Source organism: Pempheris klunzingeri, chromosome 12 (genome assembly GCF_042242105.1).
Source record: "Pempheris klunzingeri isolate RE-2024b chromosome 12, fPemKlu1.hap1, whole genome shotgun sequence".
In the NCBI taxonomy this organism is placed as follows: Eukaryota; Metazoa; Chordata; class Actinopteri; order Acropomatiformes; family Pempheridae; genus Pempheris; species Pempheris klunzingeri.
The window spans coordinates 17,626,571-17,770,749 of NC_092023.1; the positions used below are offsets into that span (position 1 = coordinate 17,626,571).

Here is a 144,179-nt window from a genome sequence, read left to right on the forward strand (position 1 = left end):
GTGCAACGACTACTGCTGATCTCTGACTTCATTCCAACAACACACTCACATTACAGACCACTGGCTTCGCCACAAACAGCAGAGCCAACTGCACTATACAAATCTAAACCGAGTCAGACAAGAACAGACAAGCATCCATTTATGAGACGAACTGGCAAGTACAATCTAGTGGTTAGGTTACTAAAAACAATGGAACACAACCAAATGAAATGTGATGATCATGATACATGTATGGGTGCATCTGTGTGTGTCATGTGTAAGAATTAACGAGTCGCAAAAGATATGCCGTCGTGAGGTCAGCTGAGGAGGGGATGCTTCCATCTGAGAGAGAGAGAGAGAGAGAGAGAGAGAGAGAGAGAGGGACTGCCAATTATGAGCGGTATTTAAGGCAGAGCATACCGGGCCCAGGTGCAGTTCATGCCAACAACCCTCCAGCTCAGCACCTGCCAGACAGAGAGAAGAAGCAAACAAAGCACCTAGTCTCCAGGGGGAGGGGTTGTCACAATGTGATAAGTTTATTTCAAGTTATTATTATTACATTCCTCTTTCTGCATAATCGCTTGTTCCACACTCCAGTCCAGTTGGTGGCAGTAATGCACCTTTAAGCTGGTTTGCCAACCTCTAGTAAACTAAGAAGAAGCAGAAGAAGCAGAAGTTTTTACAATGGAAGGGATCTGCCTCAGTGTGTTGATGTGTACATAAACAGAGAGAAGGAGAAAGAGTCATGAAACATTAACATAAAAAATAAATATTTACAATAAAATATTTACAATAAAACATGAAAGATATGTCTGCTTTTATACTGAAAAAGATCTGCAGTTTGTGGAGAACAGAGAACATGTTCACTGTACCAAGGTCAAAAGATTACTTTTACTATGTTGTATTTTCAAAGTGTGGTTTTAGTACTTTTACTTCGGTAAACGATCTAAACATTCAGTAATGTTACTGTTTATTCCTCTGAAGAAAACCTACATGTACTGATTTCTTTCTGCTGAACAGGTTTAAATGCTCGTAATTAAAACTGAAGGAACTGTCTAGAAGGACTGTTTTGTACCATATACGATAATTACTTTCTATTATCAATAAGTTGCTGCTTCAGTGCAAAATCTCAGTCTAAAAACCTGTAATTACATGCTGGTTCAGGGTAATAAAAGACTTTTTATAGTTTAGTGGTGTGAAAGCGTCAGTAGATCTCTGTTAGGCCCCTTACAGATGAGTATTTTCAGATGTTTGGCTGTCCAACAAAAGACAAACCAATTTCTCGGAGAGCAACTTTATCTGTATTCTTGTGGCCGTTTCCATGTCAGCCTGGAACAACATGTCCACACTGCTCCCTAATACTGCCAACGCTTGATTATACTCCCTTCATTGGCACCAGTTTTTCTAAATGTACATTTAATTACTGTCTTAGTAAAATATCTTGAAATATATTCAGTAAGTGGAGAAGTATTAAAACTACAGGAGGCAATTCTCTGGAAAAATTCTCCTCCTGCAGTTCTCCCCTCTTCATCCTAAACCCCTACGAATGAAGTCAGATCAGCTTCGACTGATCATGTTCGTGATCCCAATGCCAATATACTGTGCTATGAGACTTACAGTCCTGTTTTCTTTGCAAACGTGTGGACCTGTGATTCAAGGCTCTTTTAGCTAGTGAATATTAGCCGCAACTGCAGAAGGCTAAACTATTAGCTTTCATGTTAAATCTACGCACACAGGCTAACAAAGCACTGCAACACATTTAGATGTTTTTCCTTCCCGAAGAAGGAGGGTCATAAAGGGCAGGTGATGCCTCGGACTGATCCACCGGACTGATCCATTGGCCTCATCGACTGCTGGACCCTTTATTAGATTGTTTGTTCGCTTACACTTGTTTATTTCAGTGAACTTTGTAAAGCACTATGAGACACTCTGTTGTGATATTGGGCTATACAAATGAATTGAATTGAATTGAATTGAATTGAATTGAATTGAATTGTTACAGGAAAATGAAGTTGGTGCTTCACTCATCTCAGTCATGGTTGTGATCCAGATTTCATTAGAAAACATTACATAAACTTGAACTTGAATTAGCCACAGCCTCAGCTAATGTTATGGTTAGCAGAAGGCTAAACTATTAGCAACATTCAACACAGACACTCCTCAACTGCTTTCATGGTAACATATAACATATGAACACTTTTAGTGGACGCACTTTGATCAGGTGCAGTTGTCCCAAAGGATCACGTTGCAGCCAGTATAGCCCGTTTGTCGGATGCTGACTAAGATGATCTACTGGACCAATTCCAAAAGTTTTTGTACCCCCCAGTCATTTAGACACCAGAATATGTACAAATATGGCCCAGGTTTAAAAATACTGGAATAATCCTTCAAATCAAAGGGCCTTTATGTGAACACAAATAATGTGTCTTGCAGTGAGTCATGCAGCCTTTTTAAAATTCCTTTAAAGGGAAGAGACTGAATATGAAGCCAACACACACACACACACACACACACACACACACATACACACACATACACACACACAGACACGCACTGAACTTCATTGTAATTACCTGATTTTAATATCAGGTGGCAGAGAGCCTGCAGCGGCAGCTCTCTAACCTGCCATTGCCTGACTGATGGTGTGTTTGCATGTGAAACATACAGTAAAGCTCTCACGCTCACTCTCCTCCTACTCCTGCCCTGATATCTCAGACCTGTGAGACGGGTCGACCCTGCAGCCACACCTGATTCCTCAACAGGGCGAGACCAGGGAGGCGTTACCTGCAAGGACAGCTGCCTCTATAAGACTACACCTCCTCCAGCCATAAACACACTCAGCGCACACACAACAGACCGGCAGCCATGGCAAACTTCTTCTCCAACATGATGGGTAACGATAGCATTGCAAAAATTGCTGGAGAGAAAGCAGGTAAGTGTAATTTGGAAATTATCTCGATTAGATTAAATCATGTTTGAGTTTTAAAGATGCGGAGGTTCGTTCCTCTACACAACAACACTCCAGAGGTGCAGGAAGTACTCAGATGTTTTATTTAGACTTTTAAATACAAGTTTGTTTAAATTCCAGTAGAATGTGTCCAAATATACCAGTCAATTCAAGTCAGGCTGAATTTTGGATGAAAACAATATTTAATTATGCATTTGGTGTGCTTGGGTTTGAGTATTTCCTTCAGCGTCAGAATCACACTGCAAACAAAAACATGAACTGGTCACTTTTGAGATTTTAGACTGTTTTGCTTCCACAAGAACGTCTTTTTTCAAACTAGTGGAAAGAAAACATCAAAAATACACATTGAGGTGTTTATTTTACTGCACTTTGTCTCCTCATCTGTAGATTTAACAGAAATTTGAAAACTGGGATGAGGCAACTAATTATTTTCATTTTATTTTTTATGGCGGTTGACAGTATTTTCTCATTTATGGAGCGCTAAAACTAAGGATTTCCTCTTGTAAAAGCCTGTGGCTCTAACATGAAGAATTTTGAACCTAGATTCTGGAAATGTTTGCGCATGGATATTACCATATTTAATGTAGTAATGGCTCATTTGCGTATTTAAACATACAATTTCAGAAAACTTGTATAAAAATAACTTGACAAAAATAACTTTATTAACGTAAGTGATCAACTGGGGGAGTCTCATGGTGATGTCTATCAAAATATGTACCCTGTTCACCTGTTGTGTCCTGCCTTAAATAAAGTGATGAAAAAGCTTGTACACAATATACAGAATATATGGATTCTTATTAAACAAAGTGGAGAAATAATGTTTGAAGTTTGTTCATGTTTTTTAAGGTAGAGAAAGTCTCTGATTTACATTTAAATTCAGTTTTTGAATTTATTCTGCCAGCTGGTTACACATTTGTCTTTATTCCAACATTAAAGATAAAATCTGCCACCAAGATGTAAACAAAAATATAAAATTTCACTTTTCTTCTAAATGATCTTCATTTACAATGTTCTTGCCACCGAGGCACGGAGGGATCAGGCTATTTGCTGCAGCCGCCTCCAGTATTTGCAAATAAAACACAGCAGCGGTTTTATTCTCCAATGTCAGTGCAGTTCAGGTGATACCAGGTGATACCAGGTGATACCAGCCTCAGGTGAATTTACTTCAGTAATTGAGTTGTAAATATTTTGTTACCCCTGCCTGTCTGGTGCTCCAGGCAGGTCTATAGTTAATTATAGTTATAGTGCCATTATAGTGTTTTAATGCCACTAACAGACTCAGATTGTTATTCTAAGTGTTAGTTTCATGTTTTGTGAAGTAAAATTATTGTTTTTGTCAATGGAGCCTGGTGTCTTTGATGAGAGCGATATAACGGCTGTTTTTGGTTAAACTAAAGGTCTATCTCTGTAGAGATCCTTTACATTACGTTGCCACACATGTTGGTACAGGCAAGCACAATGTTTGTAATTCTCAATTAAATTTAAAAGCCATCGTGGCCTTTCAGATTTCACTAGTGACTCCTGTGTGTATACCACAGTGTGACCTCAGGAAATAACAGCTGTTTGTTCTGCAGGTGACATTGTCGAGACCGCGGTGAACAAAGTTATGGGTGGAGGTGAAGGTAAAGAGGAGAAGGGAGGAGGATTCGGGGTGAGCGACGCCCTCAAACTCGTTGGTGAGGGTAAAGATGAGGACAAAGGCGGATTCGGGGTGAGCGACGCCCTCAAACTCGTTGGTGAGGGTAAAGATGAGGACAAAGGCGGATTCGGGGTGGGCGACGCCCTCAAACTCATGGGTGAAGGTAAAGATGACAAAAAAGGATGTTTCTGTCTTTATTTTTTATGGCTGTTGTCACTATTTGCTACACAAAAATAACTTTGTTAATGTTAGTGAGCAGCTGGGGGAATTTCATGGTAATATCTATTAATTAAAATGTTTACCCTCTTCACCTGTCATGTCTTGGACAAAATAATTAGGAAGTGGCAATGCAGGGGACAATGGTTACAAGAAGGAAGGAGAAAGAAAAGGTGAGTCCTCCACAACAGCCCTTCAAATTGACTTCATGCCTGGTTATTACAGCAAATTATGTCCTGCACATGTGGAAGAGGACGGCTTTTGCAAGTTTGCTGGCTAACTAATTACTATCGCTATGTAATTATCACGAATGTTAGGCTATTATGAAGCTAGCTACGCTGTAAGGCTAACATTATGTCTCAATCAGACCACGGACATAAGGACAGATTTAACTTGGGATGTCACAGCAACTTTATCAAACATGACAGAGAGGAAGAAACAGACACTCGCGATTCTCCGAGGCCCGCATCCACGTTCAAGCACCTGAGGCTGGCTGTCATTCGGCATCCATGACTCCGGTCCTCCTACTGAGAACCATGGGGAGGGCAGCAGTAGGTCGGTCAGCTTTGTGCCAACATTCGAGCACCTGCAGCCGCCCATACTGTTAGGTAGACTGACATTAACTAATTAAAGAAGATGATAATAATAATAATAATAGAAAAACTCACTCAAGTTCACAAGAAACATACTCATATATTCTCTAAGATTAAAGTCACAAATTTATGGGAAAAAACACAGAAAAATAGTGATTCTGAGCTAAAACACAAGCATTTCCTTAAAGCTAAATCCAGCTATGTAAGTATGATTTGATGGGGTCATCTGCTGCAGACTGTGCACGGTAAGCGGTGTGATGAAGTTGATCGAACCTCACAAAGTGAGGCGATGTGTTTCCTAGGAGAAAAAAAATGTATGACTATAATCGCAGTTTTTTACAAGTTTTATCTCAGAGTTTTTTCTCGGAATACATGGCCCTAATATGCGGATATACGCTAGCAACCAAGCTAAGCACTGACATCAAACTGAAATGACCACAAAGAGATTCAAAACAACCAGAAAGAGACACAAGACAACATCAAAGAAACGCAAATCGAACACGAGTTTGAAAAGTGACTGTCAGAATCAAAGTTCACCAAAGTTATTCTGAAATATTCTGAGGGGAACACTTGACCATCATTATAAATGTAGAATTTTGCTTTGTTGGAAAATTTAAATTTAACCTTGTCTTTCTATAACTTTTCTCAGGGCTGGATGTGACAGAGGCTCTTGGAGGATTCTTTAAGTAAAAACCCTGCAGACCGCACCCTGCCCTCCAAGAAAAACCTCCAGCATCAGTCGATCGAACCTCCATAGCCGGGGCAATCTCTGAATATGAAATCATTTTAAAAATAAGCCTAGAAACATGCTCATGGTCATAACTTATTCAATGTTTACTTAAGTTTAAATTACTGGATTCTTGGCTTCTGCGAGGTGACACTTTCACCAGTTGGGAATTTAATTTGTACAATGTTTTTTGTGATTAAATCTGTTCAAGATTGTGGAGAAGGTATGAAAACATTAGTGGCATTACTAACCTTACTGGGTTATTATTAAAATGTCACAGTCATGAACTAAATCTCTTACAACAGCTGTGCAAATTCTCTCTTGTATTTTGGTGAAGACTGCTAATGCTAATCAAGGTTAATCACATGCTAATCAAACTTTTTCAACAGCAATTTTTGTTCTACTTTAGCTTTTTTCACTACAGATTCAGCATAAACTTCAGGTTCATATTTGATAAAAGAGGCAATAAATTGTAATTTGGTTATTTCTGTGAATGTCCATCATGTATGAGTCAATATGAGATGTTAATTAGTTAAATGGTCTACTACAATAAAGGTAAACTATTTTTAAAAATCTGTCATTTTGCTGAATAAAATAAATAGACACCGCTACAGTGCCTGGACACTGTAAAAAATAAAGAAGATAAAAAAACTCAGATTGTTATCACTCTACAGGAAGTTATGCTTGTTGTGGTTGTAGTAGCAGTTAGTCCTTACGGTGGGGTTGTCATGTTTGAGCTGTCCTGACTTTACCGTCAACTAAATCCATAATCAAGATATCCACCTTATTTTAAATATGTTGTTGGATGAACTTCTGTTTTGCAAGGCACTTCCGTCTGTCTCCTTTCCACACCTGAGCTTCCTAGCTGAACTAACATATTTAATCGGTCTGTGGCTTTTTGTCAGACTCAAGGTACTACGCACACAAGGTAATACACACGGTCGCTGTTGCAAGGTTTGATTCTTGTGAGGGGTTAGAGGGTTAGGGTTTAGAAGGGTTAGGATTGGGTTGGGGTTTGGGTTTGGGTTTGGGTTTATGGAGTCCAAGTAGGGTGAGGTGCGGGGGTGTATTGATCTGCTGGGTGGTGTAGTGGTGAAGGCGGCGGTCATCCACACCAGGAACACGGGATTAATCCCCAGGCAGAGCACAGTTGGAGGAAGAGGGAGAACGGTCCACCAAGTAAACTCTTATCAAAAATTCTAATGCCAAAGTAATTTTGGTAATGAAAGAAATGTGGGCTCAGAGTTGGGACCGCCCGTCCAGCGGTGGCCCTTCAAACCCAGGATCATTAAGGTCCCCCTGGAATGGCGGTCTCAAGTCTGTGAATCCAAATCCACTCTGGTCTCCCCCTCCCTCCACGGGAGCAATGGTCCCTGTCCTTTGGGTCAAAGGTCATGAGGTGAGTAATTTAGGAGTACTCGGAGGGGGTTTTTGGCAGGTTGAGCTTCCCCATGTTTATAGGCTAATGAGGTGTATGAGCCTGTATGTTTGTGTCAGTGTGGTGGGAAGTGAAAAAGAAGGAAGAAAGAGGGAAGTCTAGAATATGAATCCTGGTTGGTTAGGGGAACAGAGGGGTGGGAGGAGTTAGGCTTGGGGGAGGAAAGGGTTAAGGTTAGGGGAAGGGCTTGGAGGGGCGTTCAGGTAAAAAGAGGGAGGGAAAAGAGGATAGGGTATAAAGAGGGGTGGGGGGTAAAGATCCTGGTTCGGGTAGGGGAAATGGGAAAGTGGGCGTGGTTAAAGTAGGGGAAGAGGAAAAGGAAACGGGGTTAACGTTAGGGACAAGGGGAAGGGGGCGGGGTTAAGGTTAGGGAAAAGGGGAAGGGGGCGGGGTTAAGGTTAGGGATGGAATATAGGTGGAGGTTAGGGTAGGGGGGAGAGGGGGATGGTCAGTCCGTGTATGAAAAGGAGGAAATGGAGCCACAGGTACCTGCTTGGGTGTCGTCCAGTGTTGTGCGCCAGTGCTGTAGGATCCGGTTAGCTGTAGTGGAGGGCTAGGGTTTAGAAGGGTTAGGAGTTAGGGTTAGGAGTGAGGGTTAAGAGTAAGGGTTAGGGGGTTAGGGCTTAGAAGGGTTAGGGTTAGAGGGTTACGGTTAGAGGGTTACGGTTAACCCAATCAGGAGAAAAGAGGTTTCAGACAGGTAGACACACACACAGACATACTTTTCTTTTTTCATGGTTACATTACTCAGAAAGGTTCTGCAGTTGGAGGGAGCATTGTTTTTCTGATTTCTAAGCTTACTTCTGAGGGTTTATGGTTGGGTGAACATTAGAGACAATGATATCTGAAGAAAGTGGAAGTCACACTGAAACTAAAACTCAGACTAAGAGTGACTAAGAGTCATATTTTTCTTTTTATGTAAAGGGAGGAGCGAGACTCACTCATGCCATTGTTCCCATTGTCTCACTGTAACGTGACTAACCTGCCCTGCAACGTCAGCTCCTGTCACCGTGGCAACACCAACACCTTCAGTCAAAACTCGGGGCTCACATCTAAAACAACTCTAGAGGTAGCCTGTAAAGTTGTAAAATCAGTCTGTCAATACAAGATGCTGTCTGAAGCTTTGCTCTGACTATTGATAAGGTGAAGGCAGAACATCTAAGCAGGTGGAACAGGTCAGTCCGGTCTGTAGACACACCTGGTGACCAAAGGGGAGACACCTGAGAGACCAGAGGGAGGGAGGCGTCAACCAAGAGAGGCGAGGACAGCCTCAGACTCACCTCCAACTGCCAGAAAACTCAAACTGTCTCTTCACGCACACAGACGGATCAACAGAAAGATCAACAGACATGGATAAAATTGCTTCCATGTTCGGGGAAAAAGTGGGTGAGTAAACAGAGGGGAGAGGAAAGAGAAGTTGGCCAGGCACAGATTTGTGATTTCACAATCCTGATTTGCATGGCTTACCAACCCCTGTTGTCAGGTGGAAACTCTGTAGTTCTAAAATGTCATGTTTCTGAGGCAAAATAAGATAAATTATAAATTACCAACCTGAGCCTTTAAAATAGTTAAGTCACTAAACTTAAACTAAAATTATTGGTTTTGTCAATGGAGTCTTTGTCAATGGATAAACTCCACCTGTCCAGTGCTACAGGTTGGATAAATCAAACGAAGGTGGTTTTCCTGATGCTGTTTGTTGGGCAGGAGACATGGTGGAGGATGCAGTGAAGAATGCTCTGGGCGTAGGCGACAAGGACGAGGATGAGGACAAGGACGAGAAGAAAGGAGGAATCTTCTCATTGTTTGGCTCTGATGACAAGAAAGATAAAGAGAAGGAGAAAGAGAAGGAGAAGGGAGGATTCTTCTCAAAGCTCTTCGACAGAGACGACGATGACGACAAGAGTAAAGAGAAGAAATCGGGATTCGCAGGTCTCTTTGTTGAACCGGAGGGAGCCGGTGCTGCAACAGGGAACGAGGGAGGAACTGTGGGAGGAGGTGAAGAAAGTGGAGGATGTAAAGGACAAAATGTAGGAGTAAGTGATGGAGGTACGTATGGAGAGCTGCAGCTACAGAAACACATCTTACTAAGTACAAGGACACATTTGAAGTATCAGTACTACACTTGTTCCATTTCAGGCCACTTTCTACATCTCAGAGAAAATATTGTGCTCTTTATTGCACTACAGCTTTAGTTACTTTACACATTCAGGTTTGTACACAAAAAACATTTGAAGATTCATAAAGGATGATGTACAGCGCGCCAGTCATTGCAAATCGCACCCCGATATGGCACTGCCCCCTACATATTTCGTGAGATGAAAATCTACTTAAATGTGTTAAATATAATTTCTGACAATTCCTTGAATTATTTCCTTAAAAAAACACCCTTTCTCAAGTCATTCTTTAGAGGAACAAAGGACAGTAAAGGAGCTAGGCCCAGTCCGATATAATTTCAGCAGACAATCATGGACGAGCTTACACCTGAGGCTTCTCTTGCACCTGTTGAACATATTTAAACTAATTTAACCAGTAATTGTTGTCTTTTGTCCTGTTTCAGATTTGTTAAATGACCTGATAAATGTGGCTGAAGAAACGTCTCAAGGGAAATAAAAAAACAGGAATGTCCAAACCAAATCCTGCCCCTTGAGGAAAACGTGATCCTTTTGAAAAGAAGATGAGCCTCAGTGACTCCATCCTCATCTGTTACCTCATCTAATAGCCCAACAAATGTTTGATATCCCGAAAACAAACTCTCAGATATTCTCTGAATATCCTCCTTCTCCATGCAGTTGTTAGTTCCTCTCCATGGTGATGAATGTGTCCTTACTAGGCACCAAATGAAATTTCATGTGAGACTTTCACCTCAGTTGACCATGTGACCATGCCCGTGTGACCCGAGTCATGTCGGCTGTAACATATGACTATATCACTGTATTGTTGCTGGTGGTGGTTAAGTTTCTGTGGGGTTAAGGTTAGGTAATCAGACAAACAGGCTTTCGGTTCAAAGGGACATCTTTGGAATATTGGGATTTGGGAATAATGGGCTTTTGGGCCAATAGCGCAGCACCCTGTACCCTAAATTGAGCTGTAAGGACTGAGCTTTTCCAAAGACTGAAAAAGATAATTTTTTTCTCACCTTTCATGCTTAGTATTCCTTTTAGAGAACAATATTTCAGCTTGAACTCTAAAGTCAAAAGATGGAGTCGAATGGAGGAAAACGTAGTCCTGTTAAGCCTCATCTGACCATTTACCATGTGCACTTAGTGCACCTGTAAGTCACATTCATTTTGTAAGTAACAAAAAATATCTTTATGTCCTCTGTTGGATTGGAAATATATATTTATTTGTGAGTAGCTAAAAGGACAACTTTTAGACTTTTAAACCTCTTACCATTTCAAAGTGGTTTGCATCAGTGCTACTGCTAGCAGCCTGGCTACTGTCCAAAGCAAGAAACAACCGAAACAATCTCAGTTTGAACTAGAAACCCCAATCTCAGTGCTGTGATAGAAAGTGTGGTGTCTGATATGTAGTGTCTGGTATGTGCCTTTAGGGCATATGAAATTGGCTTAGCGTCTTCCCAGGCTTCCATGGTGCCTGTTAGACAACTGATCTTTTTGTAATAAACCTATTTTTATTCACTAAGTCGTTGTCAGTGGACCTTTCCTTTCATCAACTGCACATCATCGGCATCAGAGAAGATACAACAAAAGGAAGAGTAATAAGTAGACAGATTGCATTACTTACTAATCAAGTAGAAAGAAGCGAAATGAATGTCAATTTGAAGCCTCTCAAGTCCTGGAGCTCTCTCCATCGCCACCTGAGGTTGACTTGTTTTACCTCCGTTTTTATCACTCTCCCTACCTACACTGGATATTTACTGATTGGTACTGATTAGTATTGACAACACTGAATGAATAAATAGATAAATACATGCCACGTAACATGACAAAGATCATAATTTGGGAATAGGATAACCTTGCTAATGGTAGCTGACATTTCCCATGTTATGCTGGTTCAACAACTATACTAATTACTTATTTAGGTTTTCCATGTCTGCTATACCAGGTGTTTAAAGCACACAGAGACTGTGATTATGAGCTTTTCATTCATGCCACCATTTATTTTATTAGAGGTAAAACTTTCAAAATAGTGCAAATTACTTTGTCAGTCAACTGAGTTTTTGGTAAATGTCAGCTTAACCAAATAATTGGGGTGATTAATGATGTATAATCAAGTTTTTTTGTCAAATGTATTTAAAGTTGGGCAATTGTTATTGATAAAATACCGCATTAATAAAGTAATATGAGAGTATATGGCCTTATAACTGAGATGATCTGAACTAACTGGAGGATCAAAACAATACAATGGTAAAATCTACATTCACTATTTATTATTTTTAAAAGGTGTGAAGATTAAACCAGGCATATTAGTTTGTTTGCAGGTGATCAAATGTTTTATTTACATGACAGACAGGCAGACATACGTCGCTTTCTAGAATTGTCAAAAAGGTTTTATGATATTTTAAAATCACACTCACACTCAAATCACAATCAGTTTGTAGACACTGGTTTTAATTGAAATGAAAATAAATATACATTATCTAAACATGTTCATGTTGACAAATTATCAAATAACTGGGCTGCCAGATGAGCATCCATAAGAGAGTCATACATAGTGTAAAAATATCCTCTGAAAGCACCAATAATTCTCTCCAAAACATTGTCAAAGTTTGGATATTTGGTTTCTTCACAATTAATCTCTATGTACAGATATCTGCAAATTAATGCAGAACCTGTAGACAAAAAACTGTCAACTGCAACTACAAACAACCCAAAGTGAACCAGGCCTTATATAGCTGATAGCGATACATCAAAAAATGCCTGGAACGGATCCTGATCGCGAACCTGCTTATTGGCTCAGCACGCCCCACGACCCAAATCAGGTCTGCCCACACTGAGGTGGCTGGCATCTGGTCTGGATGATAGTCATCTGTCAGCTGGGAAACTGAAGGTCCAGCAGTGTGAGGTCCTGACTGATGGGGACACTGTTTTCGTCACACAGGAAGTGGCTCCGGACTCCGATGATGAAGGTTTTTTTGGGGAGGGAGAGGAGGGTCTGGATCCTCTCTGCTGCCACTTGGATGTGCTTCACCTCCGAACCTGGAGCTGAGAGACAGACCAGTAAAAAATATTCAATGAGCTCTAGACACTCTGACCTCTGAGTATCCTGAATGCCAGATGACAAACCACTGTGGCAAAATACATTTCAAGTACATTTTGAGCATTTTATAGGGTAAAAAAATAAATGCCAAATGCATTTAAAGTTCCATAATTATTATTTATAAAATACTGTATTAATAATGTGATATGAGAGTAAATGGGCTTATACAACTATGATTTGATGATTTGAATCAATTGGAGTATCAAAACAATAAATACCAGTAGTCAAATCCTCATTCAATATTCATCACCAATTTATGTTTAATAGGTGAGAAGAATAAACCAGTAATATAAGTTTGTTTGCAGAAGATCACCTGTTTTATTTATGTGACAGACAGAAATACATCTATTATATATACATCAATAAAAGGTCAATCTGATGGTTCTTATTAGTCAGAAGGTAATTCTGGATTTATTAAATCTGGATTTTGATTTTTAGTTCAAATGTAGAGGTTTAAAATAATGTTCTGATTAGTCAGATAAATTAGATCAGATGAAAATAAACAATACGTAAAAAAAAAAGGCAATAACAATACAATAAAAACATTAACAACACCAGCAAAGTTTACCAGAACTTTGAAATTACTTGTCTTTCTCCTTCTCCTCCACCACATTTGAGAGAAATTTTTTTTCCTGCTCTACATTTATCTTCAGTGACTTCAGTAACTGATTCTGATTTTTACACCAAACACATGAAAAGTTTTATAAAATGTGATGTTTTGTTCTAAAGCAAACTCCCCAACAGTTTGTAGAGTCCAGCTAAAACCATTAGGCAATTAATCACTGAGTGGACTCACAGAAAATGAAGGTGAATTATCCTGATGATGGTTGGAGTCAATCTTTCTGGAGTCAACAGATCCTGGTTGCAGCTTCTCACATGTAAATATTTGCTGGTTTTCATTTGAATAATTTGAATGAGTTTTTCATAACATTGAGCTTTAGACGGTTGGTTGGACAGAACAAGTATTGTGAAGGAGTCACTTTGGGCTCTGGCTCATTTTGAAACAGCTTTTTACTATTTTCACCAGTTTTGCAAACCAAACAATAAATGGATTTGTGGAGAAAATAATCAGCAGATGAATTCAGAATGAAAATAATCATCTGCTGTAGTCTGGTACTAAATTGTTTAAAACGATCTCCACCTCAACCAAATCCGACAAGAAAATTCTGCTTTTTCATAAATGATGAGGAATAATAATCTAATGACAGAATATACAATAGTACAACAGTCACAACAACTGTTACAACTTTAATACTTTAACTACAGTTTCCTCATTATAGGAACAGACTTTTACTGCTAACAGAGTATTTTTTTCTGAGTACTGAGTACTGAGTCTGTCAGTGCAACTGACAGAAAATCAGTTTGTGTCTCACCTGCGGTTCTGTGGAGTTTATCAGGTGGAGCTTCGAGGATCTTCTGCAGCGGAACAGGAGGAACCTGAACACACACCTGACGGCTGCCCTGCCCACTCACTGTCAGCACACCTGGCCTGAAACACACACACACACACACACACAGATAATGTATTTTCAGGGTTTATCTCTCCATTTAAACTACAATCTCAAAATCCAAATTTAAGACAAAATGTCACCACGCCTCCCACAAAGATCAAACCACATGATTGGATATGATATATAAGTATAAGATAAGATAAGATATAAGATATAAGATATAAGATATAAGATAAGATAAGATAAGTATGATATAAATAAATTTAGATTTATATATATCTCCTGTACTGGCTTCTCTTCATTGGCTTCCAGTAAAATCTAGAATAGAGTTTAAAATCCTTCTCCTCACCTACAAGGCTCTTAAGGGTCAGGCCCCATCATATCTTAAAGATCTTATAGTACCGTACTACCCCACTAGAGCACTGCGCTCCCAGAATGCAGGTCTACTGGTGGTTCCCAAAGTCTCCAAAAGTAGTTCAGGAGCCAGAGCTTTCAGCTATCAGGCTCCTCTACTGTGGAATCTCCTTCCAGTTTGGGTTCGGGGGGCAGACACCCTCTCTACATTTAAGAGTAGACTAAAAACCTTCCTTTTTGACAAAGCATATATTTAAGGGCTGGATCAGGCCTTAGACCAGCCCCTAGTTATGCTGCTATAGGTTCAGACTGCCGGGGGACTCCTATGGTGCACTGAGCTCCTCTATTCTCTCTCCTCCTCTTCCTCTCCATCGTTATGTCTCATGTCAGCCAAATGTCTGCCTCTAACTTGCTATCTTCCCCGGAGCGTTTCTGTGCTTTCTCATCTCTCAGGTTCCTGTGGATCCTGTGGATCCTGGTCCTGGCCCTGCTGATGTGGTTCTCTGGTTCCTGTGGGTCCTGGTCCCGGTCCCGCTGATGTGGTTCTCTGGTTCCTGTGGATCCTGGTCCTGGTTCTGCTGATGTGGTTCCCTGGTTCCTATGGATCCTGGTCCTGGCCCCGCTGATGTGGTTCTCCACCAGCCAATGGATGTGCGTCTGTCCAAGGCTACAGCCTGTCCGTCCTTGGGAGCTGGATCTCTCCTTCACTGTGGTGCTCCCGGAGGTTTCTCTTTTCCCACTGGGTTTTTTGAGTTTTTCCTTCCTGAAGAAGGAGGGTCATAAAGGGCAGGTGATGCCTCGGACTGATCCATCGGACTGATCCACTGGCCTCATCGACTGCTGGACTCTTTATTAGATTGTTTGTTCGCTTACACTTGTTTATTTCAGTGAACTTTGTAAAGCACTATGAGACACTCTGTTGTGATATTGGGCTATACAAATAAATTGAATTGAATTGAATTGATATACTTACTGTTTACTATTGCACTGTATTATATTGTAACATGTAATAAATGTTTTGCAAATGTTTTTGTAAATGTCCATGTTTAACTAAAATGTTGGCATCAGAATAATTCTAATAATGACCGCTGATAATATAGGTCGTACCTGTAGTATCGGCGTACGGCGGTGTAGGGCAGGCAGCTGTAACATGGGCTGTAGATGCCGTTGGCGTCAGTATCAAGTTCAGCGGAGCAGCGGCCACACCCACTGTAGGTGATGTCACCATTCAGCACCGCTAAGATGCCAGCAATCGCCGTGGAGCTGTCCAGGCCCGGCTGAGCTGCATTCTGGGAAGGCGGAGCATCTTGGAAGTGGAAGGAGATGACCTGGACTCTGAGCTCTACGTCACCTGGTGGAGCAAAAAAATAAAATCGTCCTCTCAGATACTGTTCACACACTTGATTCACACATTCACAGCCGTAATTTACCGTTGGTGTCCCTCAGGGCTCTACTTTTGTTTTTTGCTTATTTATTTATTTATTGGTCATGTTTTGCCTCCATAATAGAGGGGGCAGACAGGAAACGGGAGAGAGAGGGGAATGATGTGCAGCAAAGGTCACCAGCTGGGACCAAACACCAACAGATGACCATACGGCCATGTGGCATGCGCTGCAACAACTCAACTCCCAAAGCACTCTGAGGCCCTCTTTTCTTATCACATAAAGGAAGCTTTGATATACATGTGGTGTCCCTCAGGGTTCAAGTTTGGCTCTCTGAAAGTTTAGGACTATTTTTAACTATGCTAGCAGCATAGTTATAGGGAAGGTTATGTTGTTTGGTCAGTCGGTCCACCACTTTAGTCTGAGTCTCGCACTTCCAGACCTCTCTCTACACTCTGGTTGAATCTATCATCATTGTGGTACATGGGGAAAAATGCTCTGGCTTGTTTGTATTTCTTTAAACCAATCACAATGGTCTTGTGTGGCACTAAGCCCAGGATGCAATAATCTTACAAAATAGTTTTGGAGGGGAAAACTTGTTTTGGTGGATAATAAATAAATATAATGCTTATGCAAACATGGGCTAATGCTTTTGCTAGCTGGGGCTAATGATTATGCTAAGTGGTGCTAATGCTTGTGATAACTTGCTACAAGTAATGCAGAACCAAAAGCTAGAAAGAAGCACATCATAGAGGTCATGGGCCAAAGTGTCCCCATGTTTGATTCAATGTCAGGACATCAGGACCGCCAATCAGCGATTAGATTCTTCACTTCACTTTAGCTCTTTGACAATTTTTCACCAAAGCTGAATATTTTCAAGTCACGTCTCTCATATCACCCAGTGCAATTTCACGTCATCTTGATTATGTTTACGTCTTTGATCTTTGCCCCACAAAGTCAGTGCAAAGTGATGCTTGGAGAGGCATCAAAAAGCTGAAAAAACATCTTTTATATGGATGTTTTGGTGCTAAGAGACTAAAGGCTCAAGTAGGTTTGTACTTTTGCTCATTAAACAAACACAAAGTAAGCAGTTTAGGCTTCTAAGCTTCTGTGGTAATAGGAATTACTTCAACAGCAGAATTGACATGTGTGAACTCTGCATTTACGGTTGAATATTTGCCGTATTGTCACTAGTTTGTGACAGTGAGATTTACAATATGAACAAAACTCGTTTTTGCAAATTTATCAAAGAGCATTACCAAATATTAGGAGGAAATTCAGGTTTTGGTTGAAAACTTAAAATGTTTTGCAGCAAAGATTTTCTGTTTTCTCAATCTAATCTATTTATTGGTTTCATGGCCATTGCCATCTTGTCTTTCGGAGTCAGAAGTGCCGTTTGTTTGAAGAAGATCACCTCTGATTGGTTAGTCAACAGGTAGCCCTACCCTAAAGCCTCCATTGTTTTCAGGTCTAATGTCTTCTAAATGGGACCATAATTTACTAAATGAACACCTGCTGCGTTGAAGAAGACTGTAAACTAGCAACTGAGACCATAAACTCATTAGGAAATGTTTACTGAGATAATAAATCAAGTTAGAAGTCGGCTCATTTTCTCATAGACTCCCATCCAATCAGACTTCTGTTTGGAGCCAGTGGAGTTGCCCCCTGCTGGACATTAGAAAGAATGTAGGTTCAAGGCTCTTTAGCAATGGTTTCACTGTTTAAACCTGGAGGCTATGTCCACTTCTTTTATAGTCATTGGTGTGAAATGAACAGATTATGTTTACTGTGTAATTAAATAATGTTAGGTGAAAATGAAACCAACTCTATATATCCTGTATTTCTCTGTTCTTATCCATTGACAAGAAAAACCTAAAATATAGTTATATAAAGTTCTATGTATATCTGATGACTGTAGGAAACAAATAATAAATATTTCAGTCAGCCTGTAATTCTAAACTCATTTAAAGTGTAGAACAGAACATAATTTCAGCTCTGTAAAAGTTTACCAGGCGATATTTCCACCCTTTGCAGGGTTTATTTCAGGTGAGCCTCACAATAAAGATGCTCTCAGACTCACCGCTGTATTTCTGGGAAAGCAGCGTGTCAATGTCCATCTCCAGACTGCTGCCACTTCCTGTTTGGACAGGTCGTGGTTTGAAGAAGTCCTGCGCCCGGCGGTTGGCAGCATCCAGAGGCTGGACAGAGCTCCAGGGGGTTGAGTGCAGCTCTGGGTGGTCAGAGGTCAAACCCTCCCTCACCAGGAGGACATGGAAGTCCCAGACAGCTGCTGAAAGAAACAGAAGATTTATAAAGTTCATTGTGATTTCAGTGACAATGGAGGAGTTTCAGGTGTTGCTGGTCTACTGCTGCCATAGGGCCTAGGTTTAGAAACACCAGAATTACCTTTTAAGATTAGTGTAAACCTTAACTTTAAGTCATTACACATATACTACCGGTTTGTGTGTGTGTGTGTGTGTGTGTGTGTACATCTATGTGTGTGTGTGTGTGTGTGTGTGTGTGTACCTCTGTCTTTGTTGAAGCGAGGCAGCCAGTCCACAGCTGCTCCCCACAGCAGAAGCGCTCCTTGCTGGCCGTCCGGCTGCTCCACAGTGAGAATGGCCTTCAGCTGGACAGCTGACCTGCAGCGAGACGTCGCCTCGCTCCGCCACGCTGGCAACCATCCATTTCATTAAGACTCTTTTACATATCAGTTTCAAAGTCAAAACATCAGAATTAACCAGCGCATTTTACAGAACTCAGTGGTGTGCCACAGGGATTTGCCCTGGGACCACTGTTGTTCTGTATTCATATAAATACTGTTGGTCAAAATCTACCGATTGCAAATGCCAATGTTAACAGTGATGATACTTGTATTAATTCCTCAAAAATTCAGACTTGTTTTTAACACATTCCAAACATGTATGTGTGATTCAAAAGTTGTATTGAACGCTTATAAACTCAAACATGTTATTGACAAACATTAAGTAAAAGCTAATGAACCAGCTACTGTTACAGACAAAAAAATGCTGAGCTTGTTTCTTCCTACAAATATTAAGGATTTGTTCTCAATGACAATTTCTTTTCAGTTCCATATTGAACAGATTGGCAGACATGGCCGTCACAGTGAGTCAAACTTAAAGGGTAACTCCAGGTTTTTAAATCTGGGTCCTATTTTGTACATATTCTGGTGTCTAAATGACTGGTAGGTACAAAAAGTGTTGGAACTGGTCCTCAGCCAGCAGCCGCCAAACGGGCTGCAATAGCTGCAACAGTAATTCTAATATTAATCTAATATTAATATCATAAATATTGCAGCCAATTTGGCGGCTGCTGGCTGAGGTGATCTACGGGACCAATTCCAACACTTTTTGTACGTTCCAGTCATTTAGACACAAGAATATGTACAAATAGGGCCCGGGTTTAAAATCACTGGCTGAAACCAAGTAATGGCTGAGCGACATCAGTTCACCACTGCTAAACGAGTTCAGCTCAGCGTCTCATCGTGATTCCTGATGCTGAACCAGAAGAGTCTCATGTCTGTACCTGTGACCAGCTCACCTGTGCCAATGTGTGCGTGTGTGACACGCAGCAGGGCGTGAACCAGCATGTTGGCCCTCAGAGACCTGAGCGTGGCATAGGGTAGGCGGTTCAGGTCCTGAGGGGGGCGGAGGTTCAAAGACACTAGCAGGGGGCGCCGCTCCCGGAGAAAGCCGCACAAAGAGCTGAGAGAGTGAGCATTAACATGCTGAGGAACTGGAGAGAGAGAGAGAGAGGCAGTTGAACTAGGGACAGTCAGCAGAGGAGGCTGCTGATTAATCACGGGTGTGGCCGTACCTGATGGTGAGGTGGAAGCGGTGATTGGTCCCAGATTGAGCAGTTTGGTGCTGAAGGTCGACTGCAGCACTGTCTCTCCTCTCCATCTGTCTTCATTCACCTGCAGTCCTGAACGACAATACAACAATGTTTGCATTAATACGACAAATTTGTAAATTTTAAATGGATAGTTCAGATTATTTGAAGTGTGGTTGTATGAGGTCCTTCTCCACAGTCAGTGTATCACCTATAGTAGATGGTGGTTTGCACGCCCCAGTTTGGAGAAGCAGCCAGGAGTCCCGGCACAGACACTAAGTAATGTACTGCTGTGGATGGGGGACAGCAGGATTTTAGCCTCCTTAAAAAAAGGAGGTTAAATCCATGTTCCTGCTGCTCCGTCCACAGCAGTGCATTTCTTAGCGTCTGTGCCAGTACTGCCGGCTTCTCCAAACTGAGGGCGTTGACAGCCACACGCAGTTAGAGATAAAAAACCTTCCCAGCTGACCAATCACACCGTGAGGTGGACAGGGCATGTGTATCTGTACCTGTGATGAGCAGAACATCTCCAGGACTGACAGTCAACACCCAGAACGCCGCTCGTCGCCACAGCACCACCTTCATCTCAACACCTGATTGGTCTGTTACCACGATGGACGCCAGAGGGATAAAGGTTCCCGCTGCTGGCCCAGACTTCACCTTCAATCCCACAAATCAAACACTTTACCTTCAGCACATGTAAAGTGTTTAGAAAGTGAAAACTGGGCCCTATTTGTACAAATTCTGGTGTCTAAATGACAGGTCGGTACAAAAAGTGATGAAACTGGTCCAGTAGATCACCTCAGCCAGCAGCCGCCAAACGGGCTGTAATGGCTGCAACTTAATCCTTTAGGAAAACTGCACCTAATTAAAGTAGGTCCACTAAAAGTGCTTGTTTTTCCACTGACAGGCTCAGATTGTTATTCTGAGTGTCTGACAACATTATGGAAAGGATCCCTACTGAGCTGTGTTTCGTATTTTATCTGTTTTAAATGTGTTTCTTGTATGTATTTACACTATTTATGCTTTGTTATGCTGTAGCAACAGACAGCAACTTAAGTGAAAGTGAATATTTTTCCGCATCTGATGATGAACCTCTCATCGAACATGGTGTTAAAAATCCCTCTAACTGGTTAACATCTGGCCCGATGCTACCGATTACTAAAAAATATTGATGTGGAATATACGATTGAAAGAGTTTTTATTTTTATTATGGGTTCTCCTTTCCATTTGTTTGTCTGACTTCCTGCTCACCTCATCTGCTGAGTGGGCATGATCAGGTCTGACAGTGGTTTTTAGCCTTAAGGAATCATTTTCTTTCACATAATTCAGATTTTACGAGCCCACGATAGAAGATGTATCGTAACATCTCCACTCACCTTGACTTCCTTAAGGTGACAGGGGTGAACTACTGCCACCAGTACAGAGTATTGCAACCCCTGTTTGTCACACCGGACTAGAAGTGTGGGGGGACCCTTAAGCCCGGCAGCAGTGGCAGCGGTAGCAGCAGCGCTGTTCACCGGCACCACAGGCGCTTGAGCCCTGAGGTTTTCTGAGATTCGAGCTTTCTTGAAATTGGGGGATTTGGATGGGGAAGGTTGGGCCGGCGTGGACTTCTGTTGCTCGGCCTCCTGGGAGCACAGCACCCCATCTGTGGTGGCCTCAACGATGATGCCCCCTTCCTCCGCCCTGGGGGTCAGGCTGGGTTGGCTGAAGAGCTCGACAGAGGCTCCAGGTGACGGGATGACAGGGCTGAAGAGCTCTGGGGTGCTGGAGGAACCGGATGGAGGAGTTTTGGGAGGTGAGATTTTCTCAGGACTTGCTGCTAATTGGGCACCATGCCTGCCTCTGAGGATCAATGCCTGACTCAAAGTCCAGGTAGCAAGGTAATGAGTATGGGCGGAAAGGCGAGGGACGGCCAGTGACAACTGGGGTTTAGAGGCATGTGGAGGTTCAGGTTCTGGTTTGCCTGATTCTGGACGAGCTGCAGGGAAACAGCTGTCCAGATAGTCATGAACTGAAGCTGAACACCGAACTTCTTCTCCAGTATCTGATTCTTCATCTCGGGCGAGAAATCTTCCTGTAGGTCTGTGATCATCCAAGCAAAATTCTTCCTGTGATCCGACTCCTTCCTGTCCGTGTGACTCATCCGGATCAGTATTTGTTATGTCATCCTGGCGACTCTCAGTAGATCGATCAGCTACGTTCTCCTTGTTGGCTCTTTCCTCCTCTGACGACAATCTTGCTTGACTTCTAGCCTCATCTGAAAAATAAACAAATCATAAATTTTTTTTCAGTTTTTTTTTTTAACAAATTGGGAAACAAACTTATGTGCATTCTTGCCAGATGTTCAGATTGATTCCACTGTGAATCTTTCAAAAAGTACGGCTATTTTTAGAGCAGTTTTCAGAAAAACAAGTTACAAGGCAAGACATTAAAGAAATTAATACTGGATTTTTTTTTTTTAAACTGAAAATCTTGAAGGAAAATAAACTAAAAATCACTTTGAAGATTATGATCTTTTGCACAGCAAAACCCTCCAGGATATTGAAAAGTGGTGTTCTCCAGGCAGTATATCACAGGAAATAATTACAATAATGTAAAATATATGATTTGGATGTATCTAAAAACAAAACAAGATGTTAAAAAAGGCTGCTCAGTTGGTCTGAATTAAGTGAAAATGCACTGAAACACTTTGACGTGAGACATTTAGATTATTTCAGCTATTCAGGTCACATCAGTAAGGTTTAAAAACTAGGCTTCTATTAAAAAAAAATATTTTGGCGTATGAATCTTCCAGCTTTGCAGAATCATCCTTTTAGCTGCCAAAAAGGCCGATCCTACTATTGTCTTGTCTCTGTTTGATCGCATCTGTGCAGCCATGTAGCCCAACATGAGCAAACAACAAAATATATAACAAATTGTCCAAATATGGCATCCATCAGTTTCTCAGAATCCTCATTTAAATGTGACGTCCCTTTTAGTTTGACCAACTGCCCAAAACCCAAAGATATTCATTTTACTTTGACATAGAACTGAGAGAAACAGCAGATTTCTGTTGATCGACTACTAATTTCAAACTAAAATAGAGTATAATTTACTTTATTTCTTCTAAATAGATTATAGGTTTAGACTACAAATGTCCTTTATTTTTCTGTCCAGAAAAGTAACAAACTATTGAAAGAAGAGATAATAATTGCAGACAGTTAGGGAAATGTAATATATATCAAAGAAGAATAGCTGTTGGCTATTTTAACATCAATACTTTTGACAGCTAGAACAATAGAGCGTTGGGAAATGTAAACAAATTAATTATTCCTAATTACAGCAGCATGTAATATACGGAACTACAGAAAATGTAGGTGAAATATGAAAATACAACAAAAATTTAAAGTATTTGTATTAAAAAAACTCTTGCTTGAGAAACTTGAAATACCCAAAATATCATAAATACATTTAGAAATATATCAACATAATAAAAAGAGACTATAAATTAAATTATAAATTAGAGACTGAAACAAATTCCATCAACCTCGTCTCTTGGGTCCCTGAATGCCTCACCTGTTGCAGGCCTCAGATGCCGATCCCACCAGGTGAGCTCCAGGTGTCTCCAGTCAGCAGGGGGATGCTGCTCAGCCTCCACACCAGCACCAGACACTGAGGTTAGCCCAGAGCAGGCAGGAGGAGCCCCCAGGAAGACGTGGATCTTCGGTCGGTCAGACATGCTGCTGAGGAGGAAAGTACAGAAGTTAATTCAGGACAAAATGATTCAGTTAAAGCAGATTCAAGCTTCTCTGAGAAGCAGGTTTTGATTAACAGGCAGCAAAATTACTATCAGTAAGTTGTATTATTTAGTCCATATTTCTAATAGCATTAATATGCATTTTATCGATTTATATGTCTCATGTTATGTGTTGCCTGTCCTCGTACAGAAAATGACAGCAGTGGTCATTCTGTCAAGGGGATTAAACCCATGGATTTCTAGAGAGAACTGGTTACAGCATTGGAGGCGGGACTTTGTTCCTTTATATGAAAGGTGCTCACAACACATGAACCCAAAAAAAGTTCGACTTCCCAGGTATAAAAGTCATTCCAAGTCATTTAGTCATTTATAAAGAGCGACAAAGGTCAATGTTGAGTTATTTTAACTTACATAACGTGTGCTGCATTTGCAACATAACTTTTAATGTAAAATCTGTCACATAAATTCAGGGATGCAATTTTATCAGTGATGGTGACATGGATGTGTAGGTCTATGGGGTCATGCCCCACAGGAAGACATTTTTTAAATATCAGCTTTAAAATTTAGATTTACAGTCATTTTAGCATGATGATCTTTGAAAAAATTCACCCTAAGTGCAATGTCATCTTATTGCAACAAACATGGTGACCAGTTGTCCCACATCATGAACCATGGCACAGTTCAAATGGGATCAAAAAAATGATTTGTCTCTCGCCATTGATCAACATCTGTAAAAGAATTGCCAATGAATTTCTATAAAACTATGTATCTAAATGTTCCTGATTGAATTTAGTTTAGCTAACGTTACTTTAGCTAGCCTGAAGGTTTGAAGGGGGAAAAAAAGCCTGCGTTATGTTAATGAGTATGTACTAAAAGTTGTTTTGTGGTCAAATGTCATATTATTTCATATTTTTAAATTACCTATTGATATTCACTTCAACCACCGACGTAGCACAAAACCCTTTCCCCCTGAAAAAAGTCCTAGCGGAAACACTGCTGTATGTCATATTGTGCTGTGTATACTGTGTCAGGTCGGCTTTGACACAGGTAGATCCTTTAAAGTAAGTAAGTGAACTGTTCATTTAAACAGTGAATGTGCTCTAAAGAGGAGACTGCAACAGACCAAACTCCACAGGTAAAAGTGGTGATTTTTGGCATTATTATGTAAGAATGACTGCATTGTTTGCCTCATGGTTATATGTCTCACCACAGAGGAAGAAAAGGCCTCTCTGGAGTTTCAGCAGCTTTAACTTTAAAACTGAACAACTCGTCAGATCTTACACAACCATGACTCGGCAGAAACGCTTCACAGCATGGAGGCAGAACATGGATCCATCATGCAGATGGATGCAGATGGCGGTCTGTTTCCCAGCTGGGAACAATAACCAGGCAGAGCCGCTGGTTCGCCATGGCTCCACCTATCGGATGGCAGGATGCTGGGGGAGGCGGCAGTGAGGAGAACAGAGGTTCAGACCCGTTTGACAGCCAGTCGTTTCACATCATCTGGATTCAATCCTGGTGCAATTTGAACATCAAGAGGATAGCTGTGAGGATCTGTTTGGGCTCTGGCTCATATTGGTAACCATGGTGGTAGTTTAGTTTAACAAAAAAATAAAACGTAACTAAGCAAATATGCTCAGGAGCTTTTTGTCACATTGTATAGTCTTCCTCAGCAGATATAATCACCTGTTTGAACATAATGGAGGAGATGACAGCAGGGCTATCTCCATGACAAGCGAGCAAACCCCACCTGCCCAGAAAAACCTACTAAGTGGACACTGAATACATTTTTTGGCTTTATTAACACTGCAGCCTTTATGGGGAGCCAACACAACTTAAGCCTGAGTTTAAAAGAAGAGGCTGAGGAGTCGAGGACTTTTAATCAAAGACTTTTGATTAAATTATTTTTTTTTAAAAAACTACAACTAGAAGAAGGGAAATCAATCTGTGGTTTGATTGATGATTTGTAAAATGATCAAAACATATGTATTTTTAAACCTGGGTCCTATTTTACATATCCTGGTGTCTGAATGACTGGTAGGTACAAAAGTGTTGGCATTGGTCCAGTAGCTCTCCTTTGCTCGCAGCTGCTAAACGGGCTGCAATGGCTGCAATGCAATCCTTTGGGGCAACTGCATCTGATCAAAGTACGTCCACACAATGTGACTTAATAAAGTCACATTGATGAATAAACAATAACTCTGCTGAATTACTAACTAAACTAATTGCTCAATTCTGTTGACGCTAATGCCCACTGATGTGATTTAAAAAATCCTTTAAGTCATTATAATGAGAAATAGTGACTGAGTATCTCAAAATAATGACTTTAGATAGTTATTATTTCTAATCATAGTTTCTAATTATAATGACTTACATTATAACATTGGTGGAATTGGGCTTCCAAATATTTATGCTGGAATGTTTAAAATCGTAAATAAAATGTTTTACAGCAAACCATGAACGATTTATCGCTTTATGCTTTTATTTTTTAAGTCAAAACCGGAAGTTTTCTGTATGCTAATGCTAGTGAGCTTTACGCTGGCTTAGAAACAACCCAAATAATATAACACGTCAAATAAGATGAAAGGTGTTCGTTGCTGACATGTGAGCTTCACTTTATATGTGTCTGATTCCACTTGGCGCAGATTCAGAGTCCCGCTGTCGAGTATAACTGAGTTAGAAGGCGGCTGTGCGGTGCTAAAGTTTAGCTAACTTAGCCTACACGGTCAAAACGGTCCCGTGTAGTTTAGTGTTTAGTTGATAGCTGCACGTGCGCACGCTGTCACGCAGCGGTGTAGTTTAACGTGTAGTTTAGCGGAAGGGGCGTCCGGAGGAGGAGCCGCTGCTGCGGGTAAACTTTTAATATTCCCCGTGGCATTTCCTCGCCTTCCACCAACACCCTGCACCTCTGCCCCGGCACACAGATCTCCCCGGGACGGCAAACTTCATTAAACCCCCCAAAATGTACCGGTACTTTGGAGAGCTACTCACCCGGGGAGCGGGCAGCGTCCTGGCCTCGGGCTGCTCCGCCGCCGCAGCCGCTGCAGACTCGGCTCTCCCGGCGACCGCGTCCCTGCTGCGGTACCGCGGCTACAGCCAGGCCGTAGACCTGGACGACGACCCGAACTTCTTCACCATGGTGGAGGGTTTCTTCGACCGGGGCGCCGCTATCGTGGAGGACAAGCTGGTGGAGGGCCTGAAGACCCGGGAGAGCCCCGAGCAGAAGAGGAAGCGGGTCCGCGGGATCCTGAGGATCATCAAACCGTGTAACCACGTCCTGAGCGTCAGCTTCCCCATCAGGAGGGACAACGGGGAGTGGGAGGTGATAGAGGGCTACCGGGCTCAGCACAGCCAGCACCGGACACCCTGCAAGGGAGGTGAGCTGCACCGGGACCACAGACCTGCACCTATCTATCAGTGTACATTAGCAGAGGACTCTGTCAGGAGGGTTAAACTGGGTCAAGAGGTTCTATTACAAAAGTATTTTGTCGCTGTTGTAGGAATGGAGTGGTGGAAAGTTACTCAGTACCCGTGGGGGAAGAAGTACTCCATGTTTTACTACAGTAAAAGTACTAAAACCACATGTAGACATGCTCTGGAAGTAAAAGTCCTATATTCAAAATTTTCCTAAAGTGGAAGCACAAAAATGTTCAAGACCAAAAATAAAAGTACACTGACATATCATAATATTGGATTCTAAGGTGGAGCTCATTTTAATGACTTAATGTTCTGCTGGGTATCTTATTTTAACCCATCAGTAATACATGATATTTTATTTGTTCATTGTATTTGGTATTTTGATATTTTATTAATCTCTTTTCAAAGTAACTGCAGTTATCTTGGATCCTGGAGCAAGTATTGTACAGTACAGTACAGTACAGTATTTGCCTTGCCCATGTTAAAAGGTACTTAAACGTTACTCTAATAAAATGTGCAGTAAACTGAGGTGAGACTGACACAAGGATGGTGATACCATGAAAAGTTATGACCTCACGAAAGGCACTATGCAGTAGTGTTATTGGTGGGGATGTTGTTAGGGACTGATCTTCCTGTAGATAAACCACAAGAGGAGAGAAGTCACATGGACTCCCGTCATGAATACAGTGAACACGACCACATTTGAAGGCCCCATAAATGAAGTGATGTCATGGTGATTTCCTACAGCAAGCATAAAGTGCCAAGTATCATCATTTTTCATTCTCTATTTCCCAAAAAAACAAAATGCTGTAAAAAGCAGTGAACACCCAGTCGAAAATGCCACATTTTACAGCTTTTTTTTTGTAGAATAGTGAGTCCTTTCTTCTGTTTTGTGCAGCCAGGAAGTTCAGAGCTTCTGTACACCATCACTGGCATGATGGCATTTTGGTGGGTTTTTACGGTGTACAAAATAGCTTAGAAAGCGACGGGTTTTATGTTTTTTTACAACATGAAAAATGGTGATTTTTTAGTATGAAAAGTGATGGTATTTGGCACTTTCTGCTTGCCTGGCTGAGGCAAGTTGTTGTTTAAAGTCTTAAACACAACAGTTAACTGGCTTTGCTCATAAAATACTTATTAATTAGTTTAACTGACAAGTATTTATGTTGCCCTTTTGGGAGATAAAATTATGTTTTTGTCAATGGAGTCTGGTGGCTTTGAGGAGAGCGATATAACGGCTGTTAAACGAAAAGGATCTTAGAGGTTTATATTTGTAGGGATCCTATTTGATAAAGTTTGGAGTAAAATTGTGTGTGTCAGGCTTGGGATGTAATTTTATGCAGGATGTGAAATGTATACGGATCTGTACATGTTGAATGTGGAGTTGGACAGGTTTAGTGTGTTTCAAGGTGGCCAGGTTTCCTCCCCAGACAGGAATGCTGACAGTCCAGTCAGCTCTGTGTGTGTGTGTGTGTGTGTCCTGAGTCTGTTTTGCTGTATGTTCGTCTCATCTGTCTCATAGTCTGACCATGTCTGTTCTTCAAAATATACTTAAAAGTAGAAAATGTTAATGTACTCATGTTGCAAAATAATGTATATATAATTGGATTAGAATTATTAATCCAGAAGAAGGCGTGGTGTCGTTAAAATGCTCTTTTTTTGGTAAGAGTCTGGTAGCAGATGCTTGAATCAGCTGCAGACCAGTGATGAGGGCATCATGACTCTCTAACCAAGTTGAAACATAAAAGCATGTTTACTTTGCGTATGCAGACCATCTTTAAAATTAGACCATTTTAACTACGAATGTTTGCTACTTCTCTTACATCATGCTGACCTCAACTGTGGAATAACTTCCTGTAGCTATGTTTTAAAATAAAGTGAAGACTGATCTTTTTAATCCAGCATTTAATTTGGGTTATCCAAGTTTGTCAGCTTTTAAATTTTAATCCTTGGTGTTCATATCAGTCTTTCCTGCTTGTTTTATTATTGTTTTGTAAAGCACTTTAAGCTACATCTTTGCACAAAAAGTGCTATGCAAATTAAAGGAGAACTGTGGCGTTTTTAAACCTGGGGCCTGTTTGTACATATTCTGGTGTCTAGATGACCAGAGTTCTCCTTTAAGACTTTGGAGAGGACGTTTCTGTAATCTGGCCCCTGATGGGCCATGTATTTCTTCAGGATCAGCTCACTAAAATAATTGTTCTTCAACACTTCCCCCACAGTGTTGAATTATCAGGCAATCCCAAAAGATGTGTTTGTTTGCACAATTAAAAGCAGCAAATCTCTGAATATTTCCTCTCATTCAGCCACTGAACCACTGCACAGGTTTTCTCTGCTCTCTGATATATATTTCACTTTTTAAAGAATACTCTTTTGTTTGTTTGTTAACAGGATGTCTCGAAAACGACATTGTTTGTTTTACTTTTTAAATGAGACATTTAGAGGACTGCTGAAGGTTCTGTCTTTCAGTTTATTTATTCATACTTTATGTGTGTCTAAGCTAAACTCAGATCATTTTAGAGCCATTTCCTCGACAGTCGCAACAAGATGTTTCCAGGAAAGCTTCAGTAGCTCAGGGCTCAAAGTTAAGTCAGCATGTCAGCAGGAACGTGAGACAAGTTAATCCCATCAGATAAAGACGTCCTGATCTCATTTCCTGAAGAAATCTGGCTGATAGACTTGATTCTTCAGTTTGGGTTCAATTAACAAAAATAACTGAGACGTGTTTGTCTCTGATGTTTAGTCTTATTATCATCTGCACCCTTGTTTGTGTAGTAGCAGTAGTATTTCTTATACTGGGGAAAGCACTATTACTCGGATACTGTACTTTATGTCTACTTCTACTTCGTCTACACCACATCTGAAAGGGAAATACTGTATTTTTTACTACATTTGTCTGACCGCTTCGGTTTCTTTGCGGATGACTTGGACTGAAGAGCTGCAATCATCAGCTCAGTGTGGAGCGATGAGGAGGCTGTAACTTTCCTCACATGAAACTAACCGAAATGTCTGTTTTCCATCATGCTTTTGCCTTCTTGTGTCCTCTGCAATAGTTTAAAGGGGTGCTCTGTTTTTTTTTTTTATGCGTGGATCACATTTGTACATATTCTGGTGTCTAGTAGACCTGTAACTTCTGTGACTGTTTTTGTCAGTGGAGTCTGGTGTCTTTGAAGAGAGCGATGTAACGGTTGTCAGTGATTAAACAAAAAGGATCTTACAGGTCTGTCTCTGGGTGAAGCTGCAGAGTTTGGTCTGGCTGTGTATTTCAGTCTTAAAGCAGCAGTGTTGACTGACTGTGTTTAAGCTGTTTTGGGGCTCTGTAGGTGCAAGGTGTTTTGGTAAAGCTGGTAGTTAGCAGAAGCTTCAGAAAACTTAGTGTTGGTTTTCAGTTGTTAACATTCAAAGTCCAACTACAGCTGTCTGTATTTAAAGTGCAAATCTGGTGTTATTCTATATTCAGAGGAGGAGGAAGTACTCAGATCCTTTACTGCAGTAAAAGTACTAATACCAGATTGTAAAAATACTGTGTTACCAGTAAAAGTACTGCAGTCACAAGTGTTCCTCCAGTAAAAGTCTGTTCCTATAGTGAGGAAACTATAGTTAAAGTATTAATGATTCTGATTCTGATTAAAGCAGGAAAGCGTTCCCCTGTGACTGTTATTATATCGATTTTACTGGTGGAGTTGGTTGAGTTGGAGCTTATTTTGAATTATTTAGTATCAGACTGCAGCTGATGATTATTTTGATTCTGGATTCAGCCGCTGATTCTTTGTTTTGTGAAAATGAAAAGTGAGAAACAGCGTATTCGAATAATCTTCTAATAGTTCAATGCTTCTATCATGCGTAGAAGCGCAAAGCAGTCGCACATTTTTGTTTCACTATGGCTCCCTGTGCTATTGAAACATTTTATTTACCAACACTAACAGAGGGTGGCAGTGTGTAGCTGGAGTAATGTACATGCAACGTACATGAATGTACATTTTTAAATCACAATGGCAACTTGTGGTAGTGTGTTATCCAGCTATGTGACGCTATGCTAGCTATTGCTACTAAATCATGTTTACTAGCTATTAAAGATATTTGTAAATTAGTTTGGTACACAAGGCTATAACAATAACCACATCAGCAAGCACTGTAGCAACAATTCAACAGTGACTCCCTTAAACCGCCCACATCTGAGCCTGGGTCTGTTCCAGGTTTCTTCCCGTTAAAGGGGAGTTTTTCCTGCCACTGTTGCCCAATATAATATCTGATGTTTGCTCATGTGGGGATTCTTGAATCCTTAATTTTGAATTCCTGAATCGTTGGGTCCCTCTCTTAATTAAAGAGTTTGGTCTACACCTGCTCTTTATGTGAAGCATCTTGAGATAACGCTGTTATGAATTGGCACTATATAAATAAAGATTGATTGATTGATTGATTGAGTGATTGACAGTTGTCAGTGTAGCTGGCCGAGCTTGGCCATTTTGTTGCTTTGTTCCTCGTAGTGTGAATCCAGCATAAGAAGGTTAATACCTTTGGTTACACCAGCCCCATTTTACATGTACAGGGAGCTGTTAGCCTCGCACTAAAAGCTGTTAGCCCCAGGCTCAGTGCCCAAAAAAATTCCCAAACTACCAGCAGGATATAAAGTCATTGAGGTGAGCTCCACCTGCAACATTAAAGTGATGAACACACGAATGATCACTAACTATAATCAATACAATCATATAGATTACAGTGCAGAATGATTACTTTTACTTTTGGTTCTGATATAAACATATTTTGACGCTGATACCTTTGTACTATGAATGCAGGACTTTGACTTGTAAAGTGAGAAGTAGTAGTATTTCTGCACTGTCTTTGCTACTTTAACTTTCTTAAATTGCTCCAAAACATTGTTGGAAACTCTGAGGTGGTACTTTTGGATATTAGTTATGTGAGACTACCTTGATGGAACTATCCTGAACATAAGTACAGTCAGATGATGGTTGGGGTTGTTACACATGAAGCTGCACTGAGGGTGAAGTAAACTCATCGATTAACATCACTGAATATGAAGCTCTTTGCACTGTTCCTTTAAATGGGCCTGTTTGGATCACCACACCCAGTCTGACTCACTGCGGCTTCACAACAACTCCTCTCACGCCAGCCTCTCCTCTCTCTCTCCTCACTTTTCACTTCGCTCTATTCTCCTCCTCTTCCTCACTTTTTCTTTTTTTAACTTCCTGCTTCGTCCTCTTTCAGTCCTTTTGGCATCTCGTAGTAATTTTTTCCATCTTTTTGTCTCTTCTTCCATTTGAATTTCTCGCATTTTTCAGAACCAGTCTGAAACCTAGAAGAAGTCTGGTTGTGTTGAAAGAAGACTTTTTTCTGTTTATTTTTCTTCTGGATCTGTTTTTCCATTTGCCTCTCTGAGCTGAAGTCACTTTGTGCCGTTTCTTTGCTGCAGCAGCAGTAGGAGGCTGTGTGCTGTGTTGTTTACATTGATGTGTGTGAGCAGGCCTGCATGTGTTGGTTGTACTCCAGACTCATTTGCAGCTTCAGACAGAATTCCCTCCTGTTTTTTTAGTTCCCATGCAGCTCACTTCAGCAGCAAGTGTTAGAATTGGTCCATTACATTGCCAACATTATGTAAAGGATCTCAACAGAAAGAGAACTGGAAAATCCTTTTAAACTAGAAACAGCTGTTATATTACTCCTTTCAAAGACACCAGACTCCATTAACAAAAACAGTGATCAATAACTAAACAACAGTTAGTTTGTTTATGTTGTTGGCTGGTCGGCACAAAAGGTGTTGGACTTTGGTGTTTTAAACGGTTAGCTTGGATCTAACACAATAACAATAACACAAACAAACTAGATCAACAACTCCTGTGTTCTGTGGATTAAAATGATTGTTTTTGTCAATAGAGTCTGGTGTTTTTGAACAGAGCGATGTAACGGCTGTTTGTGGTTAAACCAAAAGGATCTTACAGGTCTGTCTCTGTAGGGATCCTTTCCATAATGTTGTTAGACACTTTAAATAACAATCTGAGCCCAAAACACCAAAGTGGCAAAGTCCTGTGTCCACAGGGCTCTAAGAGATATGAATAAATAGTCTCATGTTTGATTTGAAATGACATGAAATACAAACAGAGAAGTCTAAAGTCCCCATTTTAAAGAACTGACTGTTGTTAGACTCCTGTTAGTCTTAACACCCAGACCAGACTGCCAGTCAGTCTGGCAACAGGCTCCCCTGTGGAGAAGAAAGCATGGTAGACGGTAGATTAGATGGTGGGAAAGTGCATACATCACCACACTAAACAGTATAAGAATGAAGGATATCAGATGTCATTCTGGCCACGGTACTCTGAAAGTCATTGTAAGTCCCATTGCCACCATGACATTTGTCTGATATTGACAAACTCTCAAAGTTGCTTTAAAAGGATCATGAGTCTCAAGGGTCGCCCAGTAATCCCGGGGCTGAAGAAAAATCTGATCAGGGAGCATGAAAATTAGTTTTGGGACAAATTTGAGGTTAGAGTTGTGTACATCACTGCTACACACTGAAACATCGATAAAAGCACGTACACAGTTAGCTAACATTAGGCTATTTAATGTTCACGCTAACCTTACAGTTAACACCAGCTAACAAGTCAGCAGCCCCTTCAGCCCATGAGGCTGCAGTGACATGTCTCCATCACATGTTGGCCTTGCTAACATGCTGCCTCTGTCCATCACACTGCATCTTGTCCAGCAGCTCCTCTAACTTAGACACACCAGCTAGCCAGTTGTCCCCTAGCAGCTATTTAAGCTGACTGTCTTGCTAGTTAGAAAGTCAAGTTATTTGTTTGTAGGCTTTAAATGTTTTTGTTTCACTCTGTGGCCTTAAAAAATTATGACACCAAAGACCAGATGATAGACTGGTCTTTGGTGTCACAACCAGTATGACTGGTCAGAATCAGCTTTGAATTTCATTTGTTCCTCAGGGAACATGTGCGAGATGTGCAGCAGCCAGAGTCAACAAAGAAGTGTTTGTGTCTGGAAAGTGAAGTTAATGCACAAGTGTGATGACAGAAAGCCAGCAGGCAGGCCCTGCCCCTTTTCATGGGAGGTGTTGTTTGCACGTTCCTGTTTAAATCGATCTAAAATAACAATACTATAATAACTATGGTAAGCAGAGTATTTTTTTACAGCAGCACAAAGCTAAGGCATCAGTTTTGGCATTGCAGGCCTGTGTTGCAAGTTGATGACATCGTTAAATTATGTTACTTGTGGTACAAAACGCGGTGGCAATGCACTGTCAAACTCTGGTCATAAAATTAGAAAATCTCAAAAACTAAAACATGTAAATACCCTTTGGAGTGTCAAGAAATACTTTGTTTATGTTTCTACATTCAGAATTGTTTTTAATCAGTATGTTTTCTGTGTTTATTTTGTCAAATTTAATGTCAAGTCAAGTCAGTGAATTTCATTCAATTGTCATGGTACAATTCCAGTACAATATAATGACTTAACATATAATCAATAATTATGGTTTATTAACTTATGTAACATCTCAGCTGAGGTTGTACAGATTTTAGGGATGTGACACATTTGAAGATACTCAAAGAAATGATGTCACATTAAGCAAAAATACCAACGTAGGCACAGACGGACCACTTGAATTACAGAGTGCAAAGGCTTAAACCTGTATTCTTTCTAAAGTCCAGCTGGGGACGACTCCATTAACTTCAAACAGAAGTCTGATTGGATGAAAGTCTATGAGAAAATGAGCTTCCTCCCACAGTCCAAAGACATGAAGGTTAGGTTGGAGATCGCTCTTCCTGCTGCAGCACATGGTCCAGGTGGACGGAAGATGTGAGCTTGTGTCCAATAAGTAGTACATGTTTGAGCAATAAAAGCAAAATAAATTGCCCGATGATGAAAAAAAAAAACAATGTAGTGAAGTTTTAAGTAGTTAACATCTGCTGCATCTAGCGTGTGTGTGTGTGTGTGTGTGTGTGTGTGTGTGTGTGTGTGTGTGTGTGTGTGTGTGTGTGTGTGTGTGTGTGTGTGTGTGTGTGTGTGTGTGTGTGTGTGTGTGTGTGTGTGTGTGTGTGTGTGTGTGTGTGTGTGTGTGTGTGTGTGTGTGTGTGTGTGTGTGTGTGTGTGAGCAGTGAACTATTTGCACATCCCAGTGGATGGATAGACCTTTGGAAAAACCAAGATGCTGACTACCATGAAGCCAAGGCTTCAAGACGGCGGTCCACAAACCAACGGGTGACGTCAGACGTCTATGGTCGCAAAAAAGGTCGTCCAGGTGGATGATGTTGCCCAGGTCTTTAACATGAGACGCTGCATTTCAATAATGAGCCGGACAAAAGGAAAAATTGATTTTCAACAAAAAAATGTAAAAAATTGGTTCTTGAATTTATCTGTCATTTGCAGTTTTGCCATTTTGACCATGGACTTAACAGCAGCTGAGCTTTTTAATTTAAATATCCTCCAAAGTATAGACTCTGGACCTGGTTCAGGCTGGATCAGGTGCTTTTTCAGTCCTTGAACACACATGAACTCCTGGCTGTTGTACTGTTGGTGTGTTTCAGGCATCCGTTACAGTACAGACGTATCTGTGGATGAGGTCAAAGCTCTGGCCTCGCTGATGACCTACAAATGTGCTGTCGTTGGTAAGTACACATTCACACACATACACCACTCTAACCCCAACCTTAACCTAATTCTAACCCCAACCTTAAAACCAAGTCTTAACCCTCAAACAACCACTTGAAGTTGTGGGGACCATACAGATCATCCCCACAATGCAGGCGTGTAAAACCAAAATTTGTTCTCATAACTATACAAAGACATGCGCACATACTCATTCTTGGATTTCTACAGCTGTGAAGACACTCATTGACGTAATGCATTCCTTAGCTCCTCATTCTAACCTTAGCCTTCACAAGTAAATGTCTAACCTTCACCTGAAGGAGGATGAGGCAAAATGTCCTCACAATGCAGGAATGCTGTGAATAAAATACATTTATCCTCATAATAATGCATCCTAGTAATGTATGCTGCCATGCAACAGCCATTGTGAGGTGGGCATTCACATGAATGTGCATCGTTAAGACCATCATAGTAGGTGCAATCAGAGGTGAGGCCTGTAGAGAATATTGGTAATAGTAGCAGTGTATGGCCCTGCTGGCCAATGTCAAAATATTTTAACTTTTTGCCATCCTCTGCAACGCAATTTAAAAATGTACAATAATGCAGAATATAAAATAGAAAGATATGTAATGATGATTCAGTGCCTGCAACCATTTTATTAAATGTACACATTTTTTAAAACAATATGACATTACAAAAGAAACATATTCCCCGTTTTAAATGTATAATAATTTTGTTAGTAGCAGATTTTCGATTGTTACATTGTGCCTAGCCCTTATGTTATTTTTGAAATGTAATAGGTTACAGATGTAGCTGACAAAGTAATGTAATTTATTACTTGGGATTGCTTTCTTTGATTACTTTTCTAATAAATGTTTGAAACTGCATCAGAGCTAAAAGGTTCTAAAAACAGAAGCTTTGAACTCACTGGCTGGACAAAACAGAAGAAAGAGCTCATTACTCTTCGAAAAATGCCATTAAAAAGCTGCATTTTGGCAAAATTTTATGGGGTTGGAAAAGGCATTTTGATGTTAATCAGAAGAAGAGTGTCATTAAAAGCAGCAGGTTTAACAGCTTTTAACAACATAAAAGGTGGTGTTTAACATCACTGTAAATACCTGTTGTAATCACCCACATTTCACCCGCAGTAACTGTTACTTAATTCCATGTTTTTACTCAGTATTTGTAACGGATTAACTTAAATCTTAAGTGAAGTTTGCAATTCAATTATGTTTTGCTGTTACACATAACTACTTTCATGATGTAGTTCAAGAGGATCCTAAACTTACACCTGTTTCTAACCCAAACCTTAAAACCAATTCTAACCCCCCCAAACTGTCCTTTGAAATTATGGGAGCCATTATGTCCTCACAACGATGGTGTAAAGCTGACATTGGTCTTCCCAAGATAGTTCAACATGTTTGTTCTGGTGTCATAATGAAGTGATTTGTTTCAGATGTGCCGTTTGGTGGAGCCAAAGCTGGAGTGAAGATCAACCCGAAGAAATATTCTGTAAGTTTGAACATGCATGCGTTTTCTACAGCTGTACAAATAATTGGTGTGGGTTGGTGTCAAAAATCGGACTAATTTGACAAGAATGAATGAACCAAATGAGAACAGTCTGCCCTTGTTGTATCAGAGGAGCATGTGGTTGTGTGACAGCAGATCAGGATATCATCAGTCTCCCTGCCCATAGTAGTAGTGAACATGGCTTAACGTCTACGCCTTCATTAACTCCCTGAGGCTGTAACGTTCACAGGCCTCCCATGGCATGACGTTTAGTTTAGTCTGCGTATTGCCTACAGTAGGTCAGCACATCCCCAATTTGGAGACGCAGACAGGAGTCCCAGCACAGACACTAAACAATGAACTGCTGTGGACGGAGGCAGCAGGAAAACAGACTTTAGCCTCTTCAAAAAAAAAAATATATTTTCACTGCTTTACCTTGCTGTTAGACAGCCCTTTCTAACAAGGAACTGAACAGTAATTTCTCATCGTGGAACACGGGCTCTATTAGTGCCATTTACTTTAATCTCTGTTAGCTTTCTTAGCTTTTAGCTCTATGAACATCATTAGCTCCCTTAGCTTTTATTTCCATCAATATTGCTAGGTATGCTTCCTGCGTCTTAGAATTCAAAAAGACGCAGTAAACTCACTATCAACATGTCCTAATGGGCGGACCTTTCTTTTCTTTCTTGATAACGCTACATTTTTAACAAGAGATCCATGTTCAGCAGGAAGAGAGCTAGTTTGCTGTGGGCAGCAGATTCCTGCAGTGCACTGTTAGCAGTACATGAGTGTTGGAGGAGTAACTGAGGCCTCAGATACAACTGAGAAGGCCACGGTGTCGGGCTGTAAAAACTTCTTGTCTAAACCATGTGAAATAACAGCAGCATGCTCCTTTAACTGCTGATAGCACTGTAGTCTCAATCTGACCTCCCCACGCCAACCCCCAGCAGGAAACGCTGAGCCATCAGCTGGCAGGGAGACGCCGGGATTCACTCACGCTATCTAACATGATGAGTCAATGACTTTCTCTCTCTCTGGGGGGTGTAAATGTTTGCTTGACCTTTGCTTGTTACCATTTTCTCTCCTGAAAAACACACCAGCCTTCACACACGTGCAGCTCTGTGAGGCAGCCTGACCTCGGACCTTTTCACATGGAAGAATTCCAGGAAGTAGATTCAACAAAAATTCTTATTATTGTTGTAATTATTTTACTATGAATTTTTGTTATATATTGCTGGGAAGATCTGCACAAAATGTGATGTAAATGTCATTAAATTTATGGATTTGATAAATAATTATGCCTTTTTGTCCATTCCGTGATTCTGTGGCCAGAGTGATCATGAGACTGGTATTAGATTACATTTAATTTGGTCTTAAAAAGTCTTACATTTGATTTGGTGAACACTTCAGAAACCCTGTTGTTGTTGTTTAAAGGATTATTTGAGCAATCTTAAACATCAAAATACTCTTATCCTCCTTCTTTCTGGCATTTAGATGTTCAGTTGGGAGTCAGTCTCATGTCTGTGTGTTCAGCTAAGAGCTGAACACACAGAGTGTTTAGCTTAGCTTAGCATAAGGACTGGAAGCAGGCAGAAACAAAACTAGCCTGGCTCTCTCCAAAAGCAACATAATCAACCAACCAGCACCTTCAAAACTCACAAATTAATACATTGTATCTCGTAGTTTTAATGTGGATACAAAGCGAAATGTGAAAAACAGTTTTTTGTGTTTTAACCCTGCTGAATTTTGTGTTTTTAGGACACTGAGCTAGAAAAAATCACCAGGAGATTCACCATCGAGCTCGCCAAGAAAGGTTTCATTGGTGAGTGAACAACCAAGTACAACTCGGCCGAGCAGCACAGTGGGAGCGCCACGCACACTTTCAAGTATTCTAGTTTCTATAAAACTTAAAATAACAAATAAAAAGGCTGGTTGTCACTAGTGTTAGGCAGTATGTAAAAATCAAATTTAAATAAAACGAAACATTTTTTTAAAGTAATGTACTATGATAATGTCAATGATTCCAAAACAATTCACAGTCTAGGACCTCCATTTAACTCATCATATATTGTAACATACGAATTCTCTGCACAATAACTTCTTCTGCTTGAACAAAACAAGTCAGAGACATTTAGCCTATTTTAGATTTTCTGATTAGTTTACAGTCAGAATTGTTCCGCACTTGAACAACACAGCTGAAGTTTTTCGTGTCATATCGTCGTCTTTGTTGTGCAATAAATGAGAATTAAAAAAAAATGTAACTACCTTAACACTAAACACTTGCATGTGTATGTCCCTGCAGGGCCCGGCATAGATGTTCCTGCTCCAGACATGAGCACTGGGGAGAGAGAGATGTCCTGGATCGCAGACACCTTCGCCACCACCATGGGACACTATGTGAGTCTCGGCTCTGCCTGTGGATCTGTACTGACAATCAGTGACTGTTCAACTTTGTCTTTTTCTCCTAAAAATCTTTTTAAATGGGAGTGCGGCTTCTTGGTTTTTGTTTTGACATCAATTGCTGATCAGTTGTTCATTCAAACCTCTTGAAAACATCTTGAAATCTTGGCAGCTCAAACAAACTTCAGGTTTAGTGTAATGCTGTCCAATATCATGACACAGAATCATAGAGAATTAGCTCGTTCATTATTTATTGTTTGGGTGAAAACTTCTATGAAAGAGCCTTGTTACTAGGCAAATTAAAACATGTCTAAAGTACATTTACTCAAGTATCTGAATTAAAGGTATTTGTATTTCATTTGAGTTTTTCTACTTTTCCCCCACTATAGCTCAGAGTAAATATTGTACATTTTACTTGTACATTTATCTGACAGTTTTAGTTTCTTTACAGATTAAAATTTTTACAGCAAACCCATGAAGAGTTTCTAAATGTAATGTTTTGTAAACTCAACACAACAGTTTGTAGAGTCCAGCTGAAACCATCAGTCCATTAATCACTGAGTAGACTGGGCCAACTATTCTGATGATGGCTGAAGTCATTTTTCCTGGAAAAACATTTCCTGGTTGCAGCTTCTCACGTGTAAAGGTTTGCTGCATTTCCTCATCTGAATGTGTTTTTGATAACGTTGGGCTTTGGACCGTTGGTCGTAAGCATTGTGAAGGACTCACTTTGGGCTCTGGCTCACCATTTCTCACTATTTTCATCATTTTTACAAACCAAATAATCAATGGATTGGTGGAGAAAATAGTCACAAAATAATCATCAGCTGCAGTTCGATACTAAATAGTTCAAAACGAGCTCCACCTCAACCAACTCCAACAGTAAAATCCTGCTTTTCCATGAATGATTGGAATAATAATCTAATGATAGAAGATATAATAGTACAACAGTCACAGGGGGACACTTTTCTGCTCCCACTGCTTTTACTTCAATACTTTAACTGCATTTTACTCATTATACTGAACATTTTCAGTGCAGGTAACAGGTAATGTAACAGTGTTTTTGCAGCATGGTGTTAGTATTTTTATTTAAAGGTACAGTTCAGATTTTTAAAAGTGTGGTTGTCTGAGGTCCTTCTGCATAGTCAATGTATTACCTACAGTAGTTTGGAGAAACAGGCACTACTCTCGGCACAGATGCTAAGCAATGTACTGCTGTGGATGGGGGCAGCAGGAACACTGATTTTAGCCTCCTAAGAAAAAAGGCCCACCATAGAAAAACAGTTTAAGTGTATACTGTATTTAGAATATTCTCACAGCTTTACCCCTCCGTCAGACAGAAAAAACGGAGCAGCTGACTCCTTAGAGAGGCTTTTAGCACAACTGAACGTTGAACAAGACATTTTAGGCGACCAAAATGTTACCTTTAAGGGCTTTAGGGCTTTTCACACTGCACGCAGCCTGGGGCTAACAGTCCCTTAGCCTGGGCTAAGACAGCTTTCACACTGGCACAGTCCTGGAACATGTGGTCTAACCCCAACTTTATCGTAGGACTTGTTGGCCCTGCTTTGGAGCAGGTTAGCCCTGAGTTTGCAGTGTTATCCCCTGAAAATCAACTAAGCGTGGAGCTAAAAGGTGTTCAAGAGCAGTCTCATCACACATCCTAAAATGTTGACATTAAAGTTTAGTGTTCCATCAAACATTTAATCAGGGCTGGTAGAAGAGCAGATTGAATTTTACAGTCCTCAGCTCAAGTTAACCCTGGGGTAACTATGTGTGTGTGGAAAGGGGCTAAGTTTGTCCAGCTATTCTTGGCTAAGGATATGACTGTGAAACGTATATCTGTGAAAGGGTCAAACTTCTATGACGAAAACAGCTGTGAACTTTTCACAGCTGTTTAAATGTACTCAGTGCTATGGATACGCACTGATTGAAAGGCTGTCATGGTAGCGACTTTTCAATCACAAGGTAGTCCTGCCCTCAGTCCTCCCCTGCTTCCTGGTCTATTTTCCACTAAATGGGACCATAATTTACTAAATGAACATCCTGCTGTGATAAAGAAGACTTTAAACTAGCGAATGAGACCTAAAACTCATTAGGAAAATGTTTACTGAGATAATTAATAGTTAGAAGTCGGCTCATTTTCTCATAGACTTCCATACAATCAAGACTTCTTTTTGGAGCCAGTGGAGTCGCCCTATGCTGGACATTAGGAAGAATGCAGGTTCAAGGTTCTTCAGAAGTGGCTTCACTTTTCACACCTGGGGGCCCATTTTATTTATCTCTCGTCCTCTTGGTCTGTCTATTTTCCTTCAGGACATCAACGCTCACGCCTGCGTCACCGGGAAACCCATCAGTCAGGGAGGAATCCACGGGCGGATCTCTGCCACCGGCAGAGGGGTTTTCCACGGCATCGAGAACTTCATCAACGAGGCAGCCTACATGAGCCAGCTGGGGATGTGTCCCGGCTTCCAGGACAAGACCTTCGTTATCCAGGTACGCTCTGTCCTGGAGGACAAGGGCATGTTTTCATCGCCCATTAGTCGTTTGGTGTAATGCATCAGAAAGATTCAGTGAAAAATGCTGATCACTATATTGTGATGTCATCAACTGTCCCTCCAAACAACCGCCCCAAACCCCAAAAATATTCAGTTTAGATTTGATTTTAGTTTGAACACATTGAAAATTAAAACCATAACCAATGACATAAACAGTCCTCACAGCAAAATCACAATAATCAGCATAAATACATATTTCAAGTCTGAAAAGGAGCAGGAAGAAGTGAATTTTATCAGTCCTTTTTACTTTTTGTACTTTTTAGACACCTGAATATGTACAAATAGGGCCAATGTTTAAACATACTGGAGATCTTTTTTAACAAAGGTCCACAGATCCAAAGGTCTAAAGAGAAACTCTACTTGTCCTCTTGAAACGATCAAACAATTGTCCCCTCTAGACTTTTGAGATGGTTGTACACAGTTAATGTGTATTATCTCTTTGGGGACAGCAGAGACTGAGGTTAGTTTGGACTCCCCATCTTCTTCCTCCCCATCATTATTTCCATCCTTTGGTCTTCATGGATCCCATCATCCCTAAAATCCTCAGTGTTGACTCATCAGTGACTCATCTGAAGCCACAAGTGTTCAGCCATTAAATGTGTCTGTTTGACCCACAACAAAACTCATACATATGACACATGCTTTTAGATTTATAGTTTTCTGGTGGACAGCCTCCTAGTGACTTCCAGGGTCAGACAACTCCTGTGTTTTTAAATCTGGGCCCTATTGTACATATCCTGGTGTCTAAATGACTGGTAGGTATAAAAAGTGTTGGAGTTGGTTCAGTAGACATCTGTTATTTAGCTCTCTTCAAAGACAAAAAACATGATACTCATTGGTCTTGTTTGTGTTATTGTTATATAAATATTCTGTTGGATCTTAACCAAGTCAATAACACAAACTTACTGATTGATCCAGCTGTAGACCAGCAACTCGTGTCCTGCAAGGTAAACTGACTGTTTTTGTCAATGGATTCATGTGGCGTTGTAGAGAGGACAGAGGACTTTTCACAGGTTTCAGTGTGTCCTCTGATGTGTCTGCAGGGTTTTGGTAACGTGGGTCTTCACTCTATGCGTTACCTTCATCGTTTTGGAGCAAAGTGCGTTGGAGTTGGAGAAATGGATGGAAACATCTGGAACCCCAACGGCATCGACCCCAAAGAGCTGGAGGACTACAAACTGGTCTGTACTGATGATAGATGAATGGGAACAGAAATTGAGTATTGCAGTTCTAAATTGAGCCACATGGAATAAATAAATAAAAGAGCAGTATGAAACCTGCTGGAACACCAGTGATGCTACAGTCTCAGTCTCAGTTCTTCTCATTGGACAGAGGAGGGAGTGAACTGAACACGATGAAACCTGATTGGTTAATAAGTTAGTGTCATAGTTAATGTCATAGTCTCTCTGTAGTTCTATTTTATTTAGTCTGTCTGAGTCATTGTGTATAATTTGGCCTTTTAATTGTATTTGTTTCTAAGCCTCCATTTGTTTAATCTGCTGTTAATATATCAAATTAACAATTAACTGTTTTTTTCTGGTTTGCAGGCCAACGGGACCATTGTGGGCTTCCCAAATGCAACGCCATACGAAGGAAACATCCTGGAGGCCAACTGTGACATCCTGATCCCTGCCGCCAGTGAGAAACAGCTGACCAAGAGCAACGCACACAACATCAAGGCCAAGGTAATGCACACACACACACACAATCAGTTTGAACTCTTGTTTCAAACATCAATAGATAATATAGATATATTAGATAATATTTATAGCACACTATGTATATGTACGTATGTATGTATTGAAAGTATATCACATGATCTCACATGTTAAAAAAAACTACACAATTACAAACATGTAAACGTGTACAATATATCACCTTTCTCCTGGAGACGTCCAGCTGAGGAAATTAGGTTTCTTGTTTGAAGAAATCAGCTTAATGCAGAAATCTGGCTACTTACGTGCATGTGAACACATGAACTGTCTCTGCTGGCCTGTTTTCCCATCATGTCTCAGTAAACCGAGCTCGCATGTGCGCTACTTTCAGATCATCGCAGAGGGAGCCAACGGTCCGACCACACCTGAGGCCGACCGCATCTTCCTGGAGAGAAACATCATGGTGATCCCGGTCAGTTGACGTTACCACTGATTTTAAAAAAAAAAAAACATACAATGCCAATGAGAATTCTGTATTATTCTGTTTCTGAGGACTTTTACTGTGGTCGCCTCTTCACCTCCTTTCCTTGTGACCTTGCCTCCTCTCTCCTCTGTCAGGACATGTATCTGAATGCAGGCGGTGTGACTGTTTCGTATTTTGAGTGGTTGAAGAATCTGAATCATGTCAGCTATGGCCGACTCACCTTCAAATATGAGCGAGACTCCAACTACCACCTGCTCAGTGAGTGAAACTTAGTTAAGTCAGTCCATCAAATAAATACAGAGGGACCGGGATAATTTCCATGGTGATGGCACTCTAACAACACTGGAAATACAAAACACACATTTTCTGCAACTGCTTCACATTAAAGGTGTCTCACTAGAGAACCAGGGGAGGCTTTTATTTTGATGGTGCACTAGGAAATGTATTTGCAACTAACTGACTCATTACTTTATTATTATCTTTTAGACTAAAGTATGACTTGTCTTTTCTAAAAGCCCAAAGGGACATCTTTAAATCTTAAATCATCTTATTTTGTCAAAAAGAGTCTGTTCTTCTGTTCAGTGATGCATCATCTCTCCATCTTGTCTCCACAGTGTCGGTCCAGGAGAGTTTAGAGAGGAAGTTTGGGAAACATGGCGGCGCCATTCCCATCGTCCCCACCTCTGAGTTCCAGGCCAGAATTTCTGTGAGTACACACACAGTGCTTTTATTACTACTACTTCTAGTACTACAACCAGTACCACCACCACTACTAGTCCCACTACCACTACTACTAGCATGACTAGTACTATCAGCATTACCACTAGTCCTACTACTACTACTTGCGTTGCTAGTTACATATAACGTGTTTTTGGTTGCAGGGAGCGTCGGAGAAGGACATTGTTCACTCAGGTCTGGCCTTCACTATGGAGCGCTCTGCCAGGGTAACACACACACACACACACACACACACTAACCAGAACAACGCTGATGTTGTGTTTATTTAGTGGTGAGAGAGAACCTGATCAGTAGAAGCCAGACAGATTAACAATGAGCTATGAGCACTATAAAGCTTTGAAGGAGGCTGCGAACACACAGTCACTTCATACACAATTCATAAGTCAGGTCAAATCATGTGTCTGACAACATTATGGAAAGGATCCCTACAGAGACAGACCTGTAAGATCCTTTTGGTTTAACCACAAACAGACGTTACAGTGCTCTCTTCAAACACACCAGACTCCTTTGACAACAACAGGAGGTTTATCTCACAGTTCACAGGAGTTGCTTTTGTTATTGTGTGAATTTGGTGTTTTAAAGGTTTAGTTCAGATCCCACACACATTTGTGTATACACAATGCAAACAAAATAACAAACTAAGGCAGCAGTAGACGAGCAACTCCTGTGTTCTGTGAAGTAAAATTAAACGTTTTTGTCAATGGAGTTTTTGAAGAGCGTGATATAACATCACTTACAATAACAATCTGAGCCTGTCAGTGGCAAAAATAAGCACATTTAGTGGATGTACTTTGATCAGGTGCAGTTGCCCACATGGCAGCTGTAGGCTGAGTTGACCTACTGGACCAGTTTGAACACTTTTTGTACCTACCAGTCATTTAGACACCAGGATGTGTATAAATGGGGCCCATGTTTAAAAACAGCAGAGTTACTCATTAATTGATAAAAAAAAAAAACAGCAGTATCACCATCAACATTTAAACTTCTTTCTATTTTCTTTCTCTTGTGTCCTTCTCCACATCTTCACCCCTTCCTAACCACATCACCCCTCCCCTTGCAGCAAATCATGCGAACAGCCAACAAGTACAACCTGGGTTTGGACCTGCGGACGGCGGCATATGTCAATGCCATTGAGAAGGTCTTCCAGGTTTACAGCGAGGCCGGCCTCATCTTCACATAGAGTCACCTCCATCCACCTGTCTGTCTGTTACCTGTCACCTGTCTGACACCTGTCTGTATGTCTGTTACTATCACCTGTCTGTTACCTGTCTGTCTGTCACCTATTACCTGTCACCTGTCCTGTTTCTTCAGCACTTCTTAAACAGGTTCCAGCGTTTACAGTTTATTGCAGCAGTGTGAATGAAAAGTCTGAATCTCTCTGTTTTGTTGTTTACCGTCTGCGTCTTCTTCTTCACATGAGAAATGAAAGTAAATCAGAGAGACTTCGATTCTCAGCTTTAATGCCGCCATGCTGCTTTATAATTATATATGCAGAGATTGTAGAAATATATAGAAAATAAGCCTTAACACCACAAAGAAACTGTGTCACCATTTGCCTGCAGCACACTATGTGGCCAAAACTATGTGGACACAAAGTTCAGTGTCCTTTTGCTCATTTTGTTCTTTTTTGGACTAGATAAATGTTTCCTTTGATGGTGTATTAGGACCATTGTAGATTAAAAAATTAATAAATAAATACATACAATTATGGAGCAAGGGGAGGATGGTAATTTCTGAGATTAAAGTGGTAAATTTAAGAGAAAAAACTCACACTTACAAAAAACAAAACATGCAGATTCTTTGATTAATTTGTGAGAAAAGAAACTTGGATATTCTGAGATTAAAGTGATAAATTCACAAGAAATGAAGTTTCTCTGAGATTAAATTTACAAATTTACAAGTAAAAAATGGTGTTCTCAGAAACTGTGTTTTTGGGTTTTTTGGCGCAGACGCTCGCTGTGTATTCAGCCTGCTGCAGAAGACCTTATCAAGTCAGACTATAGGATGAAATCACATTTAGCAATAATGAAACACCGTCATAAGCATACAGACTTTGAAGAGAAACTGCCAATGAGGCGATGTGGAACACCGTTTTTTTTTTTCTTGTAATTTGAGTTTTTCCTCATATAAATTACCACTTCAGTTTCAGAAAATATAGTTTATCCTGTAACTTAACCACTTTATTTTTTTCCCCTACAGTGGCTCTAATGTGCCATCATAGTTTAACAAGATGGAAAAGGAGAAACACTAAATTATATTCTCTTTATCCACTAGTCTTTGCTCTATTTTGTGTGAATTACTGGATGATTTTATCTTTCTTTTACAGATGAAAAGAAATTTTAAACTTTTCAAACTAAACAAGAAAAATAAATCTTTGGTCTTTTTTTCAGGGAAATTAATTGTGTATTTTTCACTTGGGCTGCAACTAATAATCTGCCGTTTATTATCAAGATTAATCATTTAAGTGATGTTTCAGATTCAGTCCACAGTAACGTCCCCAAGTGTTTCTTTGTCCGAGCGACAGTCCAAAAGCCAAAGATTCAGTCAAAGTTTAATGAGATGGAAAAAAGAAAAGATGTACATCTAAGAGGACGAATTCATGCTTTAAAAACATTGTCCTCAAAAAACTTGAATATTTATTTGCTGTCAATCCAAAATAATTGTCTGAATGTACCTGTTAAAGTTAAACCAAAGACCAGTCTCTTTTTTCCGTTGTTTTGTTTGAATAAGTTTTTACAGTAAAATCAGTCTGAAGAGGATGGAAATAGAATGTTTTGAGTTTGCTGGAAAATGATTTAAAAGTCTGTTTGATTATTAAAATGACTAAATGTAATGGTATAAATGTATTAGTCAAGAGTGGAGGCTGGTGCAGCCACATGTTGGATGTCCTCGTACTTCTGGCCACATAGTGTCCACGCGCTTGTCTCCTGGTGAAAAGCCTGGATAGACTTATGTTCTTTTTATATGACACAGTGCACATGTGCCTCAGGACTTCAGCTTAGATATTTACTGGGATTACAGTCATTTTATTAAAGGACCATTCAGGTGTTTTTCTATGTTTTAATTCCAAATCATTTGTTTGTTTTTACACTGATTTCCTTCCTTCAGGCAGTAGCTGATTTCACTTCATTTATATAAAATCAATTTTGCAAAGAGAGATGATCCATCAGTCAGTGGTTGGTTAAGTTTAGTAACTAACTCTCCACACAGCAGTTACATTTAAATGTAAACCCGTGTCTGCCTCCTCATGTCTAAAACTCAACAGAGATCTTTGAGCAGTAAAATAAAACTGCTGATGTTTTGGTAAAAATATGAAAAACATCTGGAGTGACCCTTTAACTTGTAGCTTCTTCTGCTAGCATAGTCGTTCAGCTCCTGATCAGCTTGTCTGCACTTCACACATATCAAACACATCACACATCACAAATATAAAGTTGGCTTTAAATCAACCTCGCCCCCCCCCAGAAAAAACAACAGTTTCAGCTCATGCTAATGCTAATCTATGCAGCTAAACTAGGCAATCGTCTAATGTTCGGATGATGATTCTGCATCAGACAAAAATCACATTAAAGTACAAACTCTCTGCCTGTAGGTAGAAGCTGATTAGCAGTAATGTGGGAAGTCTGAACCAAACCAGACTTCTGTCAAAAAACAGGACTTTTTACAAAGAGTTGTGTGTAAACGGCACAAAAATGTAGTAAGAGTAGATCCTGAAAAAAATCTCAAGAAAGTGCATGAAAATGATATACTGTGACAACAGTCAGTTTAGAACAATTCCCCCCAAAGTTTCACACGTGAAAGGACCAAATGATGACAAGCAGGTTCAAATCCGTCTTGGTCAGGCGGTGTGCTGAGGCTTTGAGCTCCAGGTAAAAGATGCTTTTGAACAGACACTGAGGGGAGCCCCCAGACTTCTTCTATATGATCTTCAAAGGAGAAGTCTTGTATTTTATAATCTGGGCCCTATTTTTACACATTTTCGGTTCCAAAAGACTGGTAGGTACGAAAGGTTTTGGAATTTGACCAGACTGTTGACAAAAACAGTAACTTTGCCTCGCAGAACACAGGAGGTGCTGGTCTACTGCTGCCTTGATCAGTTTGTGTTACTGTGTTACAATGTCCTGTGTCCTTGAAGGTAAAATTACTTTTTTTGTCAATGGAGTCCGGTGAGAGCTATGTAAAGACTGTTTCTCCTTAACTCCTAGTCATTTAAACACGAAAATATGTGCAAAAGGGGCCCAGGTTTAAAGACTTGTGGTCAGTTTGAGTTTTGAAGATTTGTCTGATGCTGAACTTTCTAAAAGTTTCACCTGGATGTTCAGCGCTTGGCGACACAATGTGACAGAGCTGAGACATGAAGCTCAGAACTTCCTCTACGTTTACTATGCAAATCAGAGTTTACTCCTGGTCACTGGAGTCCGCAGTCCTCCAGTCTGAGTCGGGGTCTTAACATTTAACTTTCTTGTGCCACAAGGCTTCATGCTATCACCTGGAACCTGATTATGAAACAAAGATTCATCTCTCAGGGTGGAGGGTGGGAGCTTGTTACAGTCAGGAGTTAAAAGAAACTGTATTATGTCAAAACTGTTTGGGATTCTGTGTGAGGGACTTTTTACGCCTTTTTGTTAAAACCAAGAAAGCAAAATAAAGACCAAGAAAGTCACATGTTCAAGTGCGTTTTTGTGGGGTTTATTTTTAGTTAGGGTTAACTTGGAGGCATAGGGACGACAGCCAGAGTCTTCACAGCAGGTTCCAGATGGACCACTCCAGGGGGAACCCATCCTCATCGGCCAGCTGGTACCTCGAACTCACCCACCCATCAAGGTTCATGTTGGAGCAGGAAGGCACGGCGTCGTCTGTCATATCTGCTGCCATGTTCTCGTAGACCTCCTGCTTCCCATCAGTGTCTTTACCGCGGGGGTCGCTGTCTCTTCTGGACATCTTGCTTGAGCCACTTGTGATGAAACTTACGAACTTCTTCCACAGAGAGGACATTTTCTGGACGGATTCTCCAGAAACATCAACCTCCCCACAGATGGCGTCCTCTGCCTGCTCAGAAAGAACTCCTTGGAGGAGCTCATTTTCACATACCAGATCCTTATTGAGGAGCTTAAGCGCCTTAAATTCTTGGCGGAGCGTCTGGTAGTTTTGTGAAAGTTTTTTGTTATGTTCACAAAGTTGCTCCATCGTGTCGTTGGCTTGGCGAAGAATGTCGAGCTCGCGGTTCATTTGCAATGACTCCTGGGGCCTGTCTTGACTCGACCCAGCATGAGTTTGTCTGAAATGACGCCTGTATTTATACCCTGCAACCGATGATGTCACTGATGGAATGATGGGTCAGAGGTTCCAACAGAATGCGATGTAACAGTTCTGCAGTTACTGTTGCTATGGCTCTGAGGAACACTTCAAGTACACAACATGGCTGTCAGACACGATGCAGACCGTGGATGTTAAAAGAGAGCAGACACAGCGTTGGGGGCGGGGATCTGTTCAGTCGGCCAAGCCAGCTAACTTCCTGTTGGCCCCCTGCTAACCTGAATGATGATAAAAATGTCTTTTCTAAACCTTCCAAATGTTATTGGACTGAATATATCAAACGATTGTGAGATGAGTCCTTTCGCAGGTTGTGACACTCAAAATAAAATGTATCTCCCGATTCTCATTCACAGTGTAGCTCTGTGGGCCCAATGGCAACATGTCTTTACTTGGTTTGGCCACTATGTCAAATTGGCTTCAAAGGTGGGCACACTTCCTGGAGACTGGAGACACTCGGGCCTGCTGCTGGTCTCTTAAATCACCTAACACAGATACAGGAAGCAACTCTGAAGTGGGCCATCTCTTTTAATCCAAGCCCACAGGAAGAAATAGCGGTAAAGCCGTGTAATTACAACCATGCTCTTGTCACATGATGCCATTGGGCTCCAAAGGCCTTTTTCCCACAGAGTGACAATGAAGGAAGCATCTGTAAATCACTGGATACATTTTTTGATAGCCACAACCTCTGCGAAGTGACTCATTTCACCCTCAGAATTTGATCTATTCTGTCTGATAAAGTTTAGAAAGTCTGGCAGAGCTGCACAGTGAAATCATGTTGTCCCTATTCAAGTTAGCGTAGTAGCACTAACTACTGCTCCAGATGCTAGTGCGCCATGCTCTATGGGCCCAAGATTCGGAAGATCCAGGTAGTTTTATGCCAGGGAAGTTGGCTTCATGCACCTTTAACTAACTTTCATAGGAATGAGCAGAGCCCTACGCTGTATCCAGTTGTCTTCATACATCCATGGAGTGTATTCAGTCCAATGAAAGAAGTGAACTTAAACCCATATTATTGTTTCGCTCCACAGACACCGAAGTAAATGCAGGACCAACAGATCCTCTGAACACTAAAATCACATTTTTCAGAACATTAGCTTTGACTTCTGTCTCTTACTTGTTACAGCAATATGGCCGGCCTGATGCGACAAGTGTTGGACGTCAGTTTGTATCTTCATGTCACAGCTTCCATTGAAAATCACTCATATGACAACACATTGTCGCTCGTAGTGTGAACACAGCACGAGAGCAGCAGCAGTGTGGCCTCAAACTAGCAGATTTTTTAGCTGCAGGTGAGGTAAAATTACTGTTTTTGTCAATGGAGTCTTTGCAGAGAGCGATATAACGGCTGTTTGTGGTTAAACTGAAAGGATCTTCCAGGTCTGTCTCTGTAGGGATCCTTTCTATAATGTTATCAGACACTTAGAATAATAATCTGAGTCTGTCAGTGGAAAAAACAAACACTTTTAGTGGATGTACTTTGATCAGGTGCAGTTGCCCCCAAAGGATTATGTTGCAGCCTGTTTTTTTGGCTGCTGGTTGAGGTGATCTAGTGGACTAGTTCCAACACTTTTAGTACCTACCAGTCATTTAGACACCAGAATATGAACAGACAAGAACAAGGTATAAAAACACCAGAGTACGGACTCAAGTCTGCAAACTCCAGTCATAAACATGAGGTTGCACATTTAGTTTTGTCTGCTGTTGTGTAAATCACTTGTACAGGATCAGTGATTTAGTGGTTTCTGGTTCCTGAGAGAGAGAAATATTTCTTTATTGGTTTCTGGTCATTCTGAAAACATGGCAGCCAGGACACTTAGACCTGGGTTAAGGTCTAAAGTCTTGACTTTAGGTAACGTTAAAATGATGACTTACTTTGTCAAAATGAAAATAATCTGATGTTTATGGTTTTAATTATTTCATATGGTCATTATTCTGACTGCATTATGTTTATGTTGTGCTTCTCAGTTTGTAGCTTTGTCAAAAATGCATATCTGCCATCTTCATAATTAAGACTTTTTCAGATACCAATTAAAAGGATTAGATAGTAAAAATGGCCCTATGATTGACTGGCGACCAGTCCATGGTGTACCCTGCCTCTTGCCCAATGTCAGCTCGGATTGGCTCCAGCCCCCTAAAGGAAAAGTAGTATAGACAATAATAATGGACGTTGAAAAATGTTGTAATGATGTTAATTAAACATGAGCATTTTCGTCATCAAATTCATCTTTTGAAATTCTTTTTATTTTTCCTGGCAACACTAAGCTTCCATACAGGTACGTTTTTTTTGTTTTTTTTTTATGAAGAATTGATTTAACCAATAACTATTTCAAAAACTAATAATTTAAGAACAGTTTCAGATAATAGATCTTTTTCATGTTATTTTTTCAGTTGCTGATAATCTTCATATTATAATTTCTTTATAATAATAATTGTTATTATTATCATTACAGTAATTCAGATTTGTTTTTACTGTTTTTAATATTTTTTTCTGTTTTTGTCGTGTGCTGTCAGAGACTGTCCGGTGGGCGGGGCTCTCCTCTTCCTTCCACCAATCAGCGTGCAGTATTTGACACGTGGCGCCGGAATTCCCCTCATGCTCCGGGGCTTTCCACTCTGACTGACAGGCTGCTGGTCACCATGACAACACTGCTGAAGCGCGTCAGGCTCGCGCAGGACAGCGGATGCAAGACTTCCGGCGAAGACATTTTACTTTTAAAATAAAAGCAGTTATTTACGGTACCACATCAGCAGTCAAATTACCGGAAAATAAGGCATTTTAAGATAAAGACACTTCGGTGATTTGACAGCGAGAAACGGAAGAATACATTTCGTCAATTTTGAAACAAAATAGTATGAAAGTTAAAAGCAACAAGATAATTTCTTAAAACATTTACTTCATTCAGAACTTTTTCTATTTTCTTTGTACACAAGTTTTCTTGGACTTTTCCCCTTTTTCCTTTTATATTTATTCGTGATATCATTGGAAAGTCAGATATAAAATCATCAAACAAAAACTTGGCCTGAATAAATAATACAATTCTGAAGTATGAGACACTCAGCAGGCCACAGCCACTGATTATTTGTTTCATTTAGGCACCTGACAAAAGCCCTATAGCCCAGAAAACTGGACAAAGCCAAATAAAAGGTACAACACTAAGATATGGGAATAAAGCAAATAAAGCAAATAAAGCACGAGCAGAAAATAACCGTTCTTCCACGCTGGCTTATTTTATTTTGAAAACCACAAACCGGAAGCTTTCTCAGGTGTGTCGCTGCTGTTGTGATGTTTCCTCCAGTCTGGAGTTTGCTGTTTTTGGGGGAACCAGGCAGACAGACTGAGGCGCTGCAGACAGGTAAAACTCACCTTTTAACTCTTTATTTCTTCTTAATTTAACATAAAATGACAACCAGCAGATCGATAGCTGATTAGCAGCTGATCTATAGCAGGATCAGCTGCAGACTGTTTTCATATTGACAATCAAAAAGTCGCTGTAGAGTAAGAACGACTAAAGTTGATCCTCAACAAACCGAAGAAAAGAACTCCATGTTTAATTTCCTGACTGTAACAACTAATGTAAAGGTTATTTTACGTGTTTATCCTTTAAAATCAAACTGAGGCATCAAACTGATGATCAGTTTATAAAAGCACGTGAGCAGATAGGACAGCTGATTTATGGGACATGTTTAAACTAAAAAAATGTGTGTTTTTTAAAGTAGAATTCCTGCAGGAGGAAAAACAGAGTTTACTGGACAAGACTGAAGTGAAATAAGAAGAAAAGAGATTTTCTGCTGCTGTTTGATCAGATTATATAACTGAGGGCTAAAATAGTTAATCAGAGCAACTTTTCTTTAACTTTATTTTCTATATTTTTTAACTGAAATTTGGCTACTTACTTTTGCTGTGTTTGGTGCTGCCTGATGTCCTGTTCTGCAGTTAAATTTCTCTGTGTTTGTTGTTCTTTCTTTTTTTCTGGGATAATTTCTTGAAATTGCCTTTAACTAATCCAGATTTAAGTCATCTAACTTTGCTCCTCAAATGCTGGTGGAGGATCGATAGTATAGTAGATCAGTTTTTATATGATCACATGATTAACTGGCAGGGCACAGACGGCACATTTGAACTGTTGCTGTTCTTTGGTTCATTATAATCAAAAGAACCTCCTTAAAATAGTTTTTAATGCCAATCGAAAAGTGGTGATTGTCTCCTAACGCAGACTAAAAGGTCCAAATACCACTTTTCGGTAAAGTGGTGTGATTTAAATCATTTATAATCTTAAAAGTACATTCATGACCTAGACAAAACAATCCCAACTCAAGGTCCACTTGCGTGCTTTTTCTGGTCCTTGGGTCCACTCATCAGCTTTGTGCGGAGCTTTCAGGTGCATCTCTTGGTGCACCGGTGGGTGAAGTTCACTCAAGGGGATTTGTCTATTGACATGTAAGCTCACAGATTTATGAAAGCCATGAGATGTGGTTGAAAGTTTCAGAAAAAAGGCAGTAAGTGGACCTTTTAATTTCACAAAAGGAAAATATTGACTCAGAGTCCATTTAGTGATTTTTATTGATAAATGTTACCTACAATTTGTAAACTTGTCTACTTGTCTTGATTGTGGTGCCGTAGCAAAGATCAGACAGTGACCGTTTCCAGTGTTTGTGCTAAGTTAGGCTAAACACAGCAATAAAACTGCCAGCAACAGTTTGTTGTTTGTTCAGTCGGGCTGGAAATCAAGGATTGTCCTCAAATAATCAGGAGGAGAACGAGTGGAAATTCCCACTGATGTATTTAGATATGACTCTATCACAAACACACACACACACACACACACACACACACACTGAGCTGTGAGTGGTGATTAACTCCTGATTTGGCGTCTGCAGGAAAATCCCGTAAGGAGGAAGAACAGATCAGCCTCGTCCTCCTCCTGGGGGAGCTGAGCCTCCATCACCTTCATCATCATCATCATCATTGTGTTTTCTGTTTTCTGAGTCATGGCGGGAGCTCTGAGGTATGTTTTATTTACATGTTAAAGGAGCAGAAATCAATCAATCAATCAGTCTTTATTTATATAGCGCCAGTTCATAGCAAATTTTATCTCAAGATACTTTCAAGAGCAGGTCTATTAAACCCTTAAGAGAGAGAAACCTAATTAAGAGAGAGACCCAACGATTCAGGAATTCAACATTAAGGATTCAAGATTCAGAGGGATGTGAAACAAACTCAAACTTGTATGAGTTCTGCTTCTTGTGATTTCCATTTGAATTAAAGGGTAATTCCAGTATTTTTAAAATCTGGGTCCTATTTGTACATACTCTGGTGTCTAAATGACTGGTAGGTACTAACTAAAGGTGTTGGAATTGGTCCTTTAGATCACCTCAGCCAGCAGCCACCAAACAGGCTGCAGTGGCTGCAACATTATCCTTTGGGACAACTGCACCTGATCAAAGTACGTCCACTAAAAGTGTGCCACTGACAGGCTCAGATTGTTGTTCTAAGTGTCTGACAACATTATGAAAAGGATCCTACAGAGACAAACCTGTGAGATCCAAACACACCAGAGTCCATTGGCAAAAACAATAATTTTACTACCTCACAGAACACAAGGGTTGCTGGTCTACTGCTGCCTCAGTCATTAGTTTGTTTGTGTTGTTTTGTTGTTATGTTGGTGTTTTAAATAGTTAGTTTTGACCCAGCCCTTTAAAACAACACAGTCTTTGGTGTAGTGGTGATGGTACATGTCCCATGACCACGTATAGTCATTTGCAACCATTGCCGGCTTTTGTAGACACCAGCATATGTACAAACCGGCCCAGGCTTAAAAACAATGGAGCTCTCCTTGAAGGTGAGGAAGTGTCTCAGGTTTGTAGAAATATGAGTCTGGCCTGTTTCAGGGAAGCAGAAAAGTAAAATCACCCCAGTGGATTCCTGCAGAGGTCAGAGGTCACACAGAAATACCCCGAACACAAACTTCCCCCTTGGGTTTTCTCTCATCTCACTTTACCTGCTGTGGGTTTATGTTAATAAAGGCCGCCTCTGCCTCGACCCGATTGGTCGCTGTGTTCGGGGGGGGCGTCCCTCAGCTGTGAGACTAGGTTGAAGGTAGGAGAAGGAGACACCTCAGATCAGAGTTGAGTCAGAATCTGCTGTGAGGCAGGTTGTTCTGATGTGGGGCTGAGGAGAGACAGGAAGTCAGACTGACGAACCACAAACACCCAGAAAGACTAGAAAGAGGAAGTAAAGGCAGAACGGAGGACTGAACATGAAACATCAGGTCTGTGGCTGTTTGTCCTCAAGTTATTTACCTCAGTTTTGTTGTGTCTTTTTCAGTTAGTTTGTCTGTAAAATGTCAGAAATGACCACAGATGTCTGAATCCGTGTTACGGCACCACTTTTTTTCCTAACGGGTCAGAATGAATATGACATCACTGCAGAATCAGCGCATGCTGATGGACTTTGGGCTCATTTGGACAAAGTTTAGATCCAATTAAATGTTTAATAAATTAGAGTTAGAGTCTGCAGTCATGTCAGCTCAGATCACTCTGTTTATTACATGACTGCTTACTAAAGAAATCAATAATTGGACTGGAAAATAGCCTACAGATTCTACAGTTTGAACTGTGTTCATAGCAACATCAACCTCACTTCAACGTAAAATTGAGTAGGCTATTTGTCTTTCTTCAGCACGTCTCTGAGTAAATCTTGTACTTTGTACTGCTCTACATGTATCTGACAGCTTACAGGCTGAAGGACTGTTAGCCCCAGGCTGAAGGACTGTTAGCCCTAGGCTAAGGTGCTGTTAGCCCAAAGCTAAGGTACTGTTAGCCCCAGGCTAAGGTGCTGTTAGCCCCAGGCTGAAGGACTGTTAGCCCTAGGCTAAGGTGCTGTTAGCCCAAAGCTAAGGTACTGTTAGCCCCAGGCTAAGGTGCTGTTAGCCAAAAGCTAAGGGACTGTTAGCCCCAGGTTAAGGTGCTGTTAGCCCAAAGCTAAGGGACTGTTAGCCCCAGGCTAAGGTGCTGTTAGCCCAAAGCTAAGGGACTGTTAGCCCCAGGCTAAGGTGCTGTTAGCCCAAAGCTAAGGGACTGTTAGCCCCAGGATAAGGTGCTGTTAGCCCCAGGATAAGGTGCTGTTAGCCCAAAGCTAAGGGACTGTTAGCCCCAGGTTAATGGAGGTTAATGTGAAAAGCCTTGATTTAAGTGCAGGATGTTAGTCTTTCCAACTGTGCTGGTTTTCATGAAACAACCAGCCAGTTGTTAAGTTCACTTCACAGAAACAGAAAAATAGAAGCCACCCGTTTAGACAAACACTCTCTGACAGCCGATTCTTACTTAGTTGAAAGTTTGAAATTCGGTTTCAGTTAGAAAGGACCTGGAAGACGGGGTCGAATTAAGACATGTAGTGTTGTGAATATGAAATATACCTAATGAAAAATAAAGTGAACAATAGTGCATAAATTGTTTATTTTATTTAAAATAAATGATAATATGTGTCCCCTTAGTGATAATCATATGTTGTTTGGCACAGTTTATTATTCCCAAATTGCTTTTTATTGACGAAGGTTGATACAGAAAAATTCAGGTAAACAGTATCAGCACATAAAATCAATCTTTAGGATTAATATCTGTAGCATTAAATGTATTCAACATTAAAGATCTTTGGCATTAAATATCTTCAGTATCAATTATCTTTACAATCAAATATCTTTAGGATTAAAAGCAGAGTCCGCAGCCTCCATCTGTCCAACATTTTTGGGGTATTTCATCAAAAAGCAACCAAGATTAACTGGATTAACTTTGCAAACGGTCCATGTCAGACCTTTTTACCTATATATTTTAATTTATTTCAGTCAAATTAATTTTTGTTTAGTTATTTATTTGTTATTTAGATTTTTAGATTTTTTTTTTTACTACTCAGATGCAAGGACTTGTTACACTATGTTCACTATACTGTTGTCTGTAAATGTGTTCAGTAAAGACAGAGAATATATTTCAAACTAAAAGCGTCTTCAGTTGTGTTGAAATATTCATTTGATGCAGTTATCTCTCTAGTTTTACTAACCTGCTCAAGTTACATTAACTACCGACCCCTCTCTGTCTCCGTCTGGATCAGCACATCTCAACATAACGTGGAGTGACATCATCACTGAGGCCCCGCCCCCTCAGTGCTGGTCTGGAATTCTGGGGGTTTTCCTCCGTCAGCCACTTCCAGGAAGTGACTGAAAACAGGCCGAGGGGAGGGGGAGGGCAGAGAGACAGACAGGGGGAGGGAGAAAAACAGCATACGCAGAAGAAGACAGAAAGAAAGAAAGAGAGAGGGGGAGAGAGAGAGAGAGAGAGAGGGAGGGAGGGATAGCTGTTGTGTTCGAGCCTCTCTCTGCCGTTATGTGAAAGTGAAACTGCTGCAGATTTTCTTTTGTTGCTTAGTTTGTTTGTTTGTTTTCACGTCGGGGCTTTTACTCCCAGACAGGGTGAAAGTGACACAGGTCGGTGTTTCTGCATGTATGCGTGTGGGCATACACACACACAACACACACACGCACACACACACACTGCTGTATGTGTTTAAAGTCTTTAACTGCTGTTTGTTTGCTGCAGGATGACTGATGCTCAGTTCATCAACGTCTACGACAATGACGTGAGTCCTTTTCTGTTCAAACCTTCACACTGACACTCAGTTTCCATGGTAATCTGTAGAACTGAGATGACTAATCAATAGCGTTGTTTCATATTCAATTATCTTTGCACATGTCCTGCTCTGTCGCTGATTCTCTACGACTGTTCTTACTCGACTCTCTGGTGTTGTTGTTCACTTGTTAACATGTTACTTGTTAATTTACTTATTGACTTTCTATTTGTTACTTGTTATTTGTTGACTTGTTATTTGTTACTTGTTCCTTTTTTACTTGTTAACTTGTTACTTTTTTTACTTGCTAACCGTGCTGAGGGGTGCGGTGGTTAGCACTGTTACCTCACAGCAGGAAGGTTTGGTTCGAATCCAGGTTAGAACTTGGGGTCTTTCTGTGTGGAGTTTGCATGTTTTCCGGTCCTCCGACTTCCTGCCTGTCACCTGGTCAAATCCATCCATCCATTGTCTGAACCGCTTATCCTTAAGGGTCGTGGGAGGTTAGAGCCAATCCTAGCTGACACTGGGCGAGAGGCGGGGTACACCATGGACACCATTCACCACCATTCATACTCGCACCTACAGGCTATTTAGAGTCACCAGTTAACCTGCATGTCTTTGGACTGTGGGAGGAAGAGGAACAGCACCCGCAGGGAGAACATGTAAACTCCACACAGAAAGGTTCAAGGCTCAAACTGCAAACCATGTGGCCAGCGAATTCGGACCTGGAACCTTCTTGCTGTGAGGCAAAAGTGTGAACCACCACGTTCAGTTAAATCAAACACAGTTTAACTCTGGTTGTGTATCATTTTATCATTTTATCATATCATTTTATTGTATATCATAGGAAACCCGTAGAGAGGATATTTAGTTCAAAAGGTGTAAACATAGTAAGTGCTCACTATTAATCTTGGATAATTTTGGTTGTTAAAGGACCAAAGTTTGTTGTTTTTCATCACTGAATGGACACATTGAGTCAGCAACAGTTTAATTTATAATGTAGTGATAAAGAAATACTGTCTTTTTACACAAAGTTATGATCAATTATCACAGCAGAGTTTAAAAACTGCGATAACACAAAGCTGTACTCATGATGTTCCTCCCAAACTTGTGAATCAGACAAATTGTGCAGAAAGCAGTAAAAAAAATCCCAGTTTCTGCAGAAGTCTGTTAACGACGCAGCTCAAACTGATTTGCGACTTCAGAGTCAAACTCTGAAACATTTGAGTTTTCTTCAGTTTCTCGCTTTGATTGTGAACTCAGAAGTCTTTGTCTTTGTTGCTGCTGACTTTTCTAAACGCTTACAAATGTGACGTGAGGCTGACTGACTGTCACGGCATTTAAAATGTTTATTTAGATTTTATTTGATGAGGTTTGAAGAGGACACTCATTTTGGGCAATACTGATGTTATTTTCAATCAGTCAATCAAAGTCAAACTTTATTGACATAAAATAAACTGAAAATATCAAATAAAAATAAAAATGACAATAACATCGATTTAAATACATTTAACTGCAATAATAATAAAATAGATTTAATAAATGATATTAAATGAAAGACTTTTTTTTCAACAGTCGAAATGATTCATATAATTAACTGATCAATCAGGTAATTTTGAAGACCAGAGATGTGTCATTTTCTACTGATTAATAACTATTATATATCATAAAAGACAATTGTGGAGCCCCCAAAGTGTCAAATGGTGTTTGTAAGAAAAATCCTGTCACCTGAAGAGAGATGCTGTGAATCAGTAATCTAATAACTGTTTCATTGATTTCAAACTGGCAAATGCTCTGTCACAGTTTTAGATTTTAAAATAGTTTTTCTTCTTCTTCAGCTGCAGATGAATCTGATGCCGTACGACTACATCCCCCCAGTGGACATAAAGACTGAACCCTACATACCTGAGACAGGTACGCACACACAAACACTGACATATTGTCAAATATTGTCCGATCGCAGGTGTCCCATCATGTGGGTGGTGGTACCAACATGTACTATTATTAATAGATTTGATAGATTTTAATAGATGAAACTGGATGTCATTATTTAGGTTGCTTAGTTTAAACTAACTATTTCAACTTCCTAACTAGTCTTCATGCATTCGTGTTGATGGACATCTCACTGGTTATTAAATTTACTAAGGGTTAGTTTAAAATCTGTGGGTGACTGTTAAACCTCATTAAAGTATGTATGTATAGGGGAGAAAGGGGTCGGTTGTCTCACAGGTTGATTGTCACAGTGCTTATTACATCCAAACTAGAGGGCGCTGTATTATCATGGTGATATCGAACATTTGGCGTGACATCGTACTCATTTGTAAGACACACAAAACATCAAGGTTTCATTCTAGTCTACTTTTGAGTCGCGAGCTAAAGATGCGCGGTAGATTGCATAAAACCCTTGTTAGGAGGGCAGGTGGGGTTGGTTGTCTCTCCTGTGACGTCCATTAGATGTTACATTCATAAGCGACGTGGTTCCTTAACCAAAAGTGAACTAGATTTTTTCCAGTGACATTGTTCTTAGACATTTATGACTTTTAATATGGGGTCTCAACTTTATTTTTAGCGACACTGAGTAAATATCCCATAACAACCTTTCATCATGTTGCCGTTCAGGTGGTCTGAGAGAAGAATAGACTTCTGCTCCTCCTCTTGGCTGTTTTCAGGCTTTAGTGAATCAGTCCTGTGACGGGAGTCTTTGACCAATCACAGGCCCTCTCAGAGAGAGAGAGTGTTCCTATTGGCTGTTCTACAAACGTCCCTTCAGGTGTCTGTGATGTGTCTGATTCAATGGAGAAAAGTCCTGCAGAAAAACTTTCTATTCCAGCATTGGCAGCATCTGTCTTCACTGCAGAGCGACCCAAACAAAGACAGAGTCTAACAGAGGATAATAAACACAATAACAGTCAATATCAGCGAAGTGTTTCAAAGATGAAGAGAACGTCAGCATGAAGCTGCTAACTTCATGTTCCTGTGATGTCTAAATGTGCTGCAGTGGTTCGGATGTAATGTTATTATCAGACCTCTTATCATCCACATGTTGTGTGCGTAGATTTACCATGAAGGCAGGTGATGAGTGGCTGCTAATAGTTTAGCCTTCTGCTAACGTTAGCCAAAGGCTGCAGCTGATTACAGTCAGTTTATGTCGCTAATTGTAGCTAACCAAAGCAGTGAATCACAGTATGTCATCTCAAAGGGCCTCACAGGGCCACATGTTGAGTGAGTCTCATAGAACTGCTGATATATAGAATAACAGCAGTATGAAGCAGTGCGCATGACGGGAGAACTGCATTTTTCAAGTTGTGGCTTTTTTTTAAATACCTTTTCCATATTTCTGCCTCCCCCTGCTTTACTTTTGGAAAGTTAGAAATTATTGTTTAGCAATGATGACTCAGTTATGAGTCTGATGACTCAGTTATTTATTTTCTCTTACCTATAAATACCCCAATATGCTATTGTAAGAACTTTATCGCAGTGGCTGGATGGTGATTTTTGGGGCATTTTTTTCGTTGCAGATGACAGTAGAGAAGTTACAGATGCCATAAAGGTCCAGACTATAACCATGGGTGGTGCAGTTCACAGTCAGCGTCACTGCACCCTGATACCTGGACCCTTGATGTGATTTTTGATGTAATGTCTTTCGTACCAGGAAACGATGAGTGAGACATTTAAAACCAGAATCAAGGAAATCAGACCAAACAATATCAGTACTTGGGAACCCCAACCTGAACTTTCCAGTTTCCTGTTACAAGAAATAGAGAGAGACTTGTACCTGCCAGAGCTACACTTTTTAGAACTTACTAATGGGGAAAACACCAGAATCTACATTGTGAGAGTGGATGGTGAAATTAAGAAAGCAGTAGTCATTATGACCACTGAATTCTAGGCAGGTATTCGCGCAGTTTCAGTGACATCATTCACTTAACTTGTACTTGTGTTTCAGCTCATGGTCCTTACATCCAGATCATAGAGGAGCCCAAACAGGTGAGACTCATATTTCACTTCATGTCAGTGTTTGTAGTATTGTTTTTAGTATTTGGTTTCTACTCTGTGAAGAGTGACTCTCAACAGTATTAGTGCAACTGTTTAAACCAGGAACCTATTTGTACATATTTTGGCATATAAATGACTGAAAAATGATGATAATTATTTATTTATTAACAACAAATAGTGTTGGAATTGCCAGCAGCCACCAAACAGGCTGCAATGTAATCCTTTGGGACAACTGCGCTTGATGAAAGTGCGTCCACTAAAAGTGTTTGTTTTTTCCACTGACAGACTCAGATTGTTATTCTAAGTGTCTGACAACATTATAGAAAGGTTCCCTACAGAGACAGACCTGTAAGATCCTTTTGGTTTAACCACAAACAGCCGTTATAGCGCTCTCTTCAAAGACACCAGACTCAATTGACAAAACCAGCATTTTTACACAGTAGTAGCTGCTCTGCTGCTGCCTTAATCAGTTAGTTTGTTTGTGTTATTGTGTGACGTTTGTGTTTTTAAGAGTTAGTTCGGATGCAATACAATATTTGTGTAACACATAAAAACAGCAATGAACTAACCAATCCAGGCAGCAGCAGACCAGCAACTCCTGTATTCTTTGAGGTAAAATGACAGCTTTTGTCAATGGAATTTGGAGAAGCAGGCAGGAGTCCAAGCACAGACAATAAGCATTGTACTACTGTTGTAGATGGCGGCAGCAGGAAAACAGATTTTAACAGACCCACCTAAAACAATCAACATCAGTCAGAGTGAACGCTATATTTAGAATATTTTCACTGCTTTACATTGCCATCAGACAGTCCTTTTGGGACTTATGGGGAACTCTACTGTAGGTAAATACACTGACTATGGAGAAGGACCTCATACAACCACACCTCTAATAATACAAACTGTCCCTTTATGCCAAATACTCATGTGCATGTGTGGTTGGTTTAGAAAGAATGAAGAACAAAAAGCCCGTTCAACTAAATACACACTAACTGTAAGCTGTGTTTCCCCTCATCAGTTCGATCCACTTGTTACTCTACCAGCCACTTCCTGTAATCCAGGGTTTTCCCAACAGTCATATAACAACATGGGACTGAGCAGATGAGCACAAACAGGCGGCCTGCAGGATGTCAGGGAGTTTCTGCAGCTAAAGGTCATGTGACTACAGAGAGACACAAGAGTCTTCCGGCTGTCTGTATGCAAATCAGTTAGTGGTGTGAAGACAAAAGAAGAACCAGGTTTACGCAATCAGTGGATGTACAAACCTCAAATGAAATCACGCACACCAAGTGACTGTTGACCGCTTCCAACCTCTTCTTCTCTTCCATGGTCGGACGTAACACATGAAGTGCAGAGTAATTTCTTAAAATTAGTTACATGAAATAATAATAATAAACTTTGTTAAAACAGCACTTTTCAGAACAAAGTTACAAGTTACAAACTGTTTTACATGGTTGAAGCAGGAAAAAACATTTCTAATAAAATGAGACAATTCAAAGGATAAGGACATTTTTAGCCCGAGCATTTCCACTAACATTATGTTATGACTATTATTATTACAACATTATGTAAAGGATCACTACAGAGATAGACACCTGTAAGATCCCTTTTTGCTGCTGCCTTGATCGGTTAGTTTGTTTGTGGTGTTTTGTGCTGTGTTAGATCTGAACTAACCCCTTAAAACACCAAAGTCACACACTAACACAAATAAACTAACTAACTGTGTTGCAGCCATTATAGCCAGTTTGGCAGCTGCCGTCTGAGGTGATCTAAAGGACCAATTCCAACACTTTTTGTACCTACCAGTCATTTAGACACCAGGATATGCAAAAATAGTCATACAGTAGTACAATAGTGGAACAGTGGAGTTATACTTTAAAAATAAAACAATACAAGATAAAAACAATCATGAGAACAAGAAACAACAAAAAGCTGTTGACAGACTCACATAAACTCTTTATATAAACAGTTCTCGGCATTATTTGGGAGATTAAAATCTATTAATTGTAGAAATGTGACGATGAGATGAGAAACGCAATGACTGGTATGAACAGGTTGTAGTAAACAGAGAGCATCATGGGAAACAGAATCTTAAGTGCAGAAAAAGTAGGTTTCTATATAACGGACATTTTCTATTTGCCTGTAAAGACCACCGGGACACAAAGACATTATTAACCACAGACTGCTTGGTATGAATGTGTGTGTGTGTGTGTGTGTGTGTGTGTTCCCAGAGGGGCTTTCGTTTCCGTTATGAGTGCGAGGGTCCGTCCCACGGCGGGCTCCCAGGGGCCTCCAGCGAGAAGAACAGGAGGACCTACCCAACCGTAAAGGTAGGTGTAACATCAGCACATGGTTACATGGCTCAGTGCTAACAGACGAATCAGTCTGTTAGCTAACGACACGTTTCCCCCCGGAGAATGCAGCTTTAAGTAGAAGTGTAGAATTGTTTGTGTCTTTAATGATCTACTGCGTTAAAACTCAGCAGTGTGTACAGTAAGCCATCTGTTTACTGCACACATGAATGATGGTGGAAGGAAGCATCAGGCTGCTAACGTTTGACACAAATACTTCATGAGATGATTGTGATAAAAATATCTTTTGATTAATTAAAAATAAAAGTACTGCTACAGTTGAAATATTTGTAATTTGGGGTAACTTTGCTGGTGTCGTGGTGAATGTTTTTAATTAATCGTTCAATTTGCTGTGATTCATTTTTTATATTTAAATGTAAAATCGCAGAATTAATGAATAATTACGACAGTTTCCTCATTATACTCACATTCAAACTGAGTGTTTCAGATCAAACAGAGTGTCTGTTTACACCAGATGGCTACTATTTGATTATTTACACTGGGTATAAAGAGCAATCACGCAGTATAAAGAACGATAAATCCCACAGATGGAGGGGGACATGAATGTGACTGAATGTTTGGATTCAGGACTCTCACTCTGTACGTCAGGATTCGATCCAAGTGTGAGACCAAATCAAACTGTAATTAAGTATAAATTTGAGCTACTTGCACTTTGGGTTTTTTCTCCTTTGACTCCACAGCGTCTCAGCACTGTACACTGTACATTTTTTATGAATCAAACAATCGATGGATTCATGGAGAAAATAATCAGCAGCTGCAATCACGTACTAAATGCTACAGTTTCCTCATTATACTCATACATTTACTGCTAACAGTGTATTTGTACAGTGTGGTGGTTGTACTTTTACTGCAGCAGTGGATCATGTGTCGTCTGTGTCTTAGATCAATAACTACGTGGGTCACGCCCGGGTGGAGGTCCAGCTGGTGACCCACTCCGACCCCCCTCGTGTCCACGCTCACAGCCTGGTGGGACGCCACTGCACCGAGAATGGCACCTGCATGCTCGACGTTGGCCCCAACGACCTCACTGCCTCGTCAGTATCCAATCACGTCACCACACCTTCACCAGACACGTAATAATGTAGATGGGAAGCGGTAGCAGAGTCCACGGATGAGGAATCGGGGGGTTAGGGGGCAGCTGAAGTCAGAATTTAGTTTTTTAAACTTAGGAAAGAGTTAAATAACGTTAATGGAGCATGAATCAATAATATATATTATATATATATATTATTTAACTGAAAAGTAGAAACAAGATTTACTCTCCATTTGAGAGAGAGAAACGAGTCGTAACACTAACTAATTTAGGAAAAATACCTCACAAAACTTCACAAAATACAAAATATCTATATATAATACAATAAATATCTATATATAATACTATATATATATATGTATGTATGTGAATTCAGGCAAACCACATCAGCATATACAAATGTTGCATATAAAGAACATAAAATGAAAATTAAAGGACAGTTCCATAAAAATAAACAAAAACAGGAGACACACTCAGTCAGAGGTTTCAGGAGCAAATTTTAGAAGTTAATTTCTTTTTTTGTAGGTTAATAAACTTGGTGGAATTTTCATGTATTTTGGACAGTGCATGAAGGAGTTACATGTCACTTCCTGTGTCCCCTATGTGGCGCTAGAGAACAGCCACTAATGCCGTCCTATATTCCAGTATATGAAGTGTTGACTACACTGTGGAAATGTCGTGCAAATCAAATGATTATTGCCATAGACGTGTTACTTCCTGTTGCCACCAGGTGGCGCAATGACTGTGGTAAGTAATTGGTATCTAGATGTCTTCAGGCCGGGACTGTTATTAAGCGTGACAAGTTTGAAAGAGATTGGATAATGTACACTGAAGTTACAGCAATTTCCTGTTTTATGGCGAACAGCGTTGCCATGGTGACAGCGTTTGACAAAACATCAACAGCTTCATAACTTTGTATCATCCATGTATTGGGAATGTTTGCAAATTTGAGGTGTCTGTGGTTAGCCTGCTGAGAGAGAGACGTCCGAGAATAAAACTTGCACTTCCTCCCGCCACTAGGTGGCGCTATGACTATGGTTCAAAATGGGCATATACATGTCTTCAGAGCTGTACAGTCATCAAACTGTATAGATTTGGTGAAGATAGGACCTTGTAGAGTGGAGTTACAGCACTTTTAATACTCATGGCGAAGAAAGATTTATTATCGAAATTTGCCACGTCGTCACGGCAACAGCTTTTGACAGAGACTCACGGTTTTCACTACAGACCAACATCGACATGTTGAGGCTTTCTTTACCAAATTTGAAGTGGATCTGATCAACTGGCTGGTCTTGAGCCATCATAATGTAAAACATAGCATTTCCTGTCACCACCAGGTGGCGCTATGACTGTGAGTGAATATTGACATGTAGACGTGTTCAGGGCAGGACTCTCATTAAACATGTCAAGTTTGGTGCTGATTGGATCACGTACAGTCAAGTTATTAACAACTTCCTGTTTGACTGCGAGACACTGAACTTTGCCAGCTCGCCACGCCCAAACCGTTAAAAGTTTTGTAGAGACCCTTAATAGCTTTTCATCGTTGATGCCTTCTCTACCAGCTGACCAAGTTTGAAGTAGATCGCTTGAACCCCCTCGGACTAGTTCGTTCATTTACGTCCCCTATAAATCGCCAAAACTGCGTGACAAATCCAATATGGCCATTTTGCCACACCCATTTGCGAAATCTTTAAAATACGTAATTTTTCACCACGACTGATGCATGTGCAAATTTTCGCACCGCTTGGTGCTCGGGCCCCAAATAAAGCTAATAAAAAACTTGTTAAATGTTAAATTTGTTGATGTTGATTAGTGATGTAATTTCCTGCAGCTTCAGTAACCTGGGGATCCTCCATGTGACCAAGAAAGGTGTGGTGGGCGTCCTGAGTCGGAGGCTGAGAGAAGAGAGGAAGAGACAGAACGGAGCTCACTGTCACCTGACAGGTAAATCTGTCACATGATCTCGCCTGATCAAAGACGAGACAAAACACTCACAAAGCGGTCACACCGTTTTCACTTCCTCTCGCACAGAAGTAAAAAGTTTGATTTAGTGTCTCCTAATTTAGTCACATTATTTGCTTCCTATCTCATTATTTGGATTTATTTATACCAGACTCCATTGACAAAAACAGTCCTTTTACCTCACAGAACACGGGAGCTCAGGAGCTGCTGGTCCACTGCTGCCTTGATCAGTTAGTTAGGTCTGTTTCTATTATTCTGTGACTTTGGTGTTTTAAAGGCTAGTTTGGATCCAACACAATATTTGTGTAACACACAGTAACACAAACAAATTATCTGATCGAGGCAGCAGTAAACCAGCAACTCCTGTGTTAAACTCCTGTGAGGTTAAATTTGTTTTTTTTAGTATACATTTTCCTACGTACCTGCATAAAATCAACTCTAAATCTTAAGTTTTTAGTTTTAGATTAATTTAATTCTTTATCTTTAGCCATTTTAAATGCATCTTTGTCGTTTCTGTAATTTGGGCCCATATGGATCGTACAGCATGGATGATTACAGCTCGAGATCTAACCTGAGAATTTCTAACATGTCGCCCAGTTTCCCTGGATAAACAGTGATATAAACAACGAGTGTTTGTCAAACAGTAAAGCATGACAGAATGAATCTCCCACACTGGTTCAGCTGTGTCTGACGCTCTGCTGTCTGTCCATCCGTCTGTCTGTCTGCAGACACAGAGGAGAACTCCATCTTGAAGGAGGCCAAGGAGCTGGGGAAGGTGATGGACCTGAACATCGTCAGGTTAAAGTTCACCGCCTACTTGCAGGACAGCAACGGGGGGTTCACCAGAGCGCTGAAACCCGTTGTCTCCAACCCCATCTACGACAGCAGTGAGTGCCAACATCCTAAAATCTGACTAATGGAGATCTGAGCAGCAGAAACAGGATTTAGTGTTTTTACAGAAGAACTCTGGTCTTCTTAAACGAGGGCCCTATTTATACATAGTCTGGTGTCTAAATGACTGTTAGGTCTGTCTCTGTAGGGATCCTCTCTATAATGTTGTCACACAACAATCTGAACTCGTCAGTGGCAAAAACAAACACTTTTAGTGGACCTACTTTGATCAGATGTGATGCTGCGAGTTCACATGATGACATGATGTTTCATTGAGTTGTGTGTGGTTGGTAGAGCCATTTTAAAGGCTCTGTTAGTCTCAGTAGTTTGTGAGTTTCACTAACTGAATGTTGAATGGAGCAGCGAAGGACTGACACCCTGAAATAACAAACCGTCAGTGACCCTGTCTGTGTTTCACTTGCAGAGTCACCAAACGCCTCTAACCTGAAAATCTCTCGTATTGATAAGACATGTGGCTCAGTGCTTGGAGGAGACGAAATTTTCCTGCTCTGTGACAAAGTCCAGAAAGGTAATAACATTTGGTTTGGAGTTAATTTGAGATGGATTGTTTTGATAGTTTAATTTCAGAGTAATCTATCTGATGTTACTTAATATTGATCATTCATGTGTTCATCACATTAATGTTGCAGCAGGTGAAGGTGGAGCTCATTTTGTTAATAATAATGATAATAGATGATCGATGGAGTGCAGTAAAAAGCACAAGATCTCCTCTTAAGTTTGATGGAGTACAAAGTAGTAGAAAATGTAAACACTCCAGATCCACATCAAAGATTGAATTTTTGTTACTGTCTCTGAAACTGGAGAAATATCCCATCATGCCTCTGTGCTTCACATTACAGACGACATTGAGATCCGTTTTTATGAGGAGTACGATGACGGAGGTTGGGAGGCATTTGGGGACTTCTCCCCGACCGATGTCCACAAACAGGTAAGCTATCTGACTGTGTGTGTGTATGTGTTTGTGTGTGGGACACACTGTACATCCAGGAAGTGATAATTTTTTTGAAACCACAACAGGGAGAATAAAAGATACAGAACGGAGAAAAACAGCAGCTCGTCTTCAGTCTGAGCTGGACTGGGGAATTCCCCACACACACACACACACACACACACACACACACACACTTCAAGTAAATGACACAAACCCTACAACATTTCGACGAGAGAATATTTTATTTTTAGATAGAAAATGTATGTTTTTTTTACCTTCGGGTTTGAATATCATCTCTGAACTTAATTTCACAAACTCTAAATCTTATTGAACCCATAATGTTTATTTTCTTTTGGTAGTTTAAGATCGCCTCAGCCAGCAGTGCTTTCTTCAAACACACCAGACTCCATAGAAACAGTCACTTTAATTTAACAGAACACAGGAGCTCCTGGACTCGATAACTTTGTTTGTGTTTTTGTGTGACTTTAGTGTTCTTGTACATGCTAAAACACCACAGTCCTGTGCTCTTTGAAGTAGTAAAATTACTGTTTTTGACAATGGAGTCTGGTGTTTTTGAAGAGAGCGATATAACGGCTGTTTGTGGTTAAACTAAAAGGATCTTCCAGGTCTGTACCTGTAGGGATCCTTTCTATAATGTTGTCAGACACTTAGAATAACAATCTGAGCCTGTCAGTGGCAAAAACAAACAATTTTAGTGGACGCACTTTGATCAGGTGCAGTTGTCCCAGATTTACAGTGCAGCCATTGCAGCCTGTTTGGCGGCTGTCAGCTGAGTTGATCTACTGGACCAATCCAACACTTTTTGTCATTTAGACACCAGAATATGTATGAATAAGACCCAGGTTTAAAAACACCAGAGTCAGGAAGTCAGATTTTCTTAAAACATAAGCAAAAAATAACCAATGGGATGAGAGTATTTCCATGTCAGACATCACACTTCTTGAGTTTACCGAGTTAATCCATTTTATTCTGCTGTGTGTCAAGATACAGACGATCACCTCTAGACGAGTGAATCTTACTCCAGTTTAAAGTCTTAAAGGCTGAATGTCAAATCACAACCAGCAGAGGTAATGTTAGACTAAGATTGAAATTAACAGGAGGTAGGTCAGTCAGAAGTTAAACTGTCTTAATGGTGAGTTTAAAGATGGTCTCAGAAACAGAATTTAAACCAAATTAACTTAATTAAATGTCAACTGAACAAAATCCATGTGTGGCTGATGATGCAGTTGAAAGCTCTATAAACTAATTGAGTGTACTATGAGGCTTTTGTTAGATGACGAGGAGAAGCTTGGGGCAACAAAGCAAATGCTGAGACAACAAAGACTTTATGTCTCTCTCTCTGTCTCCTCAGTACGCCATCGTGTTCAAAACGCCGCCCTATCACACTGCAGAGATCGAGCAGCCCGTCACAGTCTTCCTGCAGCTGAAGAGGAAGAAGGCTGGCGACAGCAGTGACCCCAGACAGTTCACCTACATACCACAGGTCCAAGGTCAGCAATAGCACTGCATTAAAGGAGAACTCCAGTGTTTTTAAACATGGACCCCATTTGTACATATTCTGGTGTCCAAATGGCTGGTAGGTAAAACAAAGTGTTGAAATTGGGCGTTAGACATTAATTTATACAGAGTGAATGATTGAGGCAGCAGTAGACCAGCAACTCCTGTGTTCTGTGAGGTTAAATTACTGTACACTTTTTGTACTTACCAGCCATTTGGACACCAGAATATGTACAAATAGGTACAAATAGGTTTACATATAAAACACCAGAGTCAGGAAGTCAGATTTTCTTATCAGCCAATCCCAGCTGACATTGGGCGAGAGACAGGGTACAGCCTGGACTGGTCCCCAGTCAGTTGCAGGGCTGACACATACAGACAGACAACTATTCACACTCACACCTAATGTAGAGCCACCAATTAAACTCCACCACACCACCATGCTACCCTCTACTATTAATACAACGCAGAGCAAACACAATATTTAATGAGATGCTACCTGTGAATCCCCGTGAACACTGACAAGAAGATATTTGTTTTGAGGTTTAAGGTCACAGTTTTGGGGTTTCCCTCAGTGGAAACACTTGACACAGCACTGGGTTTTGTCCTCACCTACTCACTCCCATGTTCGTCACACAGCATTTTAGGTGAAGAAAACAGCATGTTTTTGTTTTGTCAGACAGGCCTTTATCTTCCCACTTGTACTTTTATTTCCTTTAAACTTCCCTCTCCACTGCTGCTGCTGTCCTTCAGACAAAGAGGAGGTGCTGAGGAAGAAGCAGAAGCCGCTGCCTCACTATGAACCCTGGAGAGGAGGAGGAGGAGGAGGAAGAGGTGGAGGAAGAGGTGGAGGAACCGGGGGATTTGGAGGAGGAGGAGGAGGAGGTAGGGATTAAATTTCTGTTTTTATTGTCACGGACACAACATTTACAGGAAGCAGACGTTGGCAATGAAATATTTACATCTCAGACTCCTCCACACGTATAAAAGAAATATATGTATGAAGAAGAAACCCAAATGAAACAGCATTCATTAAAAGACATAACACAGTGCAGCTAATGTAGAGGAGTATAGTAAGATCAAAAATACAGTATGAATAAAACCTGTGTTAGGTGAATAATAGGATGTTTGAACTGTAAACACCTGGAGCTTTAAGTACTAAATGTGTCTACATACTGAGAACAGATATAGACTGATTAGGATTTACTGTGCCTCCTTGAAGGAGAAAACAAAGGAGATTGTGTCTTTGGGATTGTTTTCAAAATTAACTTTGAAATCATCCTTTCCCTGCCAGGAATCATGCTTTAAGTGCCTGGGATCATGTTTTAAGTGCCAGGAATCATGCTTTAAGTGCCTGGGATCATGCTTTAAGTGCCTGGGATCATGCTTTAAGTGCCTGGGATCATGCTTTGCGAATCTGTTTAGAATCATTCTTAACCATAAACATACTCTGAGTGGGCACACTAGATCTTACTGTGGTTCTTCCTGCAGGATTCCAGTTCAACCAGCAGATGAATGGCGCAGGAGGAGGAGGAGAAGCAGGAGGGGTTTTCTACACCGGAGGCATCACAGGCTTCAGTGGAGGGGGAGGGGCTCAGATGTCTAGCTCCACCCCTCAGATGGAGGTTACCCAGCAACAGACAGGAGGACAGACAGGAGGACAGACAGGAGGACAGACAGGAGGACAGACAGGAGGACAGCCGGGCTCGCCACTACAGCAGCAGCTGTTTCAGATCGGTAAGAGACTGATTGAATGAAATGAAAGGAACTGTCACTTGTTACCATAGCAACAAGACACAATGGGAGTGAATGGGATCTATTTCATGTTGTCACTGTTTGCTGATGATGTGATGTTGCCTATGTACAGGATCAAATTAATATTTGATCTGCTCTCTGCTCTGTTTCCAGCTGCTGCCCTCCACAGCAGAGCCTCTCAGAACGCCAGACAAACCGCCGCCGCCCTGCTGCAGTACTGTAGCACTGGGGACGCCAGGGTCCTTCTGGCAATCCAGAGACACCTCTGTGGTGTCCAGGATGGCAACGGAGACACGTGAGTTTCATTTTATTACTGTTGTGTCCTACAAGCAGAGATGAACCTCAACCAGATGGATGATGATGAGAAATGTCTGATGATGGGTTTGTTTTCCCACAGTCCTTTGCACCTGGCCATCATCCACCAGCAGACAGGTGTGATCCAGCAGCTGATCCACACTCTGCTCAGCAGCCAGCAGCAAAACATCCTCAACACAGCCAACCACCTCCGACAGGTCTCTGAACACAGTGCTTTGTCCGAACTAATCCAAACAACTCAGTGCAACTAAGCTAAACATCTCTAACTAACCCATTTCAGCTAACCACCTCATACAGTAACCTAACTCATTTCACACCATAATACCTGCCTATAATCAATTTACAGTAATACATGAAACTACTAACAAGCTGTTAACTCAAAGCTAAGTCACCTCAAAGCAGCATGTTACCCCTGAGGGCTAACTCATCTCTCATTTCATACAACTATGACACCAAAGTAAAGCTCAGTCTAACAGGTGGCGAAAACTAACCACCTCCTTCAGGTAACTTACCCATTTCAGTACTGCTAACCACCTTAGACAGGTGGCTAACTCCTTGTCAACTCACTTCACTGTAACTAACTACCTTTAACAGGCAAATTAACTTGTCTCTGCACGCGGTAATCTACTTTAACTAATCCAAAAAACTGATCTCATAACAGCTAACTACCAATCAAATGATTAAACAGCGATCTGCCATAACTAATCCAACTAACTGACAACACAGCTAACCACCTTCACTAGTTCCAAGCTAATTCATCTCTCGGCCTTGACTAATTCCAACTCACCACAACACGGCTGACCTCTACCAGGTAACTTTGTATGAGGCTAACTGCCATGGCATGGTATGATCTCATCTGACCCCTCCCTCCTCCCCCTGCAGACTCCTCTCCACCTGGCTGTGATCACCCGGCAGGTGAAGGTGGTGGAGGTGTTGCTGAGGGCGGGGGCCGACCCCAGCCTGCTGGACAAAGATGGCCGCAGCCCCCTCCACCTGGCAGCTCTGGCAGGAGACAATGCCACACTGCGCCCCCTGCTGGGCCACCTGGGAGAGCGCTATGCCCACCTGGTCAACACCCCAGACTACCACGGTGAGCTGCTGCGATGGTGACATGTTTAGATGTTTTCACAGATAACTTCTGAAGCCAGGTAAGCTAAGTGCTACCTGTGTTTGTCTCCGTCAGGTCTCCACCCGCTCCATCTGGCGGTGAGGAGGGATGGCGAGCGCTGCCTCCGGCTACTGGTGGAGGGCGGAGCCAAAATCAACGCACCTGAGCAGAAGAGTGGAAACACCCCCCTGCACCTGGCCATCAGAGAAAACCTGTTCAAGGTGGCCTGCACCCTCATCACAGAGGTAACACACAACACACACACACACACGGGTCACCTGTACACCTATGATGTCATCAGTGTGTGACATCACTCTGTGTGTTGTTGGCAGCTGAAGGCGGATGTTAACGCCTGCACATTTGGAGGAAACACACCTCTGCACCTGGCAGCCAGTCTGGGCTCCCCAACCCTCTGCTCTATGCTCATCGCTGCAGGTCAGACGCACCCAAACTCCTCCTCACACTGCAACACACCTCCTCTACATCTCCTCTACACCTCCTCTACACCTCCTCTACACCTCCTCTACATCTCCTCTACACCTCCTCTTACTCTTCTCCTCAGGTTTAGGACAGAAAGTGTGACAGAAAATCAACCACTGTCTGTTAACATGTTTGTGATGTAACAATGAATAGAGTTTAGAATAAAATGAGCCTGAATGATGGCTGCTCCTCAGGTGCTGATAAGAACATGGAGAACGACGAGCCGCTCTTGTGCAGCTCCTCTTCAGACGAAGAGCAGGATGAAGATGAACTAATCGAAGAGGAGGTCAAAGAGCAAGAGCCCTCCTCACAGCCAACCAATCCCCGCAAGAGACCTGCAGCAGGCCACACACCGCTGGACCTCGCCAAATGCCAGAAGGTAACGAGCGACCCTTTCAAAATAAAAGTCAAGGACATCATTTAGTATGTTTTGTTTTCCTAAAAGTCTCCTTGCCCCTCTCATCCTCACCTTCTCATCTCGTCTACTTACCTCCTCCCTCTCTGCTCTTCCTCCTCTCCTATCTCTCGTCCTCTTCTCCCCCTCAGGTGAGGAACCTGTTAAACTCCAAACAGGGCCCGAAGTCGAGTCGTCACAGCAGTAAGAAGATGAAGCCAAGCACAAGTGAAGGTTGGTTATTTACCTGAGACATTCTCAGCCAAGTAAAACGTTGTGTTGAACATTTGTGATACTGAATCAAACCGTATGGCGCTGCAGAACTGGAGCCGTCGGGGCTGGACGAGGACACTCTGTCCCGGCTGGTGGAGGTGCTGAGCGTTGGAGACGTTCCCTGGAGAAAACTGGCGGAGAAGCTGGGGATGATGACGCTGACTCACCTGTACCTAGACAGTCCGACGCCCTGCCAACACCTGCTGCAGCACTACAAGGTAACGCCACCACTGCAACCACATGGCCCAACGCTCAAAGAAGTCAGCACATTGTTACTATGACGACAGTTTCTCTGATGTCTCTGATGTCTGTCTGTGTCCAGCTGGGCGGAGGTCCAGTCGAAGGTCTGGTTGACGCTCTTCAGTCTCTCGGTCTGACAGAAGGAGTACGACTGCTGAGAAACAGCGAGCTGCGAGACGACAAACACAGCACAGGTAACATCAAGACAGTCTGCTTCATCGAAATGACAACGTGACATCACTCTCTTCAAAGCCACCAGACTCCACTGACAAAAACAGTCATTTTACCTCACAGAATACAGGAGCTGCTGCCTCAAATCAGTTAGTTTGTGTTGCTATGTGTTACATAAATATTTTGTTGCATTTGATTTAATCCTTAAAAACACCAAAGTCACACAATAACATACACAAACTAACTTTTCGAGGCAGCAGGGGACCAGTAACTCCTATGTTCTTTGAGGTAAAATGTGTTTTTGACAATGGAGTTTGGTGTCTTTGAAGAGAGTGATATAACGGCTGTTTGTGGTAAAACCAAAAGGATCTTCCAGGTCTGTCTCTGTAATGTTATCAGACACTTAGAATAACAATCTGAGCCTGTCAGTGGACGTACTTTGATCAGGTGCAGTTGTCCCAAAGGATTATGTTGCAGCTGTATTTTAATGTAAAAAGTGGACAAATAAAAAACTTAGTTCAGGAGTCCAGCTTCATTTTCGTTCATTTGAACTTTTATACATTAGCTTTGTTTTAGTTTATCAGCTTTTAAATTCATGTAAACACAATAAATCCAGTTTTGTCAATATTAATAATTTTGTTCCTATAAATAAAGTTGCATTACTTGTATTTTTCTGTCCAATCAGATGCCACGGTCGACAGCGGCTTCGGCAGCCAACCAATGGAGGAAGAGGAGCCACCTGTGGCCAATCAGTGACGAGCAGGAAATAAAATCTCACCTTGAGCAGCTTCAGGAGTTATCTGACCGTACAGGAACCAGGATTCTGCAGAAGTGGACTTAAACCCTCAGACTGAGACCTGCAGAGGAGACGAGCACTGCGTTCCAGACCGATGCTGAGATTAGAAACAGGAAGTCATTCTTCTGTTTTTATCAAAGAAAAAAAAATCTCTTAAATTTTAAAGTTCATGTTGTAAAGTTTTAAAATGAATTCTTTCTTTCACCATAAATATTAGATGTCAAACTTTTCTTTTTTGTTTTAAGGTTTTAACTTTGTTTTAATTAATTTATATTTTGGTTTTCTTGTTTTATCAAATACAGTTTATTTCACTTTCTTCATGTGGGTTGTGGGATGTCTGACAGACCATGTGGAGCCCTTGAATTTCACCAAACACCTTGAAAGTCCTGGAATTAGTCATCCAGGACAAACATTCAACAGTAGTCAGATATTGAGATAATTGTTGTTGATAATCAGTTATCTGTTGAAGTTTTTATCATTGATTCAAGACAGTGAAAGGGTGAAAGCTTGAAGTGTGTTGATGAGAAAGCGTGTTTACAACGTGTGTGAGAAAAGCTTTTTTTCATCTCATAAGAAATGGAATTTACTATTTTTCTGTCTGGTCTGAAACGCAGCACACCTGTCAGAGCAGTGACATTATCATGCCTGTCATCAGTCTATCAGTTTATTAATGTCTCTAGTCGATAAAGTAAGGCGGTATATGGAAGCCCATTGATGCCAGAAAAAAAAGGTTTCAAATGTTATGAAGGAGTCAACTCATGAACACACTAAGTCAACATTATGACAATTTTGACTAAAAAAACATATATAAATTTTGACTTCAAAATTATGAAATGTGTAAAATAATTTACAGTTTCTCATGTTGTGAGAGTAAGTTAAACCCATACTGTAAAATAGTCAAAATAAATGTAAAATTCTAACATTTTTAAGTCAAAGACAAACTAAAAATGTTTGTGTTTTATTTTTAATTTATGAAAATCTGTAATAGAGAAGTTCTACATTCATTCTTCTCTCTTGAAAAATTTAGTTTTGAACTTTTGAATGTTACAAACATTTAGCAGGCTGAGCGACGTGTCCAGATGGTGTCAAGTGTTTTATCAACAAGGATTAATTGTTCTTTTTTTCTCCGTTATTGTTAGAAAAGTCATGCTGTGCCTTTTGTAGTGAAGTTTTACTCCTTTATGTTGTTGAGTTGAATCAATAGAGGCTGTCTTTGTTTTACTAATACTGTGTATTCACGTGGTTTCTCTGCCTAACCAAACAGCCTGGAAACTAAATATTTATTCGGCATTTAACAGCACAAATGCTGCACTGTAAAAGGTTTCTGTAACTTTGAATAAAAACAACTCTCAGTCCTTTGAGCTTTTGTTTTCAAAATGTTTTTATTTTTGCCTCTAAGCCTTCAAAACATGTTTGTGTTTCACTACGACCAAAACCTCACAGGATGTGGACAGTATGTACAGCAATCGATCGGCGAGCTGGCGGCAAAAATATCTAGACCGCAGCGAAGCCGAAACAAAAGAAAACTTTCACAGGAGCTAAACTCTTTGTCGTCTTCGTCGTCGAACGGACGAAAAACAGAATAAATAAACCAGACGATTCAACACCGTCTGAGGAGTTTTAACATCTGTTTGCACTCTAAAATATCTAAACCATTGCGTCCTAAAACGCAACAAGCGCTAGCTAGGCGTTCAGCCCAACTACGATATGGCTTCTCGATGTGAAATTGTACATTTATTTACAAGGTTTGGACACAGACGAAAAGCTGAAAGCGGCCGTGACTTTTAGACAGATTCATCCTATGCTGCTTTACATTGCACAGTGCGACAAATACACCCAAAGTACACAAGTGTTACTGGATATTTGAGGGAGTAAATACGACCCGGCGGGGTTCAAACAGCTCAGCTCAGCAACAGATTCCTTCTGCATCAACCAGCATGTTGACTTTTGTCCAACAGAGATTGAAAGGAAAAGTATAACAAGCAAAAAGTGGCAAATATCATCACTTTTCATACTCTGTTGAAAAAAGCTGTATTTTAATGCTAATCACTACAGCGATGTAAAAAGCTGCGTTTAACATTACATGCAGTAAAAAAAACGGCGACAAACACATTTGAATACTGCTTTTTACAGTTTTTAAGTAAATAGAGTATGAAAAGTGCTATTTGGCACTTTCTTCTTGCCGTAGTAGAGGCTTAAGGACAGACGTCTGCTCTGATCATCATGTCACAGTGGTCAAACGAACCACAGAGGCCTTAATGGATGAAGGTCCGCTAATAATTTCAAAGATATTTGTCATATGAAATGGCTTTTCATGAAATGCTGAACATTTTTAAAGCTCATCAGAAATTGAGCCAATAAAAATCGACAAAAAAGACTAAAACTGAGGATGCATTCTCTATAATTTTAGTTTGAGTCAGTTTTATAAACATATTGTCAGTTACTGTTTTCAGAAAAGCCTTGTTTTAACTTTTTGTTTCAGTTAACAAAAATGTTTTTCACGTTAAGTTTTCGCTGATTTTATAGTTTTAGTTAGTCTCTTAGCACTGGGCCCCTTTGTGTTTAGGTTTATTGAAAACTGAACAAAGTCTGAATCAAAACAACTAATTAGGGTTCGCTACCATGCATCACAGCGACTCTTTACGAACAAGGTTAACTGACGCTAACAGCAGGCTATCCACAGAAACACGTATGCTATTGTAGGCAAAGGAGGTATTGAAAATTTATCGCAGGTTGCCGTAGCTCTTGACACAACTCCTGTGAGTGTATGTGGCACGAGGCTAGTGAGGCTGACAACAGGCTAGCTACAGTAGCCGTTGTTTGTGCAGAGCTGCTGTGATTAGCCATTTATGTGCTAGCTAGCGCTGATTGGTTGTTTGATTCAAACCGAGCCCAGTTTTTTAAAAAAACCTAAATACAAAGGGAGTGAGAGCTATTTAACCCTTCAGTTAAATATTGTAGCGACACACAACAGTCAAAATAAGTTACTTTCGTCAAAATAATACTGCAATAATATCGCAGCTTTAACACCACAAGACAACGGTAGCATCCATCAACCGGATCCACACCGACTCTGCCCTCCATGACAGCTTCACTGCCTTTAGTCTGATGGAGTTGACGTGGATCATGTCGGACATACAAAATGCTTCAAAAATGTGGCTGGTGTGGAGTCGAAGCAAAGTAAAAACTGATTCATATTCATCTTATTCTGTGGGTCAAACCCAGGGCTTGTCACCCAATGAGGACTGAGACCCAGGTCAACTGGCACAAAGTTAGTCTCTCCAGTCTGGAGACCATTGATCAGTCCACATGTGTACCATCAGTCTGTTAGTGTTTCCTGAATCAGCGGTCCAGGACAGAGTCACACTGATGTCTATAATCCTTCAGAAATGTATCACATGACGCTGATTCTGCTTCTCGTTGTCATTCCTGACTAGAAATGACCAAAAATAAAGTCACAATTTTCTTATTCTCTCCCAGATCTTCAAGTTTTCTATTGGAGTTATACAGATTATTGTGCGGGATTAAAAAAATTCCAGCTCGTAATTCTGATCACAAACCAACAGAACATCTCAGAGTCTCACTTCAGAATAAAGAAAAATGCTAAGTAACAGATTATGTAAAAGTTGTGTTTTTTCACATGGAGTCTGGTGACGGTTTTGGAGGTACAACATTTTGGGTGGGTCGCTCCTTTACCACAGTACCTGAAGAGGCAACGACAAACAGTTCCTCTGCTGCCACTTGGAGACAGTGTCCCGCCATCACACCAGAACTCACAGGCCTCTGTCTGCTCCGTCTTTATCATTAACCATGAACTGCAGGATTACAATCAATATATTAAAATGATTTAGATTATTTTGGACAATCAGCATTTTATTTTTGGTGCTAAGAACGTATTTAGATGGTAAAACTTTTGTACCAGTGGTGAAAGAAGTCATCAGACAAAAGTACTAATACTGCAGTGTTGAAATAAGTCCTGAACCCAAAATGTTACTTAAGTAAAAGTACTCATTATGCAGAGAAATCTGTATGACATTATTGATTCTAATTATTGATCATTCATGTGATCATTCATCACTTTAATGTTGCAGCTTAAATTATTTATATATATTTTCTATGATTACCATATGGCTGGGCAGCTTGTGAATTTCCGCTGAAGATCAATAAGTCTTTATTCATATGGTAATATCACTAATTCAAATTATTTATTTGTTTTGTTTTGCAGAAAAAGAGATGTGGTGGACCAGAAGTAGAGCGTAGAAGAAAATAGAAATACTCAAGTACATGAAATGTGTACTCAAGTACAGTGCTTCAGTAACACCAGTAACTTTTACTCAAGTAAAAGTAGTAAATAAAAGTAATTTTGAATACTGGACTTGTTCTCACAGTGTATTTGTACACAGTGGTATTAGTACTTTTACTTCTCCCACTTCTGAACTGTGATCGATAACTTAAACTTAACACTTAAAGTCTCTTGGCATTTTTGTGTCCAATAGACACTGAATGGAAACAAAATGAAAAACTCTACTATCTTGTCTCCAGCTACCTTCCACCCTCTGGTGACTCCTGGTGGCAGCAAGAGGGAACTGCATGTGGATGCCTTCATTATGAGGATCACGAAACACTGTCAGGATTCACTTTTCAGCCGTCTTTAAAAAACAAAATGTTCATTTTCTTATGTTTAACAGAAGTGCTGAAGAAAAAGGCTTAGGGTTATGGTTCATCACATTAGTGAACAGACGATTAAACCGTCTCTGATATGTTTCATCATGGTCACGTTATTCAGGAGGAATGTGAGGATGAAGTGGACGGATCCAAATGTTATTCAGTTTCCAGCATCATCTTCAGCACAGAGAGAAAATCTGTGGAGGTTCATTACAGACAAAACTACTGAGCGAGCACAAAACTAATTCACACTATTCACCTTCATCCGTTGAAGGTCCGGCACTGTTCCAGTTGTTTAACACCATAAACCTTATCAGCACAAGAGTAATTATTGCTAAGACAGTTTTTATATTTTAGAGACAAAATTCACATGTCCCACTGTTATTACAGACACCTGAGCTAACCACAGACACTGGACTGTCCCGCTGTTATTACAGACAGTGAACTAACCACAGACACTGGACTGAGTTATTTGTTGTTAGAATTGTTAGAAATGTCAATGGGATTTTGAACAAGGTTTTCTTCATTTTGGAAAAGACCCTGGAGGTGCTGCCGTGTCTTCGGCTGTAAAATAGTGCAGCATCAGTAACTGTCAATGATTTGCAGCTTTCTACTCAGCCTGCAGTTTAAATTGATGTGATTATTTTTGCTCCATCAGTAGTTTGTAGTCACTAATGATCCTCCATACAGCCTGTTTGCTCCAGCAGTACGGCAACTCAGTGAGAAAAATAACATGAATAAAACAAACTGCAGTCACATCTTGATCAGCCTCCATCCAGCATGTTCAGCTTGTATTTACATTCCTTGAAGTGCACACACATCAAGTGCTAACACAGTATCACTGTGTACTCATAATACTTTTCCTCTGGTGAGCGCACACACGCACACACACACACACACACACACACACACACACACACTGAGGTGTAGAGGAGGAGGAGGTATTGTGTTCCCGTTCCTCACAGCCTCGGTCTGTTTGTTGTTTGTTTGTTTGGTCGGGGGAGTCCTGACTCCAGAGTGTCACCCCCCCTCCCACCCAACCTACTCCCTCCCTCTCTCCTCATTCACTACGGCAACAGTCCCACGCGCAGTGTCTGTCATGTGTGGTCGGCATGGCAACCTGCTCCCCGTCTGTTGCTAGGAGAAGCAGAGTGGTGTCCGTGCAGGAGGTCAGTGTCTGTCGCTCTGAGAGGAAAAAATAAAAGTACCAACAAAGTGTTTCTGTTCGCCTCCTGGAGTCCGATCCTGCTGCCGGAGACCAAAGATTTCTGATATTTAAGCTCCGTCTCCGTCAGTTTAACAAACAAATAAAGTCCCTGAAATGGCAGACTTGACGGGAAACAAAGCTTTTATTCTGAAACGTAGCGGCTGTTTGACCTGCTGACGATGATGACTGGACGAGAAATAAACAGACAGCTGATCGATGGTCCACAGTCGGCATTTGTCAAACCTTATGAGCGCTTCCTGAATGCTTCGACTTTCCTCTCCCACTGACCTCGAACGCCTCATCTCGGCTCTGGAGGAAAAGTGCAGCAGCCAATCAGAATCTGACTGAAGTTGAACAGAAAAGGTTTAAAGGAGGATGTCAGCCTGCTCCCCATGATGCTTCATGTCCGTCTCCAGTTACACACTTTGTATAAAACCTGATTCATGCCACCTTATGGCACCTCTTCCTGCTTGCTGCTCTGTTTCTGCAGCTCTGGACGCTGGTTATTCCCACCCCCACCACCACTGCCGCCACCACCATTCTTCTTCTTGCTTCCCTCTCTGGTGCTTCCACCAGTCTTCGAACTTGAGGACGTGGAGGTGACCTTTAAGCTTTTCGATGTCTTGGTCCCGCGGGTCTTCTCCTTGTTGGTGGCCTCTTGAGGCAACGTGGGGCTGGAGTGCGCCCTCTGCAGGCCGCCATCATCAAACAGCCGTGACTCGAAGGCCGACAGATCCTCATCTCCACTCGAGAGTTTGGCCCGAAGCAGCATGGCGTACGTACCGTACCGGGTTTTCTGTAAAGGAGAATGGACACATGAGACAGAGGTCAATGACGCCAGCGTCAGGTGGTACCTGTGATGTCACAGCAGGAGATTTACCTTTGACAGGTGAAACATGACTTCACCAAGAGATCTTTTAATAAATCTATGAGATTATTTATGTTTAACCAGAAACAGTCATTACATCAGTGTCTTCAAAGACACCAGACTCTATTGACAAAAACAGTAATTTTTCATCAAAGAAAATGGGAGTTGTTGGTCTGCAGTTTGTGCTTAACCTAAAAGGATCTTACAGGTCTGTCTCTGTAGAGATAATTTCCATAATGTTATCAGACACTTGCATTACGTTGCAGCGCGAGGTGATCTGCTGGACCAATTCCAACACTTTTGCACCTACCAGTCATCTAGACACCAGAATATGTACAAATAGGGTCCAGCTACCATAAAATAAAGAAATGAATGTAAGGAGTGATCATCAGTAGGAGGATGTAAACAGCAGACTGGTCCTTTAACTGAGCTCCATGTTCCTGCCACAGTGTGTTTGTGTCTCTGCAGCCTGTTTGACACCAGACGGACTGATTCAGCGACAGTTTGTGATGAAGACGAGCAGAAATGAGACAGAAGGAGCTGCTGTCTGTCGGTTAAGTTAAGACCTCAGAGGGATTTCACTGCACATTTCTCTTCAGTCACGGAGAAAACATGAAACATGAAACATGAGACTTCTGTCGGATTTCAGAGCTAATAAAACACGACTGAAACATGATCTTAAGTAAAGGTGTTAAGCACTACTACAACAACAACATTCGTCAAGAAATACAATTAAACTCGAATAAGAGGTGCAATTACATAATGTCACTTTATGTCTAGAACACTGATTTAAATCAACATGTGGGTCATTTTTCATCCACGATCACCCCCCGTTTGTTTGTACTTTAGAACATTAAAGCAAGAAGTCAATCTTTAAATCTTTAAACATAATGTTGGGGGTTCTGGATGAATAAATACAGTCAATCTGTCAGGTTAAATATTTATATTCAAAGCTCAGTTAAGAACAAATCAAAATTTAAATTTGTACATATTCTCAGAGTCTTAATGACTGGTAGGTAAAAAAGGACTGGTCCGATAGATCCCCTCAGCTGGGTAAATTGCAGGGATGCAATTGTGGCACTTTGTTGTTTTAAAGGGTTAGTTTATACAAAGTGCATTTTTTGTATTTGTGTTTGTATTGGGTGTTTGTATTTTACATGAATCCCCTCACCTCGAACTCCAGGTACTCCTGTCGGAGTTTCTGTTCCTCCAGCTCGCGACCCTTCACTTTACGGTCTGGTGTGGAGGCCGTGAGGTCAGCCAGCTCGGAGGAAACCGCCCTGAACCGGTTCTCATGAGACTTGACCTGCTCCTCCTGTGGGGACACACGGCAACTCAAAAAACTCAAAAGAGTCCTGCTGTGAAGAATCCTGATGTCTCCATGTCAGTGCAGCCTGATTTACTGCTCAGTGTCACAGAAATAATCATCAAGCTGTGACTTTATCTCAGAAAACTCTAGCAGCTTTAATAAACATGGACTGAATTATCTAAAGAGCTCTTCAGGGTCAACATATCCACATTAATCCATCCAGATGAGCCTGTAAGCCTGTCTGACTCAGACCTCGTACCTGGGACAGTTTGGTGTTGGACCCCGGCAGCAGAGGACGGCTGAATCTCTTCTGGGAGCCGATCGCCGCCGGGAATGGTGGAGCCGAAAACATGGCTGCCACCACGTTGATGCGCGTGATCCACGACTGCATGTGTTCTGCATTCCTGCAGGAAAGAGGAGAGAGACAAGTGACAGCAGTCAGCCTGACTGCGCATACTGTTTGTATTTACATAACTATATCTGCCTTTTAACTTAACTTTTTTTTGTCTTCCTTTAGTTCTACTTGTATATACTTTATTGTCCTTTACGGTTTTATTCTGTTCTAATTTAAATATTTGAATATTTATTTATGCAGCTTCTGTGTGTGTAGTGTTCTGCATTATACAATGTTAATAAATCTGAACCCTAAACAGCTTCTTCTGCTTTAAAGGGGAACTCCAACATTTTTAAAGCTGGGACCTATTTGTACACATTTTGGTGTCAAAGATAGACCTGATAGACCTTTTTGTCTAACCACAAACAGCCGTTAAATCACTCTCTGTGAAGACACCAGACTTCATTGACAAAAATAGTCATTTTACAACACAAAACACAGGAGTTGCTGGTCTACTGCTGCATTAATCAGTTAGTTTGTTTGTTTATTGTGTGACTTTGGTGTTTTAAAAGAATAGTTCGGATCCAATACAATATTTGTGTACACACAGTAATACAAACAAACTCACTGATCATACAGGTCTATCCCTGTAAGGATCCTTTCCATAATGTTGTCAGACACTTAGAAAACAATCTTTCTGTGGAAAAAAACAAGCAGTTTCAGTTTGTTGTGAGTTATGAGTTGTGGGTTGCGGTGGTCCCTTACGGAGCCTGGAACAGGAAGACTCTCCAGTCGGCCGTCCTCAGGTAGAAGACGTTGGGCCTCTTGCTGTAGTCGGCTGCTCTCATGGCCAGAGAATGATGGATGGACACAGCATTCTTCACGTCCTCCTCTGTCAGCTCTCGCTCTGCACGGTACTCATCCTGTCAGCCAATCACAGAGCAGCATCACATCAGCATCCAATAGCCACTAAACCTGCTATGAAAGTCAACTACAAGTCTCAGAATGCAAAACAAATCTGCTTTGTTTTCTCAATTTGACATGGTCATATTTTTCTCATCATTATCTATTATTGTTATTACATAAAATTAGACCCTGCATTTTAAGTGTTTGTCAGAAACAAAACTGCTTTTATTTGACGAGAAATCACAGGAAGTTCTCTCCCCCACTGACACTAGCTTCACAGTGGAGCATTCAGGCCCAATCAGAACTAACAAGCTACACCACTGTGGTCCAAACAAAACACCAGAGAACTATGAAAGATTTGCTGACTAACTACTTTACTGCGCCCTGAATATGTTTGTGGTTGGTTTTAAGTCACTGAGCGTGGAAGGAGTTTGACTTTAGTGCTTCCTTTTCGAGATACTTCAGAAAATTAGGTGCGTGGTGGGTGAATTGGTCAAAAATAGAACTTTTATGCGGGAGACTGGTCTCTGAAAAGGCACTGATCAACGTCTGAGATGATATTTTCATTTTGACGAGAAATGAAACAGATTTTTTTTGTCTACCGTACTTGCATGTCATTAAACACAAAGCATTCGAATTTCTTTGAAATACAGTAAATGTAAAATCAGAGAGACTGAAACTTTAAAATAGTGGTTAAAAATAGAAAAACAGATCATCTCTGTGTATTTATTTCTCTCCACCTGACCCAGATGTTGGTCCTGTCCTGATATATATTCGATCTGGGACACATACAGTTAAAAATAGACTCTTAGTGTGGAGAAACTGGCATGTAGGAACCAGTGTGGCTGCTGGGAAATGTAGTTCACACGTTTACCTTCTGCAGGTAGAGCACCAGACCCTTCAGCATGGCGTAGAAAGACTTCCACCCCCTCTTGCCCCGTGGAGCTAAGAGGAAACAAGGCATCATGAGATATTTTACCTCACAGCTCACACAATAACTCACAGATCACACTTCACGTGGCTTTAAATATAAAAAAACATTTTCATGATAACTTTGACCATAAACACAGACTTAGTCTTCAGCAAACTTTACATTATGATTTCATCATCTTAATATTTCACAAATTTTATATGATGGCGTATTACTGCCATTGTGGGTGTAAAAATGTTACAGCACAGGGGGAAGGGACGTAATAATCCAGGAAAAAACTATATCCGAAATTAAAGTAATTCATTTACAAGTCTTAATAAAGTGAAAATGGTGGTTTTTGAAATTATTGTTAACTTTAGAAATACAGAAAAAACACCTAAATACAAGGGTCATGTGAAACAACAAACACTGAATAAACACAAGAGGAGGGTGAAAAAGAAGAGTAACATACTCCTCTTTCCATCGGGATCGGCATGGACTTTGCGGACCAGGAAGCCACTCTTGTAGAGTTCGCCATCAGCCTGCTGGGCGACGCCCACCAACGGATTTCCTCCACTCCCTAGCCGTTTCATGGTGTGGGAGGCAGAGTCTGTTCGAACATCCGCCAGCTCGGACATGGACTTCCTCAACTCTTCTTCATCGCTTAAGAGGATGGAGGACAGTGGGAAATTAAGTGGTCATCCCAGGAGATTTTATCACCATCTCATCATCTGATAGAATTTCAACTCCTCATACATTTCTTTTTTTGTCTCACAATCTGATTTCATCTTACATCTCTATCACATTCTTGCCACGATTGGTACACTCTCAACTTAACGTACAATAAGTGGACATGACCTCAATTATTTTTCTGACCTCAGTCTTGTCTGCTGTGTTTACATACGTGTTTGTTTTAACAAGAACATCACCAATATTTAGCCAACATGATATCAGAATAAACAGCAGCGTTTTCATGACTTTATCACAATGCCTAAAGCCAAATGAACAGAAAAACACTCTGCTGAGATGTGATTTGCTGGCATTCCTGGTTACGCTGCTTCTCTGTGTGTCAGAGTTTCACCATGGGCGAGGCTCAGGCAGCTCATACTCACACACACACACACACAGTGTGTTAATATGAACGAGCCAGTAGGGATGGACAATTGACTGAAATACTATTGAAATTGCAATATCGCATTATCTGCTGTGTTTTGATGAAGGTAAACTGTGTCACAGAATTATGAATGAACCACTGTGGGGCTCCAGAGACGGCCCGGCCTACATGTCAGAGTCTCCTGACATAAGGGAACATTGCAAGTGCAGTTGCATAAATCACATTGTCATCCTATTTCTATTTTTTTCAGTGAAAGTGAAATGCAAAAATTACAGTCCAGAAAAAGTGGTAAAACGACAAACCTAAAGCTTATCTAACACTTAACTGAACTGGCAACAAAACTTGCAGATGGAGATGGAGCAGGCGATACTTATAGCTAACTTATAGCCAATGTTACTTGTGTGACTGCACTCAGGATAGAACCACTGACAGACTGGATTGGCAGTATTTTGTCTAAATGACTTTCTGAACCCCTATTCCAAATGTTTCATATTTAATTAAGTGTGATTGTGTGGTTTTACTTTATTTATCTTTAATTGATTTAGGATATTTTAATATTTATTTCATGACAATATTCTTCGTATTCTTAAGAATTAAAAGTGTAAAGAGTGTCCTTGCATTATTATGATAATATCATGATATTGGTGGCATAAACTGGTCATTTACAATTATTTCTGAAGAGATATATAGTTCGACAACAGCAGTTATCGTAATCGGCCTACATCTGGTCTACTTAATTGATCGACATTTCATCTCCTGTTGTTGTATTATAATGATATTAATAAAAGCAATATTTTATTAGCTTATCTCAGAGTTTTATAATTGTTTCCCCAGTATCATTATTTTATGAGGGTTTACAGAAGTCGCTGCGAAGTTGCTAATGTCAAAGGAATATATTACATTTTTATGAAATATAATGTTTGGATTCTTAGGCTTCAGCGAAAACAAGCAGTGGAATCACATCTCAAAGCCATAAGGTGCCATATTTAATGAGTGAGGAGACTTTAAACCATAACTGAGCTGAGACAGATAAGGACCCATCTGATTCAACTCAACAGGTGATTTATTCATCAATCATATTGTAACTATTTTTTTTATTCTTACTGTTAAGGCCAAAACACAATATGTAAGAGTGTAGAAATCTGCCTCATCGCAACAGAACCAAAGATCTGAAGGAAAAGTTAGCTTAACTGAAATTTAATCACACTGTGAAAGGGTAAAAGTTTAGAAATGTAAACACGGACAACATCCAAAAACAAGTTCACGGCTGTTTAAATGTCCACAGTGCTGCAAGTTGTGTTGAAGAAGACTGTAAACTAGAGACTGAAACCATAAACTTTCACTGAGCTAATAAATCAAGTAAGAAGTAAGCTCATTTTCTGGACCTGCTGGACATTAGAAAGAATGCAGGTGTGTGTGTGTGTGTGTGTGTATATGTATATATATGTGTGTGTGTGTGTGTGTGTGTGTGTGTGTGTGTGTGTGTATATGTATATATATATATACACATACATACATACATACATATATATATATATATACACACATCCCAACGCCCATGCTTGACTGTGGACACAGACACACACACACACACACATACGTGTGTGTGTATATATATATACACATATACACACACAGACATACGTGTGTGTGTGTGTGTGTGTGTGTGTGTCCACAGTCAAGCATGGGCGTTGGGATGCTGACCTGTAATTACAGCGAGGAAAGAAAGCAGAGAATGGTTACCATGGCAACAGAGGTTTAAATAAGAGAGTCAGGGCAGCAGGGACACACACACACACACACACAGAATTGTGCACACATATCTTAAACACACACCTCAGATGTTTGTACGTGCTGTGCATTAAACCAGTAAAAACCAGTTGAAGGTTAGTACTGGAGGAAGAAACTTACATGGTCCACTGAAGCTTCTCGTTCTTGATGGAGCTGTACAGAGTCTGCAGAGGCACACAGACACACACAGTCACACACAGTCATATATATGTCTGTCACATAAAACAAAAACATCAACGCCTCGGAGCCTCAGTCACTTAATTCCACAGTTTATGTGGGCATGTTTCTCTTTTTGTTGTTCAAGATGGGGGTCAAAAAGCAGGGGGCTGGCAGGAGAGCTGTTTTTTTCTCAGGTGATGTGGAAAAGGTATAAAATTGATTCTTTCATTGGGAGATTATTAATTAGTTATTAGTTATTAATAGCAAGACAAATTGTACCAGCTCAGTGCTGTTATATTATGTTGAAATATTCGGAGCATGGTATTGCAGTTTTCTAGTGGTCAAAGGGAGGATCCAAGTAAATTAGCAATAACACCAGGAGAGGGTGTCAGTTTCAGCATCCCAGCAAAAAAGTATCGCACAGTCCCCAACACAAACACGTTGTCTGGGGTCTGTCCTTGGACCTTTGCTGTTCACATTTTTGCTGATGATACCATTTAGTATGCCTCAGGCTCGACCCCAGCCCAGGCACTTGTTAATCATAAATTAGTTTTAAATGTAGAAAAGAAGTACATTGTATTCTCCACCTCCACCATTGGCTGTGTCTGTTTTACCATTAAAACCTTGAAAGGCACCCATATCACTCGCACGGAGTCATACAAATACTTAGTTGACTTACTTGACTACTTGAAACCTATTTGAACATATTCTGGTGTTTAAATGACTGGAAGGTACAAAAAGTGTTGGAAATGGTCCAGTAGATCACATCTACCGGTAGCCGCTAAATGGGCTGCAATAGCTGCAATGTAATGACAGGCTCAGATTGTTGTTCTAATTGTCTGACAACATTGTGGAAAGGATCCCTACAGAGACTGATCCTTTTGGTTAAACCACAAACAGCCGTTATATCGATCTCTTCAAAGACACTGGATTGCATTGACAAAAACAGTCATTTGACTATTTAAAACAAGAATTACTGATCCACTGCTGCCTCAGTCAGGTCTTTGTTTCTGTTATTTTGTGACCGTTACTGTAATTGTTTATCTACTTATCCTTTCAGGGCTGATAATCCATAAATACACATTTAAAAACACCTACCAAAAAGTCATTTCTGCTTTGCTGTTTCTTTAAACGCTGGTAAATTACTGTCAATGAAACTCAACATTTCCTGCACAGGTTTCACACAATGAGCTGATTTGATAAGATGAAAAACATGAGATATTTAACTAGAATTAGATGATGAGATAATGAAATGAAACATAAAATGAGATGCAATGACATTCGTGGTCTTGCAACAGTTATATAAACATAATATATCCCTTTCCTTATTCTTTTATTGTGAAACTTTTGCTGGCAATGTTGAGTTTTATTGACGATCAAAAGCACAGCAAAGTAGAAACAATTGGTTAATAACAACAGTACTGTTAAACAAAGAGCAGACTGGTGAGCATAACATGGCTAAATTTATATTGAAATGTACAGTTTCTTCCAAACTGTAAATATCATATGGTTTAAAATACCCACTGGTTTCAACCTAATGTTGGCAGCTTTGATTACAAAACATTTCCTTTGTCCTTTTTTTTTTTTACTATTTACACCCTTATGAAGGCTCTGTCAGGTACAAATTGGTTTGTGTTTTAAACCATTATGCTTGCAAAATAAAGCCTTTTGACACAACTTTTCTCCTGTGCCTGAAGAATGTTTCTTTTTCTTTGACCATTATTTTGTGTTTCTATAATATGATGAGTGATGTTCTTGTGGTCTGTGATTAAAATGTAAAAAAAAATTAATGGGGAAAAAAATTATTCTAGATGTATTGTGATTTTCTCTTGAAAGATTATGTCTTAAAGCTGAAAACTCAGTCAGAAATGTAACTAAATTCTTGGCATTATGATTGCTTAACAATTGTGTTCTGAACACATTGTGTTCTGAACCCATTGGATGACATGATGGACGTAAAATGTGAACGTTGTGTTAATGTTTCTTTGCAAGGCTGTGAAGATGGCTAAGTGTAAGCATACAATCCAACTGGCACCCTCTAGCTTAAAAGCTAGCATCATGGAAATGGGACGTGGATAGGAGCCACAGTGTGTGCAAGTTGTCTTTACCCATTTGTTAATAAGGTAAGTTATCAACGTTATCCTGAGACTCAGAACACACACCAAATGCTGCGACATGCCCTTTCACATGCAGTGCTGAGAAATATGTTGTCAGATATAACCTTCAAGTCGGCACATCTCATATGTTAGTACTACTGTTGTATTGTAAGTTAAAGTAAGTAAATTAATCTGTTTATTTTAAACATAGATCATTATAATATAGATCGTTTTAAAGGTAGCAAGCAGTCACAAGTCAGAATCTTTTTTTTTGTAGAAATCAAAAATTTTGATGCATCTGTAATCTTCTACTCACATCGTAGCCCTCTTAATCCAATCATGAAGTTTGTATAGATCCCCACCCTCATATGTAGTCTGCCTTTCTTAAATCTGAAACCTGAGAGTGTGTATTGGCAGGTTCTACCTTCTTCTTGCGGCTCTGCCGGTGCTGCTGTCCATCCTGGGTTTTTCCCAGCAGGTCAGGGAAGGCCAGTGGTTTGAGGGAGCGAGAGCGGGGGGTTCTGGGATATCTGAAAGGGTCGGAGTCCCTGGAGTCCCGCCCGCTCCGGACCGAGCAGAGTGACCGAGACCGCATGCGGCCTGACGAGTGGATGCTGTTGACGCCGATCATCGTGGTGACTTTGGATTTCAGAGGAGGAGCATTTGATTTGTGTCTAATTCAGGTGTACAGCAATCCGACTGAACTTTATGAAGTAAATAAAAAACAAATGTGATACTTTTAATGGGCAGAACGCCAAAAATCCTGAAAAAAAAGGTATCAAACCCACTCAGGTATGGCTTGTAGAGGAGAATCTGACCTCAAGATGACCTCCAAATATTTGAAAATATTTTCATGAAAATCTCCAGGTATTTTTCTCCCTTTGACCAGCAGCCAAGTTGGTGTTTACATTAAGTGTAGAGTCCAGTTTCCTCCACAACGCTTCAGCTTTACATGACCTCAGAGACAGATCTGACTGCACTTTGACAAATGGAAATAAATTGCTGATGTTTTCAGCAATTCAAAAGCACAAAACCACCAGGAGGATGTACACACAAAGCCTGGGTGTTTAAATAGAAACGGGGGTCTGCTGATGGCCAGATTGATTGTGTCCTCGGTGGATCTCCGCCTGCTGCATTATGGATCCCGCTCTATTCATTATGCATATAAACACTGTGGCAACTCATTCGACTCGTAATCCTGCAGGCTGACAGCCGGCAGCTCACTCAGGTATTTGGATGCAGAACAACAAGAACAAAAATACGCTGCCAACAAACATGCCAGAGCTGGTGATTGCTGTGGACCCAATCTGCTGCGAGTTTTTATGTTGAAAAATTAATATTTAGGCAAGTTTATGCATGATTGTGTTGATTTAATTGACTCTGTGAGTCTTATTTTTGATTATCATTACGGACAAATTTGAGTTGATTAACAGTCAAAAACGTAAAGATTCTCTGATATAAAACACAGGAAAAAACAGCCAATCTGTATTTTTATTGGATAAATAACTTTGATTTCTGATGATTGTTGGAGTTCAAGTCAAAATCTACCACAAAAACTTATCATAAAACAAATGAGGAAATATTTTCGGGATTAAGAATTTTGCTGTCAAAGTCGGGTTAGATTGGACTTCCTGTTCAGGTCTCATGAAACAGTGAGAGCATCACAGCAACACGCACACGCACACGCACACGCACACGCACACGCACACACTCTCTAAAATGTGTCCGTGTGTGTGTGTTTAATCCCTCAATGTAGAAGCACTGATGTGTAATTCATCGGCTCAGAGTCCTGCAGGAAAACAGCTCCAACGTTCAGTCGCAAAAAATCCAAATCACAACTCTGATCTTTTTCTTCTTCTTGTCCTAATTTTGCAGTTTTCCCGTTTCAAACTGGCTGTTGAACGTAGCCTCTTGATGCAGCGGCGGTGGCAGCAGTATAGGAGAATCCTTGGACTGCAAATAAAGCTGCGTGACGGAGGAGATGCATCAGCGGCAGCATTGGCAGCTCGCTCTCACCTCCAAAACATTCAACAAAAAAAAAAAAAGAGAAGAGGAAGAAGAAGAAGGAGGAGGACGGAAAAACCGGAAGGCTGGGGCGAGCAAGCACACCCACACATGCAGACAGAGAGAGAGAAAGAGAGAGAGAGAGAGAAAGAGAAAAAGAGAGCACCCCAAAACTGACGTCAGCTTCCTCCTGAGACGCCACAACCAGCCCTGACTGAAGATGGAGGGATGATGAAGGGATGGAAGGAGCAGAGAGGACGGAGGTGGAGGGATGAGCTGATGGGAACAAGAGAAAAAGAGGAGAGTTTCTCCTGTTGCACTCTGGGAAAAAAAGACAAAAACAGAGAGAGAGAATCCTTCCCTCCCCCTCCTCCTCTGATGTTGATCTCTTCGTCCTCCAACTTCACTCCTACTCTTCTTTTTCTTCTCCTCCTTTGCTCCTTGTCGTTGTCTTCGTCCTGCAGGAGAACCCCTCCGTCAGGTGAGCTCCCTCCTCCTCCTCCTCTCTCTGTGAGACTCTGAACTGTTGGGGAGTGTTGATCGCCCTCCCTCCCTCCTCTCTCTCTCTCTCTTTTCTCTCTCGCTCTCTCAATGCGCATTTTCTCTCAGCGGCAACAGCCAATGAGAGCACAGGGATCGGAGTTTGTGCCCGCCCTCCCCACTCTCCTCGGAGCTGTCAATCATGGAGGACTTGCAGAGCTGAATGTAAATGCAGTCGCGAGACGTTGAGCAGAAAAGAGGCTGAAAACCAGCTGGAAATCTTAAAACTACAACAGTGACTCAGCAAAATCTGATGACATATTAATGTACGCATGAACAGATTAAGACTAAAGATGACAGTGCAGTTTTATTTTTGTTCTACTTTTTACACACTGTTTTTTAATGCGTTAGTGTTTTAACTTTATTTTATGTTTTTATATTATTATTATTAGTATTTTGTTACATTTTAATGTTTAATATTTTCTACATCATTTTTTTAAAATTTCATTTTCAATTTAATTCTTTTTTATTTTGTATAATGTATATTGTCCATTATTCTAATATTCTGTATCTTTAACATGAGCGGTGCGGTGGTTAGCACTGGTGCCTCGCAGCATATAGGTTCCAAGTCACAAGTGAGTAATTGGTGACTCTAAATTGGCTGAGTCTGAATGGTTGTCTGTCTCTCTGTAAGTGTCGGCCCTGTGATTGGCTGGCGACCAGTCCAGGGTGTACCCCACCTCTCGCCCTATGTCAGCTGGGATTGGCTCCAGCCCCCTGCGACTGTGATGGATTTTTATACATTGTTTCTACATGTTTCAGTATTTTTATAATTTTAATCTTTTCTAATATTCTTATATCTAAATTAATTTATAATTCAATATTTCAATTGATAATCTGTGCATTTAATATATTTAATACATTTATATTCTATATTAAATTTAATCTATAGTCAGCATTTATGTATTCTAGGATTTTTGACAAATATTTTCCCACTTTAATATTTTAGATATTAATGTAAAGGACTACTATATTAAGTTATCACATTAATGCTATATTTACATGTCATCAATACTTTTTATATTTCATCAGTCTAATGTACATAATATTAATCAAACTGTGATATTCACAGCTGGTTGTGTTATTTCATTGTCACTGACGAGGCTCTGTGTGTGTGTGTGTGTGTGTGTGTGTGTGTGTGTGTGTGTGTGTGTGTGTGTGTGTGTGTGTGTGTGTGTGTGTGTGTGTGTGTGTGTGTGTGTGCGCGCGCGTGTGTTCAGACTTAATCACAAATGATTAAAAAATGATTAATCAGGTGAGTTAAATACTCTCAGAAGACACACACCACTTCTGTGTGAGATTAGTAACACACACACACTCCATTTCATTTTCATTAATGTGTTCTTGCAGTTTGAGCAAACATCTGCTGCAACATTTAAAACCCTTCAAAGACATTTTTTAGCCCTGGGTCACCAGTAAGGTAGGGCAGTATGTAGTCTAACGCTGTGTTCACGCTACAAGCGATACAGCTATAAAGTGACCCAGTGTGGCAGCTACTGACGCAGAGTTGGCGTTTAAGTGTTGCTCAAGCACTCGTTGATATGTCGTCATGAACTTGCTAGCACTATACTAGTTTAAAATCATCTTAGTTCAAGCTATTGATAGTCAGCACAGCATTAGCGTGGAATGGTTGATTTGGTATGATTGATTGAGCTCCGCTGCTTCACCACGTCATTAGAGCGCTGAGAAATGTTGAGACCAGCTCAGCTTTATTTGTAGTGTGTCACACTGTCACACAGCAACAAGTGTCTGTCATCAGTGTGTAGCTTCATGTCGTGACTTTCATTCAAAATGACTTGTATGACAGCACTTTGTCTGTCATAGTGAGAACTATTAAAATGTTTCCAAAAGGACGATGACGCGCGAAAAGCGATGACGTCTTGATGGAGAGCCGAGCGCCAAGTAAATGTAGGAACATGATCTTTTTTTAGGTGACAACTTATTTAGGGATTTATATCAGTATAATTCAACAAATAGACTGGAGACTGTCCATTACTCTGAAAACCTAATATCTCATTGGGCGTTTTTCCAATGGCTAAAACACCCCTTCTGCACCAACTGTCCTATGACAGAGCCCTTCGTGGGGTTGCAGGTTCCTGAACTCCCAGGTTCAACCTCTCCATCTATGCAGTAGGCCTCCAGCAAGCGTGACCTTTCTTTCATTCACTTCCAAAACAAATGCAGGCACTAACCGGATCAAGATCTTAACGACACAAGGTGGTGATGCTATCAGGAAATGCAGGAAACACTAACACTTTGGTCCACAGGGGGCGCCACAATCATCACAAAATGACAGTTCCTTGACAGTTCCCATAATTATTGATAAAAATATTGAAATATTGCCATATGTAGAAAAAATTTACATGTTTTCGGAGATGTTTTTTAATCAAATCTGACTAAATAAAGACACAAAACGCATTAATCTAAAACAATTCTGAATATAGAAACATAAACAGAATATTTCTTAAGAGTCCAGAAGATATTTTAACTGTTTACATTGTATAGTTTTTGAGCGAGGCTCATTTTCATGAGCAGAGTGCAACAGTGATTTGATAGAACAGAAATATTTCCCAATGCCTACATTGGTTTGCTTATTACCATCATTGTGGCCTACATCAGCCTCCACTACACACTAACACACAATCTAACTTGTGTACACACACTATAGCATACACTAACTTTTTTTTAAACTAAACACTGAGCGTCTGGAGGTCAGAGGTCAATGGACCTATTTGAAAATGTCTATGCTAGTTTTTCCCTCGCCAAAATTTAGCTTAACTATAGAGCGTTATTTAGCCCCCTTGGGGAAGCTATGGTGATGTGGTTGGTACCAATGGATGCCCGACATCATCTAGTTCATATAATACCCATATCTTTACTCTAGCTTTGAGCCACCAAGAGCTTCTTAAAAACCATCCCGTTTTATTTTAGATCGATTTAAACAGGAACATGCAAACAACAAATGCGGTGGGCCGTCCAAGAATTAAGTTGTGATGTCCTTCACTCTAACAGTTCTTATACCTAAGCAAAGCGTGACAAGGGTTTTTTGCAATATTTGGATTTCTTTTCTAATTTTCTGTTTCCACTCTGGTTTTTCAAATCAAAACTGTGTATGAAAACAGGTGGATGGAAACACACCTGCTGAGTATAATTCATATTTTTCACTTCTGAACATTCTGCATTCACTCGTTTTCTTCCTCTCAGTCAGAGTCAGAGCTGCTGCCCACACACTCAACCGTCAGCCATCAGAGCTGAGGGCAAGAACACACACACACACACACACACACACACACACACACACACACACACACACACACACACACACACACACACACACACACACACACACACACACACACACATTAACAGAAAGGGAGTTAGAGAGAGATGATGATGATGGAGGTGAAAGGGTGACGCAGATTCATGTTGAACACTCGGAGGCTGAGATGGAAAAACTGAGATGGAAACAAAAGAGTGGGAGAAAGAGAGACAGAGACACACAAACACACACACACACGCAGACACACATATACACTAATACACAAGAACACACACACAGACTCGTTGAGCCCGGCAGTCATAAATTAAAGCATCGTCTCTTTTTCTGCTCCGATAATCACAAGCCGAGGATCCCTGTGTGAGTATATTGTATAAGTGTGTGTCTGTTGTGTAATAATGAGTGTGTGTGTGTGTGTGTGAGTGTGTGAGTGAGTGAGTGAGTGAGTGAGTGAGTGAGTGAGTGAGTGAGTGAGTGAGTGTCAGTTGTACCTTCAGCAGATCTTTGGGGAAATCTTTTCCATCGTTGAGTCCTTCAAGGTTGGAGATAAACTGACTGCAGGACATCCTCTTCCCCACATTCTGCACATGCATGCGCACGCGCACACACACACACACACACACACGCACACAGTTAACCAACTACGTTTTAGTATTGTGTTTCAATACTTGATACTTAATTCACCTGGACAGATCCTTTCTAATATACCTTCCCTGACTGAAGAGGATCCAGGGCTGTGAGCCAGTGGGAAGGTGCCCACAGGTGAGAGACTGTGGGCAGTCACTTTCTCTAGGGGCTGTTTACTTTACTTAAAACAGCATTTTTCTTTAAACTGTTATAGTTACACTCGTTTTGAAAACCTTGGGGTTTTCAAAATAAGAGTTTGATTTTAGTATAATTCTCATTTTGTCTTCAATACTGCAACATGAAAAAATAAAATCATTGACAGAGAAACTTCACGCAACAAGTTCATCTTTAACAACACATTAGCTGACTCCTGTTTTATGTTGGTGCTGAAATGCTCTCTGAGGCTGCTAAGATCTTTATAAGAGATTGAAGATAACGTTCTGTTTTCCCAGTGAGACACGAACGTTTCACTGTCTGCGGGGCCTGTTTCTATTGGACAGATTTTACACTGACGCTCATTTCAGCCAAATGAGTCTAAACAACAAGATGAATGAGTTTAAATTAGTTTAATGTGACTCACGTTTCCATGAAGGTCTGTGTTCAGCAACATGACGGCACACGTCAGAGTGTGGACGCTGTCTGAGAGACACACAGGCAGACAGACAGGTGAGACAGGCAGACAGGTCAGAGAGACCGGTGAGACAGGTAGACAGGTGAGGCCGATAGACAAGTAGCCAGACAGACAGGTAGTCAGACAGACAGACCGGTACTCAGACAGTCAGACAGACAGGTAGTCAGGCAGAAACAGGTAATCAGACAGACAGGTGGTCAGACAGTCGGACAGACAGGTAGGTAGACAGACAGACAGGTACCTTCGGTGGCCCCCCCCTCGGGGTTACACTGTCTGTACCTCCTGGAGAACTGGGCCAGGACTCTTTCTCTCTCTTGAGTTTCTCCCACCAGAGCGAACTGCCTCAGAAATGTCCTGGAGACACCAAATGTCCAAAATGGACCTTGTTAGTGTGATGGAAGGAGCTGTGAGTGGACGTTGTTAGTGAAATGCACCCTGGGAGTCATAGTTGACTTCTTGAACCTTTTGACTTTTACAGACAGCAGTTGCTGGACAATTGCTGCCTTGATCGGTTAGTTTGAGTTATTGCGTGACTTCGGTGTTTTAAAGAGTTAGTTCGGATCCAACAAAATATTTGTCAAACACACAATAACACAACAAAATAACTAACTGATCAAGGCAGCAGTAGACCAGCGACTGCTGTGTACTGTAAAGTAAAATTAATGTTTTTGTCAGTGGAGTTTGGTGTCTTTGCAGAGAGCGATATTACAGCTGTTTGTGGTTAAACAAAAAGGATCGTCCAGGTTTGTCTCTGTAGGGATCATTTCCATGATGTTGTCAAACACTTAGAATAACAATCTGAGCCTGTCAGTGGCAAAAACAAACACTTTTAGTGGACGTACTTTGATACCAGAATTTGTACAAATAGGGCCCATGTTTGAAAACACCAGAGTTCACCTTAAATGTTGTTTAAGTGTCATGTCAACAAGAAATCAAAAGGAGTAAGAAGAAGAAGGGAGCTGACCTGAGCGCTTGGTCGATGGTAAGACTGCTGAAGTTAAAGTTACTGAGATATTCCTCTGCCACCATCTGACTGAACTCATTGCTGCAGACAGAGAGGCACAAACTTAACAGAACTGATCATTATTGATTAGGACACACAGCGTTTGTAACGAGGACACAAACACACACTGACTTCTTGCCGAGGTGTCGAGCCACGTCAGACTTCCTGAAGCCATCCAGGTTGTAAAGGCGTTTGGCGAGGCGTTTGGCTGCCTGCAGGTCGGCCTTCATGCCGTTAGCCAGCGCGTCGTCGCTGCCACCAAGAGCCAGACGCTCCGCCACGTCAGCCTGCGGGTACAGCACCTCAGGGGGGCGGTTCACCGGACGCTCCCTGGCAACACACACACAGAACTTTCAGGTCCCTTTTCTGGTTTCTGTTCTCCGAGTTCCTCCTTCAAACTAAAGCCTGTCAGTGGGAGTTAGATGTTAGTTATAATAATTATTCATCATATAACAGATCATATGTCACGTCTTTTTGTCCTGGGATTTAAAATGGTTTTGTAGCACCAAAGACCCGACATGCTGTGAGCATCCATTTGGTCACAGCCCCCATCGGACCACGTTAAGCCTGTAGAGGGTTAAAACATACTGAAACATAAAAACATAAAAAAAAATAGTCAGCTTATACACACCAGCCTCTGACGGTTCATGTGTACATTTGTTTCACATGACCGTTGGAGGAGGAAATCTCTGCTTTCGACCTGTGTTATTATTATGGTTTATCAGTAAGAAAATAGAGGATTTTTCAATGGGATCTGGTCTGTTTTAACCAAGCTGAGCCGAGCCGAGCCAACTGCTGTGATCCTGTTTAGTATCATAGCCGAGCTGTGATCTTGTGTCTGTACTTCTGCAGCTTCTACCTGAATCTCTGTGGTTTGGGGTTTAGTTTCAACTCATGGTTGTTCCCGTTTGTTCTCTCAGATTTCAGCCTCTTTCTACTGTTGCCTGACTGTTTCAGTGCTGTGTTAAAGTCTCCATCCACTCAAACACACTGCAATTTTGTGTCACACAGATATTGTGTTGGATCTGAACTAACCCTTTAAAACACCAAAGTCACACAATAACACAAAAACCTCATTGACCGATGCAGTAGTAGAGCAGCAACACCTGTGTTCTGTGAGGTAAAATTAGTATTTTCATCAATGGAATCTGGCGTCTTTAAAGAGAGCGATATAATGGCTGTTTGTGGTTGAACTAAAAGGATCTTACTGGCCTATCTCTGCAGACATCCATAATGTGGCCAGACATACAGTTAATCCCCAGAGATCAGTCTGTTGGAGTTGTTGGACTAGAGAAACACTGGTTGTACAGCGGTGTTACAGAGTGGAGCTTCTTCCCATAACAGATGATCTCTGATGAGTTCAGACATACAAACAAATGTTGTTCTGACCTCAAGGTTTGTGTGTGCAACTGACTGCTATAGCTTCATATCTTGCCTCATAAATGTCGTTTCCCTCAGCATCAGCAGTAATCCACTGATTGTTGTCCGTTTCCATGGTTACAGAGCAAACAGGAACCACAAGCAGCTAAATGCAACACGACTTTTCCCTCATGCTGATTCCAGAAAATAAAACACTTCTGAAAAATCCAACTTTGGATAAAATCATGGTGCTCAGAACGGCTGTTTCTTGTTAACTTTGGTGTTATACAGGTTTAGTTCAACATAATATTTGTGCAACACACAACAACATAACCAAATAAATTGGTTAAACAGAGTAAAACAAGTAAACCTTCTGTACCTACTGGTAATTTCAAAGCCAAAATTTGTAAAGATGTGGCCCAAGTTTAAAAACACCATTGTTCACCTTTAAGGAACAATGACTCAGATTTGTAGAGAATAACATTTTCTGTGTCTGTGTTTATGATCCACTGTTAAAACTGTTCAACTACATGTAAAATGCAGCTCCAGGTTCATCATCTAAACCTCATATATTTGATACCTTTCACTCATCACTTCCTATGTAAACATGTTGCAGCGCTGGACGTGCTTAGATTTCCTGTAACAGACTGCAGTTTATTTATAACTGCATAGCTGCATCGACCAGTGTCTCCTAAGGGATCAATACACTCATTTACTCTTGCTCCACCCGAGTCGAGGAGAATTATCTTTAATTTAACGCACCTCTCTGTTGTTGTTGTTGGAGTGAGTCCGTTCATCGCAGCTTCTCTTTAAATAAAGCAACTTTTAACCAGTAAAGAAGAAAATGGACTTTGAGGAGGAAATTAAGTCAGAGTTGTGAATGAGAGTCAGAAAGTGGGAAGTGGTTGACCCACGGCGTGGTCTCCATCTACTTCCCTTAATCAACTCCAACTTCCTCTCAAATCCACTAGAGTTGTCAGGTGTTTCAGGTATAAAAAGACAATGTGTTAATGTAGACCTTCAGATTTTAAGAGCTCTTTAATCTTATACATAATATTCAGTTTACTCAATATAATTTAGCCTAGTCAGCCTGACTTACCCTGATAATGTCATAATGATGTCATCAATGATGTCATAATGATGTCATCAGGGTTATCTCAGCCTGAGCAGCTACTAACTGGACATTGCATATCAAAACTTCAGAATTCGATTAGATAGAAATTCAATGCAAGGATGCGAGAGGACGAGAAGTTGCACCAGGTAATGCAGCATGAATGACGTGAAATTCTCGTATTGCACGAGTTGAAATTTTTCAACTCCACCTTTAAGAGTCGGATCAGCTCCCTTTCGAACCTCATGGAGGTGATAGCAAAAAATAAATCAAGTGCCAGGTACCATACTGTAATATATTGTAGTGTACATGTGGTATACTGTAGTATACTGTAGTATATAGTGGTATACCTTAGTACAGTAGTAGTGTGTCACTAGTATTTCCTGGCATGTAGGGTTGGGGTAGGAGGGAGACCAGATTGAATGAGAGTCCGGATGTTTCTGTCGGCGAGTCCTTCCTCTACCAACACAACCCATTCATCCAGGACATAAATAACCTCTCCACCAGCAGCCAGGAACTTCACTCAACAGGACACCAGGAAATTCTCTCTTTTTTTTTTTACCCAGCAGCCACTGGGGGCCAGTCCACTTCGGACTGCAGAGGCCACTTCCACCGATTCAAGCAGACGAGTTCATGTTCAGAGCAGACAGATAACTGAGAGGACGGCTGCTGTATGCAGAGCAGATTATTTTAGTCGCTCTGCAGTGTTGACAGATGCTGCCAATTCTGGAATAAAAACTTTTTCAGCTGGACTTTTCTCCAATGAATCAGACTTTCACCAACAGCCAACAGGAATGCTCTCTCTCTCTGAGAGGACCTGTGATTGGCCAAAGTCTCCCATTACAGACTGAAAGACTAAAAGCAGGTAAAAGGAGGAGCAGAGGTCTAGTTTTCTCTCAGACCACCTGAATCACAACATGATGAAAGGTTAATAAAAGGTAAATGTGAAACAGAAATGCCTGAAAACCAAATAAACATAGACGTCCACCAAAGTCTGTTGTTTTAAATGATTAAACCCTAAATAAATGAATGAATAACCTCTGTGATCACCATGAGCACACAGCATTGTCACGCTCTAAAAACACTTACATGGACTCCAGCACTAAAAATAAGAAAATATGAACCAGATTCTCCAAACTCCAGATATGTAACTGATTTTTTTTCAGATGAACGATAGAGCTGGAAGAAAATAAAGTACCCCGAACACCCTACCCCTGAGCTGAGATGGCTCGATCCAGAGAGGCTTTAAACAAGAAAGCAAGAGAGGACAGAGAGCATGACGCAGAGATCAAAGGAGAAAGACGGGAAATAAAACAGGCACGGAGCAAATATAGAGAAGGACAGCAGACAGAGTGAGAGACAGTTATTTTCCAGGGTGTGTCAGTCAGCTTTCATCCATCAGTATGAAACCACAACAACCAAACTGAACATGACTGATCACCCTTTCATTCTGTTAAAGCATCAGTCTGCTGTTATTCTACATTCATACCGCTGTTCAAAAACTTCCTGTTCACACTCATATCAACAACACGATGGTCCGTCCCTAAATACTGTCTGACTTCCCGTCTGTGGCTCTGAGCTCTGAGCCCCTTCCCACTGAAGACAAGCACCTTTAAAAACAGCTAACTGATTTATAGTATAAGGCTTGGACCAAAAGGATCTTACAGGTCTGTCTCTGTAGGGATCCCTTCCATAATGTTATCAGACACTTAGAATAATAATCTGAGCCTGTCAGTGGCAAAAACAAACACTTTTAGTGGACGTAGTTTGATCAGGTGCAGTTGCCCCAAATGATCATGTTGCAGCCATTGCAGCCTGATTGGTGGCTGCTGGCTGAGTTGATCTACTGGACCAATTCCAACACCTTTTTTGTACCCACCAGTCATTTAGACTCCAGGATATGTACAAATAGGACCCATGTTTACTGCAGCACCATTCAATAAGATTCATTTCCACCCGTCTACCTGGTACAGGACCTTAAAAGTGTAAAATAAGCTGTTGGTGATTCTTTAATGGTAAAAGGAAATCCAAATCTCACATAGCTGATAGATCAGCAGGACTGTAATGCTGCTCTCTGAGTGTGTTTTGTAAGAAAGCAGAAGGTGGTAAACAGAGTTCAGCTCTCACATGTTCCACTCAGGCCTTGCTGCTTGATCTATAATGGATGCTTGGTAGAAAACTTAAAACAGCAAACTTCCTCCAAACTCCAGAGGAGATCCTCTGCCTGCGGGGGCTTCAATTCAGCAGAAAGGCCTTGACTCTCTAAAAAACGCAGAGGGTTCATTACGGATTCTGTTTGAAGTGATGCAGAGCGCAGTCTCAGAGCAGAGTGTGTTACTGCTGAGTCAGATCATCGGGTTCAGCTAGTTTAACGCTTAAACTCATCCAAACCCAGATCGATGTCAGAACCCGGTCCATCGGGAGAATCAACCGTGAGGGTCTCGAGAGGACGACTCACCCTGAAGTAGGGGAGACCAGGGTTTGTTGTCACACTATTTACTCTCATATGACCTGCTCAATATCGACACATCTAACAACAGTCATTCCTACATTAGAGGCTTCTTAGAAATTATTTTAACAGCAAGTCATTAACCTCTGACACACTATGACAAACAACCCCATCACAGGGTCAGTTGTACCTATAGTTACCAATTGGGTTTCGGTGAAAATTTGATTTTTAAAAACATTTGTAGCTTTTATGTTTTTTAAGCTCCAGACACCAAATCAGTTTTAAAATGAACAGAATGACATCTCTATAATACTGAGTGTGTTTGTCTGATTGTTTAAACCATGAATGTGAATCAGGATTATTTGTGTGAATTAACAGTAATAATAAGTAAAACGAAGGAATCTGCAGTGTTTTTATGAAAGCCATAGTTTCATAACTGCTCATTATGAATGAAACATCTAATGGACATCGCAGGTGAACCAGGTTTATGCTAACTACCACATCTTTCGTGTCTGAAAAGTAAGTAAAAGTTAATGCTGTTACCTTCCTCTTGTTAATAAATGTTTGATTATGAAATGCATAATCGCCTACAAACTTCTATTACAAAAGCAGGAGCAACAGGACTTGATTAGCCAAAGTCTCCCGGCACAGACTAGATTTACTAATGCCTGAAAACAGCCAAGAGGAGGAGCAGAGTTTTCTCTCAGACCACTCGTATTACAACATGCTGAAAGGTTACTATGGATTTTTCGCCCAATTACGGCAAAAATAAAGTGCCAAGTTAAGCTCTTAAACTATGCAGTTTCAAGACCTCAATCCTCATTAGCTGAAGTCTTTTCCTCTATTTGCAACAGAATAATACTCAAAACCCATAGATGGCAATATTTGTTGTACTTCCAACAGAACCGAGACTTACTTCATATCACTCAAAGGCTAAAGGGTTTGCAATATTGTTGTCTCAACGATTAATCCTCTTTTGATTGAAGGCTGTCTGCCTTCAACAGATCAAACAGATCAAAGAGGTTTTGATGTGTCTTCACATTGAGAAACTGTGGAGACTGTGGAGAAACTGTCCTTTCTGCTATCCTGATTGCTAATGTCATTCATGAGCAGACAGTTTATTTATTATTTTAGCCATGTATCTATTTCATTGTACTTTGAGTTTTGTGTACTTTTTATACGTATCTGTCCTTTGTCATATTCGTCTGTACTGTTGACACTGTTGTGTCCAACTGAGAACTGAATAAATTAAATTGTTCCTCAAATTTGTATTGCAGTACTTGAGTAAATGTACTTGGTTACATTCCAGCAGTGGTTGAGAGTGAAAACAACATGACACACCTTGAACTAAGATGTCCTTTCCTCAAAAAGGATGGAAACTGAGACCTGAACCCAGTCAAAGCAGAGGACAGAGCAGTTTCTGGTAAGAAATTTGGGTTTTGAAGGCCGATATCAAGAATTATCAACTACAACTAATCCAAACACTCAAAGTATTCAGCTGTTTATGCCAGATTCAGACTGTAATCAAAGCTGAAAAGAAATATTCCAGACTTCAAGTCACATTAGCTTAAAGCTGCACTAATCAAATTTTTATATTAACAAACCATCTCTGCACAGCTCCACACAGCTTTTTGACCTCGTTTGGCTCTAGTTTGGGTTTTACAGCACATTTCCTGCCTGGTTCACTCTCAGCTGTAAAATACTACTGCTCAAGACCTGCTCAGCAGCAAACAGCAGACAAACACAAATCAGGTTTCCATCTAATGTCAAGCGAATTTTAAAAAAACTTCTTAAAATTTTGCAGAGTTGCATCAATGGAACAAAGCAACAGTTGTGTTATTCATTAAAACTGAAGTCTGGCCTGTTGGCTGATGGAGGGAAAGAGACAGAAATGAGCAGCACTGGACAAATAAACAAGATGGGGAATCAGTCTAACTTCATTATATTTCATCCAGGACCAGAGATAATTGATCCTCTGATGGATTTTTTAAAAAAAAGGACAGTGTTAAGGTCATCGGTCAGGACGAGGAGGTGCTCAGAGTAGCTGACTGACCTGTACACAGCCGGGTAGGGCGGGGCATACAGGTACCGGTCCTCCAGAGCCCCGCCCCCCCAGCACAGCAGGTAGCTGGCCATGTCGGCGTGGCCCCACCCACTCTCACGCCCGGCCGGTGCTGTCAGCGGCCGGGAGCAGCCACCAATCAACCAGCATCCACATCGACAGTCTTCTAGTGCTGGCAGGAGACGTTACCGGGGGAGACCAAGTGACATCATCATCCACACGTTAGTCTGATGTCATCACAACAGCAGGGCTCATGATGACATCATCTGTTTCCAGCTCTGCCTCATTCGGTCGGTTGGTCTGTTGTTGCCTTTTCCTCCTGCAGCAGCAGCAGCAGCAGCAGCAGCAGCAGTGTCTCCTCCTCTCTGATCCTTCGTCTGGTTTAGTTTTCCTCCCTGCTGCTCTGCCAGCTCCTTCCTCCTCTTCCTCCTCCCCTTCCTCCTCCTTCTCTTCTCTGTTTCTTTAACACTTTAGAAATCTCAGCGCCAGCCTTTCTCTCCACAACTTCCCAGCACAACTTTCCCTCCTTCTCGCCACAGTCCGATCTTCATCAGCTGGGTTATTTTCCTCCACTGAGGGGGGAGGAGGTATGCGTTTCCTCCCCTGTTTGACCCGGGACGCCCCTCCTCCTCCTCCTCCTCCTCCTCCTCCTTCTCCTCCCTCTGTCCTCTCCTTCCCCTCTTCCTCTCTTTGTCTTCTCTTACCTTCCTGGAAGTTTTTATCTGACTCTTTTCCAGCAGCTCAGTGAACCTCAGAGCTTTTGTTACAAACGTTAAGATGATTAGCTTTAATTCACCGTAAGGAGAAATAATTCTTCATTTCGGTGTGAACAAATAAAACAACAACAAAAACATTCACTTATGAACCAACAAGAAATCATTTACGAGACAAAACATCATATGTAGCTCCAACCCTGTTTGCTAAACTTTTTTTTTTACTAATTTTAATTTTTTGTTTTCAATGAAACTTCCATTTTTATGAATTTATTTTCTTTTTGTATTTTCTTACTACTGTGTCTTGTTTTTTAAGCCATAATGTGAAGCACTTTAAGCTGCTTTTATTTCTGTTCAATCTTTTATTTTATCTTTATGAATCTACAGTTTGTATTTTCTTACTACTCTGTTTTGTTTTTAAAATTCACTGGAAAAGTGTTTTTCTTTTCCTAGTTTTGTGATGGAGGGTTTTGTTTTGGCCACGCCCCGAACTGATTTCATTGGTTGCCCCAACTGCTTTGTCTTCTTCTTCTTCATCGTTGTTTTCTTCTTTGTTGACTTCTTCTAACTTAAATATTATCTTATGTGACCTGACGTTGTTATCTGGTTACATCTGTGAACATGATGTTTGTTCCATATGGATGTTGCTGCCTCAGGTCACTTTTAGCATTGGTTTAGTTTGTATAGCATTTTGTTCTACAGTCCTCTAAGCAGAAAAACATTTAATTCAAAGGACTAGAATAAACTCAGAAACCGTGTCTTGGAAAAACATCATTTTCATTCAAAATGATGCTTTGCTGCTGTATTGGCATTATTATATTCAAGTATTATTATTATGAATAATCTAATAATAATACAAATAATGGTGATGATGATATTTCACTTTATTCATATAGCTCTTCATTCACTATTAGTATTCACTATAAATGTATATCTAAATCTCTCTTATCAGAATGTACTTCCTGCTTTGTGTTTGATGTTCCCGTTTCTTTGTGTTTTTGTTTGCATTTTTCTGTTTTTATTTAAATATGTTATACAATCAGTGGCCACTTTATGAGGTACACCTGTACACAGCAATACCATTGTTAAGCCATTATGTCTACAGTATAATGCCTATAATAATACTTTCACTTCATTATATTCAGGTGTTTCTAATGTTTTACCCCCTCACCTGTAAACACAGAGGACAAATCATATAAATTAGTAAGATAAAACACCAGCACTAACTACGACCTAAGTAATAAACTTTAATTCAATTTCCACTACTAATTTACGTCCAAAAACTGAGAGTTATGAATGAAGAATGCATGGCAGAGTTGTTGCACAGTTGTACCTCATAAAGTTGCCACTGAGTGTATATTATTATCAAAACAAAACGCAAATGTAGTTTGATTCGATTTTATCTTTTTGTTTTTGTGCAGTGAGGAATAAAATTTATTTTGTTTCTGACCATTAATCAAAGATTTGTAAATTAAAATGCACAAATGTCAGATCTATAAATGTATTTTACAATATAATGTGTTTGTTTTATAATAACATCAACATTAAAGATATAAGGAAACTTATACCACAACTAAAATTAGTTAAAGAATAAGTTTACATGATTTTAAATGTAATAGAAACTAAAAAACTACACTAATATGAAAGTTTAATGGGAAACTTAAATAAATGTCTTGCTACCAATTATTTTCCCATATTGATTATGGATAGTACTAGTCAGGAGTATTGAGACACAATGGGAACATCCACACGCTTCAGTTCCTGAAGCAGTAGCATGGCCGCGAGCTGAGCGCAATCAAGTCAGGGGTCAGAGGTCAGAGATCAGAGCGTCTTGACAACAGATGGAAAAGATCCACAGAGAGGAGGAGGAGGAGGAGGAGGAAGGTTAGTGAAAGGATTTGAGAATTTCTGTTCAGGGAGTGTCTCTAGTTCTCTGACAGGAATGGGAGGTCTTTCATTTTATCCCTCCTCTGAAAGGCTGAATGAATCCATCTGGAACTTCCCTCTATATGCTGATAAAAGACAATGTGTGTGTGCGCCTGTGTGTGTGCGCGTGCGCTCGCGAGTGCGTGAGGAAGCATTCACTGCGGTTTGATTTGTCTTCAACTGGAAACAAAGTTTGTGTTTGAATTTGAATTCTGTGCGTCCACGCCTAGTGAAGGGAGTGGACGGAGGCCAAAGGAAAACATTGAACTCCTCCAGACTGACACACACTCACACGAGCAGCAGTTTCAGTGTTTTCATTTCATTCCTTAAATATCTGAATGTGTTTATGAGCTCAGAGAGTTTCTGTTTCCTCCCTGAAAAACAAGCGTGAGCTTCTTATTCTGATTCCCTGCAATTTACACCACTAACCATGTCTGAGCTTAAACGATAGCTCCAGTGTTTTTAAACCCGGGTCTTATTTTTTTACATATTCTGGTGTCTAAGTGCAGTACAAAAAGTGTTCGAACTGGTCCAGTAGATCGCCTCAACCTGCAGCCACCAAACAGGCTGCAAACATAATCCTTTGGGGCAACTGCACCTGATCAAAGTACGTCCACTAAAAGTGTCACTGACAGGATCAGATTGTTGTGTTTGACAACATTATGGGAAGAGATACACCTGTAAGATCCTTTTTTATTTAACCACAAACACCCATTGTATCGCTCTCTTCAAAGACACCAGACTACATCGACAAAAACAGTAATTTTACCTAACAGAGCATAGGAGTTGCTGGTCTACTGCTGCCTTGATCTGTCGGCTTTTTTATGTTATTGTGTGACTTTGATGTTTTAAAGAGCCCATTCAGATCCATCACAGCATTATGTTTGGTGGCAAAAAGCAGTTTTAGTGGACATACTTTGATCAACCCCAAAGGATCACGTTGCAGCCATTGCAGCCTGTTTGGCAGCTGTCAGCTGAGTTGATCTACTGGACCAATTCCAACACTTTTTGCACCTACCAGTCATTTAGACAGCAGAATATGTACAAATAGGACCCATGTTTAAAACACAGGAGTAACACTTTAAAACAAGAATTGTCTCTCTGAAAGTTTGAAGCGGAGATGACGGGGACAGTAGAGCAGACGTGCTCTCTCTCTTTAAACAAAGGTTGTTTGAGGTGAAGTGACATGAAGATGAGGAGTGAATAATGACACGCCGACTCATTGTTAAATACAGCCTTCACAGTGTGTATAATAGCAGCGCAGCCGAGTTTAGCTGAACCAAACCGTCCATGACACACCAACTGGAGGCCAGAGAGCAAAGTTGCTTAGTGTCCTGGTGTACAGACTGGGACTCACGCCACGTGGTCTGGTTTGGTTTGGTGTGGTTTGGTGTGGTTTGGTGAAGAGCAAAAGTGACTATGTAGAGCTGGAAGCCGAGGACGAGAGGATGTGGAAGCAGAACTGATCACCAAACTTCACAGATCGAATCATGAACGCCACGGAGAAACATGGTGACTGGAAATGTCTCCAGACTAAAGCCTTGGATCACTCTTGTCTTTTACTGATTCACACATGCAGCCATTACGACACCACAGTGGGTTTTCTGGGACAATTAAAGGCCACCTCATATACGAAAAGCAGGGAACAGTTTTCACCAACGTCACAAAATATACAGTCTGTATACTGTAAAGTGTCTCAAAATCAAACTGTCTTGTCCTTATTGTTAGTGTCATCTATAGCTGCTGGAAGTTGTTAGAAATATAATAGAAACACCATTAAAATCTTGATATCAAAATCCCACAGCGGTAAATGTATCTGGTTACTTTGTCTTTGACAGAACTTTGGTCAAGTGTGAAGACTGATGTAAAGCGTCTGTAACTCCAAACTTAAAGTACTTTACCTCCAGATTGCACTTCAGTACATGTATTTACTGTAAACTTGTATACTGTTGTTTCACATTTAAATACAGTTCATTGTTTTAACGCTTCATGTTCCTCTGGAGAGGAACTCTCAGTCCCAGTGTGTGTTTAGCTCTGTTAGCTACTAGCTCTGTCAGCTTCATTTGCTCCATTAGCTGATAGCTCTGGTAGCCATTATTTCTATTAACTTGTTTTAGTCCTGTTAGCTCCATTAGCTGTCAGCTCTATCAGCACCATTAGCTGTGATAGCTCTATCAGCCGTATTAGCTCTGTTAGCTGTAAGCTTGTTCGTTAGCTGTTAGCTCTGATAGGTCCATTAGCTCAGTTAGCTGTACGCTCTATTAGCTCCATTAGCTGTTGGCTCTGATGGGTCCATTCGCCGTAGTAGCTCCATTCGCCAAACACACCGCAGGGCTGTGCTGCCCACCTGCTGCTAACAGCTAACAGCTAACGGTTAACTAGTTCTACTCATGCAGATAGAGTGACAGCATGAGAAGATGCGGTCTGTTTCAGCATTCTGTTCAGACTGAACAAGCATTTGTCATTATGAGACATTCAAATTAAAAAAGTCCCCTACAACAGCTGGAGCAGGTCACACGACTTGCTCTTCCTGTCTGTGTGAGAAGCAGGTGCTGTACCCATAACATAACTTCTCTCTTTGTCTGAACTCTGACATCTCATGCTCCAGGAAGTTAATGTGTCATTGCCGTGGTAACAGACTGGCAGGGTGCCAGGTGTGATTGGCTGCCTGACAGGAAGGACCAGGTATGACAACAACAACAGGGGAAACCTGATAACAACCATACTGTACTTTCATAACTACTTGAATGCAGGACTTTTACTTTTAACAGAGTATTTCTACACTATGGTATTTTAAATTGTGTGTATTAACTTTCTTGATGTGAGTTTCTAAAAAGGACTTTTTCTGTTGTTAAAGGATAACTCCATTATTTTTAAACCTGGGCCCTATTTGTACACATTTTGTTGTCAAAATGACATAGCATTATATCGCTCTAGTTGCAACCATCACTGCCACCAGAATATGTAGAAATAGGGCCCAGGTTTAAAAATACTGGAATACCCTTCAATTTCATAATGATGTAACACAATGAAAAGCATGGAAATCTTTAAGGCTCTAAACAGTAAATGTTTGTCTGTCTGACAGGAAGGCTGACTGCCAATTCAGCCTAAAACACCACCCACACATAATTAAAACCACACCCTTCTTACTGAAGGTCTATGAGTAAACACAATGTGCTGTTTCAGTCTTCAGATGTATAAAATTCTCTCCGCACATAAACACGCTGACAGCCGCAGAAACAACCAAATTACAGCTAAAATTATCTGAAGAAGGTTTCTCAACTCAAAGTGTTTCAGGCTGAAAACTTAGACATGAAGAAGTCTACTCTAGTCATAAACTCAACAATTTGTCTGCATGAAATGTTGTGGTTTTAGCAAGTTTAACAGGCTCTGTTAACAATAAAATTCCCTCAGCTAAAAATGTGAAAAAGTTCAATGAGATTCTGTTTGTTCGCCTGGTTTTCTTTCCTAAACACCAGGAACAGTTTGAATAAAGTCAAAACACAACATCGCTCTGTGTTGCTCTGTTTATCCACCTACATAGGACACTGTGCGTGTGTGTGTGCATGTAAATTTGACTGGACTGTACACCCAGGCTGTGAGACAACACAGAAGTTTAATTATAGAGTGTCTGACATGTAGCTGAGTTGAATATACACACACTAAAGTGTGCACACACGCACCCCCTCACCCTCACTGACATTATTCAAAGATTTGCAGGCCTTCTGGTCCTCACTTTCCATAATATTTAAACTCGAGTCTGCACCTTCTGACATACTGAGGACCAGACAAAATGTCCTCAGTTTCTTATGAATATCTTGACTCTCCAACCCTTAAACATACATTGAGATGGTAGTGAGGACCAGACAAAGCTTCCCTAAAACGTCCTCACAAAGACGCAGAAACACAAAGAACATAAGCTGTAACTGCATTGTGTCTCTCTGGTGCCATCGTGTGGCTGATCTGTGTTACTGCATCAGGTTTCAGTTTCTTGTCATTTGCGGAGGTATTTGATTGTTTCCATCTATAATACATATGAAATAAAGTCTAGATTTTATTTAAGTTCCAGGTGACATTTCTGAGGGTCTTCGTTGTCCAAAACCCTAAGATATCCAATTTAAAATCATATATAAAAAAACAGCTGATCTTCACATGTAAGGAGCTGGAACAAGAATAGTTTTTCGGCATTTCTGCTAGAAAATTCAATCAAACCATTCAACTTTTAAAATACTTGACTACTGATTAATTTACTGTCGAGTGACCGATCGCTTGATCTCTTCCTGAATGATCAGCTGCAGTCAAAATCAGAGCTGAGACTACAGTGAAGGCTTCTTCAATGTGCATCAGGCATGTGAGTATTACATGAAGATATTAAAACATCAGTCGTCCATCATCAACATCATTGTACAACAACAATAAAACACAAAGACTAATTTCAACTGGACTCAGGTTGATGTCCCTCGATTTGATGGAAACTTTCTCTCTTTGTCACCATCTGGTGGCAGGACCAGAACCAGAGATGTGTACTACGAAGCTACCTCTGAATATCCAGGGTTTCTTTTAGTTTTCTTTAGTTTCTTTAGTGTATGCAATATGTAGAAAATGTTCACTGCTGTCAGACAGCTCTTCCTGACAGAACTGAAGCCGTTCTATCACCCTCTTCAAAGCCACCATGCTCTATTGAAAAAAACACTAATTTTACCTTGCAGAATACAGGAATTGCTTATCTAGTAGCTGTGACTTTGGTGTTTTACCAATGTAGCTCAGATCCGAACTGTAGTGCTAAAACACCAAGTCACACAATAATACCTATGAACTAACCAATGGAGGCAGGGGTAGACCAGCAAGTCCTGTGTACTGCAAGGTGGTAAAATTGCTATCAGGGTGCTTTAACATAACAGCGTCAGCTCCCTGTCAGAAAGGTCTGTCTGACCGCAATGACAAAATTCTAAATATAGCATACACTAAAGAAACTAAAAGAAAACTAAAGAAACTAAAAAGGGTCCTCCTCCCTGCTCTCCAAACTGAGGGTGTGCTGACAACCAATAACATTCAACCCCACTTCAGATAAAACAAACTGTTCCTTTAAAGAGTCACCCACAAAGGATAAACAAGAGGAAGGCCAGAACAGACCAGAACAGACCAGAACAAACACTTCCTGTCCTGGATCTGGACTTGCACCATCAGCTCTGACTCACCGTGGGCTGCTATGGAGTGAGGGGGCCGAGCTCGCCTTGCGGAAGCCATCTTTGAGGATGGAGCGACGCCATGACTCCTTCTCCGACTTGGACCGAACTGGGGGACCGGAATTGTCTTTGGAACCACCTCGAAGACCTGTCCCTGAGGCACTGAGGGTGATTTCGGAGCGTGACATCTCCGAAGGGGCGGACGGGTCTGGATGGGCCAGAGGGGCGAAGCTCAGCTCGATGATCTGCTTGGCGCTCTCGCAGATCTGACTCTGAACACACAAACACATTAGTCTGACCTCCTGCATTAATACCAAATGACTCGCTGTGACTCTGCAGCGTTGCTCTCATACCTGGATCTCTGGGGTGAGGGTCGGCAGGTCGAAGGTGAACACAGACGTGGATCCAGAGGTCAGAAGGTCAACACTGTCTAGGCTGCTGTATGAGGTGCCTTTGGCCCGGTGAGACTCCATAATGCTTTCAAAATGACGGCTGAAGGAGTCCAGGTTGCTGTCTGAAGGTCGGCGAGGGCTGCCGATGGAGATTGGAGACTTGAGGCCACCATGTGAGTTAGACGATGCCTCCAACGGTCTGAAAGGTAAAGACTAAACTTGAAAAGATCTGCACCTGATCAAAGTACGTCCACTAAAACTGCTTTTTTTTTTTCCAATGACAGGCACAGATTGTGCCAGAAATTTTTTTTATTTTACCTTGACGACCACAGGGGTTGCTGGTGTACTGCTGCCTCAATCATTTGGTTTGTCTGTCTTATTGTTTAACATGGGTGTTTCAATATTATAATATTGAAATTTATAATTCAATATTTGTGTAACACACAATAACACACTACAAACTAACTGATCGAGGCAGCAGTAGACCAACAACTCCTGTACTGTGCAAAGCAAAATTGCTGTTTTTAATCAATGGAGTCTGGTACAGCAGTGGCTGGAACACCTAATCTGATTGCCGCAATATGTGCAAAAAAAACAAAAAAAACCAGACATACACCTAACTTTAGATTTGGTACGACTTACACTTTCTAAGAGTATCATTGTCTCTATTGTCCACTGCAAATAAACATCTAAAAATCCACTCAGAGGCATAGAAAATACATACTCGATATAGCTGCTGAACCTGCTTGAGAATCTTTCTGTTTGTACGATTTCTTTAGTATCACAGTAATCCAGTGACAGCTGTCTGTACATTCATGGGTCCACTGCAGACAGGAGCTGCTAACAGCTGATTCAGCACACTTTCAATACTATCTGACAAAATGTAAACAACTGTAGCCAAAAAACTCACTGACTCCCACAGCTGTAGTTCCAAAGTTAAGATAAAGGGGGAGCACAGTTGTCTGCATTAGTTCGCTGATCCACAGAGTTAAATCCCTGATTAAATGTGTGTAATTGGTGGACTCAAATGAAGCCCTCTCACCCCTTCAGCAGCAGACTGAACACCTCGTCCTCCTCCTTGGTGGCTTTCTGTCTCTGTCTGTCTCCCAGCATCCGGACGCTGGCCCAGCTCACCACTCCTTCCTCCTCCTCCTCCTCCTCCTCTTCCTCCTCCTCCTCATCCTCATCCTCTTCCTTTCCCCCACCTGTCCGGGGCTTTGGGGAGGCGTCAGTGGGGCTGAAGCTGGAGTTTCCCAGGACGCTGCGGTGACTCCCAAAGGCCGAGTCCGCCTCCTCAGCTGCCTCAGCCTCCGCCCGCATCACCTGCATGATGATCATCACAGTTTATCAAACATGAACATTAAGACGAATTGGTTCAGAGCAGACTGGATGAAACCGGATCACCTCGTCCAGGTCGGTCTCCCTATAACACCGCAGCGGCACGGCGTCCAGGTCCGTCTCAGAGTATTTGATGGTTTTGCGGATGATGCCCGTCTTGGGGGTGGAGTCTCGGAGGTCAGGGGTCACCAGCTCCACCTCAACCTGCCGCACCTCGTGACAAGGCAACTTTTGACGCTTGCAGTTCCACCCTCTCCTCTGATTGGCTGGTTTCAGATGGAGGGAAGAGGGTGGGGTGGGGCTGGGCGAGCCACTAGTTGGAGTCGTTGTGGATGGCGTGTCTGCACAAGAGAAGAGGTATAGAGGTGTATACCACAAGGTCCTACATTAGAACATGTTCTGTTTTCTGTTTTAACAATATAGCATTTTTACTGTAACACTCTGATTTAAAAATTTTCCAGATCTACATACTCGCAACCATTGTCTGATTGATAAACTGCCAAACAAGGCTAAATAAATGCTTAGTTAAATAGTTAATTAAGCTTAGTTTCAGGGCAACATAAGTTAAAAAAAAGGAAAAAAAAAGGCTCACTAGTGTCAAAGTAAGCATGTAACACTGAAAAAGATGCTAAATAAAGAACAGGAAGTGAGTAGTGGTGAGTAGGAATACTTGTGAGTGGAGTTGCAGACTTTAAGACGTGTTCTAGCTGATGTTAAGCTTTGGCTAATTGGCTTAGAAGGAGGCTGGAAGCTCCTGGAGCTGCTTGTTTACTTCACTGAGTGGAGCAACAATCATTTTACTTCACAGAACACAGGAGTTGCTGGTCTACCACTGCCTCTATCGATCAGTTTGTTCGTGTTATTGTGTGTTTCATAAATATTGTGTTGGATATGAACTCGCCCTTCAAAACACCAAAGTCACACAATAACACAAACAAACTAACCAATTGGGGCAGCAGTAGACTAGCAACTCCTGTGCTCTGTGAGTTCAATGTTTTTGTTGATAGAGTCTGGTGTCTTTGGAGAGAATGATATAACGGCCGTTTGTGGTTAAACTAAAGGGATCTTACAGGTCTGTCTCTGTAGGGATCCTTTCCATAATGTTGTCAGAATAACATAAATAATAATTCCCTTGACTATTCTTTTTTTTCTTTTTTTTGTTACCAAAATGTAAATGTCAACAAAAAATTATGTAAAAACACTTGCATACAAACTAAAATAAACAGTAGCAGCACTTTCAGTACCTTTACTGCAGCTACTCTCCTCTGTCTGCCCCCCAAACAGGAACTCCCACTTGGCTCGGGCGATCTTCTGCGACCGCGAGGATGGTGTCGTCGCTGAGCCACCGTCCGACTGAATGAGAAGGAGAAACAGCGGTGTGACGAAATAATCCACCTCTATATTTCTCACAGATCTGGTCTATAAGTGGAAACACAATCTGTAAAGATCCATATCAGGCCATCAGACAGAGTTTTTAGGCATTTTCAAGCTTAATCCACAGACAAAACATGCTGAACACATTCTTTACAATCCTCTAAGTGCAGTGGTTATACAGTCGCAAAGAAGTTTTGGAAGTCAATTAGTGAACAAATGTTTTTGTGTTTTCTGTAACAAACTAAACCCAACTAACACCTCAGGTAGACTGAATGTTGAATGTTGGAGGAGAGGAGTTTGGATGCACGCAATACCTTCAATTTTAGAGAATTAAAATGTAATGTAATTAAACTTCTAAACTACTAAAAAAAGTCTCCTAGCTTCATAGAACCATGGGAATACAAGGTGATAGTACATCAATGTCTTAAAAGTGACAGTTCAAATTATTTGAAGTGTGGCTGTATGTGTTCCTTCTCCATAGTAAGTGTATTACCTACAGTGGATGGCGAGCGGCACACCCCACCTTTGATTAAGCAGGCAGGTGTCCCAGCATGGATGCTAAGCAACATACTGCTGTCAGTATGTTGGGCAGCAGACAAACGGGTTTTATCCACCTTAAAAAAGGCCCACCTAAATAAAGCAACATCAGTTTAAGTCTATACCATATTTAGAATATTTTCACTGCTTCACATTGCTGTCAGACAGCTCTTTCTGATGGGTACTAAAGCCTTTGTATTGCTCTCTGCAAAGCCACCAGAATCAATTGGCAAAAACAGTAATTTTATCTTGCAGAAAATAGGAGTTGCTGGTCTACTGCTGCATCGATCTGTAAGTTTGTTTGTGTCATTGTGCGATTCTGGTGTTTTAACTTAGTTAGTTCAGATCCTAACTGATGTGCTAGTTTGTCGACTGAGGCAGCGGTAGTTCGCCACTCCCATTCTGCAAGGCAAAATTACTGTTTTTGTCTGGTGGCTTTGATCTGTTTCCCTCCTGCCCCCATCCACAGCAGTACATTGCTTAGCGTCTGTGCAGGGACTCCTGCCTGCTTCACCAAAGTAAAGGTGTACCTCCCGCCATCTACTGTAGGAAATACACTGAGTATGGATAAGGACCTCATACAACCACATCTCAGATAATATGAGCTGACCTTAAACAGCATTCAAGAAGTCACTTCAAAACAGCATCACATCAACAAAACACATCATGTAACTTTAAAATCATGCATAAATGATGGTTCAGAGAAATCAGAAGAGACTTTTAATTAACTTAATTACAAATTTTCCAAAAGAAAAAAAAATTCTGTTCAGATAAAGAGAAAATAATTTTGTTTGCATTAAACAACAGATCCAGAAAACTGGCAAAGCCTCATGGGAGCTGTACTTGTTGCATGCTAACAAAACACTCCTGGTGCTCAATAAGAAAACACACTGAGAAACAAACTAACTCTCTGGTGGACTTTGGATTTCTGTTATATATTTATTGTTATTGAAGTTAATGTGACAGTATGTCATAACCCTGCCCACACACATACTGTACATATGCTACATGAGCCGAAAACAGATCCAAATCATTCACGTACAACCCCCATCTTTATCCCACCCAGCCGACCTGCATTCCTGAGCCAGTGTCTGCCGTATCCTGGCTGGACCGGCTTGAGGTTTCGGGGGACAGAGTGTCGTGTTTGTCCAGCTGTGAACTGTCTCCCATGCTGCCGGTTACCCCACTGGAGCTTTGAGAGGATATCCCAGCAGCCCCACTGTGATCCTGAACCTCCTCTCTCAGATCCTTGGACACCCCTATAGCTGGTCTCTGGTAGCCCTGTACTGATGCCACTATTCCTTTGTCTCCCCCAACCTTTGTGTGATACTCCTCATCTCGACCCAGGACTGGTCCAGCCTCCCTCCACTCCTGGTGCCTGGAGGTCCAGCTCACAGGTAATGCCTCTGTGTTTTGGCTAGAGAGAGGTCTCCTGGAGAGTTCAGGGCTATCCCTAGGCGTTCTATCAAACAGGTGATCATAATGTCTTAGCTCCATGCAAGGTGATTTGTGGTCTCCAGTGTACTGTGGCGGCTGGTAGCGGTGAAGTGTAGACATGTCCTTAGAGGATGCAGAGCCCGTTTGCTGCCGTGGGTCTAAAACAGGCGATTGAGAGGTGGCTGTACGGTGCAACCTCGCCGGCAGTGCTGGTGAGGACAGACCTTTGTGGGATAACAAAGGCGAGACACGTCCCGGTCTGGTTTGAGGTATTGCTTTGTCTGTTTTCCAGCTGTGGTGCTGGTTTTCGGCATGCAGAGACTCGGGGGAGCTTTGACCATGAAGAGTGGCACAAGGTTGGGATTCTCTAAAGATTGACCCTCCTGACCTTGGACTCTCTGACCTCAGTGACTCAGCATGAGAAGGTGTTGGAGAAGGGGTCCGTCTGTCTGCAAAAATGGTGGACATTTTGGCAGCCTCCACAGCTAACTTAGAAGCCACTTCAGCATTTATGGATGGGGAGACGCTTCTCCTGCCATTGGTGGGGCTGACTGAGTCACTGGCTCTGCTACTGCAGCGGGACGATTTGTAGTGAGTCTTGCTGGAGTTGGAGTGATCATTAGCATTGTAGTGTATACTGTCTGTAGCATTCTGACTGGTGTTGGTGATGTTAACACTGTGCTGGGGGGTCCCACTAGCTTGGTGGCCAGTCCTGGAGTGGTTGCTTGTGGGGAATATGCTAGTTGGGATCTCATGCTGAATATCTGTGGGTCTCCCCGCAGGTAAAGGTGGGTGAAATTTGCTGGACAACCCGGGGCTCTCGTCCCCGCCCCACGGCCTCTGCTTGCTCTGGGGCGGGAGATGAGAGCGAAGAGTTGGCGTTGGAGTTACTGAGTGGGAGGAGTACCCAGTGTGGGAACACAGATGGTCAGAGGCAGGACTTCTAGGTAGTCCATTCACTGAACTACGGCCAACTCCCCTCTCCAGCTCCAGAAGCTGGGCCTTGGATGGCAGAGTGAGGGTGCCCCGGGGCAGGACAGGCGACCCTGCCCAGGACCGGCAGCGAGGGTACTGAGAGTGTCGTGGCAGGGTTGGGCTGCAATTCTCTGGGCTGTGACCAGCAAATTTGCGCCTGAGTTCTGGGGATCCAAACTCCTCCAAGGCCCTATAGGTGGCATCCCTGGCAACTGCATCCATGGTAGCCCTCTGCAAGTAAGGCGAGCCCCGTGGGGACTGATTCTGAGATGGGTAGGGGTGATTGGGGTTATGATTGTCCCGCCCTGGCTGGCCATTGTACCACACTGGGTCACTCAGCCTCTTGCACAGGTGGGCAGGCAGTGGCTGCCCCTCCATTCTATTGAAAGGATTATCCAACTCACTTTGGCACACAGAGGTACGGCGCCCCCCCTTGCTGTGAACATTAGCTTTCTCTATGTAGCCGAAAGTCACCACTGACGTCTTCCCCTCCTCCCCTCCCACCCCTGGGATGTCATAGGACCTTCGGTTGCTGGTGGGAGTGGAGGGCACAGTCAGTCTTCCAGAGGACGCACAAGACTGGGAGGTTAACACCCTTCCCTGGTAGAGATCCAAGTCAGAGGAACGGGTGCGTTCCAGTGAGCCATGCTGGCCTGCACTGGTTGTTCCAGGTGCAAGGACCTGGAGTAGTTGACCTAAACTGTCATACAGCATGTCCTGCCTGTGGAGCTGTGTGGCAGACCCTGTGGCATCAGGGTTTTGCAGTTGGAAGCTGACTGAATGCCTGGAGGAGGACTTTGCTGGGGTTAAGTTGTGGCTTCCAACCCCTGTTAGGTGCTGAGGGACTGGGGAAAGACCAGGACTTCGGTTGGGGCTGGGGCTTCTCTGGGAACGAGGGAGGACGTCTGGGCACTGAAGCATCAGGTGACCAGTGCTGTCATCTCCTCTTCTGGGCAGCTTTCCTTCCTCCTCAGGAACAGACCTCACCTCAACATAAAGGTGGAGAACTTTACCTGCCTGAGACATGTTGGCACCTGAGGAACCTAAATGTCCTGATCCTCTTATTTCTGTGGTCCTTTGCTATTTGTGCAAAGGGTCATTTGACCTCCTGGAACCCAGATAAGTGCTGCACGGTTTGATGAGGGTCAGAGGTGGAAGTGAACTACCAGATCTGTCCTCCATCTGCTCTTTATGTCTCTTCAACCTGCAACAGGAAGCAGAGACAGAGACAAAGTTAATATTACACAGTTTATCACCTACGGACATTCTTAAGCAACCCCCCACTGCAGCCAAGACAACAGAGTCAATCTACGCTTTTTAAGTTCAAAATAAAATTTCATTAAGATCTCACAACCCCCTTCCTCAGCCTTCCTTTATGAGAAAGAAAACAAAACAAAAGGCAGATGGCAATTAGAGTTGCAAATAATTATTATTTTGACAGCTGAATAATCTATTGGTAATTGACTATTCAGATAATGAATCACAGAATTAATTAATGGCTCTTATTCAGCTTTTATATTTAGCTTGAGCAGTGCACATGTGTCGGCATCTGCTTACCTGTCAGAAGATCTGCCTGACAAATCTTTTTTTGTTCAGTTTTAGGCAATATTTTATGAAATACTTTCTAGATCTTTTACTGAAATAAAGGATTTTAGTCAATGAAAATTGATTTCTTTTTTAGTTGTTCTTGCAGCAGAGGACTAATATTAGCAGTCAGCTAGCAGCAAGTCAGTATGACATGAACTATAGGTATACACACTGCTACGTCACAGACCTACTTGCATACACCACAGACATGACTCCCGAACTTGCAGCCCAGTTTTGGGGCCATACTAGTACCGTACCACTTCTTGCTACGCTAACGTAATTTTATTGAGCTGCCTGTCATTTACTCCCAATAAACAGTGCTCAGTGCATGAAGGGGCTTTGTTATGGAGGGTAAGAACAGAAGTAGAGCTAAGCTGCTGTTTTGGTCAGCCAGTTAACATCATGGGGCTCTGTCATCTGAAGCAGGAAGGCAACTTTATTCCTGCCTCTGTGTTGTTATTGTATTGCAAGTTTTGATAATTAGGCGCAAAAGAGTCAGCATGAGAAACACACAAGATAATGTCACCAAATATTCAAATAAAATTTGTTGGCAACTACTGTGGTCATTGATTTTCGACAACGTTCATTATATGTTGTACCTCTACTGGCAATGGATAGAAACAAGATAATAAAACAAACAAAACGAGTAAGACGGTGTGCTATCACCTGTTTTGTTTTCCCTAAACACTAATGAAATGAAAATTAAGAATTCAACCTGCCAATTATATAAAATGCTGATGATGTGGCACTAGTTGGTCTTATGCAAACAGTTAACCAGTCTATTTAATTCCACCATATTGGTTCCCAACAAATGTGTCCGATCCTATTCACCCCTTTTTTTAAAGAATTTATGAAACTGCCCTCAGGAAGACGCTTTAGAGTCACTGCAGTAAACGAGAACACAGAAACAGTAATTTTGCTAAATTTGTTAATCATTAATATCTGAAACATGTCTGTTACTGTTGTCCATACTGTGTATGTTGTATTATTTAATATTTTGTGTATTTTAATTTATTTTTGTTTGTTTAACCAAATGATGATGACAAAAAATCATTTTTACATTTTTAAGGTTCTTAAGTGTAACTACAGAACTGTAACTGGCTACAAACTTTGTGGCTAATGATCAAGTGAAGTATTAGGGGACAATACTTCAACAGCCCTTTGTGAATCTTCTATGTAGGTCAACTAGTGTCTTCAGACTAACTGGTTCACTGCTACAGTCAGAAACCAAAGACCTCATGCTTTATTTATCAGAGGCAGGAGACGAGTCAAACACTACGGCCTGCCACACGTGTTAACGCAGGGTGAAGTGGGGAACTTTGCTGGATTGAAGAAAGTTAAGAGTGGACATTTTGAAGGCATCTGCAGAGCTTGTAGCTGTCTTCCAGTGGTCTTTTAGGGAGATTTAGGGGTCCTTTAAGATGTTCTAGTGGTCACTAAGGAGGATCAAGGAGTCCTTAATGAGGTCCTATGATGCTTTGGGATGTGTTAGGGCTTCTTTAAGAGGTTCTGGTGGTCATAGATGAGGTTCTAGGGGTCCTTTAAGAATTTGTCGATATTCTAGTGGTCACTGGGTAGGTTCTAGAGGTCCATTATGAGGTTCTAGGTTGTTTGAGATGTATTAGGGGACCTATCCTTTAAGAAGTTTCTGTGGTCACTGATGGGGGATCTAAGGGTCCATTAAGTGATTCTTGTAGTCACTGAGGGGGGTTTAGGGATACTTTAAGAGGTGCTTGTGGTTAGTAAGGAGGTCCTAGGGGTCCTTTAAATTTTTCTACAGTGCTTTAGGATGCTCTGGGGGTCCTTTCAGAGGTTCTAATGGTCACCAAAGAGGTTCTAGGGATTCAAGTTTGAGCGGTCACAAGGGAGTTTCTACAGTCATCTACAGTTTTTAAGTTCTAGGGTGCTTTAGGGTGTTCTCAGGGTACTTTAAGAGATTAACTGTTTGCATAAGACCAACTAGTGCCACATCATCAGCATTTTATATAATTGGCAGGTTGAATTCTTAATTTTCATTTCATTAGTGTTTAGGGAAAACAAAACAGGTGATAGCACACCGTCTTACCCGTTTTGTTTGTTTTATTATCTTGTTTCTATCCATTGCCAGTAGAGGTACAACATATAATGAACGTTGTCGAAAATCGATGACCACAGTAGTTGCCAACAAATTTTATTTGAATATTTGGTGACATTATCTTGTGTCTTTCTCATGCTGACTCTTTTGAGCCTAATTATCAAAACTTGCAATACAATAACAACACAGAGGCAGGAATAAAGTTGCCTTCCTGCTTCAGATGACAGAGCCCCATGATGTTAACTGGCTGACCAAACAGCAGCTTAGCTCTACTTCTGTTCTTACCCTCCATAACAAAGCCCCTTCATGCACTGAGCACTGTTTATTGGGAGTAAATGACAGGCAGCTCAATAAAATTACGTTAGCGTAGCAAGAAGTGGTACGGTACTAGTATGGCCCCAAAACTGGGCTGCGAGTTCGGGAGTCGTGTCTGTGGTGTATGGATCTTGTAGTCACTGAGGGGGTTTTAGGGATACTTTAAGAGGTGCTTGTGGTTAGTAAGGAGGTCCAAGAGGTCCTTTAAATTTTTCTACAGTGCTTTAGGATGCTCTGGGGGTCCTTTCAGAGGTTCTAATGGTCACCAAAGAGGTTCTAGGGATTCAAGTTTGAGCGGTCACAAGGGAGTTTCTACAGTCATCTACAGTTTTTAAGTTCTAGGGTGCTTTAGGATGTTCTCAGGGTACTTTAAGAGATTCTTGTGGTCACCAAGGATGTTCCAACGGTTCATGAAGAGGTTCTTGTGGTCACTGAGGAGGTTCTAGGGGGAACTGTTGAATGTGAGGAAGTTGTAGGTTTCTTCAGGATGTTTGATGGGTCATTTCAGAGGTTTTAGTTGTCACTGAGGAGACTCTAGAACTGTAGGAGGCTCTAGTGGCACTTAAGGAGGCTCTAGAATTAGGGGGTTATGGTTGGCATTAGTTGAAAACCAGTAGAAGATGTCTGAGCAACATTTAATAAGAAGCTTTGAAGTTGTTGTAAAACTACTGGTGGAACAACACCTTAGTGCCACATTTTATGTTGGGTTTTACTTTCATTTGTCACCCATCTGTAAATAAATGAAAAATTTGTTGTTCTGGTCCTCAGCCTGTAAGACCAACTTGTCCTCTGATAAGGTCAAACAACATGGTAATTACAGGTCCATTCATGTCTTTGGCCATCGTCCAACATGGTGGCAGGAACGTGTGGGGTGTCAGGTGCCAAGTCACACGTGTGAGTTTGATAAATCTATTAATAGATTAGGAAAAGCAGTTTGGGGTTCAGGAGGTCAGGTGAGAACAGCCATTGTATGCACTGTCGGATGTGAGAACGTTTTGTTGGTATAACCTGCAGTTACACTCTCTTAATAAACTCTCTTAGTGGATTTTTTTGACACGCACGTAGGGAGAAATTTAAATAATATACTAATATATGTTCTACCTGATACTGTTTGGTCGCGGTTGCTCTTTAGCTGTATCTTACTACTAGTTAGCACCTGTTTGTCTATTTCAGATCTTACAGTAAATCTGTAGCAGTTTTACTGAGTGTGAATCAGGGAGAGAATTATTTTCTATGCTGTTTGTTGAAGGAGGTCAGCGGTTTGGATCATGAGGAGAGTTTGAAGTCACATGAAAACACAAGAGGCTGCAGGAAACCCAGCACACACACACACACACACACACACACACACACACACACACACACACACACACACACACACACACACACACACACACACACACACACACACACACACACACACACACACACACACACACACACACACACACACACACACACACACACACACACACACACACACACACACAGGTGTTGAGGATAAGATAGATAAAAGTCCTAACATCTGAAAAACTTTAAGATTTTAGAGATGGAGAAGTTTTGGTGTTAAAGTAGGAGGGAATTCATTGTCAGTATTTTTATTTCACAGTTTCTACTGCTGCCACCGCTTAAATACTTACTGACACACTATCTCCAGGCTTCAACTGCTTTCAGAGCGGCACTTCATCCGACATTTTAACTGGTTTCATCTTGCGCTCTATTTTACTTGATTATCAAAATAGCTGCCTATTCAGTTCCTTCCCACTGATCGCGGAAGCCGTTCTTTCATCTCTCACCCTGAAACTCACAGTTCTGCTGCTTTCAGTGCTTCAATACAAACTGACAACTCAACTGCCCACAGACCTTAAAGCTGCAACTGAAACTTCTGAGACCCAGTCATGTCTATCAGTCCTGTGTGTGGGGACGTGACGCTAAGATCTTTATTTCAAACACCAAGCATGTAGTGTCTGAGTACTGCTGTCCTGTGAAGAGGACGTCCTGGGCTTTCTGGTGATGTCACACACAAGGGGGGCGTGGTCAAAATAACTTTAACTTTACATGTACACATCACAGTGTCCACCAACCATCAGAAACACAACACCTGCTGCTGAGGGAGACTGAGGTTTATATTTCAGTCACTTTACAACAAAAAAACAACAACTACAACAATGACAACCACCAACCCAGGCCTGAGTTCCTGAGCATCAGCTCCACATGACGAGGGGCAGGACGACATGTGGCAAAGATCCCTGAGGAGATTTGAACCTGAGGACATTCCTCATTCCTGAACCAGGACTGCTGAAGGACACCAGGACATCCACACACACAGTAGGGGCTGAAAACTTCCTAACATGCAGATCCAGTCTTAACTGTTCGGTAACAATGGTAACTAGGGTTAGGATCCAATTTAGGAAAAAAGCTGTTACAGGTGAACAGTTCCTCAGTCAATGTTCCTGGCCTAACTTAACTGAGACATACAGTATACTGCTCATTGTCAGGTCCATACTTGCATTTGGGGGTCATATTATAATAAGCTTAGATGCTGTGATGTTGAAAAAAATGCTGCATACTGCATACATCTCTTTCCAGCCTTTTTCTGAAGCTTTATTTTAGCATTTTAGCTGCCAAGCACGAGCTGCGCGCTTTGCCTTTGACATCTTATTAACAGAGCTTGCATTAGTCACATAGCAATGGCGACAGCAAGGTAGATTCAGGTTGTCAGTGAGCGGGACCATCAGCCTGCTGAAGAGCTGAAGGAGGTCACAAATCTAAACAAAGCATTTTAACACATTTACTGAAAGATGGAGCAAGAGATAAAGAGAGAGGATGATCTTTTCTCATAGTTTGAGAGTCTCTAGACACAGCAGGGACACTGGTGTCTGTTTGTGGTTAAACAAAAAGGATCTTACAGGTCTGTCTCTGTAGGGATCTTTTCCATAATGTTGTCAGACACTTTAATGAACCTGTGTGAGTGCCACCTGGAACAGGACACAAACTGATGATTACTACTTAGTTTTAGATCAGAGTCAAGGAGAAGTTTGGTTTCCTGTGTGACATCTGTTAAAACCATTCAAAGACTCCGTCAGTGTTTACTGAATTTTGCTCTGCTGCTGTTCAAACATTAGTCCCCATCTTCGTTACAGTAACATGTAACAGTAATTTGATGACCTTTAAAACCGAGCAGGAAATCATCTTGTGATCCCATCCAAAGTTTCACTTTAAAGTTCATGTGGTGTAACTGAAATATAAGTGATGAAGTCACAGGGAAATGCTTGGTTTTGTGGAACTGAGCCCTCCACCCCATCAGTGTCCTAAAAACTTTGATGAATAATTAAACTTTTTATAAAGATGCAGGGCAAACACTTGTCTTCTTCTGTCCAGTGGCGTCCCGATTACTCTGGACTGACACCACCTACACCAACGTGACGTAATGTCATATTTGGAAAAGCAATGCAGCAGTTTGAACCAGTGTTACAGCCATGGACTGTGTGACAGAGGTGTACGTGGCCACTGACAATATTGGGACATGTTAGGGTGGAACAGGACATATTAGGATACATAAGGCCGTATTAAGAAGGAATAGGACATATCAAAACGGAATAGGACATATTAGGATACATAAAGATGTGTTAGGGCGGAATGGGACATATTAGGACATATTAGGGTGTATAAGGCAAGGCAAGGCAAGTTTATTTGTACAGTGGGGCAAAAAAGTATTTGGTCAGCCACCAATTGTGCAAGTTCTCCCACTTAAAAAGATGAGAGAGGCCTGTAATTTTCATCATAGGTACACTTCAACTATGATACACAAAATGAAAAAAAAAAAAATCCAGAAAATCACATTGTCTGATTTTTAGGTGAATTTAGGTCTGATTTGGTCAATAACAAAAGTTCATCCCAATAGTTTGGTATATACCCTTTGTTGGCAATGACAGAGGTCAAACGTTTTCTGTAAGTCTTCACAAGGTTTTCACACACTGTTGCTGGTATTTTGGTCCATTCCTCCATGCACATCTCCTCTAGAGCAGTGATGTTTTGGGGCTGTCGCTGGGCAACATGGACTTTCAACTCCCTCCAAAGATTTTCTATGGGGTTGAGATCTGGAGACTGGCTAGGCCACTCCAGGACCTTGAAATGCTTCTTACGAAGCCACTCCTTCGTTGCCCGGGCAGTGTGTTTGGGATCATTGTCATGCTGAAAGACCCAGCCACGTTCCATCTTCAATGCCCTTGCTGATGGAAGGAGGTTTTCACTCAAAATCTCACGATACATGGCCCCATTCATTCTTTCCTTTACACGGATCAGTCGTCCTGGTCCCTTTGCAGAAAAACAGCCCCAAAGCATGATGTTTCCACCCCCATGATTCACAGTAGGTATGGTGTTCTTTGGATGCAACTCAGCATTCTTTCTCCTCCAAACATGACAAGTTGAGTTTTTACCCAAAAGTTCTATTTTGGTTTCATCTGACCATATGACATTCTCCCAATCCTCTTCTGGATCATTCAAATGCTCTCTAGCAAACTTCAGACGGGCCTGGACATGTACTGGCTTAAGCAGGGGGACACGTCTGGCACTGCAGGATTTGAGTCCCTGGCGGCGTAGTGTGTTACTGATGGTAGCCTTTGTTACTTTGGTCCCAGCTCTCTGCATGTCATTCACTAGGTCCCCCCGTGTGGTTCTGGGACTTTTACTCACCGTTCTTGTGATGATTTTGACCCCACGGGGTGAGATCTTGCGTGGAGCCCCAGATCGAGGGAGATTATCAGTGGTCTTGTATGTCTTCCATTTTCTAATAATTGCTCCCACAGTTGATTTCTTCACACCAAGCTGCTTACCTATTGCAGATTCAGTCTTCCCAGCCTGGTGCAGGTCTACAATTTTGTTTCTGGTGTCCTTTGACAGCTCTTTGGTCTTAGCCATAGTGGAGTTTGGAGTGTGACTGTTTGAGGTTGTGGACAGGTGTCTTTTATACTGATAACGAGTTCAAACAAGTGCCATTAATACAGGTTACGAGTGGAGGACAGAGGAGCCTCTTAAAGAAGAAGTTACAGGTCTGTGAGAGCCAGAAAGCTTGCTTGTTTGTAGGTGACCAAATACTTATTTTACAGAGGAATTTACCAATTCATTCATTAAAAATCCTACAATGTGATTTCCTGGATTCTTTCCCCCCATTCTGTCTCTCATAGTTGAAGTGTACCTATGATGAAAATTACAGGCCTCTCTCATCTTTTTAAGTGGGAGAACTTGCACAATTGGTGGCTGACTAAATACTTTTTTGCCCCACTGTATAGCACATATTATAAGGACATATTACGATACCTAAGAACGTGTTAGGGTGCATAAGGCCGTATTAGGATACATAAGGCTGAACTAGGAAGGAATAGGACATATTAGGATGCATAAGATCACATAAAAAGATATCAGAATACGTATTAAAACATGGGAACATACTGGGCAATATGAGGACATATTATGATGAATAAAAGGAGATATTAGAACATATAAGACCCGATTAAAACATATTAAGCAATAGTAGGATATATATAATATTAGGATGTATGAGGCTGTTTCTGCATTTGTCCTAAATAGTTTGGATTCTATTCCCGGAGCGTTTTTTGTTCCATCTGCTGTATGTCTACACTGTGGTACTAGAACCTTTACTGAGGTTAAAGATCACTTGGTAAGTCGGGCTAAACTACCACCTCTGTTAAAATGCTAAAGAATAAACAGAGGTACTACCAACTACAAACAATACAGGACAAAATGTAGCAGAGTCTGGTGGCATTCTGGAACACCAGACTCCATTCAAAAATCCAGTGATTTTAATCTGTGAGTGGGATTTTAACTATACTGTGCTCATCTGGGGCAAGTAACACGTATTTTCACTATGTATTCATCTGTTTATTATTTTACACTCATTTTTAATCAAGTTCATTGTTTAGACCAGAAAAGTTTGAAAATAGTGGAAAATTTCCATTACAGTCTCTACACTGTCTTTTCTGTCTGACGAACGAACATATTCCAAAGATATTCAGTTTACTGTGATATGAAACAGGGAAAGGTAACAAGTCCTTGCCCTGGTATCTTTTCTAGCGGTTGCATAATAAGTATTCTGTTTATTTTATTGCTGTCTTTTTCTATTTTTGTCTGTGTGCTGTGATTTTTCTTCTTCATTGATAAATCTAGACTTCAGATGTTACATTTCTTCCTTTTTATTTCTTTGATTCGTTGTTTCATTGTTTCTTCTAACCTTAACATTAGATTTGCATATTCCTGCACAAACTTCATCTTTTTTTATTTTAAAAACAGATGAATTCTACATATTTTTTATTATATTTTCTTATATTCTACATCATAAATATTTCTAGTCTATATTTCATATTCATATATCTTGTCTTCTTCTCTACATAATGTGAAAATTTACTTCCTAAAAAGAACCAAGATCCAGAGACAGACAGCAGGAACCTGAAGGCAGCGCAGGTCAAGTGAGTTTTATCTGACTTTGAACTCTGTACTCGGTTTACAGTTTACAGCCACATAACTAAATTATAACCGACTGCAGGCCTGAGGTCTGCTGTCACACTGCAAACAAAACTTTAGTGATATCCTCAGACATGAAAAATGTGAAAATGAAAGCTGAAAAACATCCCGGTACACTCTGCAGGTAGAGAGAGAGCGCGAGAGAGAGAGAGAGAGAGAGAGAGTGTATGTATGTGTGTGTGAGTGTGTGTGTGTGTGTGTGTGTATGTGTCAGACTGATAAGCACACAGTTAGCCCTACTTTTCCTGGACTCTGCTAATAGGATTCCCCCAACACCCCCCTCCCTTCCCCCCTCCCAGCATGCACTGCTCAATCCACCAACACACTTATAAAATCACACACATGCATGTGCCAACACACACACACTGCAGCCGTAACCTTACCTGTGTGTCCTGGTGTCCTCGCCGCTGCAGCGATGTCCCCCGAGTTGCCGTGGTAACCTCCCTCTCCTCTCCCTTGTCCCGTCACTCTCTCTCTCCGTTGTAGAGTAACCTCGTTTTATCCTCCCTCGCCCTCCTCTCTCTCTCCCTGAACACTTGTTGTCTGCGGCAGAGCCGGCTCATCGTGGATTTACAGACTCGACTCAGCTTCTCCTCCTCTGGCTCCTCCTCTTCCTCTTCCTCCTCCTCCACCACCACCACTTCCGATCTCTATCAATCAGCTGACAACCTCGCCCCGTCTTCTAGGCACAATGCCAGCCAATCCTATCCTCCACTGCCTGCAGACCTTTACTCCTTCAGCCAATGACGAGCAGCTCTGACAGATGGCAGGTCAGTTTATTAGTGAGGGGGGGCTGGGGTGGGCAGCGTCTGGGGAGGGGGGGGTCAGAGAGGTCAGCTGACCAGGACGCAGGTTATATGCTATAAAAAAAGGACAATAAGTAGTTTTAAAGTGAAGACACAGGCTGATCAGACATACACAGTGAGCACTATGACCACCCCCCCGACAGTGATGTCACAGTGCACTGTGGTACAGTTATAGGTCAGACATGTCTGACAGAAGGACAGTCGAGTATCTGCGGTTAGTTCACTGTCTGTAATAACAGCAGGTCAGACTGAACCTCACTATATTTTGAAAATTTGCTTTTAAAGACAGCTCATAATAAACTAAATGCATATTCTTACCAGTTTCAGTGCAGCTTCTTAAACTTGAATTTCTTGTCTGAGGAGGCAGGGTCTCTTCTTCTTCTTCTTCTTCCTCTTCTTACTTTTCATTATAAAATGGCTGTTTAACACCTGCCAGGTGAAGCTGGATTTTTCTCCTGACGAGTTTGGTGTCCAGTTACTTCCTTGACTCGTCTCTCCTCAGATATGCAGGTGATGCTCCAAGTCCTTGGGTTAAAGAACGCTAACAACACTGAGGATTATCAGTGTCATTAGTGTTGGGTTTTCAGTTGGCTCCATTTTAGATCCAGTTCAAGGTTGATGATATCCCCAAGTTATGTAGAGATCTACCAAATCTGATCTCACTGTGGTGTGGCATTGTGATGATGGTAAAAAAAATTTTAGAAAACAGTCAGGCACCAGACTCTTTTTGCCATTAGTGGCTGTCATTCCTGCGGGTTAAAATCGGTGTGCTTCAGTCCAGGTGCTGGTTCGATCATCTGATCGCGTCTGAGAGCAGTGGAGGGGCAGCTGTGTAACCAACAATCCCAACATTGATTCCTTTTCCCTCCCCTCTCCTTTGCCTTTACCTCTCTACCATAGGAGTTACTAATAAATCATGAAAATGTCCAAGAATACAAGAGTTACACACAGACAAGGGAGACAGCACGAGAAAGTGGCATGAGAAGAAAATAATCAAGTTAAGTATGAGTATGTCTATGGATAGTATGGATTTTTTTTTGTTACAGAAAAAGAGGCCCACCTGGAAAAAAAACACTTCGGTCAGACAGACTTTTCTGACTGAAATCGTTCTCCCTTTCTCTTCTCTCTCTCTTCAAAGCCACCAGACTCCGTTGACAAAATAAGCAATTTTACTTCACAGAACACAGGAGCTCCTGGTGTGCTGCTGCCTCACTTGGTTATTTTTTTTATGTTATTGTGTGACTTTGTTGTTTTAAAGGGTTAGCTCTACTCCAAACTAACATGTTAGTTCATTAATAGAGGCAGCAGTAGAACAGCAACTCCTCTGTTCTGTGAGGTAAAATTACGGTTTTTGTCTATGGAATCTGGTGGCTTTAAAGAGAGTGAAAAGATCGATAAAACGGCTTCAGTATTTACATCAACATTCAATATTTTTACTGAATGTGAAAACGTGAAAATATTCTAAATATAGCGTACACTTAAACTGATGTTGCTACAGTCCGTGTTCCTGCTGCCCCCGTCCACAGCAGTACATTGCTTAGTGTCTGTGCAGGGACTCCTGGGGACTCCATCTACTGTAGGTAATACACAGACTATGGAGAAGGACCTCATACAACCACATGACAAATAGAATCTGACGTGTGGTTTGAACAGACACACAAAAATAAGGAGTTCAGTACAGGAATATTTACAGCTGAACAACAAGCATCAGTTTGTCTGCATGCTGAACTAAGCTCCTCTCACATCCATATGGACTGTGTGTGTGTGTGTGTGTGTGTGTGTGTGTGTGTGTGTGTGCGCTTCAGTACCTCAGTTACTGGAGGCGGAGTCACAGAGGACAGCTGCCAACAGGAAGTCTGAAAGAAGAGGAGGAGATCAGATCAGATCAGCCGCATGAACTGTATCTCACTCCATCGTTTTCATGAACAAGCATCACTCTTCTTCATCTTCCACATAATGCCACAAAAAACCTCGAACAATGGAAATTAAAACACACACACACACACACACACACACACACACACACACACACACACACACACACACACACACAGTGTTCAAACATAACAATTTGTAGCTCAGCTAATGTCAGTTAAAACTCCATTTATGATCTGAATCAGATATTTAAATAGTCCGTCAGTGTTGTTCCTCCTCCTCCATTCCTCCAGGCTTCACAAGTTAATTCAGAAAAATATCACTTCTAATCAAATCAAAATCTGGAACATGAACTTTTTTTAAACAAAACGGCAGCAGAGATAAAATCCCAATTTTAACTTCCACCAGTTCCCAGCCTTCTCTTTCCTCTTCACCCACTTCTCTGGATCTTTACAGGATACCACAAGTTGTACTTATATAATTTTGGCTTTTGCCAGATTTCTCCTGTCCATGTTTGTCTGCACGACGTCTGCTGCATTTTAGGGGTCATCAACTACTTTTTTCATCCAATAACAATGTTTAGTTCTCATCAAAAGCTCGACCTGTAAAGGGTTAACTGATGTAGGCAGGGCTAACCTGGGGGCAGGTGCAGAAGCACAGCCCTCGATTGGCTCTGAGAAGCTGTTTACAAATGAGCTGCCATCTGATTTGACTAAACCCCCAAACATAGAATCAAAGGGCCACTGAGGTATCATGGGTATGTGGTCTAAGCCCATCGGCCAAAGTTTCAGCAGTCCTTATTATTTAGTTTCTCTAAAAACCAAGCAAGCAGACAAAGACGAAAAAAAATCCTGGTTCCTGCTACCTCTCTGGTGCTGGTAACGAACAACAGGCCCACCCTGTCCTACACGTGCTCACCTACATCAGGTGCCCACAGCATGACCAACTCACAATGAAAAACTAAACAAAATACCAGTTGCACAAAAACTAAAAAATATGCTAGATCAGAAAATAATTACAAGAAACAAATAACTAGCAAAAGAGTCCTCCCATCTCTAAATATTTTAATTTCTGTTTATTTAAAGGTTAGACACACGAGATTCAGCATCTTGTTCTTTTTGGTTTGTCGTTTCTGTAGACAACATAGTCAAAAGTTCACCTCAGAGCCAAACTACGACTACATAATTACTTGAAATAAAAGCCGGCTATCTGATAATGGCCTAGGGCGTGGCTGACAAAAACAAATAAAAGCCTGCCCCAAATAGAGAAGTGAAGTCATACCCCTTCCAATGGACCACCATGAGGCTTTATTTTAGAAAAAAATCTGTGTTGTCATCAGCGGCGGGAGACAAATAAAGTTTTGATCCCGTTTGAATTGTTCCATGAATGACACACACAATGTTTGTCAGTTTACAAGATCAGTTCAACGTAGCTAAGTTAGCTAGCTAGCTAGCAGGTGATGTATATCGTTGAGATGAGAGGATGTAATTCACTGAGCGATTTTATACCAAACTAAATGGTACTTTACCATCTTTACCACAAACTGAGACTTTACCGATTTTTAAATTATCTTTTAAACCGACAAAAATCATGTGTGTGATTCATGGAACAATTCAAACAAGATCAAAACTTTGTCTCTCGCCATTAACAACTGTACAGTTTCATTCTGAAATAAATGTCCCATAGTGGTCCACCAGAAGGGATGTGACTTCCCATCTCTATAAAGGCCAGAAGGAACTAAGGTGGATAAACTGCTGGTGCTATTATAACATGCTGTCATTTAAGCTTAATGTGCATTTCCATCACTTTAATTTAATCAATTCATAAAAACATATAAACATGCTACTTTGAACACTTGGTTGATCTTGTTTACTTGTTTCAAGTGTTATTACCTGCATGTCAGTCACTGCTGGTGTCTGTGTGTTCGTGGTATCAACAGCAGAGTATAGTAACAAAACTTTAACAGGGAAAATGGGACAAGATCAGAAAAAAAGGAGGCTTCTTACTAGAATATGAGCAAATATACTGATCAGTCAAAGGGAATTAGAGATGAAGGCCTGTGTAAGCATGCTTCAAATAAAGGCCTGGTGCCCCGGTCAATATTTAAAGTAAATACAGTAGCTGGTTTCTGTGAAACCTCATAGGTTCTCCTGCACACCAGGAGAGAGAGGGATTCATCTGGTCGACATCTGCAATCTCAGCGCTAGATGGCTCTAAATTCTACAGACTGGTCCTTTAATGAAATAAAGTGCATCCTGAACATCGATAAGTATTTTCAAAAATTGTATTATGTACAACTGTATTAACTCAGTATTATGTGAGTATTAAGGTCTGATACATCTCAACCCTAACCCTCAGCTATCAAATTTAAGCTGGGCTTAACTTTTTATAGCGCTCAAGTGACACAGTGGAGCATCATTGGACCATTTGATGCTATGCTAGCTAACATTAGCTGCTGTGTATTGCAGAGCACTTGAGGATACAATGAAATGTGATGTTGAAATGGGGCTCTGGCACTGATCAAAACAATTATGTGATCAAATACAAACTTTAAATGACGTTCAGTTGAGGTGCTTAGTTGCAAGCATGTTAAATGTTCAAATGTCCAAAAACTTAAGATGAAATAAAAACAGAGAAAAAATGTAACGGATCAATTTGTTGCCAGTCAATTAAAATGATGGCAATGAATCTACAGAAAATAGTAACGTTAGCTGTTGATCATCTACCATGAGCATTTGTCATTATTTGACATGATATCATATGAAGGGCAAATGATAAAACACTGAATTGAAAAAATATCAATAGATTGATCAATACTGAGAATAAGTTGCTGCAGCTCTATGGTCCTCGGATACAAGTGCAATACAATCACTCCTGTTACTTTCTTCCTATTTCTTCGTGCTTATTGCAAATCACTAACATCGATGAGACACTTCACAATGTCAAAAACTGTGTACCATCATTTTAAAGGTTGCTCTACCTTCCTGACCCGGTCCAGCTCAGACCATAACATGAATTGCCGTCATAGTTAGATCCACAAAACAAAAACACAAACATAAAGCACGCTCATATGCCCTTTATTTAAGGCTAAGGAGGCAGGCATGTCTGTCTAAAAGACCCGTTTGTGCTGCCTTTTCCAAGCTCCGATACCCGCTGCCCAAGGGAGCAGCCAGAACGCCTGAACCCCTTTCAAAAATGAGTCACTTTGACGCTCCCCTTGGTTATTCTCCACTTTAACATGGCCCCGTATGTAATTCAACGCCTTTAATATATCACAGGACAATGCTTTTCAGATCGGCATATATATAATAGACTAAATAGCACTGCCTTCGCTGAAATGTGAGTTTTCCAAGAGACTCGCGTTGCTGCTGGCCACCGCTCAGCAGGGTGGACCGTAATTGAAGAGAAGACAATCGTTAACAGATGAAGCTCCGTGAGAGTAGATTTTTTTCCATAATAAACTGTTGTTTGCTGGAATTATATGTATGCCGATGTAATGAGGTGATGATAATACATCGACAACGACCTTCAGTTATACCCGGGTATTTGGATAATTTAGTAAATACCAAAAGAAACATTAAACATTGATGTTTTTCAAAGGAATTTCGCGTGCTGTGCACTTACCTTCAAGACAGAATGGCATGAAGCGGGGCTTGTAGCTTTCTAGCAACCCCTGAAATACTACAGCAGCACCGACGTGGAGTCTGAGTCACCAGGCGGGTCCATTAAACGATAGCGTTGTCGGTAACAAGCAAACCGACAGCCACGGAGAAAGCAGCTCAATAACGGTGAACCAAGAGAGTGACGTTAACGGCTAGCTAAGTTACGTTACATGCCGGCAGCGAGGAAAGTGCAGCTGGAGATAAACTGTCCGCCGTGTTTGGAGCTAACTCCGTCTATTCTTCGCTTTTTACTTTCTCTTCTGATGCTTTTTGCTTTATTTTTGAGGCGGTGGGCTGACATTAGTTTACGTTCTCCACGGTGACTTCAACTTCCGCATCGTTTAGGTGACGTAACAGCAACGTAAGGAAACGTCACACCTGGCCGACCGGTTTCGCATACAGTATCTGTCACTTCAGTCATAAAGTAATCATTTTTCAAATAAAATCAGAAGATTATCACCTCAATCAAAATAGTACGATTTTGTCTTGATTGTTGGCATAATTTTAAATAAAGTTCTTCAAAAGGAAAGTCGTTTATTTTTTTTATTTCTTTCTGGTTGAACGTTCCATTAAATATAGAATCAACCTTGAGTTGAAAATCATTTTGTCAGACAAAAAAATTACAGTTTTGTGTATGAAATATTATATTTTCTCATAAAATTCCAATTGTACCTTTAAATATTATGACATTTTCTTGTAAAACAGAACTTGCATCTTCATCATCAAGTTATTAACTGCCCTTTTATTAATACGTGTCGAATATTAGTCAATTGACCTTGAGCTCACATTACAACAAGCCATTTTGAAATATGACTAACTCATAATGTGAAATTTTCTTATTTCTAAATTAGTATACATTCTCACAGTATTCTGTCATACACCTTTGATTACCTGTCCACACTGACAACCATTGTTTTTTTTTCATCAGATTTTCTCCACTTGTTCTATTCTTAGGGTTAAGGTTTTACTATATCTTTTTAACGTTCATTTATTGACTGATTTTGATGGCAGGATTGCACTTCCATACTGATGCCTTCTTTATTTGTCTGGTTACATTGAAATAAATGAAACCGTGAAAGGTGTGTGTGTGTGTGTGTGTTTTGTATGTAAGATGTAAGTTCACATTGTGAACAGCAGAGGGCAGCAACCTCTAACATGAAGTATCCATCCATCCATTTTCGGGGGGAGCTGGGGGAGCTGGAGACTATCCCAGCTGACTTCGGGCGAGAGGCGGGGTACACCATGGACTGGTCGCCAGCCCACATACACTCACTCATCAAAAGTAAAAGTCCACAAATATTCTCAGTTTCATGTAGTCACAGTATCAGTAAAAGTACTGCAGTATTCTCACCTCTCTGTGGTATCAGGTGCAGTTGTCCCAAAGGATGATGTTACAGCCATGGCAGCCCGTTTGCTGGCTGCTGGCTGAGGTGATCTACTGGACCAATTCCATCACTTTTTGTACCCACCAGTGATTTAGACACCAGAATATGTACAAATGGGACCCAGGGTTAAAAAGAAGCTGCAATGCATCATTTCACACCTCTAGAGGGCAGAAGTACTGTCATCATGTTAATCTTAACACTTCAGAATGCTCCTTTAACATTAAGCGTGCATGTGTGTGTATTGTGTATGAATATATAGATTGTGAGCAGCTGATTTGAAAAGGGGTTTTTCCTTCACAGATTATTTAATCTATCTTCTGTCTTGAAAAGGTCAAGACAGAATAAAAGATCAGCGACAAGCATGAAAAAATAAACATTATTTTGTCTACAAGAATTCATGGGTTTACATTTCATCTAATGTTAAGCTATACTTGTGTTTTTGATATGGTTTATGTTTATTTCATGTGACACACTCAGTGCATGTCGTTTCTTTGTTTTAAAGCATTTTCAGCTAATAATAATAATTCATCTAGTTTATAATTATTATTATTTATTTACTATTACCAAGTGTTATTCTAATCGTTTGTCGTCTATGGAGCAGTACAGGTACAAAATGTTTCAAGGAGGACATGACGTCAGTATACGTCAGTGATTTAAGTAAACAGGTAAAAACAGCCAACAGGTGAGCCCTCGAAGCCCCGCCTCCTGCTGATGGGCTTTAATTAGGACGGAAACAGGTGGGAGGACAGACAGAGAGACAGACAGGGCGCAGGAGGAGAGACAGGAAACACAGTCAGCTGTCCTCTCTGTTCACTTTCTCATCTTTTAAATCTGAGTGATAAGAAGCAGAAACATGCTGCTGGGGAACGAGACGCTGTCTGAGTTCAGCTTCGAGCGGCGCTTTGACGAGAGAGGAGCGATTCAGTGGATGCAGGCGAACTGGTGAGCGAACAAACTCCTGTTACTGTGTGATTCAAACCTTAGTGAGCTTTCATGGGACTCAACTATGTGTTCAGAGGGTTTAAACTCAAACTGTCCGAAAGTGGTCGAAATATTCCGCTAAACTGACGTCTTCTCAATGGAGACCCTATGTTCCGAATTGGGTTTAAAAATCTAGCACTTTTTAAATTATTTAACTATCGTTGGAAGAAGGTATTGTTTAGAATATGTATGAAAGCGGTTTTTGGGGTGGCTGAGGTCCAGTCTTTGTTTCGGTAAACTTCCAGTCCATCAAGCGGCACCCAATTCAGCGTTCATTCACCGTAACCAGTTTGATCGATACTGAAAAAATGACCTGAGGGCATCAAGGGAGGCAAATAACACAGTGATGATCAACTCAAATATCCTCTAGATTTGTTCAGATGAAATGTCTTCTTTTATGTTTTATCTATGCCGAACGCTAGAACTGACGGTACTTAAAAAAATAATAAAAAAATATAAACTTCTGGTGTTTGAAGTGCAAGTAATTTAGAAATAAGATGGAAAACTTAAAATCAATAACTCGCGAAGGGGATTTGGTGAAACACTAATTCGGGGCAAACAGATAACACATCAAAGTTAGGTATTCTTGGCATCACAACGAGCTAAAAGGAATGTGAGAAAGTGAGCCAGAGGTTTATGTAAGAGTCCCCGCAGAGCAATGTTACACTTTGCTGTGTATTTGCGGTATGCTGCTGAATTTGATTGTTCTGGTTATTCCAGTTGAGCTGGAAAGTGATGGCATACTAAAATATGTGCTGGAAACTGAAATATGTGATCTGCTGATGGAAAACTCCATAAATTCGCCTCCAGACTTTATGGTGACACTGTTTTTATTTCTTTTTTAAAAGAAAGATTAATATAGTATTTCTCCACCACGTTATAAAAAAGGCAAGTGTAATTATAAAAAATAATAATAAACCAGAATTATAATTTAAAAGTACTAGTAAAGTATTTCATATCACTAAAGCAAAATTGTGAACACTCATAAACCACAGGCAGAGAAATGAGTGTGTTGTGATTTAACAGCTGACTGTGACTCTCAGGTAAAGCAGAGCTCACCTGCCTCAGGTGTTCAAAGTCAGGTCCTGCTCAACAGGACAATGCAGTTTTGTTTGCTGCTGTTAAACAGTGTGACAAAGTGCTCAACCTTCAGGTATGACAACATGACAGACATAACAGCATCAAGGAAAAACTTAAAACTCAATTTAGTTTAAATCTGGAGAGGCTTACAAGGAGTTTCACATGACATTTAAGTCAATAAATGTGGTGAATTTAATCCAATTTGTTCACTTGTTAGCATGATGTGACATTTTCCACAGCACTTCATATTTGAATTGCCAAAAAATATTTGTAATCATCTAATCTGCAGATTAATCTCCTGATAAATTGTAAAATGCCCATTTCCCAAAGTTAAAGTACAGTTTTAACATCAGCATTCATTTTTAACCACCGTATTTTATTAGTATTAACTAATTATTTTAATACTTTTAGTACGAGAATTTATCATTAGTGTTTCAACATTAACAACTTTTCAAATTGAATCACTTAATATCAGAATTTCAGTATTAGCTTCTAGTTGGAAAATAAAATACTGGAAATTGTTTGTCACAGAACTCGAAGCGAATATCTAGTTAGTTTTTACATGTTGAGCAGCTGTGTAGTGTTTTCTTCATGTGTGTGTTTTCCTGCAGGAGTAAGTCTTTTCTGTTCTGCGCTCTGTACGCTGCCCTGGTGTTTGGAGGTCAGCACTACATGAAGCCTCGACCCAAAATGAACCTGCGGCGGCCGCTCATCCTCTGGTCACTCAGCCTCGCTCTCTTCAGGTAACAACACATCTGTCTGTCTGTGACATCACGTGTTCATCCTCACCAGCTCCTGCTGTTTGGTTCAAGTTTTATTCAAACTCACAATTTTTATTTAAAGGTATTTTTTTAAGCACTGAGTAACTCTCTTCTTCTGTGGAGGAAGAGGCTCCGCGCTGTAGGACCACCAGACATTTTAATGTCCACTCTGACCAAAGTCGTTACCAAGGAGACTCCATGGTAGCAACAGCAGTGCATTTTGTTGGTGCTGTGTGATTTCCAAGATAATTGCAGCTCAGGAGTGTTTGCTGTCACCTGTCACTCTCCTGAGAACAATCCAGAGCTGCCACCAATGTAGACAACCTGAAATATGGCCCTAAACACCCCACACGTCTACCAAAATGCTCCTCTGTTTGCTGCAGCCCTTTTTAAAAGTGACATTTTTTACTTTGAAGAGAGATCTGGAGTCATACATATTGGTCTGTATCATGGCCAATACTTCCAGGTAATCTGTTTCAGTTGTCTGATGGACCTTCTTCTTCTGTGGTTTTGTTGAGCAGCATCATCGGTGCAGTACGAACGGGTTCCTACATGTTTCACGTCCTGAGCAGCAGCGGCTTCAGACAGTCCATCTGTGACCAGAGCTTCTACAACGGGCCCGTCAGCAAGTTCTGGGCGTACGCCTTCGTCTTGAGCAAAGCTCCAGAGCTCGGTCAGTTCATGGAACCATGGTCCAATTCACCTGAATGTGTTTTATTGCCTATTCATTAGCTAGTTTATTGGGAGCAGCTAACTTAAATTCTTAAATTTTCATATATTTTGGTTTCTAAATGACTGGTAAATGGTGTTCTATCGCTCCTTTCAATCGCACCAGACTCCACTGTTTGGTAATTTTATCTCGCTGAACACATTAGTTGCTGGTCTACTGCTGCCTTGATCAGTTTGTTATATTGTGTGTTCTACAAATATTGTGTTGGATCTGAACTAATCCTTTAAAACGCCAAATACACAATAACAACGCACAATAACAAACTGATTCAGGCAGTGGTTGTGTGAGGTAAAACTACTGTTTTGTAAAAGGAGTCTGGTATCTTTGAAGAGGGCGATATAACGGCTGTTTGAGGTTAAATCAGTAGTATCTCACAGGCCTGTCTCTGTAGGGATCCTTTCCATAACGTTGACACTTAGAACACATTTAGAATAACTTAGAATAACAATTTCAGCCCGTTAGTGGCAATAACAAACTTTTAGTGGACCTACTTTGATCAGGTGTAGTTGCTCCAAAGGATTACATTGCAGCTATTGCAACCTGTTTGGCAGCTGCTGGCTGAGGTGATCTAATGGACCAATTCCAACACTTTTTGTACCTACCTGTCATTTAGACACAATTGCCCCTGTTCAAAAATATCACAGTAATAATCCTACAGTCATGAAATAAATCCTCCTTCGTGATGATTTAGTGTTCAGGTTAATTCAGCAGAAATCACTCTGTAAATACAAAAACAGAAGATTCTAAGATAGAAAAAGGAGAAAGAAGCTGACACATCAGAAACCCTGACAGCTGATTGACTGACTGCTTTCTCTGAATTTCCTGTTGATTGACTGCCTTCATCCCTGGTTTGTGTCTCCCAGGCGACACGGCGTTCATCGTGCTGAGGAAACAGAAGCTGCTCTTCCTGCACTGGTACCACCACATCACTGTGCTGCTCTACTCCTGGTACTCCTACAAAGACA

General features: G+C 41.1%; 6 protein-coding genes across 9 annotated transcripts in view; 4 read left to right on the forward strand and 2 right to left on the reverse strand.

The window, feature by feature from the left end:
- The first annotated feature begins 2,813 nt into the window (after nucleotides 1-2,813).
- On the forward strand, nucleotides 2,814-6,692 carry LOC139211209 (protein qua-1-like). The gene is made up of 4 exons (XM_070841491.1): nucleotides 2,814-2,911; nucleotides 4,522-4,749; nucleotides 4,925-4,975; nucleotides 6,045-6,692. The coding sequence occupies exons 1-4, from the start codon at nucleotides 2,845-2,847 to the stop codon at nucleotides 6,083-6,085; spliced, it is 387 nt and encodes a 128-aa protein (XP_070697592.1). The 5' UTR covers nucleotides 2,814-2,844; the 3' UTR covers nucleotides 6,086-6,692.
- Nucleotides 6,693-12,081: 5,389 nt separating this feature from the next.
- On the reverse strand, nucleotides 12,082-26,689 carry shld2 (shieldin complex subunit 2). The gene is made up of 11 exons (XM_070840477.1): nucleotides 26,553-26,689; nucleotides 23,381-23,547; nucleotides 21,199-22,082; nucleotides 20,329-20,479; nucleotides 19,805-19,912; nucleotides 19,529-19,723; nucleotides 18,494-18,640; nucleotides 18,048-18,257; nucleotides 15,693-15,936; nucleotides 14,154-14,269; nucleotides 12,082-12,725 (listed from the first exon to the last, which is right to left on the reverse strand). Exons 2-11 carry the CDS (start codon nucleotides 23,541-23,543, stop codon nucleotides 12,553-12,555), a joined length of 2,391 nt encoding a protein of 796 aa, XP_070696578.1. The 5' UTR covers nucleotides 23,544-23,547; nucleotides 26,553-26,689; the 3' UTR covers nucleotides 12,082-12,552.
- Nucleotides 26,405-49,604, forward strand: glud1a (glutamate dehydrogenase 1a). The gene is made up of 13 exons (XM_070840479.1): nucleotides 26,405-26,938; nucleotides 35,528-35,608; nucleotides 37,045-37,100; nucleotides 38,856-38,919; nucleotides 39,400-39,494; nucleotides 41,814-41,993; nucleotides 43,099-43,236; nucleotides 43,603-43,740; nucleotides 44,102-44,182; nucleotides 44,329-44,452; nucleotides 44,809-44,900; nucleotides 45,076-45,138; nucleotides 45,993-49,604. The coding sequence occupies exons 1-13, from the start codon at nucleotides 26,524-26,526 to the stop codon at nucleotides 46,110-46,112; spliced, it is 1,647 nt and encodes a 548-aa protein (XP_070696580.1). The 5' UTR covers nucleotides 26,405-26,523; the 3' UTR covers nucleotides 46,113-49,604.
- Nucleotides 49,605-53,520: 3,916 nt separating this feature from the next.
- Nucleotides 53,521-78,479, forward strand: nfkb2 (nuclear factor of kappa light polypeptide gene enhancer in B-cells 2 (p49/p100)). 3 transcript variants are annotated; one of them, XM_070840537.1, is made up of 24 exons: nucleotides 53,521-53,601; nucleotides 55,127-55,254; nucleotides 58,838-58,877; nucleotides 60,704-60,779; nucleotides 62,812-62,852; nucleotides 65,090-65,188; nucleotides 66,113-66,264; nucleotides 68,095-68,207; nucleotides 68,954-69,112; nucleotides 69,541-69,645; nucleotides 69,977-70,065; nucleotides 71,441-71,579; nucleotides 72,340-72,471; nucleotides 73,078-73,323; nucleotides 73,495-73,636; nucleotides 73,739-73,853; nucleotides 74,539-74,746; nucleotides 74,840-75,009; nucleotides 75,097-75,199; nucleotides 75,439-75,623; nucleotides 75,791-75,872; nucleotides 75,960-76,129; nucleotides 76,234-76,345; nucleotides 77,008-78,479. In XM_070840537.1, the coding sequence occupies exons 2-24, from the start codon at nucleotides 55,238-55,240 to the stop codon at nucleotides 77,076-77,078; spliced, it is 2,766 nt and encodes a 921-aa protein (XP_070696638.1). In that variant the 5' UTR covers nucleotides 53,521-53,601; nucleotides 55,127-55,237; the 3' UTR covers nucleotides 77,079-78,479. The 3 variants fall into 3 exon arrangements, with proteins under 3 accessions (XP_070696638.1, XP_070696640.1, XP_070696639.1); XM_070840539.1 differs by lacking the exons at nucleotides 53,521-53,601; nucleotides 55,127-55,254 and adding an exon at nucleotides 56,385-56,517; XM_070840538.1 differs by lacking the exons at nucleotides 53,521-53,601; nucleotides 55,127-55,254 and adding an exon at nucleotides 58,589-58,725.
- Nucleotides 78,480-82,291: 3,812 nt separating this feature from the next.
- Nucleotides 82,292-116,868, reverse strand: psda (pleckstrin and Sec7 domain containing a). Of its 2 annotated transcripts, XM_070840920.1 has the most exons (15): nucleotides 116,800-116,868; nucleotides 115,719-115,956; nucleotides 115,378-115,637; nucleotides 100,692-100,889; nucleotides 100,521-100,601; nucleotides 99,798-99,910; nucleotides 99,506-99,564; nucleotides 98,790-98,879; nucleotides 90,343-90,386; nucleotides 87,790-87,980; nucleotides 87,282-87,352; nucleotides 86,267-86,424; nucleotides 85,427-85,571; nucleotides 85,030-85,173; nucleotides 82,292-83,786 (listed from the first exon to the last, which is right to left on the reverse strand). In XM_070840920.1, the coding sequence occupies exons 2-15, from the start codon at nucleotides 115,836-115,838 to the stop codon at nucleotides 83,442-83,444; spliced, it is 2,019 nt and encodes a 672-aa protein (XP_070697021.1). In that variant the 5' UTR covers nucleotides 115,839-115,956; nucleotides 116,800-116,868; the 3' UTR covers nucleotides 82,292-83,441. The 2 variants fall into 2 exon arrangements, with proteins under 2 accessions (XP_070697021.1, XP_070697022.1); XM_070840921.1 differs by lacking the exons at nucleotides 115,378-115,637; nucleotides 115,719-115,956; nucleotides 116,800-116,868 and adding an exon at nucleotides 107,532-108,084.
- A 23,575-nt stretch (nucleotides 116,869-140,443) lies between these two features.
- Nucleotides 140,444-144,179, forward strand: part of LOC139210772 (very long chain fatty acid elongase 6-like) — a 4,453-nt gene continuing 717 nt past the window's right edge. Inside the window, exons 1-4 of the mRNA XM_070840922.1 lie at nucleotides 140,444-140,604; nucleotides 142,335-142,466; nucleotides 143,006-143,157; nucleotides 144,078-144,179. The exon at nucleotides 144,078-144,179 is cut by the window's right edge and continues 717 nt beyond it. Of these exons, the coding sequence (XP_070697023.1) occupies nucleotides 140,516-140,604; nucleotides 142,335-142,466; nucleotides 143,006-143,157; nucleotides 144,078-144,179 (475 nt within the window). The 5' untranslated portion in view covers nucleotides 140,444-140,515. The remainder of the gene's footprint in view (nucleotides 140,605-142,334; nucleotides 142,467-143,005; nucleotides 143,158-144,077) is intronic.

Coding starts and splice junctions, on each gene's coding strand:
- LOC139211209 (XM_070841491.1), top strand. CDS start 2,845: ATGGCAAACTTCTTCTCCAACATGATGGGTAACGATAGCATTGCAAAA. Junction 2,912..4,521: donor AATTGCTGGAGAGAAAGCAG/GTAAGTGTAATT, acceptor TTTGTTCTGCAG/GTGACATTGTCGAGACCGCG. Junction 4,750..4,924: donor CCTCAAACTCATGGGTGAAG/GTAAAGATGACA, acceptor CAAAATAATTAG/GAAGTGGCAATGCAGGGGAC.
- shld2 (XM_070840477.1), bottom strand. CDS start 23,543: ATGTCTGACCGACCGAAGATCCACGTCTTCCTGGGGGCTCCTCCTGCC. Junction 19,724..19,804: donor CGCTTCCACCTCACCATCAG/GTACGGCCACAC, acceptor CTCTCTCTCCAG/TTCCTCAGCATGTTAATGCT. Junction 18,641..19,528: donor ACACGCACACATTGGCACAG/GTGAGCTGGTCA, acceptor GATGGTTGCCAG/CGTGGCGGAGCGAGGCGACG.
- glud1a (XM_070840479.1), top strand. CDS start 26,524: ATGTACCGGTACTTTGGAGAGCTACTCACCCGGGGAGCGGGCAGCGTC. Junction 43,741..44,101: donor CACACAACATCAAGGCCAAG/GTAATGCACACA, acceptor CGCTACTTTCAG/ATCATCGCAGAGGGAGCCAA. Junction 44,453..44,808: donor CTCCAACTACCACCTGCTCA/GTGAGTGAAACT, acceptor TTGTCTCCACAG/TGTCGGTCCAGGAGAGTTTA.
- nfkb2 (XM_070840537.1), top strand. Junction 58,878..60,703: donor TCAACGTCTACGACAATGAC/GTGAGTCCTTTT, acceptor CTTCTTCTTCAG/CTGCAGATGAATCTGATGCC. Junction 69,113..69,540: donor CAACCCCATCTACGACAGCA/GTGAGTGCCAAC, acceptor TTTCACTTGCAG/AGTCACCAAACGCCTCTAAC.
- psda (XM_070840920.1), bottom strand. CDS start 115,838: ATGGAGTCTCACCGGGCCAAAGGCACCTCATACAGCAGCCTAGACAGT. Junction 98,880..99,505: donor ACACAGACCTTCATGGAAAC/GTGAGTCACATT, acceptor ATGCATGTGCAG/AATGTGGGGAAGAGGATGTC. Junction 86,425..87,281: donor TGGTGCTCTACCTGCAGAAG/GTAAACGTGTGA, acceptor ATTGGCTGACAG/GATGAGTACCGTGCAGAGCG.